At 49.3% G+C, this 105,790-nt stretch overlaps 2 protein-coding genes across 9 annotated transcripts; one reads left to right on the top strand and one right to left on the bottom strand.

The window, feature by feature from the left end:
- Positions 1 to 414: 414 nt before the first annotated feature.
- On the bottom strand, positions 415 to 8,867 carry SMIM19 (small integral membrane protein 19). Of its 3 annotated transcripts, none has more exons than XM_058669813.1 (4): positions 8,707 to 8,861; positions 4,101 to 4,237; positions 2,116 to 2,240; positions 415 to 626 (listed from the first exon to the last, which is right to left on the bottom strand). In XM_058669813.1, the coding sequence occupies exons 2-4, from the start codon at positions 4,232 to 4,234 to the stop codon at positions 553 to 555; spliced, it is 333 nt and encodes a 110-aa protein (XP_058525796.1). In that variant the 5' UTR covers positions 4,235 to 4,237; positions 8,707 to 8,861; the 3' UTR covers positions 415 to 552. The 3 variants fall into 3 exon arrangements, with proteins under 3 accessions (XP_058525796.1, XP_058525795.1, XP_058525794.1); XM_058669812.1 differs by lacking the exons at positions 415 to 626; positions 8,707 to 8,861 and adding exons at positions 919 to 1,433; positions 8,410 to 8,700; XM_058669811.1 differs by lacking the exon at positions 415 to 626 and adding an exon at positions 1,330 to 1,433 and having other exon boundaries at positions 8,707 to 8,867.
- Positions 8,743 to 103,391, top strand: SLC20A2 (solute carrier family 20 member 2). 6 transcript variants are annotated; one of them, XM_058669806.1, is made up of 13 exons: positions 8,762 to 8,882; positions 12,382 to 12,564; positions 13,604 to 14,067; positions 64,424 to 64,972; positions 68,695 to 68,835; positions 69,909 to 69,994; positions 73,127 to 73,223; positions 80,792 to 80,908; positions 86,319 to 86,525; positions 87,693 to 88,281; positions 92,162 to 92,347; positions 93,086 to 93,170; positions 101,916 to 103,391. In XM_058669806.1, the coding sequence occupies exons 4-13, from the start codon at positions 64,684 to 64,686 to the stop codon at positions 102,078 to 102,080; spliced, it is 1,962 nt and encodes a 653-aa protein (XP_058525789.1). In that variant the 5' UTR covers positions 8,762 to 8,882; positions 12,382 to 12,564; positions 13,604 to 14,067; positions 64,424 to 64,683; the 3' UTR covers positions 102,081 to 103,391. The 6 variants fall into 6 exon arrangements, with proteins under 6 accessions (XP_058525788.1, XP_058525790.1, XP_058525789.1 ...); XM_058669807.1 differs by lacking the exon at positions 12,382 to 12,564 and having other exon boundaries at positions 8,748 to 8,882; XM_058669805.1 differs by lacking the exons at positions 12,382 to 12,564; positions 13,604 to 14,067 and having other exon boundaries at positions 8,743 to 8,882.
- The last annotated feature ends 2,399 nt before the right edge of the window (positions 103,392 to 105,790 follow it).

The raw sequence follows: 105,790 nt of genomic DNA, 5'->3' as shown, positions 1-105,790 counted from the left end.
ACAACAAAAAAATCCAGTTACAGAGGCTTCCAAAATTAGCACAAGGGCATGCTTCAGGATGCAGGAAGACAGTGAGCCACATGGTTCTGAAGAGCATTCATGCAACTACAGTCATTCCCGGCAGCAATGAGGACACAAGTCAGCTTGCCTCCCAGACGAGGCTAAAAGGTAGTCACTCCAGTGGCTGGCCCTCCATTTTCTTAATCTTGTAAAAATACTCTGATCTAAATGGCACTAGTTCCAGGGTTCTTGTATCCAGTGATGCCTTCCTTCTGACGGATCGTGTCCTACGGAAATCCTGTGTGGAGTCACAGGCATCTTCCAGGCTGTGTGGCTCTGTGGGTTAACGGAGCTGGCTGGCTCTGAGATAGCTGCATTTGAGAAATGACTGGCAGGTGCTGAAACAGCAGCATATCACACACACATTCTCACACACACCATGTAAAATGACTTTATGCAGGCAGGCAGTTCTTCGTCATGATTTAGTCGGAAGCTGGGAGCTCACTACCACACGGCTTCCACAATCTTTCAGGTCACTTGTGTCCCAAGGCCTCATTCCAAGGAGAGCTGCACACTGTCAGCCGGGCCCTGCGGCTGCTGCTGCTGCTGGTACTCATACTTCCTTGCTAGCCCAAGCACAGCACCGACAAGGAAAAGGAGAAGAGATCATTACTGACGCCGCACAATTTCTGGCCAGGATAACTGCAGCACAGTCAGGCCACCGTTCTCAGGCCAGAAGCAGTTCAGAATGCAACAACTTATTTCTCTAGAGCAAAGTCATAGTACTTTTATGACACCTTGTTTCTCAACCCTGCTGATAGTCACTTGCATGTTTGTTGTCAGTAGCTGTCTATTAGCATTATTCAGAGCTGTAACATTCTGGGTCAACATCCATGAGGCTATTAAAGCGAATACTCCACTTTCCACCATAACAATGTTTTTGTCCACCCTAGCAGATTTACTGTTGAACATAAATGCCAACAATATAAACCAGTAGGAAAAACAAGTGTGGCATCCTGTCTTTTATTTGTACTTTTAAGAAATGTCTATTGATGCAAAGCCATCTTAACCTGAAACTGGAAGGAAAAAAAAGAAAATATTGCACGACTGAAGGTCCATGTGAATGGTATCCACTGCTTAGGTTTAAAACTTCAACTTCTTCTAAAATTTCACTCACCAAGAAAGGGATACTCATGGTTGATGCTGCTCAGGGTGGATCTAGGCTTCTGTAGCATTAACCTTGCAACTCTGGGACCCACAAAAGGAATTTAGTTTGGAATTCTCTCTCCAACCACCAGATTTTGCCAGGCAAGCTATGTCCCAAGATATGCACTAGGCTGGGATTCATGAAATGTGCAGATCTATCACACCTGCCCCTGAGAACAATGGCTTCAGAGACGCCCGTGTTCCAATGCTGTAGCCTGGGAACATACCTGGCAGGGCAAAGGGGCGCTGGAGATGTGATTAAGGTAAAGACTTTGAGCTGAGCAGATTACTCAGGATTACCTGACTCAGCCAAATCACACGGACCTGAAACTCAGACACACTAGCCACAATGGGTTCCCAGGGAGAGGGAGGGAGACAGAGCAGTACGGGGCTACCAGATCTGGAGACAGGGCATGTGCAGAGAAGAAATGGAACCTCTAGCCCTGTCAGCCTGCTGTGGGACACCGAAACTACACAGCTGTAGGGTGACACTTCTTATTCATAAATCTTACAAATGTTCAGAGAATTTTATACATTTTTACTTATTCATCTTCATTTTACTTGAAAGGCAGAGAGTGTGTGAGAGAGAATACAGATTATCCAACTACCGATTCACTCCCCAAACACCTGCAGCAGGAGGGGTTAGACCAGGCTGAAGACAGGAGCTGGGTCTCCCACGTGGGTGGCAGAGCCCGAGTACCCAAGCCCCCAAGCTCCCCGCCCCTCCCAGGAAGCACCTTGGCAGGAAGCCGAGTTGGAAGCACAGGAGTCAGGGTGGAGGACTCCTAAGCAGAGCCTTAACTGCTAACCAAAGGCCGGCCTTGTACTCCTTTTATTCAATGGAGTCCATTTTTAGAACATTTGTTGTAAATATGTTTGTGTATGTAGCTCAGCACGTCATATACTTACAAATGGAATACATCTCCAGTTGTTGTCTTAAACGAATTTTGCTGATTGTGTCATAGAAGTTGGGCTCTGACGAAGCTGCTTCTGTGGGAGGCACGCTAAATATCCTCATTATTCTTCTTTTATTCCTAAAACACAAAATCAGTATGTCAGACAGATCGGTGTGAAAGCCACAAAATGATCACTTTTATGACCTCAATCAGCAGCAGCTCCATTAAAGGGACTAACATGACAACCAGCCTGTTGGATTTTCTATTTCGTCTTTGTGAGACACTTCCTTGACTAGAATGAAGGGTACAGTGTCCTGGGATGCCACGTGGGACACTATCCAGAATGTCCAGGTGGGAGTCCTGGCTCTACTTCTAACTGAAGTTTCTTGCTAATGTGGCTGGGATGCAGCAGGCAATGGCTCAAACACATGAGTTCCTGCCACTCACATGGAAGACCTAGATTAAGCTCTGGGTAACTGGCTATGGCCTGGCCCAGCCCTGGTGTTGTGGTCCCCTGTGGTCTGTGTCTTTTCCTTTCTTTTAAAAAGTAAAAATGAGTGAAAAATTATGAGGCTATACACATACAGCCCCAGGGCTGTGGGAGAGAAAAGGTGACGGCTCCACTCATCCATGTAACACAATGAAGTGCTTCAATCACGACCTTTCCAAACCTTCTCCAAGCCAGACAGTGCAGCGGAGACACACACAAGCAAAGAAGTACCTCCTGCTGCTTTCCTCTCATGTCATCTAAAGAAAGATGAAGTACTGGGGTTGGGAGGACAAGCTGAATTTCAGTACACGCTGATTCCTGAAAATACTGAATATAAATCTACCTCAGCTCTAACAACAGCCTGGCCTTCCTGTGTACATCTATTGAGAATCAAGGCGGCATATGTCCAGTCTGGAGATGAGGCTGTGGGTTCTGACACTAGCACCCCACGCTGGAGCGCCTGCAGCGATCCACCCCCCAACTCCACTTCCGACTCCAACTTCCTGCAGGTGCAGACCACGTGAACCCTGGTGAGGGCTAGCAGGCCTGGGTTCCTGCTCCTCTTACGGCAACATCTGAGCTGTATTCCTGTTTTCCAGCTTTGGCCCTAGTCCCTTGCACACATCTGGGAAGGGAACTGTGGGATGGGACCTTTCTTTCTCTGTCTGCCTCTCAAAATAAACACTGCAAAGCACAGCGAGCATGCTTTTGCTTCAGAAAGGCAAGTGGGGAGGAGGCAGCAGCTGTTGTGAGTAGCAGACTGTTACCTGAAGATTGCTCAGTGCAGATGTGCCACATCTCCTCCCACCATCACCCTCCCCAAGTTCCCGAGGCCAAGGGCCAGAAAAAGCATCTCCCCCAGCCCCCAGCTACTGCCAGTCTGGAGCAGACACAGCCAAGCCCATTCACACTGCTCTTCTCTCTAACGCACACTCTCTATTTTTGTTTTTTTTTTTTTTTTTTTAAGTAGGCTTGGGGAAGAGTGCCAGGGAGTGTGGAAGAGAACAGTTACATGAATTAGGCTATGACATCTGGCAGTAAGGCAGGACACACTCATTGAGGATTTACGCCACCCGGCACACCTAGGACACAAAGGTGAAAGCCAAGGTCCTTGTTCTCAAGTGACCGAGGCTTCTGTGGGATGGACAGACATGCGATCAGACAAGGCTAGCACTGTTTAAAGAGCACTATGGCACTGTCACGTGCAAGAACAGGAAGCGCTCAGGCTAGGCAGAGATGTGCTGGGTACATTGCAGGGACATGGGCCAAAGAAACAAGCCAGGGCCAAATGACAAAACTGGGCTGTTCTTACCCCTTCCCACTGCGCCACCACAGCAGCCCAGGAATGGGGTTTTCAAAGTCCTGCCTTGGCCATCAGTGCCTGAAGGAGACGAGTGGAGATAGTACCTGCTTTTCAGGGCGGGAACGGCATTCTGACGGAGTCACTGCCCCCTGTGTCTGACACTCGGGATCATTCTGCCTGAGCTTGTGAGTGTGGGCGAGCCTACCTCTTGGCATACATGAAGAGCCCAAAGCTGACAAGGATCACTATCAAGTAGACATTGGTGGCTTCATTCCAGGCCTCGTGCACTGTGTAATCCATGGAGCTGTCATCCCCCATCACTCCGTAACTGGCAGCCATAGGCTGAGAGAGACAGAGAGAGAGGAAATCAGTGCTTGCTTTTCCCACGCGTGATGTGTGACCCTCTGGCTCTGGCTTCACACTGCCCTGGCAGCGCCGTCAGTGAGGGTTTTACCTAATCACCTGACACGGCCCACTGAGCCCAAACTTGTTTTCAGTGTGGCCCGTGGAGAGCAGGCAGACCAGTGTGTAACATATCCCCCTTTCTTCTGGACTTTGGAACAGCATAACCTCCAACAGGAGGGTAGGTGAAGACATAATGGCTCCCCCTAACTGGAACTGTCACTCAGATCAAAGCCACGCTGCCTCAGATGAGAACATCTGGCCTCGACACCAAGAGAACAAGGTGGCACTCAGGACCACAGAAAAGACCCCAGGGCGGTGTCCTTCCTACCCCAGGACCTCTCCATCAACTGTGGCGTGGCGCTTAGGCTGGAAGCAGGCAGAGGGGATAAAAAGTGACTTTTTGCTATTTACACAGCTGTGTCTTCTATTCAAGGAAATGCATTCTTGAGACATTCCCACGGACCCCTAAGAGTGGTAACATCAAGTATTATCCAACAGGGAATAAGAGTAAAATGGCTTTGACCTAGTCTGAGTACAAATGACACACTATGTGAGGAAGGGGAGAAGGTGAACAAATGCTAGTTGATTATGGCATCTCTAGGAATGAAACAGTCCATCATTTCTGGATACCAAGAAAGGGAGACTCTGGAATGGCTGAGTTGCCACCCTGCAAATCTCCAGGCCACTCACAGCAGGGAGACATTCCTCCACCCCAGCACCTTGAGGTGCAACCACGGGGAGCCTGCAGGCTTTGTTCTTGCAGATGGGACTCAGCGATCAGAACCAGCTTTCCACTTCCCTTCCTCTCCGGCTCTCCCTTCCAGGCATCTGAAATCGCATTTACTTGCAGTGAGCGTCATTGATGGCATTTCCCATAAACTTTGTGCAGGGAGAGAGCATTTTCTTTAGAATATTTATCTATATCTCATGAAAACAAAGACTGGTCTCCCGCAACTAGCAGGGGAACATTGACAGCACAACACACATTTTAAACAAGACGCTACATCTAAATACGTTAACATTAGGCCACACTCAATTCCTATCACAAAGGTTATTATTATTATTATTATTATTATTATTATTTAGCTTGCTTGAGAGCGGGAGGCACAGTTCAGTTTACCCCTTCAAACCCAACAGCAGCATTTGGATATTAAAGCATGACTTCACAGCACGTCATCAGCTTGCTTTCAACATAGCGACTTGGAAGAGCCCACATTCCACAGCCATCAGCCTGACTTACAGTAGGCTCAAATTTTGCTTGTGCCAAAGCGTACAGTGGCAACAGCCATATTTGGCTTCCGAAAACAAGCAAAAAAAAAGCTGTCTTGAAGCAGCTGGAACAGTACAACGTTGACAGCATTTAGGATGGGAAGTTACTTACACACCTGGAAGAAAATGGTGGACAAGACTGCAATGGCCGCAATGTATGCAACCAGTTCACCTGCTGTCTCCTATTTTCCAGCTGCCCAGTGGCACGAACAGGCTACGTTGTTGTTCACACACCGCTCTGGGAAGTGCTGGCGTCTTTAACACAAGCCTGACTTCCTCCTGTTGCTCCTTCATGATCTTTGGAAAAGGATTTCCAACTCCTGCTGACCCAGAATGGGCCTGGTCTACAGCGGCACTCATCTTCCACAGTTCCAGGGACATGCCGCTTGAGTTATTTTTAGCAGTGTTGTTGTGAAAGATTTGCACCAAGGACCTGTCCTGTCCTCTGCAGCGGCAGGGCTGTATGCCTACCAGGAACAAGGACAGGAGTCCCCTAGGGCCGCACTTTGGCCGCCCCTCCCTGCAGGACATGGGCCCAGCATGTGTGTACACACATACACACACACACCTGTAGCCACTGACCGACCCGCATACCACCGTAGTCCTCCTCTAGAGTTGACAGGAAAAAATGCCCAGGGCTGTGAGCACACCCACTCCTGGTAAGTTAATGTTTTAGCAAGATCGCCAATATAGCCAGTCACGCGCTCAGGCATGTCAGTCGGGGCTGTTTGGTGGAGAAAACTGACCTTTTCCCACTTTGACCCCACCCCTGTTTTTCCTGGAATTTCAGGCTTGGAGGTGCTGAGAGGCACTCAATTCAGTTCAAGCAAACTCTAGACAAGTTCACTACCAGGGCCTGGTTTAAGTTGAGACTCAAGGATTTGGGTCTTTCTGTGACTCTAGTCTCATTGTGGGTTATGAAAGCAGGCCATCGCTTGTCCTGGTGTTCTACAGAAAACCTTGTTTTCCTGCTAGAAATTCAGGTTGGGGTGACTCAGTTTGTTTATAATAGAGAACCGGATGGCTTCTTTTTTCCCTGCTCTGAGAATACGGTGCAAGCCTGGAGCCCACGGGGCAAGCACACCTGGACCAGCTAACCAGCACGGGGTAGGGGAAGGCTGCTCTAGCACGCAGGGGACCCACGGGTGTGGGTGTGGGTGTGGGTGGAGCTTGTATAACTTGGTCACAACCACTCCCAGAGTGTGCGGGTGGTCACACACACACACACACACACATCTGACGGCCACAGATAAAGGACACGCATACACCTGATGGCCACCTGATGGTCACATACAGGACACACACACCCCTGAAATCCACACATGACACACATTCACCTGACAGCCATACAGGACACACACACACACACCCGACGCCCACAGAAACACACAGGACACGAACACACCTGACTGCCACATACACAGGACACACATACACCTGACGCCCAACACAGGACACGCACACACCTGACTGCCACATACACAGGACACACATACACCTGATGGCCACCTGATGGCCACACACAGGACACACACACCTGACTGCCACACACAGGACACACACACCTGACTGCCACACACAGGCCACGTGTACACCTGACTGCACATACACAGAGGACACACGTACACCTGACTGCCACACAGATAAAGGACATGTGTACACCTGACAGTCACACAAACACAGAAGTCACGCGTACACCTGACTGCCACACACACACAGGACACACGTACACCTGACTGCCACACACACAGGACACGTGTACACCTGACAGTCACACAAACACAGAAGTCATGCGTACACCTGACTGCCACACACACAGAGGACACACATACACCTGACTGCCATACACACACAGAGGACACACGTACACCTGACTGCACACACAGAGGACACGCATACACCTGACTGCACAGAGGACACACGTACACCTGACTGCCACACACAGAGGACACACATACACCTGACTGCCACACACACAGGACACACATACACCTGACTGCCACACACACAGGACACACATACACCTGACTGCCACACATAGAGGACACACATACACCTGACTGCCACACACACAGGACACACATACACCTGACTGCCACACACACAGGACACACGTACACCTGACTGCCACACATAGAGGACACACGTACACCTGACTGCACATACAGAGGACACGCGTACACTTGACTGCCACACATAGAGGACACACATACACCTGACTGCCACACACACAGGACACATGTACACCTGACGACCACACACAGAGGACACACGTACACCTGACTGCCACACACACAGGACACATGTACACCTGACTGCCACACACTCAGGCCACGTGTACACCTGACGACCACACAGAGAGGACACACATACACCTGACTGCCACACACACACAGAGGACACGCATACACCTGACTGCCACACACACAGGACACCACAAACCAAGGACACACGTACATCTGACTGCCACACACACACAGAGGACACGCATACACCTGACACCCACACACACAGGACACAAATACACCTGACACCCACACACACACACCTGACACCCACACATACAGGACATGCGTACACCTGACGCCCAACACAGGACACACGTACACCTGATTGCACACCCACAGGACACACGTACACCTGACTGCCACACACACAGGCCACGTGTACTCCTGACTGCCACACACACACAGGACACGTGTACACCTGACTGCCACACACACACAGAGGACACGCGTACACCTGACTGCCATACACAGGACACGCATACACCTGATGGACACACAGACACACACCTGATGCCCACACGCAGAAGACACGCGTACACCTGACGGCCACACCTCAACTCTGGCCGCGGCCCCGACCAGGCCACGTCGCCAGCTCCTCCCGGGTAACACCGGGTGTCAGCCACAGGCCCTGCGTCCTCGCCGCTCGGCGCCTCAGCCCCCCCGACCCTGCGAGCGGGCGGGCGGCCAGGGCAGGTGAGCGCGGTTGGCGGCTTCCTGGCTCGGGGCGCTCCGGCCGGCCCCTCCCCGCCACCCCCGCGCGGTGCGGGCGGGCCGGGGCGGGGCGGAGGCGGGGCCGGGTGACGCCGGGCCTCCGGCACCGGGAGGCGCGGGGGGACCGGGGCCACTCACGCTGCTGGCTCCGGAGGCGGCACGCGGCCGGCGCGGCTCCGCTCGTGGGGAGGCTCTTTTCCCCGGAGTCGCGGCCCCGGGGCGCGCCCGGACCGGTTCACGGAACGGACCCGGACGACCTCTGCCTTCGTCATTTCCTGCCGGCCCGTGGGTTTCCGGATGAAACGAGGAGCCAGGTCTTTTTTTTTTTTTTCCCCTTCCTCTCCCCCTACCCCGCCTCCCACCCCGTGTCAGTTTTAAACGGGAGCGACGCCGCGACGGCCCCGGTGCCGCCCCCGGGCGCGTGAGTGAGGCCCGTTGCCCTCCCCTCCTCCGCGGCGCCGCCCCGCCCCGGCCTCGAACCCGGGACCCGCGGGCGCCCGGCGTGGGAGGAGGGGTCGCGTTTCCGTCCCAAGGGCGCGCGGGGGGCGGGGCGGGGCGGGGCAGCTCTGCACGCGGGGCCGAGGCGAGGGGATCGGTTGTGAGGCCACGGTTGCATCGTCAGGTTCAGTGACCTTGGGGTGTTTTTGTTTTTAAAGACTTTGGTGTAGCTTCTTAAAAAAAAAAAAGCACACCCCCCACGTGCCTTCCGGCCTCGGGGCCGTCGCGGTGTGGTCCCCGCCCCCGGGATGGGGAGATGTCCACCTCGCCAGGTCCCTGGCCACCTGCTGCAGACGGGGTCTCCATCGCAGGCGATGAGCCTCCCACACGGACTAACAGGAAGTTATTGCTTGGTGTGGAAGCGCACCTGTGCCTGGATTGAAGCCGCTGCTTGCTGCAGCCACGCGCCAGGCTTATTTAGGGCTCTGGCTCGTGCTAGGGTCCACCTGATCCCTAATGCCCGCGCCTCTTCCTGCTGTGGAGTTGGACTGTAGGACTGGAAGAAGGAACAGGTGATGACAGGCAGTGGGGAGTGCCAGGCCTGGACCCAGTGGTCTCAGTGGACCTGCAGCGATATCTTATACCGCTGCCCCCTACATCTCCTCCCGCCCCCCAGAAAAAGCACAGGTTGCTGAAAAAACAAACAGAAAAAAAAACAACAGGATCTGAATGAGGAGTAGCAGGACAAGTACCTGATTGCACTTTTGTGAAAGGAGGGCATTGGCGGCATAAAATGACTCAGAATCAGTGTGTGTTCAAGTTGAGAAGACCGGTGTTAAAAGGCCTGTTGAAGTCTGCATAATATCAACGTGCATATGAATGTTAATGGTACATTATCTCCATTGTAGGCAGTTGGGAAAGGTTTGTGTGCCAAGTTTTTTTTTTCTTGGCTTGTGGTTTAATATCTTCAGCAATTGTTCACTGGAAAGTCCAGTCATTTGAGCATTCAGGAATGAAGTTTTGATTGGATTCAATTATTTAGTTGTGGCTTCCTAAATCAATCGATGACTTAATTGGCCGTGTAGTTGTAATGGTGGTGTGTGTTACGGTCTTGTATTGAAAGGGTTGGGACGATGGGGCATGGCCTTGTGTCTTACGCTGATTAAAGCACGTTGGAACTGAAGCTGTCTGTTTGGTGGTCCATGGTTTGGGAAGAGAAAAGGACTAAGAATTCTCTGTCAATATTTGCACGAGTTCTTTGTTTGAGAGGTGGGCTCCTTGGGGAGGGAATGGTAGAGTTGTCATGTGAAAGGAGAAAAAATGCCCCCTTTTTAGTGCTTGGTTCATCCTGCCATTGGTGCCTGATTCTGTCATCGTGTGCACCTTGAGGCAGTTTTGGTGTTTGTGAGTGGTTGTAAGTAGAGGGAGGTGGGTTCTGGAGAGTAAAGCAGAGGGGTAGGCAGAACATGGGTGAGTAAGCCATATGTAGAATCTTGCAGGAGAACTACTCTAATGGTATTGAAGATCTCTTACACACTGTTTATATCAAGACATGTGGAGAACATCCCCTTCGTGTGCTTTATGGGCAATGAAACCAGTTTAGAATACCGTGTATTGCAGTCTGTGAACAATGATTGACTTTCTCATAGCAGCTATTTCTTTGTGTTTGGAGAACTGTGGAGCTGGAGTGACAGCCCTGACCCCTGCTGCTGCCCCTGTTGGTAGCACAGGAAGAGAAGCACCACCCCCACCAGACCTTGCTCTCTGGGGAGCCCCTGAAGCTGAGTGCAGACCCTTCTGCCTTACTGCTCTGTCCCCAGGGCCTAGCATGGAGATGTTTGTGGGACCCCCCCAGACTGGACTTGCATGCCCTCTTTGGGGTGCTGAAGACCCTGCCTCTGTGCAAGGCTGCTGCCACCCTGCCTGTTGCCAGTCTAGCCCACCAGGAACTCTTAGAATATAAACCATTTGTATCACCTTCTTGGGCATTTGTTTCCTTTTTTTAAATTGTAGTTTTTTTTAATTCCTTCCTAAAAAATGATTTATTTAGACAGCTTCCATTTGCTGATTCACCACCTCAGCGCCCAAGAGAGCTGGAGCTGGGGACTCATTCCAGGGCTCTGGCAGGGAAGTGGGCAGGAGCCCAGTCTCTGACATCATCTGCTGCTTGTTGGGGCGTACAGGAGCAGGAAGGGAGGCTCTGGCCCAGGCACTCCCACCGTGAGGCCCAACATCTGCCCCCTCTTGGGCACTTAACTGTTGATGGCTTCCAGCTCAGAGCTAGGGAGGACATGGTACTCTTTTTGAGACTGGCCTTGGTATTCCTTGTGCTAATACAGGCAAGCTACGTTTGTACCAATTAAGCAAACATCCGATACCACAGGGAGACATCAGAGCTGTTTAGAGTAGTAGGTAGTCCATAGGACAGACCTCTGGGGTCCATGTGAGACAGCGTGAGAATTTGAAGCTAAATAAAATAAGAACTACCAGCCATACAGTGCTGGTGCTGTGTCAGACATCACAGCAGGTGCCTTTATATGTTAACCTACTTGAATCTCAGAACGATCCTTTGAAGTAGGTAGAGCTATTCCCCTTTTTCAAGGGAAGTGGAGGCAGCAGAGATTCAGACTGTCCAAGGTCATGATGAAAGTAATGACAGGCAGTGAGGTCCCAGGGTCAGGAAGGTGTCTGTCGGGTTTGTTGCCTGCCCTTGGGAGACCTGAAAGTTGATCCTTCAGAAGATGCTCTCTTGAAAATTTGAAAGGCCTGGGAAAGCCCGCAGTGCCTCCACGCTGATAGAGGAGGTTGACGCTGACATGACTAGGAGGATTCTGACCATCGATGTGATTGAAGGCAAGAGGGCAGAAAGTGGATGCTCGTTGTTTGTAGTCGTGGAATTCCAGGACAATGGACGTTATGAACTTAGTGTCAGAAAATCTAATGACGTAAAATAATGCCGAGTGACACTCTCTAGCTGGCTGCTTGTTTTGTGAGTGCCTCCTCAACGTAAGCCCTAGAGGTCAAGCTGACATGCTGGGGGCTTCACCACAGGGGTCCTGGGGATCTCTAACAGGTGCTGGCCCTTTCTGGGGAATCTACCCGCTCATCCAGCTTGTTCCAAGCAATGGAGACTACTGCTGCAGGCAGGGATGCTCATCCAACCAAGCCGTGCTTTTTGATGGGAGAAAGGAAAACAAGCAAACAAACAAACAAAAACCCCAACCAGTAAAACTGTGTTGTTGATTTGATGACAAACTTTGAATACAAAGTCAGTTTGAAGCCATGCGGAATTAGATGAGGGTCTGCAACCAAAATCCATCAAGACGAAGCAGCGTGTTACTCTCTCAGAGCCCAAATGTGTGTCCCTTCTGTCAGGAGCAGACGTTAGTTTTTGGGGGCGTCGGGCACCCACAGTCACTGAGTCTGAATGCTGCGGCAGATAGGGGACTGTACACCTCGCCACTCAGCCGCCGTGTGGGCAGCAGAGGAGGAAGTGCCCTTGAAGCCAGCCGGGGCCGCAGAGCTGGTCGGCAGCCAGGGAGGACACGCGCTCTGCAGGTAGAGTATTCCGTGTTCCAGTTCTGCTCCCCTGGGAAGGGTGGGCTGCCTTTGGTTTGGGGTTGGCCACTTCATTTTAACAGCCTACATAGAGGCAAATATTGCCCTACAGTTTGTGATCTGCTTACATCTCTGGGAGCTAATGTGCAAAATTTGAGTCAAAATAATCTGTGTTGAAATGTTTATCCAGTTGACATGTTAGCCTTCACCTTCATATCAGACTCTTTCCCCATGAGGCAGTTTTCAGAGGGAAAGAAAATGATAAGCCAGTTGGTTGATGGGTGTCTGACCAGGCTTGGGGGACTTAGTGCCATCTTGGCCCCATTGGTTTATTATATGGTTGCGGAGCTGGCTCCCAACATGATGCAGTTCTTCAGCCAGGAGTGTGTCACAGAATGGCTCCACATTTTGTTTTTGTAGGGACTAACACATGTCTCTAGGCCAGAGCAGGACCTGGGCAGCTGTATTTTAAGCCATGTCCAGACAGCTGTGGTGCCACTTTGCCTTGTAAGAAAGCAGGACAGAACAAGCCGATGCCCAGAGCCAGTTCCGTGGCACCAAGCCTTTATTATCAGCAGATGAAACAGGTTTTCGGAATCCTGTGGCTTGGAGAGGTTTTCCAAGTTAGCAGCCCAGTGACTGATTGGACCACTGAGTTTCAGCCCCGTTGCCTCTTGCTACTTCCCCAGTAAGATGGGAGTACAGAGAGGTGGCATTTGCTGCACATGTGTCTTTTGTCCTGGCCTCGGTGAAGATTCAAGAGCCAAAACAAGGGGCTTTGGGCAGTCAGAGAAAATGCTTTCTGTGGATCTCAGAAAGTGTTGATTTGTTTGCAACAGTATTGATGTACCTTGTTGTGGGGCCTTTTGTAGTATTTTGGAAGGCGTCTGTTTAAAGCTGAAGTGACACATTTACAATTTTTCTTTGAATTAATTTTCAGTCTTTGCTAAAAAAATTCTGGGAGAATTTGTAGTGCATCATTTATATATCTTATTTTCTTTTTAATTTGGTTGACTTTTAATTTTTCATTTTCTTCAAGGCACCTCACCTTGGAGCAGCAGGACTGGCTTGCGTGTCATCATTGGTGACTGTCTCCGTCTACGCTCACGAAAGACCAGCAGCCCAGGCTTGCTCATTCAGGAAGTCTCCACCAGCCTGCAAGGGGCAGCCATTGCAGATGTCCACCGTGATGTGTCAGGGGCTGGGAGTGGACAGAGTAGCCAGATGACTCAGCAAGAAACCCCTGGAAGGTTGGCGAGCAGCAGAAAAAAGGCGCACTGCACGGAGCCACTTGGGGCCATCTGGGATTCTCCGGCAGTTGCAGATGGCTGTGAAAGTGCCCCTCAGGAGACAGGCACCCTTCTTGACATGCTCCTGGCGTTATCTCTGTGAACTCACCTGCGTGTGTGTGTGATGTCCTTTTCAGAGCAGCCCCACCTGGTCACCTGCTTCCGATCAGGTGTTATTCAGAGGCGGCCATGGGGCCCCACTCTCAGGCCTCTGGTGAGTTCCTGCTGCCTATTGATGAACCCACTGTGGCCATTCATGCCCACCAAGCACCACAGCTGTTCCCACCGCTCTAGGCTGCTCGCAGCCTCCACACCGCTACTCTTGAACGATGTTTTTGACACTGAAATCTGATTACCCTACTTTTTTTTTTTTTTAATTGAAAAATAAGAATGCTATCTTCATTAGCAGACCTCTGGTACAGTTGCTGTCCTGCCCTGGGCTGTTTTCCAGTACCAAGAATGAGATAATCACTGTTCTTCTTAGCATTGCCCCTCTGTGCTGCTTTGATGTCCTTGTGCAGCACTTGTGTTGTGTTGTGTTGTTGTTGCTCTCATTTTCAAGGTGGGATGAAGGGGCTCTCCCAGGTCTGTTGTCAGCTATGTGGAATATCTTGGCTAGTAGAAATTTCTAGAGACCCCGCAAAATCTTTCAACCTTTGTGTCATCTGTGCTGATGTCAATGTTGCCTTCCAACGCTTTTATGTTTGGGGAAGCAGAAAGAAGCAGGGTGTCCCAAAATGCTGGTCAGCACAAAACAGGGGAGGGTGCTTAGTAGATGAGGCAGTGTGCATGTGGATGGATTGGCAGCAACTTGTTGGTTAGCGTGAGGGGAGTGTGACATGGCTGCACCCATTTTCAGCCCTTCTTACTTATTCTAAGCCAGTTGACCACCTTCATAATTTTCTGTCCTGTAAACGGAGGCATTTCCTTTTAGCTAAGTTTTACTCAACAGTGAGAAACAGTAAGCAAATAAAGAGGCTTTTTTCCCATACGCCGTCTGGCTGTTTCCGTACATGCTTTCCCATCGAGCCTGTCTGCTTCATTTCCTCATCCCTCACCCTCTCCTCACTGCTCCTCTGACGACGGCTACCTGTGACCTGGTCCTGCTTATGCATTTTTTTCTTATCTGTCCAGAATTTCTTGTTTGATATCTTTGAACTTTGCCAACTCCCTGCTTTTTCTGTGATTCAGCCTCCCACTTCCCCCTTCTCTTCAGGATGTATTTATTTGACAAAGAGAAAGGGAAACTGCCCTTCTGTCCACAGGTTCACTTCAAATGGCTGCCACGGCCAAGCCTGGCCAGGGACCCAAGCCCTTGGGCCATCTGCCGTAGCCTTCCCAGGCACATTAGCAGGGAGCTAGATCAGAAGCGGGGCAGCCAGGAATGCATAGCCACAAGGTAGTGGCTTACCCAGATGTACTACAACACAACCCCCCAGTTCCGTTTTAAGGTCCTTCCTTTCTGTGTGTCGACCTGAGCATGCCTCTGACCTGTTGGTCTGTGTTGTTCTTGAACATCCATCCGCTCAGCGCCTGACCTCTCTGGCTCCTCCTGTCTGTGGTTGTGGACTCTGTGCTACCATCCTGGTCTCCTCTGACTTAGCTCTCTGTACCTTCATGCTGGTTACTTCCTGCACTTGAAGGCGTCGTGTGGTGGTCCTGGAGTTTGTGTTCTGGTCTCCTTGTCATTGACTGTTAGGTGGATTTGCCTGACTCTGCATTTCCTGGGTAGCCTGGATGAATCAGTTATTATTACCTTTTCTTGGAACATTAAACTTCTCATGTCTTCTGTTTCTAAGAATTATATGGTATTCTAGAAGACTCATATTACTTTAAAAAAGGCAAGCTAGTCCCGAAGAGCTGCGCTGTTCATTCCTCCCTGGTCTTGCAAGACTGAAGAACATCCAAAGCAATCTTGGTGAAAGTGGGGCAAGGGCAGCCAGAGAAGGTGGCACTGAGGACAGGTCCGGAAGCATCAGCTTGACTGTCTATCAGAGGCCTCCCTAGAATAGAGGGGAAGTCGTTCCGTGAAGTAGTTTCACATTGCATCATTTGCATTTTTACATTTAAGTTCAAGAGATCTTGAATGCTTGACAAAACAGACTTGATCTTGTAAATATTCATTTTTTTTTTTTTGAGAGACTTGATGTCTCCTTAAATATTAACCTGTGTCATTTTGTAATTACACTGTAACATTCTCAAAATTCTTGTGTGGGAAAGCACATCAGTTGTGGAGTCTTGCCCCTCTGGACTCTATAATTGTATTGTAATCAAAAGATGGTTTTTGGCAAGACTTTATCTTGTGCTGTTAATTTCTATTTTCCCTTATTTTCCCCCCTTTTTTCTTTTACTTGTGTGAGTGGGAGACTATCCTGTAATTTAGTTTATTGACGTTCCTAATGTCTGTGAGCTGCTGGAGGTGGATTCATGCGAGTGTAGTTCTGAAACTTGAAAGAGAAAAACCCCACACATCACATATTTTGTGGTGTTTGATCAGAATACAGGCCAGGATTGTGGTGCAACGAGTTAAGCCACTGCCTGCAATGCCAGCTTCCCACATGGGCACTGGTTTGGCTGCTCCACTTTTGCTGCCAGTTCCCCGATGGCTTGAGAAAAGCAGCAAAAGATGGCCTAAGTGCTTGGGCCCCTGCCCCAAGGGGCAGACTGCAAAGAAGCTCCTGGCTTTGGTTTGGCCTACCCCAGGCTCTTGTGTGGCCATTTGGGGAGTGAACCAGTGGATAGACTGTTCTGTCACTCCCTTTCTCTGTAACTCTTTCTTTCAAATAAATCAATCTTAAAAAAGAGAAATGAGAAAGCAAAGTCCTTGCAAGCCAGTCACACTTTTTAAAAAAGGTATCAAATAAGAATAGCCCTGCACGTATTCCTGCTGCTGAGCTTCCTTAGTTCCAACAGTGGCAGTTGGGCGTCTCGGAGCTGCAGAAGCTCTGGGCCAACAGTGTCCTGTGATGTCCACCTCTCATGGTGACAACCTCAGGGCCACGGTCAGGCTGCTTACGGGGATTTATATAGCTGTGCTTTCTAGGCCTGTGCTGTGAGATGGACAAGACACGGCCACTCTGGGAGCTTACAGCTGAGTGTTTAATAATACCCATAAAGTGGATGACTGTAGCACATTGAGACAAATAATAAACATATGTATATGTAGCAGCTATTACAGAAATAGATTAGTAGGGTCATAACTCTGAAAACATAACTTGACATAAACCTGTCTGTCCCGTATAACTTGTGTGCATTGAGCAAGTTACCTGAAGTAGTCAACCTCAGTTTTCCCATCTGTGCAATGTTGATGATATCTAGTAGTTTTGATATATCAGTAAGTGAGATAGTCCGTGAGATACCAGTGTGGTCTCTTACTCAGGCGTTGCTTAGCAAGCATCCAGTAGAAAACAACAACAAAAAAAAAGACAATGCCTTCTGGAGAGCTATACTCATTACAGAGATAATATGGCTGCTCAAAATTTTAATAATTCCCACACTAAATGAACTTTCACATGTGTTTGTTTTAAGATCTATTTATTTGGAAAAAAAAGAAAAAGAGAGGGAGTGATAAAACAGAGAAATGTTCCATCTGCTGGTTCATTCCCCAGATGGCTGCAGAGGCCAGAGCTGGACTTCATCCGGGTATCCCACAGGGGTGGCACACATCTGGGCACATGAGCCATCTTCTGCGTTCCCAGGCAGAGAGAGCAGCTGGCACACTAAACAGTGTCCTTATGGGATGCTGGTATCAAAGGCAGCAGCTAAATTTGTTACGCCACAAGCCAGTTCCACTTTTATAGTTTTTAAGAAAACCACCCATATTGTGCTGTAGTCAGAAGTTGATTTAGCTATCTTTTACCAGATGCCTTTCTCAGTGAGAATTATCTGTTCCCAGAAACGAGAACATTTTCAAAAAAAAATCTTAAAAGTTTGTAACAATTAAGCATATTTGACAAAAGTATACTGTTGAGTTCACATTCTATTCAGTAATAAGAATGTCATCTCTCCTGACTGCTGTTAGGAAAGCTAGAGTGTTTTTGGGAATATGTTATCTCCAAATCTTGTGTGGTTGTAATCCCAAACTGCATGACACATAGCAACCTGCAGCTGTTTCCTGTGTTGTATATCTGTATTTGAGATTTCAGCAAAGGTAGTTTTTCATTATTATTTTGAAAGATGTTGTGATGGACCTCCCTTAACAGAATCCATCTGAACAATCTGCATTTAAAAACAAAATCTGAGAGGCAAAGAAGTGGAGTGTCCATTTCTGATCGACGTCCTCAGATGCCTGCACAGCAGGGATGGACCGAGGCCAAAGCCAGGCCTGCTGGTTCCCTCAGCCATCTGCCACCTCTCAGAGTCTGCAGTAGCAGGAGCTGGGGTCAGCAGCTGTGGCCTGCCACCAAACCTGGGCATGCCAGTGTCGTCAGCTGGTCATGTCAACAGTGAGGCTCAGTGCCCACTGAATCTAATATGCCCTTTTGATGCAGAAATGGGCACAGGAATCCAGTATGATCTGGCTTATGTTTGATTAGCTTCCCCAGTTATATAGGTCTATGACCCTAGTCTGTGTGATAAATCAAATTGCATAAATTTTTCACTCAGGACAGATTCCTTCTCACTTGCTTTGTTTGCCTTTGTAAAAGTTCACTAATCCTGAGTGTTAGCACATTTGTCTTTTACATTGTGATTCTCTGTGTTGTATGAATTGTAATTGGGTAATTTTAAAATATCAGTCCAGTGAACATTTCGTTTTAATAGATCCAACCAACGTCACTTAACAGTACTGAAAAATAAAATTGAGTCTGTACTAAATATCCACAGACTGGTTTTTGTTGTCATCACCTCCTAAACAGTGCAGTACAGCCACCGTTTACATTGTGGTACGTGTTACAAGTAGCCTAGAGATGATTTAAAGTGGAAGGGTGTGTGTGTGTGTGTGTGTGTGTGTGTGTGTGTGTGTGTACGATATGCAAACCCTACACCATTTTACACTCGAGAACATTGATACCTTCAGGGTCCTAGAACCAATCCCCTGTGGTTGCTAAGGGGCAGTTCTGTTGAACCAGAGCTAGAAGCCCCAAGTTTGGCAGAGATCAGGATTATGTCTTGTCTAAAGCCTCTTTGAAAAAAAAAGTGTTGATTTTGTGTTTTGTATTGTTTCAGTCAAGAGGTTTGAATCAGTCAAGTATGTGTTTTAGGACTGGTGTAAATTTGTACCGAGATTCATGGTAGGGAAACTATTCCTGTGGAAAGGAAATATGGGGCACCCATCATTTGAGGCCGTAGTTTAGACTGGTCCTGGCTTGGAAAGTGGTTTGCATTGGTGTGGTCTGGGAGATGCTCAGGAGTCCCGAGGCCCATTCACGGTAGCCTATGGACCCGCCAGGGTGAGAGTCTGGGTAGCACAAGTCTTTTGGGGAAATTGTCCCCAAGTGTCACAGAATGAGCTGAGGGGACTGGTTTTGCATCTTTCATTGCTCCATTATGTTTCTTGAGAATCTAAGGTTTTTCTGATTTTTATTCCTGGGATTTTTGTTGGTATTGTTGATAATAACTGTAGTGGTTGTTGTAGAGTCCTTAGTAGGGCCAAATCTTGACAAATATTTAACTTATGTAATTTTCTTTCTTTTTTTTTTTAACAAAGTACAATTTTTTTTAAAAGACTACTTTGGTTTATCTATTTAAGAGAGAAATAGAGACAGAGATCCTCTACCTGCTGGTTCCTCACTCCAGTGGCTGCGATGGCCAGGGCTGAGCCATGTTGGAGTCAGAGGCCAACTGCTCCACGCACGTCTCCCACCATGAATGGCCGAGGGCCCGCGCATGTCATCCACTACCTTTTCAAAACATTAACAGGAAGCAAGCAGAGGAGTTGGGATACAAACTGGTAGTTGGGAATCCCAGTACCTATAAAACTGTGTCACATAGTGCAGTGTAATTAATTTTTAAAAATACAAACACAAAAAAACAAAAATAAAACAAAACCAAACACCCAAACTGGTAGTTGGATATAGGATGTTGGCGTTGCAAGTGATAGCCTAGCCTGCTTTGCCACAATGCTGGGCTCTCATTTTCTTTTCAATGCTGTAAAATGTACTTTTTGGAATTTGTAGTCACATGGAGTATGCAGTATGTTTTGACTGGTACATATAAGTAAATAAATAGATGTTAGGAGAGTTCTGCAGATTAGCCGGTTTGCAATATTACATTTGTAAGTGAAGTTGAGGGAAGTTAGGCAGCCGTCCAGGGTCGTGCCAGTTTAAGTTGTGACACTAGGCTTTTAATTCAAGTCTGATTCAGTCCCATACTTTCAACTACTTTTCAGCATTGCCTTTTTAAGTTTTCTCACTGAAAAAGTAAAATTCACCTGTTTCATAAATGCATGGTATTTTCAACAACAAAGCAGCATACAATGTGATGTATACCTGTTTATTCCCAAAAACCTTTGTACCTAGCTGTAGATCAGTTGAGGCTCAGCATTGGGAGTAACCGATGCTTAATGAAAGAATCTCACGACTCAGGAACGTATAGAGGAGAGAGTGGTAAAAATTAGAAGTAATTCTACAAACTGGAGCACAACATTTTGAAAACAGTTTTCCTGACTCTGATGTAGAAATACATTTACATGTGTTTTGAATGTTTTTAAATTGTTTTCACTTTATTTGAAAGGCAGAGAGAAGGAAAAATCTCATTTCCTGGTTTCTTCCCAAATATTATAAAAGCTGGGTCTGGGCCTAGCTGAAATCAGGAGCCCAAAACAGGCTGGGTCTCTCACATTTGCGGCAGAGACCTAAGTGCTTGAGCCATCTCATACTGCTTCCTAACGTGGACGTTAACAGGAAAGTGGAAATGCAGCTGGGACTCAAAGCCAAGCACTCCAATGAGTGCTGGTGTCCCAAACAGTGTTGTAACCATTGCACCACACAACCAGCCACATAATCATGCCATTTTAAAAAGCTGGTCTGTAACATAGATTGTGTATTGCTTCTTTCATTTATTCTGTTTTGGCCATCATTGCATTGTACCTTCATGAATTTTTTTTGCATCTAAAAAAATAAAATAAGCTTTTAGGTGAGTTTAGGATTTACAGAAAATTTGCAAAGATGGTACTGAGTTCCTGTGTATCTTGTATCCATTCCTGTATATCCTATATATCATTTTCCCATTGTAAACATTTTAATGCTAGTGACATCCATTTATGAAAAGTAACAAGCTGGTGTCAATGCATTGCCAAACCTGAACTTCTGGTTTCCTTAGTTTTTTTTTTTCCCAAAGATTTATTTTTATTGGAAAATCAAAATTACAGAGAGAGAAGGAGAGACACAGAGAAAGATCTTCCATCTGCTGGTTCACTCCCCAAGTGGCTGCAATGGCTGAAATGGCTGGAGCTGAGCTGATCCGAAGCCAGGAGCCAGGATTCCTCCAAGTCTACCATGTGGGTGCGGAGTCCCAAGGCTCTGGGCTGAACCCACTGCTTTCCCAAGCCACAGGCTGGAAGCTGGAAGGGAAGTGAGCAGGGATGGAATCCCAGACATGCAAGGCTATGACTTCAACCACTCGGCTACAATGCTTGGCCCCCGTTTTCCTTAGTTTAACTGCATGTCATTTTCTGTCCCAGAATCCCCACCAGGGCCCACTCTGCCCTGGCCTGTGTCCTCCAGCTCCTCTGGACTGTGGACGGTTTCTGATGCTTCTTTCTTTAGGACCTTACTGTTAGTGGTGGACCAGTTTAGATCTTTGAACTGAATATGCCTCATCTGACACTTTGCTGTGTGTCTCCTGTTTAGCCTGGGCTTCAGGGTTTGGGCAACACCCCATTTCTTCATGTTGTCTCTAAGGTGACTTGATGGTGACCTTGGTCCCCTGGCTGGGGTAGCATTTGTCAGGTGTCTCTGCTGTAGAGTTACCTTGTTCTTTCCTTTCCATGCTGTGCTCTGGTATGGTGGGGTGCTTAACAGTAACCTGCTCGAAGGCAGAGCATCTCGCTTGGTATTGGGAACTCTGCAAGGCGATTTGTCAGTCTTTCTCCCAGTGAATTATTTATCCCGTCACTTATGTTGGTGTACCCTAATGAATTGTTGCGTTTTGAGTCACAGTCTAGTACCATTTATGAATTTCTGCACGTTTACTACAGCATTGGCCCTTGGAGATTTCTCAGTTGCCTGCTCCTATTCCTGTTGTGTTATTTCTGCTTTTAAAGTTTTTTTTTTTTTTTTTTTTTTAATGGAAAGATTTACAGAGTAGGAGAGACACAGAAAGAAAGCTTTTCCATCCAGATGGCTACAACAGCCAGAGCTGGGCTGGTCTAAAGTCAGCAGCCAGGAGCATCTTTGGGTCTCCAATGTGGGTGCAGTGATACAAGAATTTGGGCCATCCTCTGTTGCCTTCCCAGGCCATAAGCAGGTATCTGGATCAGAAGTGGAGCAGCCAAAACATGAAGCGGTGTCCATATGGGATGCTCGTACTTGCAGATAGAGGATTAGCCTGTTGAGCCGCTGTGCTTTGCTGAAGCTAATGGCAGTTCTTGTAGACTCCTCCCGGGACAGAATGGCCTAGCTCAAGGCTTCCGTCAGAAATGCCTGTCAGAGGCATTTACATTCTCTGACCACAGTTCTTCAAAGGCAGGGAGCTTTGCAAAGATTGTATGACAGCTTGACAGCTTTCTACTAGTCATATTTATTTGCTTCCCTCCCCTTGCCCTTGCTGCCTGCTTAACTCTCTCTTTAAAGATTTATTTATTTTTATTGGAAAGTCAGATATGCATAGAGAAGGAGAGACAGAGAGGAAGATCTTCCATCCTTTGATTCACTCCGCAAGCAGACGCCATGGCCAGAGCTGAGCTTATCCAAAGCCAGGAGCCCACACGGGTGCAGGGTGCTAAGGCTTTGGGCTGTCCTCGACTGCTTTCCCAGGCCACAAGCAGGGAGCTGGATGGGAAGTGGGGTTGCCGGGATTAGAATCTGCGTCCATGTGGGATCCAGGCGCATGTAAAGCAAGAATTTTAGTCACTAGGCTACTGTGCCAAACCTGCCTGCTTAACTTTTTAAAAAATTTAATTTGGGGCCTGGCGCATTGGCCTAGCAGCTGAAGTCCTCGCCTTGATCATGCCTGGATTCCATATGGGTGCCGGTTCTAGTCTGTATGTCTGACTTTGCAATAAAAATAAAATAAATCTTAAAAGAATTTTAATTTGAAAGGCAAATTTACAAAGATCTGCTGGTTCACTCCTCAAAAGGCTACAAAAGCTCTTGCTGAGCTGATCGAAGTCAGGAACCAAGAGCTTTCCTCTGGGTCTCCCTTGTGGATGCTGGGGCCAAAGGACTTGGAACAACATCAGCTGCTGTCCCAGGCAATAAGCAAGGAACTGTTTGGGAAGCGGAGCAACCAGAACATGAACTAGTGCCCTGATGGGATCCTGGTGGAGCATTAGCCTACCACACTACTCCTCCACTACCAACCCCCACTTACCAGCTTAACTTTTTTTTTTTTTTAAGATTTATTTATATCAGAAAGCCAGATATACAGAGAGGAGGAGAGGCAGAGAGGAAGATCCTCCGTCCACTGATCCACTCCCCAAGTGTCTGCCACGGCTAGAGCTGAGCCAGTCTGAAGCCAAGAGCCTCTTCTGGGTCTCCCACGCGGGTACAGGGTCCCAAGGCGTTGGGGCATCCTTGACTACTTTCCCAGGGAGCTGGATGGGAAGCAGGGCTGCCGGGATTAGAACTGGCGCCCATATGGGATCCCGGGCATGCAAGGCGAGGACCTTAACCACTACACTATCATGCCAGGCCCTGGAATCGCTTTTTGACATACTGTTACAATCTGCAGTGTCCTGAACTGGGTTATAAAGAAGGCGAGGGAATCTTCTTTTGCATTTCCCAAGTGAGACTGAAACCAATATTAACTCACAATTTTATTTCAAATGCGTTGCAAATGAGTTCTTGCAAGCCATGGTTGTCCGGAGGCCCTGTGGGTGATTCCAGCAGTTTTAGACCCTCCTGGGCTGTGTCTCACAGCTTGTGCTGACTGGCCTGGGCCTTTCCCTGGCTCTCCACCCAGGGTGAAGTGCAGCCTTTGTGTCACTGCTGGATGTTGGTTGTGAACGTTATCTAACATGTGTCCACCAGCTGAAGAGAAATCAGTGTTGATTTTTATCTTGTTCCCAAGCAGAAGTTGAAAGATTAAATAAGCATGATGGTTTCAAGTACATCTCCAGCCAAGCATATTCAGTTATCTTAGCGTAATGCCAATGCAGGCTCCTTCAGAACGTCCTGGAAGAGGGCATATCATGAATAATCTATGTGTGGGCTTCAAAGTTGTTTGTACCAAGGTGGACTTTTCTCTCCCTTTGCTTACCTGCTTTTTGACACACCCTGGTGTTGTGGATTCGAGCTTCTTGGAGGATTACGTTTAGTGTGAGGTGCTGGGAGAGCAGACATGTTTGAGACGCAGCTCTGGAGTCTTTTCACCTGCTCTACCTCCTTTAAGACATGTTTAAAACCCCTCCTTGATACACTGCTTTTTCCTCAAAATTCATTTTGCTTTCAACTTGTCATTCCGTCTTGAGTTTTGACATCTTGGCCTACAACCCTGCTGGCGTGTTTATCTGTCTGGCCCACAGTTTCCTCATCTGAAAAGTGAGGATAGTCTTTGGCAATCACCTCCACGGACCGCAGAGTGTAACGAGCTGGTTTCAGTCCTGGGCCCACAGCAGATGCTACGTTCCCTGGCAGACATTGTTTTCTTTGTAATCATGTTTCTTCATGTGTTGACACCTTCAGGGAGATGAAGACCAGAGACCTCTGTATTTTAAAGAAGTGAATCCCTAAACAGCTTCCCCAGACTTTTTATTTTAAACCTTTTAAGATGGTTATAGATTGACAAGGAGTTGCACAAGTAGTACAGAGTCCCCACGTACCCACAGACATAGCTGTACAAGATCAAAGCCAGAAGGGTGAAAGCCCAGGGCCAGCGAGTGTGTTTGGATTTCAGGAGCTTTATGTGCGCTTGCTGGGGTAGGAGTGTGGACCGTTCTGTGCAGCGTGGTCAAGGATGTAGATTTGCGTGGCTAACCCAAAATAAAGAAGCAGAGCTGATCCCTCTCCTTCTCCATGTAGCCACCACCCCCAGCCTCTGCTGACCATTGGTATGGTCTCCCTCTTTGTAATGCTGTCAGTTCAGGAACATGATGCAGCTGGAGTCCCGCAGTGCATTGCCCTTTGTACCTGGCTCCTCCCTGGCAATCTGTTCCCGTGGTTAGGTGTGTCCACAGTTCATCCCTTCTCACTGCTGAGCAGTGTGCCTCGGTGTGGGAATCCCACAGTGCAACCATCTGTCCGTTGAAGGACATCTGGCTTGTCTCTATTTGGGGGCTTTTACAAATAAAATCACTCTAAGCATTTGTATTCAGGGGTGTGTGAAGACTGAAGTTTTCTGTTGAGAGTGTCATTCCAGATTTTTTAAAAATGAGCCATTGTGGGCCTCTTTGAGAACCGTGCTTGTAATACAGACAGTTAGCACTTGTACATAAAGAAAGGCAAGTATTTCTTACTGTCAACCACTATAAATAATAGACATTGTCCTGGATTTTATGTATCTTATGGTATGGTTTGGAGCATGAACCCAAAGTATAGAATCCTGGCTTTTTCATACTGTAACAACATGGGCTAAATAAATATTAACCATTTTGTTAATCCCTTTCCACATTTTGTTGATCTTTCTCTTCCAGGGTAAATTAGTCTTCTCAAGAAATGGTTTTCTTTTTAGCAAATTCTTTGGCACTGTGGTAGATGCTGAATTTGTAAAATATTACAAAGATTAGTAAAAAAAGGATGAACGAGTTGATTAAGTATGTTCAACGACATTTCCCTTAATAAGACGAGCAGGGCTGGCACTTCTGTTTTTCAACATAATGTTTGGGACCCAAGATGCTTTATAGAATCACTGTCTCCCAGTAATATACTGGGATACGTGTTAAATTCTTAGTGGGATGAGGTTATAGATCATGAGGGTTCTTAAAGAAGCATGCAGAGAAATGGGATTAGAAGATAAATTTTATGTGGTACAAGAAAAATTAGAGATCTTTCCGTGTTTTTTTCCTAACATGCATTCTCACAAACTTTTTGAAGGTCCCTCATGTTCTTTTGACATATGAAGGAATTCTGACCCTGATAGCCATAAAATTAAATAATTGTCTCTAAAGAAAACCATTTTTTAATGTGCAAGACAGAGTGGTATCTTCCATCCCTCCCCAGTGCACACCACAGACAGGGCTGGGCCAAGCCAAACCCAGGAATCCAGACTTCATGGGGGGAGGGTCTCCTGAGAGAAGGAGTGGGGCAGGGAGGAACCCCAGTACGCGGGTTTCTCATTGGTTGCTCCCCAGGATGCTTGTTAGCAGGAGGTTGGATTGGAAGCAAAGCTGAAGCTCAAACCCAGGGTGCGCCAGAAACCCACTCCAAATTCAAGTAGTTCTCAAAGCGAGTATCAAAAGTCAGCATCGGGACAATTGAGATTACAGACGGATAGGCACTGCTGCACCTGCTGGCCTTCCAAGAGCTGATAAGGGGGGGGAGGGGGAAGTATGGGGGGACTCCCAGAGCCTATGAAACTGTCACATAATGATAAATAATTAATAAAAAAATATATATATAATAATAAAAAAATACAAAAGCAAAAAAAAAAAGAGCTGATGAAGGGACCTGCTTTGTACAAAGTGGGAAGGCAAGAAACATAGTGGCTCTTAATGCTCCTCATTCAAGGAGCCAATTAGAATCTCTCAAGTGTGACACTTCATCGGTCTCATTTGAGAGAAGGAAGGAGCTGTTCACTGTCCACTGGTTCACTCCCCAAGTGCCTGCAACAGTGGAAGCTCGCCTTGCCAGAGACTTCAGTCCGGGTCTCCAGAGTGGGCTGCAGGAACCCAAGTACTTGAGCCATCTCTGCCACCGCCCTGCATCGACAGGGAGCAGGGGCGTCCTGCTTCCTGTTGGCCTTTGAAAAGATGCATGCCGGGTGATTGTACGGCTCAGCTAGCCAGGGCAGCACTGTGCTCACTCTGCCTGACCATGTTTGTGTGGTCTGCATGCCTTCCCATGGAGTCACCAGCTTGGGTCACACACGGCTTTTGTGTTTAGCTCTGGTGAGAGAAGCTTTCTCCAGAGGGTTTTGGGGTGTCATTCTTCTGAGTGACGGGCAGATTTAAACAGCAGACCCTGGGCTGCTGTTTGCAACAGCAGGATGCAAATGCCTCAATTGTGGAAAATTCCAAACTGTTCAACAGTCAAAAGGGAAATTCAGGTTCATCTGGAACAACCTACAGTTGGGAGACTGTTAGAAAGTGAAGTTTTTTTTTTTTTAGGATTTGTTTCTTTTTATTGGAAAGTCAGATCTGCAGAGAGAAGGAAATAGAGAAAGATCTTCCATCGCTGATTTAGATTTACTCCGCAGGTGGCCACAGTGGCCAGAGCTAAGCCGGTCAGAAGCCAGGAGCCACAAGCTGCTTTCAGGTCTCCCAAGTGGGTGTAGAGTCCCAAGGCCTTGGGCCATCCCAGACCACAAGCAGGGAGCTGGATGGGAAGTGGAACAGCCCACAAACAAGCTCCTGTCTGGGATCCTGGTGCATGCAAGTCAAGGACTTTAGCCACTAGGCTACTGCACTGGGCCCGGAAAATGAAGCTGTTAGAAAAACCTGCTTAGAATGTGGGTGTGAGAGATCTGAAGACTGATAGATCCTGTTATTAGATGTATTTTTTTTTTCATTTTGTAAAATATCAATATTTACTTGTAACAAGTGAAAGTATGCAGGTTGGAGTTAAAAAATAAGAATTAACTGCTCATACATGTTAACAGGCTGAAATCAGTGCTTTTCCATGCCTTTTAAAAAAAGATGTATTTTTATTAGAAACAAAGATTTACAGAGAGAGGAAGAGACAGAGAAAGATCTTCCATCTGCTGGTTCATTCCCCAAGTGGCTATAACAGCCAGAGTTGAGCTGGGCTAAAGCAAGGAGCCAGGAGCCTCCTCCTGGTCTCCCACATGGGTACTACTCGACTACTTTCCCGAACCATAGGCAGGGAGTTGGATGAGAAGTGGGTGCAGCCGGAATATCAACCGGCACCCATATGGGATCCTGGCGCATGCAAGGCGAGGACTTTAGCCACTAAGCTACTGCAGCGGTCCCATCATTCTTCTTTCTCTACTTATAAAAGCACAGGTGATGGGCCTGGCACAATAGCCTAGCAGCCGAAGTCCTAGCCTTGCATGTGCCGGGATCCCATATGGGTGCCTGTTGGTATCCCAGCTCCCCGCTTTCTATCCAGCTCCCTGCTTGTGGCCTGGGAAAGTAGTCAAGGACGGCCCAAGGTCTTGGGACCCTGCACCCGCGTGGGAGAGCCAGAAGAGGCTCCTGGCTCCTGGCTTCGGATCAGCGTAGCACCAGCTGTTGTGGCCACTTGGGGAGTGAATCATCGGATGGAAGATCTTCCTTTCTGTCTGTGCTCCTCTTTGTATATCTAACTTGCCAATGAAAATGAATAAATCTTGATAAAAAAAAAAAGCACAGGTGATGAAATTAGGATCATGAGTTTTAAATTTCTAAGTAGGTCATGTCTAGAAATGTTTCTGAGGTTTGCTTTTTCTTTTTGATACATCACAGCCATTTCTCCAGTTTAATAAAAATTTAGCTACTGCTTTGAAAATGTAATTTTAAAAACAAAGTCTGAATAGCTGTTATGAATAAATATGAGTTGGCCATTCAGCCATTTTTCTGTGAGTAAACGTTCAGGCTGCTGTCTTCTTTTTATGTAGATAGGGTTTTTTTTGCCATTATAAACTGTTGCGATGTGTTTTTTTGTTAAGTATAATGTTTCTTCTGTCTTATAATCCATGGGTTGATTTTGACCATATATTTTTAGTTTTTGGATATTTTCTGTCAGACTGCCCGCCGAGCTCCAGTTAATTGGCTCCTTCTGAGTATTGCAGTGGGCTCCAGGGGACTCTTGATGTCGGGATGCTTTCGGCGTCCATGACTGTGTCTCTGTGGCCGTGCAGTCTCTGGGGTGGGCCTCACAGAGACGTCGTGGCAGCATCTCACTGTCCTTGTAAAACCATGCGCAGAGGCACCACGTATGGCTGCCTGCATCAGAGTGTAGCACTGGACCTAGAGAACCCGTCAGACTGTTGGGTCTCTGTCAGTGGCCGTTTTCCACTCACAATGTCCTCTTTCTGCAGACTGGTTAAGTTCATGTAATGTCCACATGACAGTGAGAATAATCCCAAGAGATTGTACTGATGCTCTAAAATTAGCGAGGAGAAATACACTCAGGGTAAGCCTCCTGCAAGACTTAAGGAACACGTCTGCAATGCGCAAACAGGAAACATAGCTCCAAGTTTACTGGACCGCAGTCTTCCGTGAAGCGTCTCCGCTACGGAAGCTCAGAGCAGGAGCCTGGGCAGGTTGCCTATGCGCATGCGCACAGCGCGTGGCACGTTTTTCCCTGTCCTGTCAGCCCGGCTGGATGCGGCGCGTGGGAGCCACCGCCGCTGTTTAGGTGAAAACTTGGCGAAGGTGAGGCACGAGGCCAGGGATGGCTTCGGACACGGTGAGGACATATCTCTGGGGAACAGAAAGGAACCGGGATAGCAGTGCTTGGAGGAGGTGCGGGGACTCAGGAAGATGGAATGCAAGAGTTGCACGCCATGTTGGAAAAGGCGAAATGTTGAACTTGCCGCGGCCCAGGGTCTCCAGCCGTGGTCCACGGTGTCCAGTGGTGGCATGGGCTGGACTTCAAGGCCGTGGGTGACCGGGCTGGGGCTGCAGGCTGACGCATCCGCCTAGGGGGGAGGCTGGGACACAAGATTTGAGGAATTTTTTCCTCGGGAGTGTTATGTATCTTTCTCCCCAAACAGGAGACTATGATAGCACTCATCTCCTAAGTAGGAAGGAGTGCTTTTGGCTTCGGGAGCTACGTGATTATCAGTATGTGAATTTCAGAAGGACTCAGTCGAGATGGCGAGATGGCGGTAGATCAGGTTCTCATCTGAAACCCAGGGCATAAGTTACCTGGCTGTGTTGCCGAAAGTCGCCAGTCTAGATTTGCAAAATGCTGTGGCTTTAAGATTTGATTTTGATATGTCAGGGAGGAGAAAGATCAATCTTATCAAGCTACAAAAATGGGTAAAAAGTGTTCACGGTTTCCAGTCCTTACAGCTTCGGGCAGCTGGCCTGCTGTTTCCCATTGTTCTGGATTCTGGTTTGGATAAAGCACTGTGTGGAATCTGCATCATGATTATGACTCATGTTTGCATAGTGACTTGTGTGGAAGATCTGGTGGATATGAAGGTTGACAATGAGCTGTGTCTCTTATTATCCCTCAAATAATAGAAGCAATATAAAGATCTCTTAGATTATGGAAATGAGAAAATATTGTCTGAAATTTTTTATGTGAAACTTATAAAAACCCCTTGTCTCCCACTAATGCTATCAGAACAGGCTGGGGGCTGCTACCGCGAGGGCACCTTGGTTTCTGGTCCTTCATGAAGATGATGATGATGATTTTAATTTATATTTATTGAAAAGGCATATTTACAGAGAGGAGAGACAGAGAGAAAGATCTTCTATCCACTGGTTCACTTCCAAAATGGCCACAATGGCTGGAGCTGAGCCAACCCAAAGCCAGGGGCCAGGAGCTTCTTCCAGATCTCCCATGTGGGTACAGGATCCCAAGACTTTGGACCATCCTCCACTGCTTTCCCAGGTCAGAAGCAGAGCAGCTGGGACACGAACCAGCACTCATTCGGGATGCTGACACTACAGGTGGAGGATTAGCTTGCCACACCAATCTGCTGGCCCCAAAATAGGCTTTGTTTTTTTTAAAAAAACAAAACTGTAAGGAAATCTGGTGCTAATAAAAGTTTTTCCTTTTACCATGGTTTACATGAAAGGCTCTCAACTTAGGAAAATAAATATAATACTCTTTGGTAATTTAAGGAGAATTTATTTCTTATGTTTTTGAGAGGTAGAGAGACAGAGGCACACAAGCAGATGGACATGCGGAAAGGGTTCCTGTCCACTGATTGACCCCAGCACCAACTTGAGACCCAGGAACTCAGGCCTGCCAGGTGGGTGGCAGGAACCCGAGTGGTTGAGCTGACATTGCCACGTGCCAGGGTCTGCATCAACATGAAGCCCAAGGGACCAACCCCCTCCCACATGGAATGCAGGCATTTGAAGTGCTAGCCCAAACACCGGTCCCACATTTTTTGAAATACCTCCAGCCCTTCCAGGGAGAGCTGGCATGTGTCTTGTGACAGTACCCTCACTGCTGCCTCCCAAGGTGAAACCAGATGAAACCAGGTGGCTGGGAGGTTCTCACTGCCAAGGGCAGTTAGAACCGCATAGGAGCCTCTGGCCTGTTTTCAGTCATCAGTATAGAGCCACCAGTTGCCCAAAGAGAACACTTCTCGGGTTATCTGGTCGGGAACAGATCACATCCGCTTACAGAGAAACTTAAAAATCAGAAGATAAATCCTCAGCCCCAGTCCCAGGCTCTGTTGACGCCACGGGCTTGGGCACTGCCCCCTCCACCAGATCTTAGAGATGCTGAAGGTCTGATAGGGAGCAGCAGTAACCTGAGCATGTTTGAAATGACTTAATGTAAAGCAGGGCTTCTGGTTGTCTCCAAGAGCTCTGTCGCTGAGAGTCCCTGCACCTGCCTGATATCCAAATGCAAGAAGTACGGTGGCCCATGGTCTGTGGCAGCTACTCGAATCCCCACCTGCCGGGAGTCCAACCAGGAATCCTCCTCGTTGTCCCTTAGGAAACGTTGAAATCTCTGTGACATTCAAAAAAATCCATCTCAAATACTGTGTGCTTTGTGTATATTTCAAGATGTGTTTGCAACAGTTATAGGAAGTGGCTTCCCTTTTTTTCTACTTAAAATTTTATTCAATCCATAAAAAACATGCATATTTATGAAATGCTAAGTGATATTCTACATGTTTATATATTGTGTAATGTTCATTCAGTGAGGGCAAATATATCTCAGATTTCTATCTTTTCTTCATGGGGAAAGCAAGATCCTTTCAGGAAATCCACTCTTATCCTCATTTTACAGATGGGCAGCAAGAATCCAGTGAATCCCTGCCTACCATGTCAGAACTGGGATTTGTTTGACTCAGCCTGGCAGTGCAGCCCTACTAAAATGTTCTGGAGTGGGTGGTTGGCAAAGTAGGTAAGGCACTGCTTGGGATCCAAGGACCTGGATTTGAGTCTCGGCTCTGCTCCTGGCTTCAGCTTCCTGCTCACGTGTACCCTGGAGGCAGCAGATGGCTCAAGTCCTTGAACCTGGGAAGTCTGACATGAGCTCTAGGCTTCTGGCTTTGACCTGTCCCGAGCCCTAGCTGCTGTGGACATTAGGGGAGTGAATCAGCAGGTACATGATCTTTCTCCCTCTGTCTGTCTCTTCCTCTTGCTCGCTCTCTCCTTCTCTGCTGTTCACATGAAAGCAAAACATTCTGTAGCCATCTTTGAGGAGTTCTTGAATTTCAAATTTATAGGCCTCTGCAAAGTGAGACTGTCACACCATGTTCTGTCATGGACATCGTATAATCATACAAATCCTGGTAAAGTTTGCTTACCAAGGAAGAATTGCTACTTGCTCTTGAAACAGACTTGACTACATGTATGAAACCAGCGGTTTGCTGCTTGATTCTCATTAATTTGCCTAAAATTAGATGGAGCCTAAGGGGAAGTGGGCATTTATGATTAACACAACTCATTAATTTAGGCTCTTTCCAACATGGAATCGGCACGTTGCACTTGTGGTAACTGAAGTTTACCTGTGTCATATCTGTGTCTAAGTGGTTTTTAAACAAAGAAGTACTGTCAATAAAATTGCAGGAGAAAAACAACTTATTTTGACATAGCAGGATATTTTCAAGTACCCTAAGTAGAGGTATTTCTGATAACAGTACTTTGGACTGTCATTTAAAACCTGACAATTATTTCACTCAAAAATCGAAGTAGTAAAACTGCATTTACAAATATGTGGAGCTGCTGTCAGCCAAATTCGTCTGTGGAGTTCATTATGATTTTTTTATTTTGGATTAAATTGAATGTTTGACTTTTTCTCCCCCAAAATTTCAAAGTGCAGTACATTTCTGGTTTCTTGTTCCACACTAGCTGGAATAGTGATAAATCCTAGGTGTTCAGGTTGTACTGTGCATCTTCACCTGGGGATGAAGAGTCCTTGTCTCCTCTGAAGCTGTTAGCTACCCCGTGTTGGCCTCCCCGTTTCCAAGCAGAGGAGAGGGAGCCTGTGGGCTGCAGCTGGGACACCCCAGAACATGCCTTTCCCTCCTGCTCTGGGAGCGTGAGCCCCACGCAGGAGAGGGACAGGGGAACACATGCCATACTTCGTACTTTCTGCATACCGTTGCTGGTGACAAAGCCCTGCCCATATACAGACGATCATTCCTGGCTGTGTGTGTGTAAGCACAGGAGCCTGCTTAGTTAGCCAAATGTTCGATTGTAGCAAGTATTGTTTTACGTGCCTTACAAATATATACTCACATCGCTCTTTATACACAAGGCACATATAATTTTAGCCCATCTTAAAGATGCACAGGGACAGCAAGCTTTTGCCCGACTTCAGCAGTTACAGAGCAGTGAGCTGGGCCATGTGCCCAGGCATACACACCCTGGGACCTGATTACCTTTATTGGGAGAAGTGTAGTAACTTACCAAAAGCAGCTGCTGAATGATAGGGCTGCGCTCTCCGCAAGATGCCTTTCTCGATGGACTCCTTGGGGATCTTCTCCTTCTTCGATGTTCTTACTGGGAATAAATGTTTATCCTCTGCCTACTTAGCAGTCTCACAGCATAGGCCTCTTTGAAGTGATAGCATGACTTGCACCCTTTCCTGCCGTAGGCATCCCACTATCATGCAAATCTTGCAAAGCCCAGGAGTTTCGTAGTGGCTGACAGCCACTATTTGTTCAGCAGATGTTTGTTAATGGATGAATGTTAGGAATGTACAATGGTATGCCATTTCCCAATAGAGTTCTGATACACTTAAAACAACAACAAAACACCACAGCTTTTAAAAAATAGCATTTCTCCAGCAGCGGGGGGCAGGCCTTTGGAGGAGTTGGGGATGCCTGGACTCTGTCTCAGGTGCCTGGGTTTGAGAACCCACTTCTCTGCTGATGTGGGCCCTGCGAGGAGGAAGGTCTGGGTACTTGGAACCCTGACACCAGCATGGGAGACCTGGGTCATGCTTTGTTCTCTTGGCTTAAAAAGGAGGTGGGGGGGATTTATTTTATTTATTTGTAGTTAGGGAGAGAGAGGTTGTCCATCCTCTGCTTCTCTTCCCCAAATGGCTACAATGGCTGGGGGTGGGCCGAACCAAAGCCTGGAGATCCATCTGGGTTGTCCATGTGAATGCAGGAGCCAAGCACTTGGACTGATTCCCGCTGCTTTCCTAGGTACATTGGCAGGGAGCTGGATGGGAAATGAACTCAAAATGATACCCATAGAAGATGACTGTGATACAGGCTGCAGCTAAACCCATTACAGCACAAGCCCTCCACCCCATGGGCTCTTGGCTTTATTGTAGTCCAGGCCTGACTGGTGAAGGTGCTTGGGAAGTGAACTAGCAGGTGGAAGATCTTTGTTTCTGTCTCTCTTTTTCCACTGCTTCTGAAGTGATCAAAATAAATTCACACACACACCACTATTGGCAGTTGCACTGCCTTTACTTTCATAGTCCTGCTGTGAATTTTCACAAAAGTAAGCTGAAGAAGCTATTTATGAAAGCTTTATGAAGTGCTCTGACTGCTACATGGATCTTTTTGTCACTTTCAGACAGGAATGCCTAGACCTATGTTGTGGCTCAGTGGGTTCGGCCACAGCCTGCAGTGCCAAAATGCAGTGCAAATGCCAGTGACAGTCGCAGACACTGGCGCTCAAACAGCATGCCCAGCTCCAGTAGCAGCCCCTGCCACTGTGGCTGGGTTGGGGGCAGGGCCAGCAGGTGGAAGATTTCTATCCCTTTAACTCTGTCTTTCAAATAATGGATCTACCCTTGTTTACATAAGTCAAAGAAAAACCTTTTTTAAAAAATGGAAAGGAAGGAATTTGCTGCAGGAAACAGACCATGCTTTCTTGGAGTCGTATAATGCTGTGGGTGAAAACCACACTGGGTTTGAGTCTGCAGGACCCACCCAGGTTGGAGAGCTGCGACAGGATACAGGAGTAGTATCTTTGTTGACTTTCTAGCAGCTTAAACACCCGCCCCCATGGAGCATGCAGAGGTTCGGGTTACACAGGCCTGGGTGACCCAGGCAGCAGCTTGGCTGGGTCGCAGGTATAGGGCAGCCCCCTTTGTTCCAGCTGGCAGCTTTATCCCCAGGGGGCCAGCCAGGGCTGCTTCCTGTGGGCGTTGCAGGGTTCCAGGGAACTGGATAAGGTGGAAGAGAAGGTTGCGCGGTACACCAGGGTGCATGTGCTGTGCCTGGCTGGACTCTCCTCCGTAGACCCCAACATCAAGGCAGAGTTGGCCAGCATCCTGGCAGTGGTGCACAGAGTTTCTAGAGACTAGTAGCTCCTCTCAGCCTCCTGGAGCCCTGAAATCAGGGCACCCCTTAATCCTAGCTGCAGCTCATCTATACAGGGGTGAGCCACAGTGGTGGCACCCCTAGGCTCCACCCCTGCCCACCGCACACTGGAGGGTGCGGGGAAGCATGCAACCCCCAGGCAGCCATGGGACTCGGTAGCCTGAGGCCTTGCTTGCTGGACTAGGTTTTGAACCCAGGCCTTTCTGACTCCGCAGTTGCCATCCAAAGAGGAATTTCTTCTCTGATGGGTGGGTGTGTTTCCTCAACATTGATTTTTCCGTTGAAAGTTTTGGGTGCTTTTGTGTTGTCTTCTGAAAAACTGGGACCCATGATGAAACCTGTTATCCTTCCCCGCATCTTTACCCTATAACCTTCAATAGTTGGACCAAGTGAGCAGGTATAATTATATGATAATTAATAACCCAGAATGAGGACCTGGGTTGTGGTGTCGTAGATTAAACCCCGACCTGGGATACCCACATGAGCTCTGGTTTGTGCTCCAGCTGGTCCATTTCTGACCCAGCTTCCTGTTGATGTGCCTAGACAGCACTGGGGCCTCTGTCTGCACAGAGGAGACCTGGGTGGAGTTCCAGCTCCCTGGCCCTGCCTGGCCATTTTGGCAGTGAACGAACAGAAGGAAGGTCTCTCTCTGTCTCCTGTGTCTCTCTTTGCCTCTTCCCCTCTCTCTGTCACTCTGCCTTTCAAATCATGACATTTTTTTTTAATAGCCCAAGGCTCAGTGCAGAAGCCTAGTGGCTGAAGTGCTGGCCTGGTGTGTGCCAGGATTCCATATGGGTGCCTGGCTGCTCCATTCCTCTCCAGCTCCCTGCTTGGGCCTGGGAAAGCCGTTGAGGACTGCCCAAAGCCTTGGGATCCTGCACCCACATGGGGGACCTGGAAGAAACTCCTGGATCCTGACTTTGGGTCAGCTCAGCTCCAGCCATTGCAGCCGCTTGGGGAGTGAACCAGCAGATGGAAGATCTTCCTCTTTGTCTCTCCTCCTCTCTGTATATCTGACTTGCCAATAAAAATAAATCAATCTTTAAAAAAAGAATAGCTCAGAATGGAAAATATACCACTGTTTCCGATTGTAATTTTTAGACATTTTGAAAGGTCTGATCACTCTGTAATTTTAAAAAAGCAAACCATTTATTTACTTACTGGAAAGGCAGAACGAGAGAGAGAGAGAGAGAGAGAGAGAGAGAGATACAGAGGGGAAGAGAAATCTGTCTGCTGGTTCACTCCCCAGCCACGCCTGGGCCCAGCTGAAGCCAGGGAGCCAGGAACTCCATCCAGGTCTCCCACACGGGTGCAGGGCTCCAAGGACTTGGGGTGTCCTCCACTGCTGTCCCAGGTACATCATCAGGGACCTGGACCAGGACAGGACGCCAAGACCACAGGTGGCAGCTTTATTGGCTATAATACAACGCTGGCCCCAATCAATGATTCTTTTAATAAATTGTTAAGATTATTTTAATGAAATTCAGAATCCTGACTTATTCCAGAAAATCTGTGAAGGCGCTTGAGAAGTCTAAGAGCAATGGAATGAAAGAAAGCTGGTGTGTGGTACTGCAGGTAAGGCTGCCGTTGCCATACCAACCCACCATTCAAATCCTGATGCTCTACTTCCAGTCCAGCTCCCTGGTACTGCACTGGGAAGGAGTGGAACATAGCCCAAATGTTTGGGTGTTGGAACCCATGTGGGAGACCTGAGTGGAGTTCCGCACCCCTGCCTTAGCCCTGGCTGAGTCAACCAGTGGAAAGAATCCTTCTCACTGCTTCTGTCTCTCCCTTTCTGTGTAACTCTGCCTTCCAAATAAACAAGTCATTTGAAAAAATGGCATTAAAAGGTGAGTGCACATTGGTGCAAAAGACTTTTGTCATCCATGCATGTGTGGGATCTTAAGCAAGTTCGTGGAAATGGCATGTTTTGAATTAAAAAAAAAGAAACTGTAGATTAAAACAAGCCTTTCTGTACCAAAACACAGTTGTTTTATAATCCCATTTCCACAGGGGTTGTTTTGTCTTGTTTTGTTTAAAGCAACTACATGCATTGAATGAATGATCCAGTGAAGGGACTGTGCCAGGGCCATTTTCCTTGTGCACCTGCCCTGAACGCCCCCCTGTTTTCCGGTGTTGCTCCTGGGAAAATCAGCCCTTACCCAAGCCTTTCCCGGCTCAGCCCCCAGATGTTGGAGAGCCTCAGGAATATCAGGATTTCAGGCTTCTGTTCTCCAGTACAGGACAAGGCTTAATAGCACAGCCTAGAGGTTTTGCTTCTCTTTGCTGCTGTGCTATCCAATTTAAAGCAAGGCAGTGCGTTCTGTTTCCCTGTGGCCTCTTGTCTACTCTCCACCTACTCATTTCCTACAGCAGTTCATTCTGCATCACATGCTTTGCCACAGAGAATGCTTTTTTCCCATTGGGGAATACACAGGGGCTCTTCAAAAAATTTCTGGAAATGGAGTTAAAAATTTGAGTTTCTCTTTGCACAGGAGTTTTTTGAAATCCACACATAAGATATATGTGGGAAGGATGTATGATGGAACATTTATGCATGGATTGCAACTTTGTTTTGCACCATGGTAAGCTTATCTTTCGAACCCCCTATACACAAACCCTTTGAAGTATCCTGGTATTCAGAGTATCATCAGACTCAAGACCCTGGAGATAACCACAGGATGCCACTGCCTGCTTTTCTCCCTGACCCATTACTGCAGATCCCTGGGAGCCAGTAGGGAGACTTGACCTTCCTTTCCAAGGACACACAGTGATTGCTCTCCTGTTGTATGAACACTTAGAGCAGAAATTTCATTCAAGCAGCTTTTACTAACAGACACAGAGAGAAGGGAAGGAAGCCATACAGTGAGACACTCTTTTCCCTGGAATTTTTTTTTTTAAGATTTATTTATTTTTTTATTGGGAAAGTCAGCTATACAGAAGAAGGAGAGACAGAGAGGAAGATCTTCCGTCCAATGATTCACTCCCCAAGTGACTACAATGGCCAGTGCTGCACCCATCTGAAGCCAGGAGCCAGGAACTTCCTCCTGGTCTCCCACGCGGGTGGAGGGTCCCAAGGCTTTGGGCCGTCCTCGACTGCTTTCCCAGGCCACAAGCAGGGAGCTGGATGGGAAGTGGGGACGCCAAGATTAGAACCGGTGCCCACATGGGATCCAGGCGCATTCAAGGCAAGGACTTTAGCCTCTAGGCCACCATGCCAGGCCCTCTCTGGAATGTTTTAATGCTTGCTTGTTGGAGCAGGTGTGGCTGCTGTTCAGCACAGAAGCAGCATCATGTGGTACTCTGTGCTTGACAGATGAGCTGGAAAATGGCTCACAACCCCCGCCTTTAGGGTCATGAATGTAGAACCTTCCTCAGTCAGCTCTCCTTCCCTGGTGCTAATTCCCATGCATAAATGAACTCATCATATTTACTTTTTCTTACTTTCTGGGTTAGGCCAGGAATAACACAGTGGCTTTTCACAGGTGTGACATAACTGGATAAGAATAATTGCATCAAAAATAGCCTCACAGTGTCCTCCTTGGGCCTAGAGAATTCCAGAGTAGGGTTGCCGGGGATTGTTGAAAATAACACTGTTCGTCAGACATGAGCCATCTCACATTAGTGCTAACTCATCCTTTCGGCACGGGATGGGGCATGCCCACTTCCAGTGCTCTGGGTCAGGGAAGAGAAAACCTGCATGAGCACCAGCCACCATCTCCTGCTGGCCGCAGAGCCTAAGGCTGAGCGATGGGGGTGGACCCTCGGGCCCGCAGCCAGCAGCTGGGGGAAGCACAGTCATTCCCAGCTCACAACAGTGAAAATCAACCTGTTAGTGCTGCTTGGGGCCTGCATGCCCTCACTGGGCAGTTGTGCTTCACTGTGTTTCAGGATGCCTGCCTGCAAGGAAGGGTTAAGGAGTATTTTTCTTTTTAAAAGGATTTATCTACTTCATTGAATGGCAGAGAGAGAGAGAGAGAGAGAGAGAGAGAGAGAGAGAGGGGTGGGATTTTTTTGTCCTCTGGTGCATTCCCCAAATGCAAGGTCAATCCAAAACCAGGCGCCAGGAACTCCACCCAGTTCTCTCACAAGGTTAGCCAGGTTTCTTGGGCCATCTTCTACTGCCTCCTGGTGCGGCAGCAGGAAGCTGGAGCAGAAGCATTGAACAGTGAATGCTCCAAGACTGTGCGCAGAAATGGAATGTGGGTGTCCCAGCTGGCAGCTTAACAAAGCCCTCCGAGGGAATGGTTTTGTTTGTTTAATTAAGCCCCTGGAATTTAAATTGCCTTGGATTTGAGAATTAAGTAGAATAAATTTCCTGGGAATCTCAACTAACATTGACATTGTTGAATTAGAAAGGCAGACATCACTGAAAGTATCCAGTAGTATTGCAAAATAATTCACGTGGAAGCTGTGTTACCGAGGGGTCAGCAGGGGCAGGGTGTTGATGTAAGTCATTGAGCTCTCATGTGTCTATTACAGACAGGCCCCAGGGCTGGGGTGTTGATGACCTCTCCCTGGGGTACCTGGAGATCTGGATAAGTGTCTTGATGGTATTCCTAGAGCATCCTGTAAGAGCAGATGTGTCATCAGAACTGAGTTTGTTCAAAGCAAACAGGTCTGTGCCCTGGAGAGCAGGTGCCATACACTTCTGTGCCATCACTGCCGGCCATGCTCCCAGAGCAGCTGTCCTGTTCTGAGCATCTCTGAACGCTCAGCTGGCTTCTCTGCATGTTCTCCCAAGCCCCGGCCTGCCTTGGCCGTGGCCCATCCCCTGTGGAGGACTGTGTCCACGGATCCAGTCAGCCAAGCAGCCCAGCGCACCTCCACATGCGTTTTGCAAATACGTGAGGTGTTTGTCCTCAGTGGTGATTCATGAGTGAACATATGTGCTCACAGCAATGCCAGAAAGACAGGAAGGAAGCACACAAAATCGCTCATTACAGAGAAAGACAAAGCTCTTCCTTAAGTACACTGTAAGTATTCAGTAAGTGTACTGATATCCGATGCCTTTTTAATTTCACCTAGGACAGCTGACAGCTGCAGTGGACAGGACAGCCTTTTGCTGTGCTTCCCCCTGGTGAAACACAGGCAGCACCGCCACCTTGTTGCCAAAGCTTTATCCTATTGGAATGAGCTTAGAAATCAAGTGAATGCCTGTTGTGGGGGAGAAAAAGAGCTTTCTCCTTCTCTTTCAGTACTTGCAACGACAACTTAAAAGAAGTTGGTGTTATTGGACTGACTTCAGTAATGAGCGTAACCGCGATGCTCTCTGTGTTGTCCACCAGGGCACGCCCCTGGGCCAGCTCTCCCATTAAGAGGGCACCGATGTTGTCCCGAGCGCATAAATCCCAGCATGCATGATGCGAATCAGCGTGTTCCTGCCTGCTGCTCGGCCGCAGTTAATTTTAGCCGGGGTTTGTTCTATGAGTTGTAAAACTGTTTACCCACGGAGAAGTCAGTAGGCTGAACTGTAAGTCCTCAGCCCACTGTGGTAGGAGATCTATTTTAGACCTCAGATGGTGTTTGCGATCGGCAGAGCTGTGGTCCGAGAGAAGAATTGCAGTTCAGATTCCCTTTGAGGCTACTCGTAAGTACTGGGGAATTCTGAGGACCCCTCTTTGTTCTGTGTTCTGTAAATCTTCCCCATGTCGCTGTCATAGTTGTTTTTTCACATCTCTTGGGAAAACTTGGAGACTTTGGGGTTGGCACTTCAGAGAAATCTAGGAATGTTAGCAAAAGCTTTCTCTGTAACCACATACTCCTGCGAGAAACCTGTGTGAGTTCTCCCAGGGTAAAGTGCCTGATTCTTGTTTTTGTTTGTGAAAGCAATCGGAAGGTTATTACTTGTTTCACCTGTTGAGATTCCGGTAAATGCAGAAATGTTACACTGTGTCTTTGAACTTGCTTTTCTGTGGTGTCCTAGCCTGGCAAGGGGATGTGTTAAAAGCCAGTTCTGCTGGGATCGTTGCACTACAAGTTCATGCTGCAGAAATTAACTCAAGTGGCTCATGTAATTCTCTTATTTTTATTTCTTGGAGGACAAATTTGTGTTTAACAATAGACCCAATAGACTCCTGGAGAGAAGTGCTTTAAAAAAAAATTACTGTTTTAGACAGGAGTGTTACAGATTTAAAGCATCTTGTGAAAAATTGAACTATCACAGTTAACTACTCTCTGTTAAGACTCTCTAACTACCTTTCTTCACCTGCCATGTTGTTTATTACCCACTTCAGTTTGCACAGTAGAGTATTAAAGACTTCAGTAGCAAATATTTTCAGTCCGACCTGCATGTTAGAAGTGTGTCTTAAATCACAGTAGATTGACTTGCTGCCAGACACCTTTGCTGGGAACACGGGACCAGGCAGGGAGTCCTCTAGCACTGAGATGTGGGAGGTGCGGGCCCTGGGAACACAGAATCCAACGAGATGGGGTGGTGGCATCCGTGGCTGTGAGTCCGTTTTCCTATTCCGAACAGCTTTATTTAAAGACTTCTTTGTTGTTCCATAGCGTCGGATTTTAACTGCACATGACATAAGAAAGCAACAATGGAAGGAAATGTTTTAGTGGTGCGCTTAGTAGGAAAAGAATGTAAGAAAGGAAAAATAGGAGTGAGTTCTTAGGCTATTTTTAGAAAGAAACTTTTCTTAGAACTTTTTTTTTTCTTTTTATTGAGCAGAAATTTGCAGCCCAGCTCAGTAGAGATCCCAGCAGAAGGGTCTCCGAGGGCATCTTGGGCTGTAAAGGGCTTGCTGTGGCACAGCGTGCTTCATGGCACATTCTTTTCCCAAGGAAGCTGACAGTTCTGGGTCTTCCAATTGTGAACTCGGTGGAATGTGTCTTTAGCAGATCGCAGTTTATTAGTTTCCCAGCTAATACTCATTCCTGTCCCCATTTTTTAGTCTTGTAAATAAGAAAAAATGGATTAAAATTGACCCCTGCCCCCCCTTTTATTATTTATTTAAACAGAGCTGTCTCTATAGGTTTTGTTCCTGGTAGGAAGCATGTGCTTTGGGATGACTTGTTAAAATGCTCACAAACATGTCCAGAGTATTGGTGTTACTGATTTATGTGCTGTGAGAGAGTGATCCAGGAGGGTGAGAGAAGGGAGCCCTAACCACGTGGGCCCGTGTCGGGATCCCGTGCATGCCAGCGTGTGTGCCCGTCGCCGCTATGTCCTCTCCACGGCTGCATAGCCTCTACTGACTGGCCATGACCTTGATTGTGACAAGTGGCAATGCTTGCATCCCCAGCAGTCAGGGCGGCGGGGAGAGCGGAGGGGGACCAGGTGCAGACAGACACGTGCAGCTTTTGGGGCCTGCGAAAGGAGTCCAACAGGCCGTGGTTTCAGCCAGGCACGGGGCACCTGCACCTGCACAGCAACCGTTACCTCTAATCCTGGCAGAGAGATGCCCACTGGCTGCTGCCCTTGTGCTGGGTCACCATCTCGTAAGACAAAAGCCCAGAGGCTGTGACAGAGTGGCCACTGATCACCTACGTTTATTTCACTCTGCTGTCTTCCCTGAGATTCTGAATGATTTGCTCAGAGAAGCCAAGAAATCTTTTCTAGGGTTTTCCAATGCCCACATGAAATATGCTTTTTCTCCCCGCTACCATCCCTCCCCTAGTTTATCTAACAGAGGGGAGACAGGCAGACAGCTCCCATCTGCTTCTTTGCTCATCAATGTCTAAGACTGGAGTCAGGAGCCAGGAGCTAGAACCAGGTATCAACAGTCACTGACCCCAGGTACCCGAGCATTTTCACTGGCCCACAGGAGCCTGGGCTGTTATAGTTTTAACCTGAAAGGCAGACACACACACACACACGCACACACACACACACACACACACACATTTCACATCCACCAGTTTACTCCCCCAAATACCTGCTGGAACTGGACCAGGCCAAAGCCAGGAAGCTGGAATGGATTCACCTCTCTAGTGTGAGTGGCAGAAGCCACAAGCACTTGGGCCATCACTGCACCGCCAGAGTGTGCACTAGTCGGAAGATGAGGTGGAGGATGCAGTCCAGACTCAAAGCCAGGCACTCTGATATGGGATGTGGGGGTCCCAACAGGAGCCCTGCACCAAACACCTGCCCCTCTCCCCCGTGTGTCTCTCTGTTTCCTCCCCACCTCCCCCAACTACTCACACTGGTTTTTCAGTAAGAACATTGCATGACTCAAGGGGAACTCAGTGATATGACAGGTTGCCTTTACAGTTTGGAGCTGCATGCTCCCTGAGCTCATTCCTATGATGTTCTCTTTGAAAAAGGAAGTTGCTCGTTAACAGTACTGAATTTCAGCTGCTCTGCAAGGCCAGGCATAGCACGCTTCATCAGCTGTGCCTATCTGGTGTGCAGTATATGGGATCTGTCTCTGCAGCAATGCCGATCTCTCCAGGCAGTGCTGGGACTGCTGCGATTGTTGAACATGTATTCATCACCCCCAGGGCACACACACAATACACAAAGAGAGCATAGTTCCTACTCTCCGAGAACTCACGTGCTCACATTAGGCAGTGCACAGCAACTGGGCACCAGCGTTGGATAAACAAAGCAGCAGGAGATAGAGGATGAAGGAGAGGAGGAAAAACAGGATAGAGCGGGGTAGGCCCATGGGGTCTTGGACCAGAAAGGATCAAGACAGGCTGCTGAGCCCTGGGGAACTGCTTCCCTTCCCTTCTGGCAGCTGGGGAGGTGTGGGAAGAGGGACCCCTAATTCTCCTCCCATCACCAGTTGTGTAGGTCAGAAGTCTCCCTCGTTGCACCTGTAGTGTCTTGTGGCAGTGGGGAGCTTAATACAAAGCCCCAGGCATGGGAAGAGCCTCTCTCAGCGAGATGACACTGCCCTCCTACACCAACATGCGGCTGAGCATGTTAGTGATCCCTGCCCTGGTGCCAGGCACTGAGTCAGCAGCTGAGTCAAGTGCTGCAGCTTCCAGAAGAAAGGCATCATAAGCATTACGGCCGCTCATAAAGGAGCCAGCATCGCAGAACAGGACTCGGGGAGGGGCTAGCATTCATTAGAGATGAATAAATACGAGTGCGTTCTATCAATCTGTGGCTCCTTTTCTCTGTAGTCAGCCCCAGCCAGTCTCTGACTAAGGCCTAGGTCAAGTTCATGGCTCCACAGCTAAAAGAAACTTGGAGAAGCCTCAACAAAGAACCTCAAAAAAAAAAAAATGATTAAAGGGTGGGAAAATGATACCCCTAATAAGAGGTTAGGGAACCTATTTAGCTTGGAGGGAAAATAATGATGGGGGTGGGGGTAGGACTCCAACTGTCATTCAACTGTGTGCTTCCGTTGAGAACACAAGGAGGACTGGATTGGCTTCCTGGTTCTCACTGTGTGCCTGGACCCGACTTTAGTCCTCCTAGCCAGCCCCTCACAGCCTGGCCCTGTCAGGGACCCAGAGGCTGGTGTGGGAGGGCCTCCAGACTAGAGTTTCTGGGGCACATTGCAACCTAAGAACACAGGACGAGTGAGATGCAGAGAAGTTGCTGTGTAATGGGCCTTTGGATGCTGGAAGAGGGAGACTCCTCTGCAAAATCATCCAGAAGTGGGACTGTGGTTTATTGCATTGTACAGTCAGGAGACAAGCAAGCTCCCAGAGCCCCTCCTGGCCTCGTAGTGCTCGGGCTTCCCTTCCTCACTCGGAAGATTAACAATTAAGGCTTTGCACTCCTGTTCCTGAACTGGGAAACAAACCGGATTCAGAGAGAGCAGGGGGTTAGTAGTTGGGGTGCCGCGCCTTGCTCCCCAGGGACTCACCTCTTGCATCTGTGCAGACTGGGTGTGCTGCCTTCCCGAGGCCATTTCAGTAGCACTCAAGCAGAACATCTCTGTATCCTGCCCCTCTTCCCGCCTCGGGCTAACGTCCACCCCCAGAGTGCCGTGGGAGTTAGGAGGATCTCACCGGGATGCAGGCACGCAGGCACAGCGTGGTGCCTCTGTAGCTTGCTGGGGCTCCACTGGGGGCGGAGGACAGAGACCTCACTTATCCTGACATTGTCACTGGGCAGATAGCCCAGTGGCTTGTAGGGGAAGCCCTAAGGACAAAGCAGTGTTTTCATTATTGAGCTGGAGTGCCCAGGGCGGGCAGTACCCTGTGAGACCCCTGGAGGGAGCAGGGTGGGCTGCTATTGCTCTTCCCAGTCAAGAGACTCTCCGCTCTCCTATCCTCACCCCCGCTTTTCACACATAATACAAATGCATCTGAATTTAATTCTGTCTTCCTTAATGCTCTTGCTTGATAGAATTGCTTGGGGTTCAGTGTGTTCACTTGTCATACTCTACATCGCATCTGGTACGATAAAAAGCTGTTTGTGACCCCAAGGACGAGCCAGCGCTCTTAGCACAGGTTTTGTCAGAGCTGTTCCAGAAGCATCACACCAGGAACCAGCTGCCGCGCCTGCCAAGGCAGGGCGACCCCTGACGTTGGCCACACACCCTGAGATTATGGACAGGGATCGTTGGCGTGGAAAGCTGTCAGTAAGAACTTGTTTGCAGGACAGGAAAAGTGCCTTGAAGTGAGAAGCGCCCAAGTGCAGGCAGTTTGGCTCAGCTGGTTTGCCTTGCGGCACGCATTCGTGTCATCATGCGGATGACACAGGTCCAGGACGCACAGGCGGCGAGCTGCACGCATGGTTCTTTCCCACAGCACTGTCGTTTGCAAAGCATGTGCAACTTCATGGTTGCATGCTGATAAGATAAATAATGTCGCAGCAATCCACGGGGCGCGGAGAGCCGAGTTTTAGCCTCCTCTCCCCCCACACACTTAACAAAGTCTTAAATATAATAGCTCCCTTAAAATGCTCATGAACTTCATAAGAAAACTTCTGAAAAGTTCATGCAGAGTGTGTATTATGAGGAAAGCTGAAAAATTTTTGCATCAAAATAAACGTGTCTTATCATTCCATCTTTCTGTGAAGCTTTTTTTGTGTGAAGCTGTTTTGGAAGCTTCCTCGTATATCCAGTAGGAGAAGTTCCAACTCTCTGGGCTATTTGGGTCTTAATGCTAGCAGCCAAAAGGCCATTTTTGTTTCCGTGCAGAGAAATTACTAAATAATCATTCTTTCAATATTTCTGCCTTGGAAAAATAATGCTTTTAAAATCAGTCTATTCAAAACAACTCACGTATGTAGCAATAAAAATAAAAGGGTTAAATGGCTTACGAATAGACTCTGTTTTGTTGTGGTTGTTTAGTCACAAAAATTAAATTTGAAGACAGAGGCAGGAAAAAGCCCTTTAACTGACAATGCAAGAGTTACTGACAGTAATTCAATAAAATATCTCCAGAAAAAGCCTCGTAAGGTACTGATTAAATGATTGATGGTGTTGCCATATAATGCAACATGATGCCACCATTTAAAATGATGATGACATGGGGCAGGCATTTGGCACACAGTGGCTGAGATGCCACTTGGCACACCTGCATCCTGTATCAGAGTCCCTGGGTTCTGTCTCGGTTCTTCTTCCTGTCCAGCTTGCCCATGAAGTACATCTCAGGAGGTAGCGGATGATGACTGGAGCACTTCAGTCCCTACCTGCCATCCGCAGGGGAGGCCTGAGCTGTGCTCCTGGTCCGTGCCACCCGCAGGGGAGGCCTGAGCTGTGCTCCTGGTCCGTGCCACCCGCAGGGGAGGCCTGAGCTGTGCTCCTGGTCCGTGCCACCCGCAGGGGAGGCCTGAGCTGTGCTCCTGGTCCGTGCCACCCGCAGGGGAGGCCTGAGCTGTGCTCCTGGTCTGTGCCACCCGCAGGGCAGGCCTGAGCTGTGCTCCTGGCTTTGACCTGGCCATGCCCCCACTGTTACAGGCATCTGGGGAGTAAGCCAACAGATGGGAGATCTCTTTCTAGTAAAATAGAATCATTTTTAAATGATGCATTTTTGTAGTGATAGGGCAGCAGTGTTTTTCCTTTATTATTTTTCACTTTTCTGCAGTTTTGTGTGAATATATGTTATTTTTGTAATGGAAAAATATGACTGTTAGAAAAAATATGTATTTATGTTTGAAGTTATGTTTGAATTAGAGAGGAGTGAGGAGAAAAAGAAGATCTTCCATTGCTGTTTCACTACCCAAATGGCCTTAATAGCTGGGGCTGGTCTGGGACAAAGCTGGGACACTGGAATTCCATCCGGGTCTCCTATAAGGACTGCAGGAGCTCAAGTCTTTGGGCCATCTTTTGTTGCTCTCAAGCACATTAGGAAGAAGCTGGATTGGAAGTAGAACAGCCGGGACACAAACCAGTGCTCATCTGGGATGTAGCAGTTCACTCCACCAGCCACGGTGCTGGTCCCAAATAGGATTTATTTTTAAGGCAGCTACTTGGGATCTTGGCTGTTGGAAAGTGACCCACAAAAATTGATGTGTGGACAAATGGGGCGAATTAGAGGAGTTCAGCAGGAACCTACTCTTGCTACTGCTCTGCATCTATTATTAGCATTAGTATTTTCCATAATACATTTTTTGTAGGTATAAGGGTTCTCCCTCTTTCCCTCCCCTTTCTCCCTATTTTTCCAATTCTTCCATTTTCCCTCGTATTACTACAGTCATATACTCCTTTAGTAAGAGTTAAAGGTTTAACATACTGCTATTTAAGTGCATCATGGCATTGTAGGAATAGACAAAGGTAGAAAATCTAGTTCATATTGTCAAGATATATTCAGCTGTTTCCCTGGGAGCTCTCCTTTTATTCAGGAGTAGAGATGCCCACTGCAATGTATCTTAAAAAAACTTTTTTTTAAATTGAAAAGTAGATGTACAAAGAAAAGGAGAAATAGAGAGAAAAATCTTCCATCTGCTGGTTCTCTCCCCAGGTGGCTGCAAAGTCTGGAGCTGAGCCAGTCTGAAGCCAGGAGCCAGGAGCTTCTTCCAGGTCTCCCATGGGGGTGCAGGATCTCATGGGCCATCCTCGACTGCTTTCCCAGCTACAAGCAGGGACCTGGAAGGGTTGTTGGGATATGAACCAACGCCCATATGGGATCTTGGTGGATACAAGGCAAGGATTCAGCCACTAGGCTACCACACTGGGCCCTGCATTGTATCTTCACTTCCCAATATGCTGGTCTTCATTATACAGTTCCTCCAGGAGAATATATGTATATACATGTTAACCTGTATATCTGTTTGTTTTGCATTTTGCATTAAGGCCAGCTTGTATCAGAGAGAACATAAGGTATCTGTTCTTTAGGGACTGGCTTATTTTACTGAGCGTGGTAGTCTTCAGTTGGGACCACTTTGGCTTTGGATCCTAAGGAATTCTGGCCTGACCTGATTGACCAGGATCTCAGGTGCACTCTTACTCAGCGGCAAAAGGTCCAGCCTATTAAAAAAAAGTGTATTTATGTATTTGAAGGAATTACAGAGTGAGGGGAAGAAACAGAGAAGATCCTACATCTTCCCTTTCACATCCCCAAAATACTGGCAACGGCCAGGACTGCGCTGATCCGAAGCCAAGGCCCATGGGCCAGGAGCCAGGAGCCAGGAGCCTCTTTTAGGTCTCTCACAAGGTGTAGGGCCCCAAGGCTTTGGGCCATCTTCTGTTGCTTTCCCAGGCCACAAGCAGAGAGCTGGATGGGAAGTGGAACAGCTAAGACTTGAACCAGTGCCCATATGGGACAGAGACACTGTAGGTGATGGCTTTATTCACTATGTCACCGCACCAGCCCTCAGTGAAAATAATACTTTTGCTGTTAGAATCATCCATTTAAACTGGGTTAGGGAGCACAACACAATTTAAACTCTTTTAAGTTCAAAGTAGTGAGTGGGTGGGACCCTGTGTGGTAGAGTGACAGTGACAAAATAAGGGAAGAAGGAATCACCCAGGTGGTTCCGCCGGAGTGTTTGTCTTTGTAGCATCAGGGTACACCTCCCTGGTATTGCCAACAGTGATGGCACTTTAAGAGCTCTGGCTCCCTCTGCCAGATACTGCCAGCATGTCCTCCTGGCCTTCATCAGAGGTTATTTTGGGTAACTTTCAGTGCTGGTGGCAGGTAATTGAATAAAATCCTGAGCAAAAACAGTAGGACACCCCACTGTCCCCACTCGGCTCCCAGCTTGCTTTGTGTGAAAGCATGTGGGAATAGCACTATGACTAGAAATGTAGGGTCTGTCTCTCTAAAACTCATTCCTAGGCACGGAGCTCTGAGTGAAGTGGGATTGGTCACCGGGTTTCATTTGAGGCACCAGAAGAATATTCTTACCACGTGCTGCCATGTCCTTGCTTCTGCTTAGGAGTCCCTCTCCTCCTGGATGTTTTCCCTGAAGCCCCTGGGGCTCAGAAAGCTGGCTTCTAGAGCGTCAGAGCGTCCTTCCTGCCTCTCGGTGGACTCTTCCCGCCCTCGCTTCCATGTTTGTCTTCCGCCTCTGCGGTGGAAGTCATCATCTGATTCCTCTCTGTGCCATTGTCCCCTCCCAGTAGTGCAGGATGAGCTGGGCATGGAGCCTTTAACTCAGATAGTCAGACCAGCCATGGATGGAGTTCCATCCTGGTGAGGATTGTGGCAAGGCCCTTGCCACTGTGTCAGCCAGGCAAGCAAGGCCCAAGCCATGCCCAGCCCCCAGACTCTGCCCCATGCTGCTCAAGCACACGCAGGTAAAGTGCCTTATCAAGATGGAGTAAATAAATAGACAGTTAAAACTTAGCCCATAAAACTCTCCGCACTTTGAATGGCTCGAAGAAACATTTATTTTTCAAAGAAGTCTAGAACACATGAGAAAATATTTCCTGAGACTGAGTTAGACAAGGCAGAAAGAAACTAATGCGGTGCCCTGCAAGAGAAAGTGGGTGGCCTTTGTGGAAGGGAGAGGAGAATGGATCTCAGTTTAGAAATTTGGCCTGAGTTCCTTGTTCCTGTTTGTTCACTCATTCATTTGCAAAAGCAGGAGAGGACAGAGTTGTCGCTGGGAATTACAAGTGAGCCCATCTGTGACAGAGGTTTCAGGAACGGTGGTGGCTGTAGATTTGAATGGGAGTTAAAGTGGCAGCAGGAGCAGGAATGGAGAGTTTCTGGAATGTTCTGTCGCTTCTGCCTCCACCCATCATGCAGCGTGCCATATCCCTAGGGACTTAGACAGGAGCGCGTGTGGTCCAGGCACCTCTTTCTGTCAAGCCCGATTCTCACCACCTCTCCTCCTGTTTGATTCTTCTCTGATCTTTAAATCAAAAATGTCTTCAGGCTCTGCGAGACTTGTCAGTAATAATTAAATAAATCCAGAATCCGTGCCTGAAGAAAACCAAGTCGGAAGCCCATTCCGGAAGAAACTGCTCTGTACCAGTTGTAAAAGCTTAATAACATCACACTAGAAAGTATTGGAATAGTGCATTTCTTTTTAAAAAGTTTACATTTTACAGCATTCGGAGAAGCAGCCATCTTCACTGGGCAGTATTAAGAGCCCAATTTTACCTGGGGTCTTCCTGTGAGATAGTGAGCTTGCAAGAACTCAAGTTAGTGAGGTTGGACTCAGCTCGGTTAGACAATGTCTACACAATAAAATCACCTTACTCTGGGAATTTTTATAATACACAGCACACACACACACACACACACGCGCGTGCGCGAGTCCTACGAGCGGTGCCACACACGGACCACAGAACCATTCCAGCTGCCTGAGCACGCCTGTGGGCCGCCCCTGTGTCTGAGAAAATCCCTCTCCCAAACTCCCTAAGCTGTGGAGGGCACGGGCTGGCCGAGGGCTCAGCGCAAGCCCTGACCTTTAAGTGGCTCGTGCTGTCCCCCGGCTGACCCCTTCCAAGCCAGATTGAGGTGGAAAAACATGAGGAAAATCTGAGCAGAGAGATCAGCAGCTGCACACTGTAGGGGAAATGGAGTTCACTGGATCGGTTCAGCTAAACACACAAACCCCTGTGGAGCGTGTGTGTGTGTGTGTGTGTGTGTGTGTGTGTGTGTGTGTAGGGATCCAAAACCAGAGCTGCCACGCTGTCTTTTCCAAAAGGTCCAGTTTTCAGAAAATTGTGAGACATGTAGGGAAACTGGCTGTTCTGGCACACACGGCGTGGAGAAACAGGTGACAGAGACCACTTCAGAAGACACCCACGTATTGTAGCAGACATTATAAATATTATAGCAGCCAACTTTCAACAGAATGTTTTTAAAGAGCTAAAAGTTATAGAAGAAGGGAAAATGGAGATGTGTCGCTCAAAGCACAGTGAAAGTAAAATTCCTGGTCTGCATCACAATGAAAACTAACACGAGAAAATATTTACAAGTCATGTTCATGTATCTGATACTGGGTTAGTATCTAACCTATGTAACAAGCGAATAAGCCCCAGCAACAACAAGCAGTAGCTTGGTTTTTAAATGGACAGAGTACTTGAACAGGTATTTCTCTGAAGAGGATACTGAGCTGGTCAGCAAGTCTGTGGCAAGATATTGGTGTCACCGATCAGAAATACAAACCAAGGCAGGCATGTGGTGCAGTGGTTAAGACCTCACTGGGGACACCCACATCCTAGTTCAGTAAACCTGCTGAGTATCCTGGCCTCTGCAGTTCTGTTTCCTGTTCTCACACACCATGGGAGGCTGCAGGTGATGGTGCAAATAATGGGGTCCCTATATCCCAGATCGAATTCCAGATGCTCCTGGCATTTGGTGTGGCCTAGCCCTGCTAGGAGTAAACCAGCAGATGGAAGATCTGCCTCTCTGCCTTTCTAATAAAGGGAAAATAAATATCTTTTTTTTAAAAAAAGTATAGGAAGGGAGATGTGTATGAAGAAATGAAAATGAAAGCCACAGTGAGATATCACTCACACTGTTGGGATGGCTCCTATTAAAGAGAAGGTCAAGGGAAATAGCAAGTGTTGGAAAGGACATGGAGAAATGGAAATTCTATCTGTCATTGGTGGCAGTGTTGAATGATTAGGCTGCTGTGGGAAGCAGCAGGGCAGCTTCTCAAAAGCTTAGAATACTTTCTGTGCTAGCAATTCCTCCCATGGGGATAGAGCCAAAATCTTGGTCCCAAAGGGGTGTATGCATAACTATTGTAAGAGCAGGATTACTCATTATAGCCAGACGGTGGGAGCTACCCAGGTGTCTCATCAATGGGCGAACAAAATACAGCTTACATACAATGGAAAAGTACTAAGCCTGACAAAGGAAGGACCTTTGATGTGTGCTGTGACATGGAGGACCACTGATGTGACGTAAGCTAGCCGCGGAAGGACACATTCTGCAGCTTTCCATTCAGGGGAGTTCCTCAGGGCATCAGAGTTGTACAGATAGGTGCATGGAGGTTGGCAGGAGCTGGGGTAGAGAGGCAGTGAGCAGCTAGGTTCAGAGTTTTACTTGGAGAAATGGGAAGGTTCTTGAGATGCGTGGTGGTGACGGTGGCAAATAAACTTAGTACCACTGAACTGCACCGTTACCAGTGGCTAACAAAATACATTTTGTGTTCTCTGAATCTTGCTATAATTCAGAACATCTAGTTAAAACAGGAGATTCTGGAGTTTAAAAGCACAGTAGCCAAAATGAAAAACTCACTCAAAAGACTGAACAGTAAATTTGAGTGGCAAGAAGAGAGAAAGAGGCAGAAGAAAAGTTAAGTATTATTAGTAGTTCTAAATATTGAAAGAATGTTCTAATTTACCAATCTACACTTCCAAGAAGCTGAACAAACTCCAGTTGGGCTGTCCACGCAGATTTATTTTAGTCAAAACTTGAAGGTGGAGAAAACCTTGAAGACAGCAGAGGGGCGACTGCCAAGTGCTGTGAAAGTCCGCTGAGATTATCAACGAAATGCTCAGCCAAAATGGCAGGACAGCGAAAGCAGGTGCTTCCAGAGGGGAGCTAAAGCAAGAGCATTCCCAAGAGAAGCCTCCATTGCCAATAGACCCCCTCACAAGACAGAGTTCTTGCCGCTGGAAAGACACCGGGCAGTGCTTCATGCACGCACACATACACTAGTGATGTGCCGGAGTCCGGAGTTGTGACTTGCATTAGTGTTTCACACACGTCATAGTGATTTACACACTAGATAGTGATTTATATGCACCAGTGATTTAAACGCATGATAATGATTTACACACACACTAAATAGGACTTATACTAGTGGTTTATACACTAGTGATTTATACACACTAGGCAGTAACTTACGCATGTGAAAGTAATTGAGGAGGCAGTAATAAAATGGCAGTGTCATTGCATGTTTCTCTCTGCTTGCTGAGCTGACATAGGGTTCCACGGCAGCAGCCTGGCTGTTGGTGTTTCCTTCCCAGGATCCTCCCTGGCTCTGTGTTGTATAAAGAAGGAAACTGAAGCCGCAGCTAGTCACCTGCTCAGTAGAGAGTGCTCGATCCTGTTTTAAGTACCAAGTGCCAGGGGGACCTGTCTGAGTGAAGGGAGGGCTCTCACAAGATCTTACCAAGTGTCTCAGAGCTTTTGTATTAACCAAGGGCTTGTTGCCGTGGTACAGTGTCTTAATTTAGCCAGCAGTTCCCAGTGTCATGAACTTCCAGCAGCAGGTCCTGTCCCCAAGGAGCCTGTCCTGATGATCTGTGCCAGAGCAAGCTGGGTCCTGCCATAGTCTGGCATCTGCCCAAGCAGGTTGCACCCTGCAGAGAGGCTCTGGTAGGGGAAGGAGTTCTGTGTCAGCCATCTCTTTGGGAGCCACTGAGGGCCTGCTGAACCTCCGCCTAATCTGCCACGTCAGTGAATCTTGGGGGACGCTGTGGTCTGGTTTTGCCTGTCTGCCCTGCTAATCTAGCAGACCACTGATGGGACTCAGCACCCCAGACACCAGATTTCTGCATCCGAGGAAGAGGCCACATCAGCCTGTGGTCATTTATCTGTCTCCTGCCTGGAAGCTGTTGCCTGACAGTGTCTGGAGAGAAGAGCAGGTGAAGTATGGAGTTAGGTGGCCCAGAGGCTAGGGTGCCAGCACCCCACACTGAAACATTTGGGTTCAATCCCTGACCCCTGTCTCTAACTTCTTGCCAACACAGACCCCAGAAGGTAGCAGGGACAGCTCAGGTAACTGGGCTCCTACCACCTGGACTGAGTTCTCAGCTCCTGACTTTGGCCCTGTCCCAGCCACTGAAAGCCCTGGGAGACATCTCTCCCTGTCTCTCTCACTGCCTCTTAAATAAACAGGTGGTTTTTTTTTTTTTTTTCCTAAAAAAATCTCTGGAATGACTACAAGAAATATGGAGTTGTAAATTGAGCAGGGAAAGTAGTTAAGATTCTAATGCTGGCATATCAACTGCTCTATTTATATTAATACTGCACTAACAGAATGAATATACGATAATAGGAAGGGTCAGTTTTAGAAGTACCTCGTTAATGGAGTCTCCAGCATAATCAGAATAAAAATAGCAGATAAATATGTAAGAACCAAGATATCTGTTTACATCCACAGTTCCATTTTAAACTGTGGCGGAAACTATTTCCCTAATATAACCCCTGGAACTGAGCCAAGCCGTGCCACGCTTGAGGGCATAGAATTGGAACGAGTTGATCCTAGGCTGACAGAAGTTTCCCAAGTGATCTGCTCACAAAAATTCATCTGTGTTTGGTGTGACCAGGGAACAAACACTGGGACCCTCTGTGGGGGAATCCATGGGTAGTGCATACAGAAAGGCAGGCAAGGGGGTACAGTAACGTTCCAAAGCCTTCGCTGCCTTCTCAGAATGAAAGTGTGGCTGTTCTAGTCCAAGTCACTCTAGAGGCACTGCTAGCAAGGTGGGGATCAGCTGAAAAAAATCCCTGTCACAGGGACGCTCCACGTCCAGTCCGGGCGCATACTGGTGGGCAGTAGCCCATTCAGTTAATGATGGCCTTTTCCTGTTTTTTTTTTTTTAATTGGTTGTTTGTTGTTGTTTGCTTGTTTGTTTTTGTTTTAACATGAGTCTATGTATTTGAAAGGCAGGTAGAGAGGCAGAAATCTCCCATCCACTGGTTCACTCCCCAGATAGTCCCAATGGCCAGGGATGGACCCGGCTGAAGGCAGGAGCCAAGAGCTGGGTCTCCCACACAGGTGCAGGGATCCGAGGGTCTGGGCAATCCTCCACTGCTTTCTCAGGCGGATCAGCAGGGAGCTGGATGGGAAATGGATTGGGGAGAGGGGGAGTACTCAGATTGGTTCTCTGATGGGATGCTGATCTGATGGGATGCTGATCTGCCACCTACAGTGCCACACCTGACTTTAAATTCTGTCTTCCCATCAAAATGCAGCTGGTCCTGTGACATGAAAGTTTTGTTCATTGTGTTACATCTTCAAATTAGGTAAGAATAGTTGGTGTACATCATAGCTGTTTCTTGGCCTCATTTTCATTTATTCATTTCTTTGATTTGGAAAGCCAAAAAGATAAAGATGTGCCTTCTGGTGGTTCCCTCTCCGGATGCCCACAACACCCAGGGCTGGGCCATGTGAAGTCAGGAGCCTGGGGCTCCATCTGGTCTCCCACGTGGGTGGCAAGGACCTCACCTCAGCACTGGAACCATCACCTGTGTCATCTAGGGTGGAGCAGGCACTCCAATCTTCGCTCCTTCTCTCCATGGCACCCTTAACTCTTTGGCCTTGACCTCTTTTTTTTTTTTTTTTTTTTTTTTGCTGCTTGTTTCTTTAATCCTTTAAAAATGTGTTTAGTCAGTAGGTTTTACATAACTTGCCTGCTTACAGCAAAAGGCTGTGAGGAAAACCTCACACAAGTTGTCTTGAGCTGGAAAGAAATGTAAATGGTTGGGATGGGCAGCATACAGGCAGGACAGTGAGAGCAGCAGGAGGGAAGCCCGGAGAGGCCACAGGCCCGGGCTGGGAGGACCAAGCCTCAAGTGCCAGAGTGGAAACGTGAGATGGAGGCGAGGACCAAAAGTTAACCAGCGATACTGCTGACTGCATCTGCCCCGGGAAAGGGTCAGAAGTTTCCAGCCCTCTCCCCGTGGGACCGTTGTGTGGCTGACAGCTCTAGGTGGCGAGCTGCCACTGCCTGAGCCCACAGTCTCTGCTTGATGCAGCAGGCATTGCTGGGTGTTGGCTGACCTTGAATGTCCCTCAGGGACACAAGCGCTATGGCCTTCTCAGCAGCCGGTTGTCCTTATCAGCCTGTCCTCCCGCCCAGTCGCCTCTCCCTACTCACTGCCTTGCTCAAGTCAGGGTCACAGGAATGGGAGCTGGGAAGGCCCAACGGAGAGTGCAGCTGGGCGCCTGCTCCCCACGTGCGAATTGACCATAGCCAGAGAAGAGCCTTAGCGACTTATTACCCAAGCGTTCTGTCAGTCACGCCTGTAACCCACCGACCAAGCCAGTCCCTTCCAACTCCAACATTGTGCCTACGTCTCCAGAGCTATGAACCCCATACAGGAAAAACAGAAGAATTAGAGGTTGCTTCTTGTAAGCATGTACCTCCGGTGCTGTTTCAGAGGCCTGCAAAGTACTTGGCACTGTCAGGACATCGTGAGGATGATGGTGGTGGTGGTGGTGGTGGAGGTGGTGGTAAAGGTGGTGGTGGTGAGTTCAGTCCCAGTAGACAGATCTCTGGAAAAGTGGAGAGAGGAATCTCAGGAGAGGAGGCGCTGAGGAAGGGGCCGTCGAGTCCCGCCCACCGGGCAGACTGGGTGGCTGGAGGGCCACGCTGAGGCCTTCCCCCTGAGCACAGAGTACCAGCACATCTGTGAGCCAGCAGCAGCATTGGCGACATCTGGGCTGTGGATGGGAAACCGAGTAAACTCTGCCTGCCCACGTGCTGCTGGGAGGCCCACTGTTTGATCACATCATGTCACTGCATCCTGGGCTCATGAGAAGCTCACAGCTCGTGTCCTGCTTAGTGACTACTTAGCATGTCAACCTTAGGGGAAGGAGGGAGATCTTTCATCCACTGATTCACACCCCAAAAGGCCACAATGGCCAGACTGGGCCAGGCCAAAGCTGAGAGGCAGCAACTCCATCCGGGTCTCTCCCATCAGTGGCAGGGGCATCGCCTGCTGCCTTCCAGGCACATTAACAGGGGACGGGATCAGAAGCAGAGCAGCTGGGACTCAAACTCATACTCCCCTGTGGGATGCCAGCATCGTGAGCAGTGGCTTCGTGCTCTGGGCCGCAGTTCGAGTCCTCTGGTCATTTCTCAGCCTTTCTCTTGTCTGGAGACATTGAGACAGTTTTTCCTCTGTCTTGATTGTAACAAGGGGCACCACAGTACACGTCCCTAGGCGTCAGTGTCTACCCACACCTAAATGCCGTTCCTGTTTCCACAAACCTTTGAGGTATGTGTCGTGAGGAACATCCCCAGGTCCCTCACGGGCTGCTGGGATGGCTGTCTTGCAACCAGCCTAGCACATGCACCTGCTGAGAACAAGTACTGACTCTGGGGAACTGTGTATACCCCCGTCAGCTACCCGGCCATAAGTAAGAAACTAGATAGGAAGTGGAATAGCCAAGACACGAGCTGGCATCCATGTAGGATGTTGGCACTACAGGCAGAGTCTTAGCATGCTATACCGTAGCACTGGCCCCCACGTTGCCACTCTTGAAACAGCTGTCAGGCAGCTGTCCTGGGCCCTTGCTGGACTTCCCAGTTTTGCTTCAGTGTCTTATGTTACGTCCTAGTAGACTTGGTGGCAGGGTGGGGGTGTCTGGGTATATGGGGAAGTGGGGTGTGCTTGCCATAAAGGGACAGGAAAATGTCATCAGTTGTGTCCATGCGGTTTTCCTTTCTGATCAGTTTTGTTGAGGGTCACCAGCAGTGTTCTGAGTGTGGGCACACATGTCCAGACCTGGCTGTGTAGCACATACCACCAGACTGCTTCCCAAGAGGCTTGGACGCTGTTAGGGTTTTTTTTTTGTTTTTTTGTTTTTTTGTTTTTTTTTTTTAGCATTCATGAGTGTTTCACTGTCTTTTTGAAAGATTTATTTTATTATTTATTTAAAAGGTGGGGTTACAGAAAGAGGTCTTCCATCTGCTGGTTCATTCCCCAGGTGGCTACAATGGCCAGGACTGGGCCAGGCCAAAGCCAGGAGCCAGGAGGTACATCTGGGTCTTCAGTAGGGGTGCAGGGGTCAAAGCACTTGGGCCATCTTCTGCTGATTTCCCTGATGCATTAGCAGGGAACTAGACTGCAAGTGGAGCAGCTGGGACTCCAACTGGTGCCCAAATGGGGTGCTAACATTGTCACAGGTGGCGACTTAACCCAGTACACCACAACACCAGCCCCAGTGTTGCCTTTCCTCGACCTCCTCATCTCCCTCCACATAAAGTTCCCACCCCTGGCAGAGTGTGTCACCATTGATGCCAATGCAAGGCTGGTATCTGCCTGGCAGGGAGGTGGTGGCAGGGCAAGGCATACCCCGGTGGCTCCTGGGATGGGGGGAGCTGGGAAGGGAGAGAGAAGCAGCATGCTGTAAAGCTTTGAAACTTCAGGTAGCTGTGAGCACATGACAGGATGGTTAAGGCCTGCCCCCGGCTTACAGAGCCCACAGATGAGCTGTGGTCCTTCACTGTAATTCCTTTCAGTGTGCGCATCACCACTTTCCGCATCTACAGCTGCTGTGTAACAGGGCTTACCCAATGTCGTCACCAGTGAGTAACAGAAATGGGTTGGGGCTCAAGTTCCCCGACTGTTACAGCCCCAGGACTTGATCTGCCCATCCTTACCCTGAGTGGGTTCCTGGTCCCCAGGGTTCCAAACCTGCATCCTGTGGTTCTGAGGACACACACTAGAGGAGCTGTGAGGAACAATGAGGCTGTTGCTAGCCTGCTGCACACTGGGCACGCCCCTCACAGCTGTTCAGAAGCTCCTAGAATACAGGAGGGCAGCATCCGCAGACGGTAGGGTATCTGTCCTATGAGACCCAACCACAGGGCAAGAGTTAGGAAGCTTGTTCTGAGCCTCCCATATGTCCTTACACAATGACACTGGTCTGTTCCAGAAAAGCCCTTACAGGGAGTGGTCAGCTGGGAATTCCTAGCAGCCCTGAAGTCGGGAACACTTCTGTGTGCTGCTCCGGAGACCCTGCTGTCTCCAGGGTACGTGGTTCTCACGCACACAGTGTCATGTCTAGAATGCCCACAGGTGGATTTTGAGTACACGTTTACCTGTATGCTTTCTTACTCTCCTTGCATTTCCAACTTTACTCTGAAATCTTTGGTGTGATGTAAGGATCTAACTTCTCTCTTCTTTCCAGGGTGTCAGCTCTTGCCTCACTCCACTTCTGTATCCAGCGAGTCAGTGTTTCCCCCACTTTGACATCCAACTTTAAAACTTTGCCACCTGGCCAACTTAGACCTCAGCCACTCTGGATTTGGGCTCTCCGGATCCTTGGCAGGTCTGGCCTTTGTGTGGGTCCCCCAGCCTGCCACTGGCTCCATTGTATGTAGGGGATCTTGTAGTCATGTAAGAACTTGGTCAGATTTTGTTATGACCTCTAAAACTTGATGGCAAGGGGAGGCAAGCAGAGTATTCATGCTTGCAGCAAAATAATGGGCCTCGGTGACCCAGGACATAGTAACCATTCCGATCTTCTGTTGGGCTGCGGCAGACTGGTCAGGCTGTGACCACAGGAGAGAAACCCACAACACAACTGTGCAGGTAACTGACCAAGTTTACCTGCATAGGGAGCTCCTGCCAACAGCAACACAGGGTAATTCATCCCCAACCCCACCCCCACCCGCTGCGGCTCTGGGCTGCCCCAGCCTCCCCTGCAGGCCTGTGCACCTACACTCTGCCCCCAGGTGCAGTGTGTCCAAGGGAGCTGTGCTCAAACCCCATCCTGGCACCAGAAAGCAGAACTAAAGAGAGAGAAGCGCAGCCTAGCTCTGTCAGTCAGCAGCTCTCTATCATCTCTCAACCCTACCCACAAGCCATCGCCACTTTCCGTTGAGTTTCACCACTGAAAGGCCTCTGCCATTATTTTCTCTCCCTTTACCTGCCCTCTCCACCCGTACGCCCATCCCGTTGCCTGGCCCGCGGCTCCCAGGCGCTCCTGCTGGTCTGCCCCACGCAGGGCCTCCTGTTGATCTCTGTGCTTTTGTTCTTGTCTTCCATCCAGTCTCTTCCCCATGCTGTGGCCCGAGTGATCTCCCCAAAATACCAAGTCTGGCAGTCACCGCCATGGCATAACAGCTTAAGCCTCTGCCTTTAATGCCAGCATCCCAAATGGGTGACGATTTGAGACCCAGCTGCTCCACTTCCTCTCCAGGCTCCCAGTAAAGCAGCAGAGGATAAACCAAGTGCTTGGAGCCCTGCATCCACATGGGAGACACAGAAAAAGCTTCAGGTTCCTGGCTTTGAACTGGCTCAGCCTGGGCTCTTGCAACCGTTTCGGGAGTGAACCAGTAGATGGAAGATCACTTTTGCTCTCTGTCTCTCCTCCTTTATCTGTTACTCTGCCTTTCTTTTTTTTTTTTTAAAGATTTATTTATTTTTATTACAAAATCAGATATACAGAGAGCAGAGACAGAGAGGAAGATCTTCCGTCCTATGTTTCACTCCCCAAGAGAGCGCAATGGCTGGTGCTGCGCTGATCCGAAGCTGGGAACCTGGAACCTCTTCCGGGTCTCCCATGCAGGTGCAGGGTCCCAAAGCCTTGGGTTGTCCTCGACTGCTTTCCCAGGCCACAAGCAGGGAGCTGGATGGGAAGTGGAGCTGCCAGGATTAGAACCGGCGCCCATATGTGATCCCGGGGCATTCAAGGTGAGGACTTTAGCTGCTAGGCCACGCCGCCGGGCCCTACTCTGCCTTTCAAATAAAGAATGTATCTTCCTTTAGGAAAGGAAGGAAGGAAGGAAGGAAGGCAGGCAGGAAAGCCGTGTCTGATCTAGGCTCATCAGTAGCACCCCAGGGTTTGAATATTGGCACAATGTCCCTCATGGCTCCACCCTTCCCCCTTGCGCTGAGGAGCACTGGGAAGCAGTGCCTCAGCCAACCCCAGAGTGAATTCTCCTGCCCATCCCCGGGCTCAGGTCTGCTCCTTCAGCTGCCTGCTGGGACAGGTCATACCTGATCCCTGCTGCCATGGTGCCGTGTCTCACCACAGCCCACGGGCACACGTCTGTAGACCTTAATGCCTGCCCTAGGCTCTGAGATCCACATATGGTAGGGTCACACCCTTTGATCTCCCCTGAGGATGGACACAGAGGAGGCTGTCGGAAAACGGCAGCCTCAGATCCATCAGATGACCTGCAAAAAGCTGTCAATGAGAAGGCACGGTACAGCAGACAGTTGTGGACTGCTCGCCTGGGGCTCTGGCACATGGGCTGCATGGGTGCTGTGGAGGGCCCTTTTCCAGCAGCCTGGTTTGCTACCCCCCACTGCCCCCCCCATCTTGGCTCCCTCTTCCCTGCAGGACTGTTGGTTTTGTTTCCTGGGGCTCAGTAGCCTGGCTCACTAGTGTCACCCAAGGAAAGTTGAGTGTGTGTGTGCGCGCGCGTGCACAGCACACTGGGCTACCCTGGGCTCACAGGCAGGTTAATGATACCCTTTCACAAGGCAGTAGAGGGTCTTTTGTGGTTAGGGGCTCTGTGTTCCTGTCTCCTAGTTGGTTTGGAGCTGTAACAAGGTGCATATCAGGGTGGGAGGGCTTTGGCTACACGAGTCTAGTCCTCTGTCTGCCCTGGCTCAGATGTAGCCATGCACATTTTGTGTCAGTGCATATACAGGTGGTGGTATGTGTTGATTTGTTTTTTTTTAAAGATTTATTTATTTTTTTATTACAAAGTCAGATATACAGAGAGGAGGAGAGACAGAGAGGAAGATCCTCTGTCTGATGATTCACTCCCCGGCCAGTGCTGTGCCGATCTGAAGCCGGGAACCAGGAACCTCTTCCGGGTTTTTGGCCGTCCTCAACTGCTTCCCAAGGCCACAAGCAGGGAGCTGGATGGGAAGTGGAGCTGTCGGGACCAGAACCGGCGCCCACATGGAATCCCGGGGCACGTTCAAGGCGAGGACTTTAGTTGCTAGGCCACGCCGCCAGGCCCGGTACGTGTTGATTTGTTTGTTGTATATTATTTTTACTTGAAAAACATGTAATCATGCTATCAGAGGATGCTTCAACAAGTTTATGGAGAAATAGAATTAAAGTTAGGCACTGGTATTGAGTGCAGCACATTAAGTCACTGCCTATAATGCCAGCATATCATATCAGGTGCTGGTTCAAGTCCCTGCTGCTCCGCTTCCAATCCAGCTCCCTGCTGATGTGCCTGGGAAAGTACCATACGATGGCCCCAGATACTTGGGCTCCTGTTACCCAGGTAGGAGACCCAGATGAAGCTCCAGGCTCCTGGCTTTGGCCTGGCCCAGCCCTGGCTATTGAGACCACTTGGGACAGTGAACCAGCAAATGAAGGATTCCCTCTTACCTTTTCTCCATTTCTCTCTTTTACTCCATGTTTTGAATTAATGAATGAATCGAATCTTTTTTTTAAAAAATACTTGAAATCTGTAAATGGGGTTTTTTTTCATAATATACATTTTACACTAACTTTTTTAGGGCAAGGCTCCTCCTTGCATGGATTTCAGAAACTTTTGTACCAAAAGACACTTTGACTTCCAGCTGCCATGGACTTGTGGAAGCACCCTCCCGCAGTCTGGAAAGAAAACAGAGTGCCGTCTACAGCACACCAATTCCCATTCTGCTGCTCTTATAATTTCAGCACGTTATAACTTGATCTTTGTCCATGCCTGTCTCACACCTCCATAATCACAACATACATGCGCTTTAGTGTCCTGCATCCCCGACCCCACCCCAAATAATGTTGCTGCTAACAGGGTGAGTCTGCTGTGTTCAGGTCAACCCTAGAGCACTTATGAGGAAACCCACGGGGCTCTCGAGTGTCCTGTGTGTATTCCTGACGCCATGCCAGGAATAGGTGCTGCAGCTGAGAGAGCACTGGTGGCAACTGTGGCATTCCCTCCCCATTGCAGCATGAGGGATGGGAGAGATCTGTGCAGTCACTAAGCAGTGTGCCTCCTTGGTTCACTCAGCAGGCGAGCAAGGGTTCCCACATGCCAGGCACTGCTGTGGGCACCGTGGATACAGCACTGGCAGAAGTCCCTGTGTTCCAGCCCAAGAGGGATGAATGAGTACATGCAGGAGTGAGTCTGGTTGAGTCCGGTGACGGGCAAGGGGAGGGGAAGCTGGCTTGGGCAGTGACATGTGAGCAGAGCCCTACATGGAGTGAGGCGTGAGCCATGCAGCTGTCAGGGACAGTTTTATCCTGGCACAAGGAACCCCAGGGCCCGGAAGCCCCAAGGCTTATGCAGAGGCACCCCTGCCATGGACAGGGGCTGAGGGCTGAGGTCAGGTGAGAGGGCCAGAGAGGAGGAGGAGGACATGGAGCCTCCTCCCCCAATCCCCACCCCCTGCCGCTCAGCTGTTCTGGAGCAAATTAGGCAGCAGACAGCAACACCACGGTCTGCTCCATCCCCTCCCTCATCTTGCCTTGAGGCCTTGGCACTCCCACCTTTGCTGCCCTCTGTGAGTGACAGAGAAGTTTCCCAGAGCCTGGGACCGTCCCCCTCCTTACCCCCATGTGGGATATGCTCTCAGCCTGCAGGATCGGCAGCTGGACAGAAAGTGGGCACCCTGAACCTCTCTCTCCCCCTGGACTCCCTTGAGGCAATTGCTCCTCTCTGAGAAACAATACGTTTAAAAAAAAATTAACCTAGCTTGACTTACTATCAGTGGATAAGTGTTGTATTAACCTAGTTAGGCTGGTTGTGGGTCTCCAGTTAAAACTGCTTCAACCTCTAACAAACAATGCAGAAACCAGATCTTTGGGGCCGGGGAGCTGTGTGGTGGTACTGGTGTGGTGGGCGGCAGGAGGTTGGAGGGAGGTGAGTAACCTAATTATAATCTCCCTTGAATCGCTTTGGGATGAGATGTGTCACATGCCGAAATCAGATCCCATCAGCAGGCTTAAAAAACGTTCACTTCTGAAAGAACAAAGTGTTACAGGTTGCTTGGGGTCATTGATGGCTTTTGTTTTCTCTCTGTTGCAGAAGGAGACATCACAGCTTTCTCGGATCGTGAGGAAAAATATGGAATGCGTTCTCCCGCTGACTGAACCCAGCCAAATGAACTGTACTGACAGTGGCTCGAAAGCCAGCAGTTAGCAGTTTGTTCAGGCCCTGCTGCCGTCCAGCACTTTCCTGAGCACGCTCAGTGTTTACGAGAACTTTCGGCCTTAGGGAGCTCCTGACCTCACACGTTGTTTATTTAAAACACTTGCTGCCACAGCCACAGTGCCCCACCTGTCAAGATGGCTGCAGAGGAGTACCTGTGGATGGTCATTTTGGGCTTCATCATAGCCTTCATCTTGGCCTTCTCTGTCGGCGCCAACGACGTCGCCAACTCATTTGGCACGGCCGTGGGGTCTGGCGTGGTGACCTTGAGACAGGCCTGCATCTTGGCTTCAATATTTGAAACCACCGGCTCCGTGCTGCTGGGGGCCAAGGTAGGAGAGACCATCCGCAAAGGTATCATTGATGTGAACCTGTACAACGACACGGTGGAGACGCTGATGGCAGGCGAGGTCAGCGCCATGGTCGGTGAGTAGCCAGCCGCCTTCCTTCCTGTGGGAGGTGGGGCCACCACCTGTTCCTCCCTCCTCCTCACCCGTGTGCTTTTCCTTTCACTTCCATGATAAGCCCAATGTTTCAAACTTGCTGCCCTATGTGTTTGCATGCCGAACTTCCATTTGATTTTTTTAAAAGATTAATTTATTTTTATTGGACAGTCAGATTTATAAGTGAAAGAGAGACAAAGATCTTGAGTTTGCTGGTTCACTCCCCAAGTGGCCACAGCAGCTAGAGCTGAGCTGTTCTGAAGCCAGGAGCTTCCTCCGGGTCTCCCATGCGGGTTCAGGGTCCCAAGGCTTTGGGCCATCCAGCTCAACTGCTTTCCCAGGCCACAGGCAGGGAGCGGGATGGGAAGCGGGGCTGCCGGGATAAAAGTCGGTGCCCATATGGGATTCCAGTGCATGCAAGGCGAGGTCTTTAGCCACTAGGCCCCAGCACCAGGCCTTCCATTTGATTTTTTAAAGTGCTTTAATATCAGACATTTTTGTTTTCTCTAAATTTTTTTTCACAGGTTTGCTTATTAAGACAGATTTTGGCTAAGTGAACCCTTTCCATAAAGTACCCCAAAAAAGATGTTTGTTGTAGATTACTCCTTACTGCTTTGGAATCCTTGGAAAGTTACTGAAGAAATAACATGTCCAGGGGAATACGTGCTAAAGATTGACACATGCATTGCCCTGAAGGTTGTTTTGTATGCTATTTTTTCTCTGAAATAGGATGCAATGGTTTGAAAGCTTGAGGTCAGAAAACAACATTTATTAATGGAGTTTGTGCTGTCAGTTTGAGTTGTACAGCAGTTCCTGAAAGAGCCTTAATCCAGTGCTAGTTTTAACAACCCCTGGTCTTCTGCATTATTTGTAAGCCTTTGTTGGTTTTTGGTTTTGATTTTTTCTTTAATCATCATCTGGGAGCTGCATCACTGTCAGCCCTGTACTGTCATAAGATGCCCGTGACAAGGGTCACGGCTGTGTGCCGCCCGTTCCTGTCCCTTAACACCACCCAGGCCTTAGGCACAGAGGAAGTGGGGATCACATGCCAGATTTGGTTGCTGGCCCCTGATGCTCTGTGGCTGAGGTGGGAATCAGGGCAGCGCCCCAAGGACCTGCAAGCTGCTGCCCACACGGCAGGCTGGCTACAGCTCTGGGAGCCCTATTCACAGGGCGCTGTGAGGATGGCAGGTTCAAAGGCTTTTACTCAATCCCAATAGCTTTTGTTGCTGTTGGATGTTCACTGAACTGTACTTACTATCCATTCCTCAGCATGGTTGGGTATAACTGAAACCACCCTGGGGAAAGTTCACCAACACTGAAAGTTCACCAACACATGACAGCTCCAACTTGACCTCAAAGGCAGTGTCCTGGTCAAAGTGTGTGGAAAGTATGGGGGCAAAATAAGGACAAGACAGAAGTTCTCCCTGCCATGGAGTCAAGAGGAGCGATTGGCCAGAGAGCCCAGCCAACTGAATGCCCGTAAGGCAGCGTACCACATTACCGTGGAGGGACCTTCGGTTGGCTGCCCGCCCAGCTTCCCACTTTCCTAGCCCACATGCCCTGGCTCTCCACCAAAAGACTGAAGGACACTCAATGCCAGCCGGAGTTGGGGTTTACCAAAGCAATTTGGGGTTTTGCTTGAATAACATGGTGTCATTTGCTTTGGTTTCTTTTTGAATTTTCAGTGTGTGGTCAGCTGATTGGGCTGTTGAGAGCTACCAAGTCGTGCAGTTGGTCCCTCGTGAAGGGGCATTGTGCTGACGGAAGGTGGTGGTGTCCTAGTGTTCAACGCACCCACCAGCAGGGTCTGTCCGCACATGCCTGCGTTCTCCCGGTTGTCCTCTCAGAATTCCTCCTCCACCGTTTTCCCCTTTCTCTTTCCCTGCCTATTTATCCTGTCCTGTGATCTTTTCCGTTAGAAGCTCCAGCCCCAGGCCCAAGACTTGTGTCCCAACACTTGTGTCATACTGCAGTGGGTTGGCAGCCGGGGTGGGGCACCACAGCTGCCACCTGGCCTGCCACAGCAGCTTTTCTGGCCTGAAGTCGGCTGCTTCTCCGTCCCACCCTCTGTCCCTCTCCTCTGTGGGGTGCTGTGAGCTTCCTTCCCCCACTGTCCTGCTTTTTGTCCAGGCACAGTCAGGAACGCCGGGGGTTAAGGAGACGCTCACCCAGGCCTCCCCACACCTCCATCTGCCCTCACCAGTTCTGCTCCAGGATGCGTCCTGTTGGGTCAGTTAGGGAGAATGTGGCAGCTCTGGAGAAGGAGACTGCTGGTATTAAGTCAGGCGAGTTTATCCCGCTGCATCTCATCGTTAGACTAGTCTAATGCTTGTAAGAACATAAATCAGAAAGTGGCTGTTCAGGCCACGGGCTCCACAACATTCCTCAAGCTCCAGCTCTATTTTTAAAACAGCAGGTCCCCACCGAGGGAGTTGGGGTGGTGGAGCAACAGAGGCTCCGAGGAGGATGCCTCGGTGCTGCCACAGAATTCATCCCGGCTGGCTGCCCGGGCCTGGCCCCTGTGCTCCCGCTGCAGGCTCTGTGGCTAGAGCCCAGTCCCAGCCAGCCTCAACTCAGAGGTCGGCATGCTCTGCCCTGCTCGGAGCAGCTGTCCCTGCTGTTTCACACACTGGGGCCCCTAGCGCCACCTCCAAGCTTCTGTAACTCAGAATCCCTCTGAAGGAAAGTGCCGAGGCCTGCTGCAGCTCGCCTCTGCTGCCAAGCAGCCAGACCTGCTGTCCCCCTGCCATTCCAATGAGCCTTTCTGTGCTCGGTCCTCTGGGGAGCCCTCCCCACTGCCTGCCGCTCTCCCCTTGCTTGTGACAGTCTCCTACCAGGTGGCCCGTGCTGCAAGGAACCTGAAGCCCTCACTACAGGCACACGCAGTGGAACTGAGAGCATAGGACGCCAGGTCAGAGCCCAGGCCACCTCCCAGCAAGCAAGACTCAGCGACAGAGTAGAACCTTCTAGAAAAAGAGGCTGGTGTTGTGGGCAGGGTCTGAAGGTACAGGTGCAGTGAGGGTGGTTAACACTGTCATTTCTCAGATGAGAAGCAGTGTGGTCCTGTATCCTCTTACAGAGACTAGAGTGTCCCCCCTCCTCACTGGGAGACTTCAAGGAGTAACCATTTCTCTTATCTGGTTTTGGTCAAACCTCACCACAGAACAAGTCCTCCCCCATAGTGTGACTGGGTTGTTCAGTGACTGGCCTCAAAAACCTTTTGCCGCCCCTTCTATCTCTTCCCAAGACTACACTGAGTAATAATTTTTTTTTAATTTTTAAAAAAGTGATTGATTTGAAAGGTAGCATTTCCAAAGTACCATAATGGGTGGAGCTGGTTCAGACCAAAGCCAAGAGCCTGGGGGTCCAGCAGAGTCTCCCACATGGGTGGCAAGGGTCCAGGCACTTGGGCCATCATCTGTGGCTTTCCCAGGTGCATTAGCAGGGAGCTGGATTGGAATCAGAGCAGCCAGGACTCAAACCAGCACTCACATGGGACACCAGGATCACAGGCAGTAGTTTAACTTGTGATTAGACGCTAATTGAGTAATTTTTTTTTTTGTTTGGTCCAGACCCTAATACTCAGAGAAGTCAATTTGTGGGAAATGCTGGGGTGAAGAGTAGCCACCTGAGTCCCTTTCCCCATGGCGGTGTGGGTCCATGGACCCCAACTGTGACTTGCCCTCCACTCTCCGTCCACAGGTTCAGCAGTGTGGCAGCTCATCGCGTCTTTCCTGAGATTGCCCATCTCGGGCACACACTGCATTGTGGGCGCCACCATAGGCTTCTCCCTGGTCGCCATTGGCACCAAAGGCGTGCAGTGGATGGAGCTCGTCAAAATCGGTAATTGCCATTTTCTTTCTCCATGTAAGAAGCGAAAAGTTTGCATTGCCTAGAGTAAGTTTTATTAGAAGTAACTTTTTCTTATGGGTAATTCTTTTGTCCTCCTTTCAAATGTTGAGCATTAGAAGAGCTGCTGTGAGAAAGGGGTGTTTGCCCCTGGAAGTTCTGTGGGTGTGTAACTCCTCCTTTGAACTCTGGGAATCTGAATGCCTATTTTCCTGGGGCAGGAGAGCAGGGTGTTTGCCTGAACCCAGTCTGTGAGTCCCAGGAAGGTCTCCAAGCTGGGGAGAGGAGAGAGGAGTCTTTCAGGGAGCCAGCCCAGTGTCCCATGCCCAGGTGCCCCCTGTGGTTTGTGCCCACTGTGCCCAGGCCAAGAAGATAGCTCATCTCCCTACTCTGCCTTCAACATTTTTAGTCCCTCACTGCCAACCCACCCACCATGAACTACACCCTTGAGCCGCCCATCTCCATCCTGGGGGTGACTCCTGGGGCAGACTCTAGGAGGCCTTCAGGGGCTCTGGGTCAGGCTGCATCCCCTACCTGCAGGGAGGCACCCAGAATTCCCAGGCCCCCCAGGAGAGTGGCTCCACCCCTCTGGGCTCCAGCTGCACTCAGAGTCATCTGGGAATGCAGTTAAGAACCGCCAGCATTCTGCCTCCTTCCAAACTCTGTAACAAACCCAGAGGTTCCCAGTATCCTCTTCCCACCCCGCTCCCCTGCCCAGAGTAAGGAAGCACGGGGCTGGAGGCTCAGAGAGAGTCAGTGCCTGGCCCTGGAAGAGCCTTGAAAGGGGCCTGTTGAGACCAGTGCTGATAGGAGAACAGGCCCCAGGGTGCTGAGGCAATCGGGGAGCATGGAGGGCTGGCTGCACATGCTTGGCTGTGGTGCCGTGCCCGTATGTTCACGCAGCTGCCCCCGTGTAACAGATGCTGGCCCTGCCCCAGGAATCAAGGCACATCACTGTAGGGACATTTATCAGTGTGTGTAATGGATGCTAGTAATCATCGTAGTGCTTAAATCTGATCTTAACTGCATATGGATGTTGACATTCATTTTTTTTTTCAATTATTCAGTTGCTTCTTGGTTTATATCTCCACTCTTGTCTGGTTTCATGTCTGGCCTGCTGTTTGTACTCATCAGAATGTTTATCCTAAAAAAGGTAAGTTGAGGCTGTTTTTTTGTTTTGTTTTGTTTTTAATCATTAAACTTCAGAACACATGCAGGACCTGCTCGGTAGAAATTAAGGGGGCGAGGGTTGGAGGAATCACTGTATTTATCTGCTGTAAGACAGCAGCACTGGGGAGTGAGTGAGCAGCCACGGTCAAGGTTGCTCACCACAGACCACTCAGAAACCAGCCTTGTGAATTGTGTTGCTTGGTGCCTCAATTTATTTTCATTTCAATTTTTTAAAGATTTATTTATTTATTTATTTATTTGAAGGTAAGCATACTGAGAGAGGGAGAGACAGAACGCTTCCATCTGCTGGTAGCTGCTACATCCAAGGCAGAGTATGGAAGAAGCTGGGAGCCAGGAAGCCCTTCCCATCTCCTACATGGATGGCAGAGTTGGTGGCATGATTTAGTTCATGGAGCGGCATTCTCTGGAATGCTGCAGACTTCCAAAAGGGAAGACCAAAATCTCCTGAGAGGTTAAACAAAATAGAGGGAGGGAGTATGAAGACTTTGGGGCTGACAATGGAGAAACGGTGGGAGAGCATCCTTTATGATTCCCTGTTGTTTTTTAAAGCAGAAGGCAAGACTGAAACCCAAATTTGAGGAAAGCATAAGAAAGAAATACACTGTTGAGTACAGTGGGGGTTGCCCATGGAGGGACTGTCATGTGACTGCAGGGAGAAGGATGCATACCATTTACTGAGATGTTCCAAGAGGGGGACCACGTGCACGTGACTCATCACAGCACACTGTTGGAATCGGTCTACCGTGTTATTGCTCCTGTTAGTCTCGTACCACTCCTAAGTTATAAATTAAACTCCACCACTGGTTTGCATAGAGTAACGTATACAAGGGCACTTGGAAATGTTTGTGGAAAGTAGAGTCAAAAAGTAAGTCGGCCTCATGCAAAATCATTTTTAAATCCACACGTAGCTGTTTCATAATAATAATGTGTCTCCCATGAACTTGTTGAAGACCCAAAAAACAGGGACTTCAGAATGTTCCACACCAAGATTAACTGGCCTTTCGGTTCAGTTTTCCATGCACATTTGGAGTATCCTGATGCTCCACGAGATGGGGACCTTTGGTCCCGGCCTGGCACTCACCCATCCAGCACATCTGGGCATGCCCACCTTCCTCTCCATCCTGCTTGAGGTTAAAAGCTCTCAACCTCACAGCCCTGCCAGGACGAACATGCCCTGTTGCTTCTCACAACGCCCCTCCTGGGCACCAGCCACGCTAATATTTGTTTACGTCTTGGACTGTGCCACCCTGCCTTGCCTTGCCAGCATTTTCATTTCCTCCATGTGGAATCCACCCTTGATGACACACTCTGGCTCGGCCTTCCTGGGTCACTGCCTGGGACACCTCAGCTCCCCTGCCCCTCCTCGGGTCCATATCCTGGTTCTCGGCACCCTGCATGGATCTCATTTCTTGCCTCTTGATCGCTTGGATAGCCCAGTGTCTCACTCTGTAATAATACTTAGCGCTGAGGAAGACATCCATTAACTATGAAGGAGGGCGGGGTGCCTGACTTGGGAGGCAGAGGGTAGGAGAGAGCAAAAGGACAAAGCAGGCAAGTCTTAGTGAGACAGTTGTCATTAAAACATGCCAACTCAGGATTGTGCACCTGTTCATATCCCTGGCTCTGAGTCTGTCATTAGCAACTTTCGTCCCCTCAAGGAAGCCCTGCTTGGGAATCCGTGTCTTCTGTTTCATCTAGGCTCATCCCACATGATGTGTCACAGGTTAGGTTAGAATATTGGCTGTGTCCCTCCCAATTTCCACCCTGCTCCTTCTCCTGTGCCTAAGCCACCCTTGTCCTGCTTCCCACCTGGCTGCCTGTGGCTGGCATGCATGCAGAGAGGTCACTTCCACCTTCGCCATTTCATGACCAGTGCTGGCAGCTTCTAGACACACTCAGGAATGCATTCTCCCTGGGCTGTGCCATCTCCATTCATGTTTGCATTTGACATGATCAATGAGGTCATCTCCACCGCTCACCCACAATTCTGTGGCCTGCACCGATTTTCAGACATAGCTCTCCCCGTGGCGTGGCAGGCAGCTTGCTCATGGGAATGTGCAAAGGATGGCTGTCCTGGATGTAAAATCTGGAGTTATTTCAGCACCATCTACATGACAGCACCATGCTCAAGAGTTTGTAGCCTGTGTTTTGGCTTCACAATTCTGTGCTGAAAATTGTTAACATTTCTGGTTGTTTCTCAGACACGATCTTTGGCCCAGCACGTGTGTAGCCTTACCCTCCCTCCTTGGGGAGTGCTATAGTGGAGGTGTGAACTTGTAGATAAACATCGGACTGGCCAAAGAGCCCGCAACTCTCAGACACCCTCCTCGTCAAAGCCACAATGCTACAAAGATTTTGAAAGTCGTAGCATTTGGGGAAGTAGTTGCTTTATATATTTCAATATAGCTGAAATATCTACTGTAGTAGAGTGGTGTAGAGAATACTCACAGTTTTATTCTCAGCATTTTTATTTATTTGAAAATCAAAATTAGAGGGGAGTGGGGAAAGACAGAGGGAGATCTTCCATCTCAGTTCACTCCACAGATGGCCTCAACAGCTAAGACTTGCCCATACTAAAGCCAGGAGTCAAGAGCTGCTTCCTGGTCTTCCATGTGAGTGGCAGAGGCCCAAGCACCTGTGCCATTTTCTGCTGCATTCTCAGACACACCAGCAGGGAGCTGGATCAGAAGTGGAGCACCCAGGTCTTGATCCAGTGCCCACAGGGATGCTGGTGCTGCAGGTGGTGGTTCTATGTGCTATGCCACAGTACTGGCCCCGCCACATATCTATTCAATGTAGACTTTCCGGGGCTAAGCTGAACTTGGCTGGATCATGAGCTCTAGGTCCTGAAGCTGTGGGTCACTAGAGCAGATCTAATTGGACAGTTCTTTTCTGTTGTCACTCTGACATCAGCTCCTCCGTGCTTAGCCCTATCCTGCAGTCTGCTGGCCTCAGCCCTGCACCTGGAGATGGCCTTTGTGCAGGGGTGGGGGTCGCAGAGCTGTTGGGTTGCCCTGGGGTGGAAGAAGCCCCTTGTCACCGCATCCTATGCTGCTTGTGTACTGAGCTCCTGCTTTGTCTCCTTGGCCCTTAGGAGGACCCTGTTCCCAATGGCCTGCGGGCACTGCCGGTCTTCTATGCGGCAACCATAGCCATAAACGTGTTCTCCATCATGTACACGGGAGCTCCAGGTAAGCCTTCCTTGGGAGCTGAACTCTGCCAGGCAAGGCACCTCGTGTGTCAGTTTGTTTGGTGCTGACATCATCGGCATTTCTCGTGGTAGTCGGGGAGTAGCCAAGAGTAGCTAAATGCATCTGCTTGCATTAAATAACCAACAGATACGGAGGTGCACAGGCAGCAGAATCTCAGGTTGCAATAAAGTGGTTATATCCTTGTTCTGCCGTCTTGCCAGCTGTGTTGCTTTAGAAGCTTACACAGCCTCCCAGAGTCTCCAAACGTGATCTGATTACATGTGGGGGCGAGCTGTGGCTGGGCTGCAGGAGGGGTGTGTGCTGCAGGACCGGGGCACCACAGCAGCAACCCGTGGGTGAGAGAGGCGTTGGGGCTCCCTGCAAGTCGACATGGCTATTACGTGGTGGCCTTCCATCATGGCTAGAAGCGAGGGGATCTTTTCCCAGTAACTTCTGGCCATTCTGGTCATTTTTGCTTTTTTTTTTTCCTCCACAATGTTCCACAGTTGCTTTGGTGGAAAGGAGATATCTTGTCTTATATCTTGATAGGGAAAAATTGCATTCTCTTTTTTTGGGAGAGAGGACATATTTATTTATTTGAAAGAGTTACAGAAAGAGAAATCTTCCATCTTTTGATTGACGCTCCAGTATCCCCAACACCCTGGCTGGTGTAGGCAAGTCAGGAGCCTGGAACTCGTCATGGTCTTCCACATGGGTGCGGGGACCCCAGTCCTTGTGCCGCTTTCCCACTTCCTTTCTAGGTGTGTTCACAGGGAACTGGATCGGAAACAGCCATGGGGACTGGAACCAGTACTCCCCTGTGGGCTGCCAATATTGGCTCGGCACCACCTTGCCAGCCCTTGCAGCACTACTGTTTCCTTGCCATGCAATGTGGGACACAGGCCACTCTCTCTGGAGTAGTTGTGTCCCCACCTGGGAGGGATCCGCCACAGCTGGTGACGGTCCACACTAAACGACCATCTGAATTGTTCTTCTGTTCATTTGCATCCTTAATGGCCACACGGATAGGAAAATCTCCCTCCCACCGATCAAAAAATTATTTCTGCTAAATGGCACATATAGTAAAGTTGAAAGGGACCGCTTTTCCATGATGAGGGTGAGATGGGGAGGGATCGTTGTTCATTTCTCAATCGGGGTTTCCTGAGTATCTAAGTATACCCTGTGTCCCGGCCGTAAATGGTGTGTCCTGATGATCCTGAGCCTCACCGAGCCTTGGCCTTGGCATCCACAACCTCCTAAATATTAACCCAACAGACTCTGAATGCTTGCTATGGGCCTCTAGACCTCCTTGGGCAGGGGCTGTAAATGCTGGAGAGGGGGTGGGTCCTGGCCTCCCACACCCCCAGCCTGTGTCCCTCTGGCTTCTGCAACTTGGAGTTGTGCTGCGTGCTTGCTCAGTGCCTTACACCAGTAAGCAGGCTAGGCACAGGGCAGGGCCTGGGGCCTGTCTGTGACCATGTCACATGCCAAGTCATATCCCTCATTCCCATCAATTCTCGAAGCCCAAGTTGGCCAAGCCCAGAGCAGAGAGATCCTGAGGAGCAGAGCTGCTCAGGGAGGCGCTGGCCAAGCCTGAGCTGTAGAGTCTGGGGATGCTTGCTGCTACACCACTGAGTTCTAGAAGCACTTGGTGCCTGTGAGCAGGCTTTCTGGACGTTTCTGCCATGTGTTTTTGCCTACTATTTGTTCTTCCTGCTTCTGAGTTTTTCATCCAGATGTCATAAGAAGACGTCTGCATGTGAGGTTGTCTATACTTGGCTTGTATTTTCCATCTTTTCCTTGTCTCTTCCCTGTCTCTTTGCAAGCAGTTGTTACCACACATTTGCTATGAGGATCCTCCTACTAGGAGAGGAAGTAGCCCTAGGGAAATGAAGTTACATGAGGAGAAGATGCAAAGGGTCCTACAAGCGCTTCCCAGTCTGAGATGAGCTGAGCTCCCCATGGATTCATTCCATATGAATGCCCGTTCCAGTCCTTGCTATTCCACTTCTTTTTGTTTGTTTTAAAGATTTATTTATTTATTTATTTTTAGTTACAAAGTCAGATATACAGAGAAGAGGAGAGACAGAGAGAAATATCTTCCATCCAATGATTCATTCCCCAAGTAACCACAATGGCCAGTACTACGCCAATCCGAAGCAGGAGCCAGGAACTTCCTCCTGGTCTCCCATACAGGTGCAGGGTCCCAAGGCTTTAGGCCATTCTCAGCTGCTTTCCCAGGCCACAAGCAGGGAGCTGGATGGGAAGTGGAGCTGCCCATTTGGGGAGTGAACAAGTACAGGAAAGATTTCTCTCTCTCTCTCTGTCTCCTTCTCCTTCTTCCCACTCTATAATTCTGCCTTTCAGATAAATGTGGGGTTTTTTTTTTTTTGACAATTCAATACAAAGGTCTTCACAAAGTTAATGGAAAATGCTTATTTTGAAAGCACTGTATAAATTTAAAAACAATTTTTGCAGGCTGACACCATGGTTTAGTAGGCTAAGACTCAGCCTGTAGAACCAATACCCTTTATGGGCACCGGTTAAAGTCCTGGCTGCTCCACTTTTAATCCATCTCCCTGCTAATATGCCTAAGAAAGAAGTGGGGCATAGCTCAAGTCCTCTGACTCCGCACCCACATGGAAGTAACTCCTGATTCCTCACCACAGATTGGCTTGCTGTGGCAGTTGTGGCCATTTGGGCAGTTAACCAGTAGATGTAAGATATCTTTGCCTGTAATTCTGCCTTTCTAATAAAAATTAAGGAAATAAAATCTTTTTTCTTTAAGATTTCTTTCTTTCTTAGAAAGACAGATTTATAGAGAGAAGGAAACAGAGAGAAAGATCTTACGTCCGCTGGTTCACTCCCCAAGTGGCTGGCACAAACCAGAACTTATCCAGTCCGAAGCCACAAGCCAGAAGTTTCTTCTGGGTCTCCCACATTGGGGCAGGGTCCCAAGGCTGTGGACCAGCCTTACTGCTTTCCCAGGCCACAAGCAGGGAGCTGGAAGGAGCAGCTGGGACACAAACTGATGCCCATAGGGAATCCCAGCATGTGCAAGGTGAGGATTTAGTCACTGACCCATTATCCCAGGCCCAGAAAATTTTAAAATCTTAAAGATTTAAAAAAAAACTGTTTTGCACAATTAGATTTTAATCTTGTTTTTTGGAATTTATTCATTCATTTATTTATTTAAAAGGCACAGAGACTAATATATAGTGAGAGAGTTCCCAGTTACTGATTTGGTCCTCCAGAAACCGCTAAGGCTAAGGCTACCAGCTGAGAATTCAATCTAAATCTCCCATATCATGGGCAGGAACCTGACTCCATGAGGCATCACCTGCTGTTTCCAGGCTGTGCGCTAGCAGGAAACTGGGATCATAAGTGGAGCCGGGACTACTGCTCCAAACACCTGCCCAGTAATCTCAGTTTCCCACAAGCCTCCTGTTTGGGAAACTGCCTCCACGAACATGTTAGGAGGAAGAAGGTGGGCTTGGATTAGAAGATTGTGAAGGTGGTCACTCACACAGGAGCCCCTGTCCTGGAGTGGGCATGCCAACCACACCTCCCCTGCATCATGAAGGATGGATTCCCATCATGGGTCACTCACTCCCATGTGCTCAGGGAGCATCATCCCTCAGTGCATGGAGGAAGCACCTTCTCCCAATCTGTCAGCATCATCAGCCTCACTCGGTTGGACTTGAGGTTTCCACAAATCCCAGTCAGCCTACACATTTGTGTGTGGCAGATATTTTGCTCAGAGTTTCCTGACAGGGGAGCAGGGAGCTCCCCTAGAACAAAAGTGAGGCAGAGGTGGTCGTGAGCCTGAAGGGCCCCTGTCTCGCCCTCCAGTGAGGGGCAGGAGGCTGGTTCCCGGGGGCTGTTGTGTGGGTATCCGGGAGTGAGGCTGCATCTCTACAGGTGCACCTGTGCCCTCGCGGCCCACCTGGGTGGCTCAGAGCTTGCTTACAGGGGCATCTGCACCTGCCCCTCAGCCCAGCTCACTCCTTCCAGCAGAGCCCTGCTTCCCTGTCTATGTCCCCTCCTCCTCCAGGCATCCTTCTTCCAGGTCATAAGGACCTCGTGGTGAAAGAAGACAGTGAAATTCTCTGGCAGAAGTGAGTGACAGCATTGCTCTTACCCCGTGTCAGCTGTCAGAGCTTTTGACAAACAGCGTTCCTAGGCATGGAATGAAATGGAGGGTGCTGGCTGTTGAGTTACGGCGTTGTATTCTGATTTCCTCTGTTCTTCCACGATGAACAGCTGTGGACGTATTTCCATCCCCGGCTTAGTTTGATCTGTTTTATTCTTCAGTAAACATGACTGACTATAAATTAGGCATTCTTGTACTTCAAAGACAGAGCTCACACTTCACAAATTGCCTGTGCATTTTTGTCCCTAAAAACATCACTCACACAAGAACCAAAACTAGCTTGGGCTTTTTGTTGAACGCTTGGACAGTGAGCACTTAGGCAGCCCCGCATGCCCCTTTAACCAGTCAGAGGAATGTGAGCAGAGGAAGCTTCTGGAAATCACATCCAGCCCTGGCCATCATGAACATTTTTGGGGAGTAGCCCAGTGGATGGAAGATCTCCCGGTGTCTCTGTCAAATAAATAGGTAAATCTCTAAAAGAAGATTCTCTGGCCCACCCTTTGTACTCACAGAAACATGCATAGAGCTCATAGAGCCTGGGTCTGGCCTCCCCGGGGCCTGTACTGGAGGGGATCGCTGTGGCCGCTGCCTCCTCCCCATGACTGGCCTGTTTTCACAGAGCTGGGGAGCCTTCTGTCCATGAAGCTTGGTTTTCTGTATGTGGTACAGGCCTGGGGAACCTTGTCTACTGTTTGGATACTTACAGTGCCATTCATGGACCATACACAGTGATCAGCATGCCATGTTAGATTGGGTGCCAAGAGCCGGCTCTTTGGTCATCTTGGCAGAGCTGGGCCAAATAATTTCAGTGACCCTGTGCAGCCCTCAGGTCAGCCATTCTGCACCCCTTCGTCAGTGCTTTGTGGAACTGCAGAGGTGAATAGCTGAGCTGTCCACCGGCACACCCTCTGCTGTTCGTGTTCTTCTGGGGCTCTTTCCCTAAGGCATTGAGGTACTACCTCACTCTTCTAGGAGGGGCCCAGCTCCCCACTCCCCCACAGCAACTTCTCCAGCTTTCCTGGGCTTCTTTCTCTTCATGCCACCCTGCCATCTACCCACCCTTAGGGCCATGCTTGTCCCTGGTTTCCTCCCCATGCCTTCCGGAGGTGCCCAGAGGATGCGAAGGGCAGGTGACAGTGTGTCTGACTCTAAGCCAGGGATCAAAGGTCCTGACACCATCAAACTCCCCTGGGAAGGAGAGTGGGGGAAGATGGGTGTGGCAGTGGTTGGGAGGGGGAAGTAGGAGGTGGTTGCTCCCTCGCCTTGGATCCTCTTGTCTTTAAAAACCCACACAACCCAAGTCTCTTGCCTTGCCCCAGTGATTGGGACTTGCCTGTCTGATCAGAAGCCCCGGGAGGAGCCATGCACAGCTTCAATACCAACCAGACTGCAAAGGGAACAGGGTAGACCCCAGCCAGACCTTGACTATGACTGGTCCACTGAGTTGGTGAGAAGCAGCTTGGGGGCAGTCCTTTGGCACCTGTGGGCAAACACAGTATGTCGCCAGGGCCAGCGGCCACAGCCCAGGTAAAGGCTGAGTGGTTTCCCCTGCTGAACTCGGGCTTTCCAGTGTGGCCGGGAGAGTTGGTAAAACAGCCTGGGGCCTTGGCAGGCAGGAAGGCTGACCGTCCTGGGATCTGTGTTCAACCTGCATTCCCATTTTACTATGTTAGCTGCTAGTTATATAACCTTTTCTCATTGTGAGAATGTTCCATAGCCCCTTAACTGAGCCACCAGGACCAGATTAGGATGGATACAGCAGTTAACCATGTACCAAGGCCTGTATCATAAAACACTCAGGAAAAAAGCAAACTTTTTTTAAAGAGTTCATATCATGAAAATTAAAGAGAAATTCTTTTTTTTTTTTTTTTTTTTGAAGATTTATTCATTTTATTACAGCCAGATATACACAGAGGAGGAGAGACAGAGAGGAAGATCTTCCATCCGATGATTCACTCCCCAAGTGAGCCGCAACGGGCCGGTGCGCGCCGATCCGAAGCCGGGAACCAGGAACCTCTTCCGGGTCTCCCACGCGGGTGCAGGGTCCCAATGCATTGGGCCGTCCTCTCCTGCTTTCCCAGGCCACAAGCAGGGAGCTGGATGGGAAGTGGAGCTGCCAGGATTAGAACCGGCGCCCATATGGGATCCCGGGGCTTTCAAGGCGAGGACTTTAGCCGCTAGGCCACGCCGCCGGGCCCCTAAAGAGAAATTCTTGACAGTGACCCAAAGTGGTATTCCTGTTGCATTTCCTGAAAGTTGCTAATGAAAGTATGTATCAATAAGTAACAGAAATCTTGCTTGTTTTCCATCACTCCGAAGAAATGACCATCATGTCTTTCTAGGACTTTTTCTGTGTGCACACATGGAAAGGGGATGGTTTTGTTTTTTTAAACATAAATGCTCCCATCCCACAATGCTGTGGCTCAGTGAGTTAAGTTGTTACTTGTAACATTGGCATCCTGTATGGGTGCCAGTGGGAGTCCGGGTTGTACCTGGGAAAGCAACAGAAGACAGCCCAGGTGCTTTGGCTTCTGCGCCCATGTGTAAGACCTAGATGGAGTTCCAGGCTCCTGACTTCAGCCTGGCCCAGTCCTAGCTACTGTAGCCATTTGGGGAGTGAACCAGCAGATGAAAGGCCTCTCTGTTTCTCTCTCTCTGAAACTTTGCCTTTTAATTCAATAAGTGTTTGTTTACTTGTGTGTTTTTTTTAATTTTAAAAAAAGAAAAGTGAATGGCTGCTGCACAGGTAGGCGCTGCTCCCCTTGTTCCCTGCTAATCATGGGCCTCTACCTCACTGGGCACACCGACCCTGCCATTTGTGGGCCTCTGCCTTATAGGGCATGCCAACCCTGCCAAGCATGGGCCTCTGCCTTGCTAGGCACACCAACTCTGATGATCATGGCCCTCTAACTCATGGGACACATAGATCCTACCAAATGTGGGCCTCTGCCTTATAGGGCATGCGGACCCTGCCAATCATGGACCTCTGTCTCACTGGGCATGCCAACCCTGACAATTGTGGGCCTCTGTCTTATAGGGTATGCTGACCCTGCCAACCCTGCTGACCCTGCCAACCCTGCTGATCGTGGGCCTCTGCTTTGCTGGGCTTTCTCACCCAGCTTGCCCATGTCTGGGGAACATGCTAGAGGGTCAACATGCTTTCACAAACCATTCACTCTTAAGATGGTGGTCAGTAAGATGTGTGACTATGCTCAGGGCACATAGGTGCCTAGATAAGACATAATCAGTGCCCTGTCCATCATGTTCCACCCTAGTATACCTTCAGCAGTCTGCTTGCTGACCAGAGCTGAAGGAGAGTTTCACAAGGTGCAGAGCATACGGAAGACAGTTGCACTGAGGGAGGTGCAGCCTGGGAACGTCCTGTAACCACACTGTGTCACCTCTCTGTCCCCAGTGCTCGGCCTGCTCCTGCCCCTGTGGGCCATCGTGCTTATTTCAACTGGTGTTGCGCTGCTCTTTGCCGTCTTTGTGTGGCTCTTTGTGTGTCCGTGGATGCGGAGAAAAATTGCAGGTAAGGGCCGTGTTTTGCTTCCGATTCCAGTCCCAGACCCAGAGGGTGTGTGACTGTCTTCTGCCGTGAGCCAATAGCACATGCTGGGTACGTGCCAGGACCTGGCAGAGCTGACTGCTCTCCAGCTGGTGGGGGAGTTGTCCACCCAAGAGAGCAGTGAGGACCTCATGCTGGTGGCATACCTGAAGGTTGGCCACACAGTGGAGTCCTCCCAGCCTCATGACAACTAGGGGTCCTCAAGGACATGCATGTTGTTACTAGAGTGAGTTGTCTCATCCCACCTGGAAGAATGACTCCGGGTCAAGACTCCAGGTAAAGAGACTGGACAACATTCAGACCTTCGTAGTGAGACACAAAACAGTACAGTTGCTTTGGAATTCCCATATGCCAGTTTCTTAAAAAGTTAACCATCCACGAGCCATGGCTGGGCTGAAACATCCAACAACAAGAACCAGAATGGGGTGAAAGCCAGCCAGGAAAAGCCACTGTTCCTGCTAGGACAGGAGGTGAACTGAGTAGGGTTGGCTCAAGGACCCCTTGGCATGCGCAAAATCTGGCATTGGGAGGGGTTCTGATGGAGGAGCCTGGGCAACTCCTTTGGCAGGACACAGTCCCTGCAGGTAAGCGCAAGAAGCATGATAGGAAACAGTCCAGAATAGGCCATGGAAAGTTTCCCACTGGCACACATTCAGCATGGGTCAGGAGCAGACCAGGCTGAATCAGTTCACGTCATCCACTGGCAAATCCGATCACCAGAACAGAGTGTGGGATGAGCCGGGTTTGGTCGCGACAAAACAAGTACACATTATGGAATGCCAGGGCATGGTGCCTGTACTGGATATGAATGCAGCACCCAACCAGCACACGTGAGATCCAGGAAGGGAGGGAGGGGCAGAACTGGCGGGGGGATTAAGGGGCTGGTCCCCTCGCCGGACAGCTATTCCCACTGGAGAGCGTGGGCTGGGATAGAGACAGACCAGACTAAGCAAGGCTACAACACCTGTGTGCTGCATGTGGACTAGATCAGGGAAAAGCCAGGCTGGGCTGATTATTCCTGCGGGTGCAAGCATAAATTAGAGTGGGTGAGGGATGTTTGGGCATAGCCTCAGCATCAGCTGGCACTGGGGACTAATTTTGTCAAGTCAAATCACAGAACCACATAAAGAGTGCATAAACCGGGACAGAGAGACCTGGGAGGGAAAAAGTGGGTTCCCCCTTCTTGGGTCACTATTCCCGTGGGAGGGCATGAAAACTAGGACGGGGGCTGGGATGGCTAGATAGAGAGGCACTCAACAACACCCGTGAGGGCTGGATGGTTGGGTTGGTTAGATAGAACTAAGCTTTAATACCCATTGACAAGTACAAGAGCTAAATGGGATGGGGGACAGACTGGTCTTCTGCTACACATACTGGCAAACCAGGGTAGGGGGCAGGCCTGGTGGGGGTTATTGTGGGTCGCCCCGACTAGGCTGCAGCTCCCACTGGTTGATGTAAGGGCCGAACCAGACTGGACTGCAACACCCATTGGTTCCAGTGCAACTCGGGACCGAAAACAGAACCAACCCAGCAATTGAAACCACCAGCTGATCGGGGTGATGGACTGTGCCGGGCCCTGTGCTTGCTAGAACATACAAAAAACTAGTCTGGGAATACCTCAAAGTTTCTTTGGAGATCTCCCCAGTCGAACTGCTGGACTGCAGCGAAATATGGGGCAAACGGAGACTTCATGATGGACCATATCAATCAGTGGACGACCTCATCGAGCGAAACTGGCAGCGATTCATAACTGGAGAACTATTGAGGCCACTCGAGCAAATATCTCAGAGCATGCCCCACATCCGGGACTTGGGGTGGGCGGGAAACCGGGTGGGGCTTCTCCCTCAATATCCCCCTTTACCTCAGATACATGATGGAAACAATATGGACATAATAGTCTTACCCACTTCCCTATCCCCCTGAACCTTTTTTTTTCTTTAACTGTAATTAACTATGTAAAGATTGTCAACAACAATACAATAAAATAGATAAAAAAAAAAAGTTAACCATCCACTTCACCAGATGGATGGTAACTTTGCACCTAGGGATTAATCAGGAGGAGTGAAAACAGACACTCACCAAAAAAGCCTTGTGTACAAATATTTCAGTTATGTCCAACCCTAAACCAGAAACCACCGAAGGTGCCCGGGCGGCCAATTTGTGTTTGGTGCATACATGTAGAGAAGGTGGCTTGGAGCAGTGCCAGGAGAACCCACAACCCAAGGAACTGCCTGGGTATTGCGTTGAGCAGAGAATGCATGGACCAGATGATTCCCTGTCCCATGAAAAGATTCCGTGGGATCTTCCAGAAAGTCAGAACACAGCACTTAACTCATAGAGGCAGAAGACCCTGGCTGCTTGGGCCAAGTGGGGATCCAGGGGGATGCTACCCAGCGGCATCAGGGGATTTTTCAGGAGCAGTGGGTGTGCTCTGTCTTCACTGGGGTCTTGGTCATTGCGGTTCAGTGCCCGCCGGTCATACCCTGTGTATATGCATAACATGCATGGGTTTCATGGCTTATAAGTCACACCTACGGAAGAATGTGTTCTAGAAGGTCAGCCAGAGGTACCTCCTTGCACCAGCACAGAGCTGGTATTTTCTATGAACTTTTTGAGAAGCCCTTACTCCAGCAGGACTAGCATGGAGGGAACACTTTTGAAAAGGAATGGAGCCGGAGGATTTGCACCACCAGGCCCACAGACCTGCAGGGCTAAGTGATGGCAAGCATGTCTGTACACTGATCCATGAACAGAACACAGTGCCCCAACAGCCCCACGCCTGTGGCAAGGGACAGTTCAACAAAGAAAGGAGTCTTCAACAAATGATGGTAGATCACTTGGACATTCACACACCCCCCAAAAAAGAGCCTTAACCTAAATCTTCAAGCTTCTTAGAAAAAAAAATGCACCACAGATTTAAATGCAAAGTAAAAATATCAAGAAATAAAAACATGAGGCTCTCAAGAAAGGAGAAAACTTCTGGGAAAAACTCAGTGACCTTGGGTTAAGGAGGGATTTTTGTTGTTGTTAGATCTCACATCAGACCCACAACATGTAAAAAAAAAAAAAGAATAAATTGTGCTTGATCAAAATTAGAAACCATTGCTCCATTGAGAAACACAGTTAAGACTTGGAAAAGACAAACCACAGACGGGAAGAAAATAATTGTGAATCCCACAGCTGACAAAGGACTTGCATTCAGAAGATCTAAAGAAGTTCCAGAAAACAAACAGTCCTGTTCTAAAGTAAGTAGAATAGCCCAACAGAAATGTCACCAAAAAAGACCTGAGGAAGGCAGGTAAGCCAACAAAAAGGTGCTCAAGCATGAGGAAAACGTGAACTAAACTCACAGTGAGCCATCACGGCGCCCCTCAGTGCTGGCGCAGGATGGCAGGTGAGCTCAGGCACACAAGACGTCTCCCAGCGCCTTGCACTTGGATTCATCTCCACGCCACTCTGCAGATTTCCTGATTTCCGCTTGCAAGTATCCACCTTCATCAGTAGTCGTTACAAATTGGAAACAACAACCCAGGTCATGTACAAATCAACCAAACCAGACAAGGAGAAGGAGTGAGCTGTGGACCTCCACCATGGGCACGCACCTCAGGGACACTGTACTGATCAGAAAGGCAGCCCGCCTCTGGAATGGCATGGTGTACCATTTCAGTCATGTGACCTTCGGAAGCAGTTCCATGAGGGGACAGGGCTGGAGCTGGGTTGTCCTGGTCACAGCTGTGGTGGCGGTGGGTGACTCAAGTCTCAGGTCATGCACAGTGTCGGCCTGCTACCTGTTTAAGTTTACAAATGAGTAATTTCAGAAACCCCATTAACACGACTCCAGGGAAGCCACACTGCTGGTGGTTTATGGGCTGGCTGGCTGCTTCCTGTCTGTGCTGCAAATAAACATGGCCTTGCGTTTGCACGGCAAGTGCTGGCCCAGGTGGGAGGAAGCATGTGCTCCATGCTTGGATCTATAAACCCTTTTCCTAATTGCCAAGACCTAAATGTCCCATATAAAGGAACTTCAAAAGGTTGGTGGAAAATGGAACTGAAAGATGTTTAGGTGCAAGACAACTTTGAAATCCGTGCTTTTTTTTTTTTCCTTCACAACACAGTTTTCCTTCAGGTCTCTGAAGATCCTTCAGAGAATTTAAAATCCTTGCTTTCCAGCTCTAGGCTGTACTGTCACAGCAGGAAGTTGACATTGTGCCCAGTTCTGGCTTCCCAGGAGCTTTCTCTTGTCAACCCTGTACATTTCCATATTTTGATGTATCCTGTTCTTTTCCTGTGGCTAGTGCTGATGGAGGTAGCAAGGCCAAACCACCAGCATTTGAGTCTTAATTTGCTAAATTTACTCATTAACAAAAGGAGGAATGATACTAATAATACCTGTTTTGGCTTAAGTGTTCATTTTTGTGACAGGTTTTTTTTTTTTTTTTTTTTTTTTTTTGTTGTTTTACCACCGTAGTTCCTAAGCAACTTGAGGTCAGAGGTCTTCATGCGGCTATTTTGCGTGGCCTTGCGTGTTTCAGTCCTGTAATGGGAGGCACAGACACTTGCTCAGGCTAATTTTCAAGCAGCAAGATAATGAAATGAGCAGCACCCACGTACCCAATCTGATGAAAAGAGGGTGTGATTGAGCTTTATAACTGTTTCTGAAACAAATCCCTTATGTCTTTTTCAAGAAAACAGTTTTTTTTCAAGTTCAGATCTCCCTGTACCTTTTACTTGTTTTTGAAACTTTGGTCTCCTGAAGAAATCTGAGGCCAACAGTTCTAGACCAGAAGAAAACCAAATACACCGTAACAATACCTCTGAAGATACACCGGGCAAACCCTGGCAGGATACTGAGGTTAGTTAAGAAAATAGAAGGCCAGCCCAGGAGGCCAGAGCAATGCAGACCACTGGCCCAGACCGGGCCTGGGGGTCAGACTCAACCCTCCCTTTGCTTGTCTTTGGCTGTGGCCTTCAACCCCTGTCTCTTCCTCAGTCTGAATTTTCTGGATGGCTTTCTAGAACACTGTTGAATTCTCTGTCTTGTCTCTTGCTATATAACTTGTTGTGTGTTTCTTTCCTGAGTAAGTCCTGTAGAATAAATGTATGAGAGGGCTTAGAAAGGAAAGTTTAAAAGCAAAATTTATCTCTGGTACCAAAAAAAAAAAAAAAAGGAAATCCAGGCATGCAAATTGGTCTTTGAAATGTTCATGGAAAAATGTGTGTTAGGAAAACACCCACGCTTGGACTTCAGAATCCTTTTTGTGCCCAAATCCAGCTAATCCCATTTTCCATGAGGCTTTTGAAGCATCCTGTGCGCGTGCACTGGAAGCAAGAATCCTCTCCTCAGATCCTGTTATGACTGTACTTTCTCTCTCAGGCAAGTTACAAAAAGAAGGTGCTATGTCGCCAACGTCTGAGGAAAGCCTGGGGAAAGTTCAGGAGGCCGAGTCCCCCGTGTTCAAGGAGCTCCCCGGCACCAGGGCCGGCGACGACAGTACTGTCCCTCTGACCGGGCCAGCTGGGGAGCCTGCAGCCACCACCTCTGAGGGCCCTCCGGCCACAAACCACCCACGGGCTCCCTACGGTAAGATGCACAGGACACGAAAAACCCACTTGGAACACCCACAAGGGGAACACAGTTTTAGATTTTGAGAAAAAAAAAACAGAGTGTGGCAAGGACTCCAGGGATGACTCCCGGGCAGGCAGCGAGCTCACCTGTCTGTGACTGTCGGGGCTGCCCAGCCTGCCATGCGGCTCACTCGGAACACCTGTGCAACTGCCCCGCTGCAGAAGGAGGAGGCTGTCCTGCCATGAAGGAGGCTGTCCTGCCATGCACTCCCAGAGCCCTTGGGAACCCCCAAAACATCCAAGGGTGGCCTTGAGTCAGTGGCCAGTGGGGGTAACCTGTGTGAGCACCTTCTGGGTTCTGCGAGGTAGCCCCTGGGACTGACTGGGACAAGTCCAAGAAGGCGGTGTGTGCCTGCTGATTGGATGGCTACTGCCAGTGCTGGTCACCACTGACATTTCAAGCAACACCTGCAATATCCACCTTTACGTGAATTGAGCTTTGTCTCAGACATAAAGATTTGCTACAATCTTTCTAGAATGGTCTCCTCTGAGGACCATCTCTATCAAAATGTATTGAACGGGGGACAGGGCTGAGGCAGTTTCTAGAAGACTTAAATCACATCACTTCCAACTGTCCTAGCACAACTTTTACCTGCTTGTTGTATGTTTCTAAGGTGTTTTATTTCCCCCCAATTTTAAAGCTATTGTATGTCCTTTTTGGTGAATTTAGAAAATGAAGCCTATAGAAAAAAAAATCATCCCATAATTGCATCTTCCAGAAAGATGGCTTGAGGGCAGTAGGGAAGTTTTCTTTCCAGATGTAGTTTCTGCCCACAGACTGAAAGAGCAGCCATTTGGCCTGCAGGCCAAGGCACCCGCAACCCACAGCCCACATCACAGTGCCTGGGGCCAGCTCCCTGCCCCACTCTCCATTCCAGCTTTCTGCTGACAAGCACCCTGGGAGGCAGTGGTAATAGCTCCAGGGGTTGGGCCCTGGCCTCTCTGGGGAAACTTGGATGGAGCTCCTGGCTCCTGGCTTCTGCCGAGCCAGGCTCAGCCACTGCATGTATCTGGGAAGGAAAGTTCATGGAAACTGTCTCTCTGTCTCTACCTCTCAAATAAGTAAAAAGTAATTAAAGGGTATAAAATAAACCTTATTTAAAAAAAAAAAACTCTCCTTCAGGAAGGGCACTTTCCATGACTCATGGCACTGCCAAATCGCCCGTGTCAAATGGCACATTCGGCTTCGATGGCCCTGCTCGGAGCGATGGCCATGTGTACCACACCGTGCACAAGGACTCGGGGCTCTACAAAGACTTACTGCACAAGATCCACATTGACAGGGGTCCAGAGGAGAAGCCCGCCCCAGAGAACACCTACCGGCTGCTGCGCCGCAACAACAGCTACACCTGCTACACGGCCGCCATCTGCGGGCTGCCCGTGCATACCACCTTCAAGGCAGCCGACGCAGCCGCACCCGAAGACAGCGAGAAGCTGGTGGGTGACACTGTGGCTTACTCCAAGAAACGGCTGCGCTACGACAGCTACTCGAGCTACTGCAATGCGGTGGCCGAAGCCGAAATTGAGGCTGAAGAGGGCGGTGTGGAAATGAAGCTGGCGTCGGAGCTCACGGAGCCTGACCAGCCGCGAGAGGACCCTGCTGAGGAAGAAAAGGAGGAGAAGGACACGGCCGAGGTCCACCTGCTCTTCCACTTCCTGCAGGTCCTCACCGCCTGCTTTGGCTCCTTCGCCCATGGTGGCAACGATGTGAGGTAAGTCGGCTCACGTGTAGAGCATGTGTGGCTGAGTGCCCCAGTGCCACCAAGACCTGGCACAGGAGCATGTGCTGCCTGCTGGGCAATCGTGGTCCTCAGAAGATGAGCAGGTGCCACGCTCATGCCCAGGATGGGGCATGAAGAGGCTGGAAGGTCAGAAGTTACAGAGCTGGAACCGGAGGGCCTGGCAGTCCTGGGAAGGGGAGCAGGACGAGCTCCAGGGCAGGAGGTAGTGTGGGTGCAGGGAAACTAAGGGACAGGATAGCTAAGTTCTCCCTACTGCATTGGGGAGGGGGTGTGGTGAGGGGGCAGAAAGGCCCAGGGGCTAAACCAGGGAGGGGCATGGTGGGAGTGCAGGGAAGGCCCAGGTGTTGCACTGAGGAGGGGACATGGTGGGAGTGCTGGGAGGCCTGAATGCTGAACCAGGGGGAGGGTAGTGCAGCCCAAAGGGTTGTGTTCTGAAGACAGGACCGATGGACTTCCCCGACAGACTGGATATGGAGGCAGGAGGCGGAGAGGATGTCAGCCAAGTCCCACTGTTCCTTAGGAGGAGCAGCTGGGAACTGGTCAGATTTGGGGCAAGAAAGAAGCCGGGAGGTGGGTGTGTGCAGCCGGCATGGGTGAGAAGGGAGCAGGCAGGCTGGACACAGACTGGTCTCCTCGGGGAGGTACCTGTCAGGCTGCACCCCAGGGACAAAGCCGCGTTATTGGCCCATTCTCCAGTGCACCTCCATGCACCCCAAGGAGGGCTGCGTACCATCTGTGGTCTCTGCAGGTGCAGGTTCCTGCTGCCTGGGGTAGCTGTGCAGCAGGCATTCTTCTGCCTGCCCTGTCAGAGGGAGGTGGGACAAGGGAGACTCATTTCTGCCCTCACCTATGCCTGGCCCCAAGAGAGGCAGAACTGCCTCCCAGAGCCCAGCAGCCTTTGCCTTGGCTATGTGGTCCTGGAAAAGTCCGTTGCTTTCCCCAGTCTCAGTGCTGATCTGTAAAACAGCGGGGTAGGCTGGTAACATCTTCATGATTCCCATGAGGGCTCTTGGACTTCCCTGTGGAGCGTGCTGGGGACTGCTTCTCAGCTCATTAGTGTCCACACATTTTCCAGGATTGCTCTCAGGCTCTCCAACACACAGGTGTGTCTGCTGTGGCCTTGGTAACTGGCCAGGTAGGTGACCGTGGGCTTCCACAGTCTGCCCATGTGCACATGCACTTCTGTCCTCAGTGAGACAGAAGTCTTACCAGCAGACAGCCACGTGTCTTTAGTTCTGTTCAGTGCCTTGTGGGATTTGCCAGGGTGTACTTTTTATGACTGATTTATTTAGAGTTTGAGGAGGGGGGAGATGCACATACCATCTATTGGTTCACTCCCCAAATGCCTACATCAGAGCTAAAGCCAGGTCTTCCCCATGGGCACGGAGCTCATCTGCTGCTTGCCCAGGGGCATTAACAGGGAGCCAGATCAGAATTGGAGCAGCTGGGACTCAAACAAGTTTTTCAAATAGGATGCCAGCATAGCAGGCAGTGTGCATACATACTGCATACATCACATACATCACAGTAAACTCCTGTTTGCCGGTCACTCTTCAGACACACACATAGCCCCGTCTGAGGCCGGTGGCAGCCAGGACCTGGAAACGCAGTCCAGGCCTCTGAATGTGGGCATCACCCCCTTCCTGCCTGGGTGCACATCAACAGGAAGCTGCAGGCAGGTGGTGGAGCCAGGCAGTATACAGAAGTGAGACCCAGGCTCTCCTGGCTGATGCAGGCGTCCCAGCTGGTATCTCAAATGCTAGCCTGGGTGCAAACCAGCAGGAAGCTGGAAACACGTGTGGAGCCAGGACGGAGACCTAGGCTCTCCCGGATAGATGCAGGCATCCCGTCTGGTACCTCAACAGCTGCACCAAAGCTCCATCCCTGTCGTCAATAAAAGCAAGGTTCTAGAACTAAAAGCATGCACTGACACTGTGAGTAGGGGCTTTGGAACACTCAGCAGGGAGCATGGCATTTGCACTAGCCCACTTTATCATATGCAGAGGCGCCCTGTGAAGTAGGCAAGTGGTGCCCTTCAGGGGTGGCACCTGAGGCTGAGGAACAGGGGGCTGTGGGCCCAGGATCACACTGCGTGACAGGTCAGGGGTGGCACCTGAGGCTGAGGAACAGGGGGCTGTTGGCCCAGGATCACACTGCGTGACAGGTCAGGGGTGGCACCTGAGGCTGAGGAACAGGGGGCTGTGGGCCCAGGATCATGCTGCGTGACAGTTCAGGGGTGGCACCTGAGGCTGAGGAACAGGGGGCTGTGGGCCCGGGATCATGCTGCGTGACAGGTCAGGGGTGGCACCTGAGGCTGAGGAATGGGACGGTGCAGGCCCGGGATCTCGCTGCATGGCAGGAGCAGACTTGGAAGGCAGTTCCCCGGCTATCAGCCTCTGCATGGCCGACCTGGGAGGAAGCAATTAAAGCTGGAAATGCCATCACCAGTGCTCAACATGGGCATCCAAGGGCCTGCGCAGAGGCATGTCCAGGACAAGACATGTGAGCATTTGAGAGGGCCCAGCTCTAGCCCATTCCTGCTCAGCTAGCGACATGACCTTGACCCCAGTTTCCTGGGCAGTGAAGCAGTGGCAGTGCCTAGTGTGCAGGGTGGCTGTGAGAAGCAGTAACTAACAGTCATCGTCTGTGATCCCATAGTAAGATTAGTAGCTGATACTAGTAACAGCATATGGTAGCAGTACAAAATAAAAATAAGGGCCCTGTGTGGTAGCCTAGTGGCTAAAGTCCTGGCCTTGCACTCACCAGGATCCTGTATGGGCACCTGTTTGTGTCCCAGTGGCCCTGCTGCTCATCCAGCTCCCTGCTTGTGATCTGAGGAGGCAGTATAGAGGACAGCTCAAAGCCTTGGGCCCCTGCACCCACATGGGAGACCCAGAGGAGGCTCCTGGCTTCAGATCATCTCAGCCCCGGCCATTGTGGCCGCTTGGGGAGTCAATCAGCAGACAGAAGATCTTCCTCTATGTCTCTCCTCCTCTCTGGATATCTGACTTTCCAATAAAAATAAATAAATCTTTTTTTTTTTAATAAAAAAATGTGGGGGCGGGGAGAATTTACTTATCTTGTTCACTTGTAATTTTTTCTTTGAAAAAAAAAAGTATTTCAAAAATACTTTGAAAGCAGTGTAATGAATCACACACTGATCAGGATGGTTACTATACAGAAAAAGCAGGCAATAATAAGTGTCGGCAAAGCTATGGGGAAATCAGAACCTTATCTTCTGTGGTAGAATGTAAAATTGCGTTACCGCTGTGGAGATTCCTCAAACATTTGAAACCAGAACCACTATATGATCTCTCAGTCCTGCTCCAGGTAGTCCCTCTGTGTCCACAGCAGCATGCCAAGAACCAAGTGTCTGTCAGCAGACAGTGCTGTGTAGACATCAGTAGCGTATGGCATAGACACACGGGATGGGTCGGGGGATTCCTGTGTCTCCATGCAGCCCCAGTGGCCTTGGTTACATGGTACTCAGTGGAGTAAGTCAGTCACAAGAAGACATGTTGGCCATGGTTCCCCTTCTCTACCTATGTAAAACCGCCACGGCCACAGAGCCCAGAAGGGCCTGAGGAGCTGTTAGTGGACAGATGAGGGTTTCAGATATGCAAGACAAGATCTGTCTCTGGGGTGTAGGTGCTTGAAAGTAGTTAAGATGGTGAGCTGTGTACTGCCCTTAATAGCATAGTCAGAAGTACTCAGTCATTTCTGTAGCCGCTGAATTATGTCTGAACTGCCAACTCCATAGGTGGGCTGGCCTCAGCCTGAGAATCCACTGTGGATTGTGCACTGTGTGTTTCCCTGGGGAGGTTAATGGGCTCTGTTTTGTTTTTTGCAGCAATGCCATTGGGCCCCTGGTGGCTTTGTGGCTGATCTACGAAAAGAACGGAGTGATGCAAGAGGCTGCCACTCCCGTCTGGCTGCTGTTTTACGGGGGCATCGGCATTTGTACAGGCCTCTGGGTCTGGGGCAGAAGAGTCATCCAGACCATGGGGAAGGACCTCACACCCATCACGCCTTCCAGGTGAGCTTGGGTTGACCAGGTCACAACTGCAAGGGGACCCTGCCTCACCCGGGGATGGCCCACCACCCTTCTGCAGCTGGGCCTTGGGGAGCATGCACCTGCTGCCTTGAGGGTATCTGGAGGTCACTTTGTATCATGTGGCCCTGAGAACCTCTTCAGAAAGTTCTTGGAAAATCCTGTGTGGGTTTTACAAACATCTCTGAGACCCAAATTAGCTTAATTTTCATTTCCATTGTTCAGGAACTTCCAGCAGTACCCACCTATGGGATGGGGGGTGGTTAGATATCAAACTTGCGGGAGAACTTTTAGAACATAGCTAAAATGTGCAGATCTGAGGGACTCTTCTCCTCTCCTTTAAAAGCAACAGCCAGGAAGCCTCCTTTTATCCTTGTCGTTATAATTTTTCACACCCCCTCCACCCGTTGGACTTCATTGTAATGAAAGATTGTTTTTAGGAGGCCAACTTGGAGAGAAATGAGTGATCCAGCTGGGGGTGGTGGGTGGGAATTCACTGATTTGTAGTAAGTCCACAGTTTCCAGGACCGGGAAGGGCTGATGGCCGTCTTCCTGCACAGCGGGCATAGCTGACCCACTTCCTGCCGTGGGTACTGTCAGGGCCTTCATCTGCCCCGGTGGTCAACAATGCGGGGTATGCTGCGGGTGGCTCAGTGGGGTGGGGGCCAGCGCCAGGAGACAAGGGCCTATGATGTGTCTTTTCTGCTCTCCCCCACCCCACAGTGGCTTCACCATTGAGCTGGCCTCAGCCTTCACCGTGGTCATCGCCTCCAACATTGGACTTCCTGTCAGCACCACACACTGCAAGGTAGGCACTGCCAACAGTGAATCCCACGCTGGCTGGTGGTGCTTCGACTGCGGGCATCCATGTACCACAGGGAGCATCTCCACAGCCCTACCCAGGTCCTCGGGGGCAACATGGGGAACATGGGCTCCGGCTTACCTTCAGCACCCCCCAGTAGGCACCCTTGTGGCTTGATACACGGAGGCAATCTCCCATGCACATGTGCTTTTCCAAACCACAACATCCAGTCTTCCACCTTTCCCCCCGACCCCACCATGCAGGCCCTGGACACATGCCCACCTGGACATATACCCAGGTGCCAACCAGACCAGGGCCCCTGAGAGAGGCAGGCCCCACAAGTTCAGGGAGGCATCCCATAGATCGGCACAGCATCCCGAGATGTGGTCCGTGGGGCCCCTAGTACCAAAATACCAACCTCTGCATGGCCAAAGCCACTGCCAGTTTGTTCCTGCAGTCCATCATGTGTGTCACTCAAAGTGTCCCCCTACACCCCAATGCTGTGTGAGACAGCACAGCCATTGCCACTGACACGGGCTTCTAGATTTCACCTGGCATGTTTACAACAATGACCCTGAAACACATGCTGCACATGTGACAGTCAGGTTAGGATGTGGAACCTGTAGCATGTTGAAGACGAAGCTGGGACTCTGACCCGAGGAATGGCCTTGTTGGAAAGAACTGTTTTAATTTTCATTTTTTAGCTACAATAGACATGAAAAACTCCTGCTTTCCCTGGCTTACCGAGGAGGAAGCCGAGGCTTCCAGAGATGGCCACACAGGTAGGGGTGACGAAGCCAGGGACCAGAACCTTTCCTCAGCTGCACACATGGCACACACTGCACAGCCACTGAGCCACAGGCATGCCTACATGCCCTGGGGATGCACCCTGCTCGGCTCTTCCCAGGTTGGGCAGGCATTCCAACTGGGGCCAGGTGACCTGCCCGAGTAGGCACGGTGAGGCGAGGCCACCCAGCCCAGTAGGAGGGGCAGTATGTCCATTCTGCTTAGTTAGGGTTGACCTATTTCCCGATTGTGACTTGTAAGTGTCACATCAGCTGTCTGTGTTGAGCTCAGCAGGGGTGAGTGGTGCCCCTGGGTGGTCAGCAAACTGAATAGCAGTTGTGCCTATGACACCCTGAACATGCTGGTGTCACTAGGAATGCCGAATGACACTAAACTTCTACAGTACCACATTTAGAATTAGACAAAACACGTAAAATGCATTAAAAATAAACCCCAGACTCCTACATTTAATCTTGAAATGTCACCTCCCCAGTTTTTTTCCTAAACTTTATTTTTTGCTTGAAAGGCAGAGTTACAGAGAGACAGAGGGAAAGACAGAGAGAACTCTTCCATCTGCTAGTTTACTCACAAAAGTACCACAATGACCAGAGCCAGGCAAGTCTGAAGCCTGAAGCCAGGAGCTTCTCCAAGGTCTCCTATGTAGGTACAAGGGTCCAAGGCCTTGGTCTCCCACTCTGATGCTTTCTGAGGCCATTATCAAGAAGCTGCATCAGAAGTAGAGCAGGTGAAACTAAAATCGGAACCCATATGGGCTGCCAGTGCCATAGGCAGAGGATTAGCTTATTATGCCACTGCACTAGCCCCTTCTCCCCAGTATTTCTGTTCCTGTTATAATAATGTGATGTGGCTGCAGGATTTGTGTCCAGGTTGTACATGGCTTTATATATCCTTATTGTCCTACTGTGGCAAGCAGATCCGACAGCAAACTCGTTAGCACATCATGTGGGACTCCAGTAGAATGCCATCGGTAATGGAAGAACAGAGTGCAACCCAGATTGCGGCCCGTTTGTCCAGTGGCATTGTCCATGGACCTCTGGACAAAGTCCAGGGTGTCACTGTGAGGAGGGAGGACTGAGGGCAGAGCCCTGGCTCCCTAGAGCTTGGAGGAGGATAGCAGAACAAACGACACCCATCAAAGTCCCAACCCTAGAGGTGCTACCATCACCTGCCACACTCTCATCCAGCCTTCGTTTCCCACAGGCCAGGTGTGGGGTGCATTGAGAGGTACGGGGCCTGTGGGAGCAAACCCGACTCAGGAACAGCTGAATGGAGAATTCAGAAAAGAACATTTTTTAAATGGTATTATTACATTCGGTTCTAGAAGGCGTATTGAAGGCAATGTGCTTTGATTATGAAGTGTGCTTCATCCAAGTATGTAAATTTTATGCCTCTCCATAGTTTGAACTTTGCTCCATATCATAGGGCTCAGTTACCAGATGTGTTCCTGGAATTGATGCTGCTGAGGTCAGAAACCTTAATCAAAGAAACAGAACCTTGAAAATTCAAGTTTGCTCAGCTGTATTTGACAGCAGTTTGTGAGTTTGCCTTTCCTGCTATTACCTTTCACCTAATGTACAACACACAGCATCCACTACCCCATAGAGAGGTCTGTTGCTGAGCCTTGTGGGTAATGTTCCCAGAGACATGTAGTTCCCTGTGGGGTGGACAGCCCACAATGTTCACTGCCCGTGAGGACATGGACTCCGCTAGCTCTGAGTCTGGAACAACAACATACAGGGAGCACTGCTGGATTTTAAATCTTGTGTTGTAGTTTCTTACCGAAGTCCTAATTCTTACCTTCTCATTCCCTTCTCAATAATAAAACCCAAAGAAATTGTTCTGTTAGTTTCCAACGGTGAGCCTGCAACCTGGCACAGCATTATTAAGAGGGAAGTTAGAACACAACAGAGCATGCCCTTTTTGTTTGTTTTTAATTTTGCTCAAAAGGCAGGAAGGGAGACAAAGACAGAAACAAACAGATCCTCCATCCACCCACAGGCTCACTCACCGGGTCTTCCTCTCAGCCAGTGCTGGGCCATGCTAACAGTGGAAACAACCCACCTCTCCCGTGTGGAGGCCAGAGATCCAGCCATCACCAGCCACCTCCCACTGCGCACATCAGCATTAAGCTGGAGTTAGGAACAGAGCAGCACTCAGGCCACACCTGTGATGCCAGACACAGGGGACCCAGTGTCTTAGACGCCATTCCAGATGCCCACCCCATTGCCAATGGAAGTGAAAACATAGTCCTTGGTGTCAAATAACATATAACCCACAAAAGCAAAGCTGTTGGAGCTCAGAAATTGTTAAAGTTAAGCCTATGACAAGTGAAACAGAGGCATGGTAAGGAATATAAGGAATTGGAACAATATATTTAGGGTAGAATAATTAATAAGTGTATATCAAATGTTCATCCTCCTGATCGTACTCGTCCTTGTATCATTTATAAAAAGGTAGTCATCAGTATAAAAACTAATAATTAGTAAATAGAGGTAAAAATCTCTGTAATCAGAAGTTTGTGTCTGCCTTCATCTCTATTCACAATGAAATTAAGCTAGAAATTGGTTTATTAAAATAGGAATGTATTTCCCTTGCGCATTACTAATACTTGTGCAAGTAACAGTTGAAGCAAGGTGCTTAAATGATAATGATGGTTTTCTTGTAAAATAATAGGCACAGGCCCTGGCAGGCAAATATCCTCTGGAATGAAAATTCCCATCTTTAAGTAGTTTCATTGATCAGCAGGAAAATGACAAATCGGGATGAAAAAAAGAAAAAAAATTCCAGAGCAATAAAAATTCTGAGGAAATTTTAAAAGAATATCAAAAACACAATAGAGATGGATGTTTGGCACAGTAGTAAAGACCCCCACTTGGAACACCCATGGCAGAGTGCCTGGGTTTGAGTCCCAACGCCACTTCCAATTCTAGCTTCCTGTTAAGGCAACCCCTGGGAGGACACAGTGATGCTGACTGAGGCAGTTCGTGCCTGCCACCCACAAGGCAGGTCAGAATCGAGCTCCTGGCTCCTGGCTTCAGCGTGGGTTGAGGAGTGAGCCAGCAAGTGATGGAAGATCTCTTTCTCTTTCTCTCTCACAATAATTTTTTTTAAAAGAACACGGTAAAGGCGAAGAAGGCTAGCGGAGAGTGGTTGCTCAAAAAATAATGTCAAATCAACCTGGCACAGTAGCCTAACAGCTAGGGTCCTCACCTTGCATGTGCTGGGATCCCATATGGGCGCTGGTTCTAATCCCGGTGGCCACGCTTCCCATCCAGCTCCCTACTTGTGGCCTGGGAAAGCAGTGAAAGACGGCCCAAAGCCTTGGGACCTGCACCTGTGAGGGAGACCTGGAAGAGGCCCCAGGCTTCAGATTGGCACAGCTCTGGCCATTGTGGCCACCTGGGGAGTCAATCAGCAGACGGAAGATCTTCCTCTCTGTTTCTCCTTCTCTCTGTATTTCTGACTTAACAATTTTTAAAACATGAGTAAATAAAATAATGTCAAATCATCAAGAAAAATGTGAGAAGTCAATGAGAAGACATTATAGTAACAGATACAGAATTGTTTTTTTAGAGGAAAACACAGAGCTAAGAATTTGAAAACCTCTGAGAAGTGAAGTAGGAAGTGTTTTCTACAAAAATGAAATACACACAGCACAGAAATGTTGACATACAAAGGAGGAATGCAAGTGGGCAGATCAGCCATCCTCACCCAGAAAAGGGAAAGGACAGTAGTGGACTGCCAGCTCTCCTGTTCCAGGAAGAGTATGGCTCTTTTCCATTGGAAAGCTAATTCTCACAGTACACAAACTTTCCCACAATGAAGAAGGGGGGAAAAAAAAGATCAAAATTAGGAACTCTCCAACAACTCTTTCTATAAAGTATATATATATACTAGTACAATAGTACATGACACTGACAATATTATACAAGAAATTTCAGCAGGACCAAGTTGATCTTTTTGAAAAAAAAAAAATTAATTGATTTTGAAAGAGTTTCAGAGAGGGACAGAGAGAGATCTTCCATCTGTTGGCTCACTCCCCAGGTGGCTGCCACAACCAGGACTGAAGCCAGGAGCCGGGAGCTTCATCTGGGTCACCCTCCTAGATGGTGGCTTGGGTACTCACTCAGGACATAATCTGCTGCTTGCCCAGGCCATTAGCAGGAAGCCAGATTTAAAATGGAGTAATTAGCACTCAGACTGATGCCCCTAAGGGACACTAGCATCACAGGCAATGGCTTTTCCCATTCACACTACAACATGGGCCCGCTAGCTGGTCATCAACAACCTTCTGGGAGACTGTGGACTGGCACGTGGTCCTACACCGCTACACCATCACCTCCACGGGGCCTGGCCCTGCGGCCACTCCATATGCTGAACAAGCCCAATTAGAGAGTCTGGAGTCTTCAGTGTAATGTGCCTTCGTAACCCCTTACAAACAAAACCAGGTCATCTATTGAGATAGATGCTGAGAAGACAGCTTGTGATATTCGATGTTTCTAGTCCAACATCTAGTATGGAAATCTAGAACTCGGGGGTAGCAGTCCATTAGAAACCAATGGAGAGGAAAATTGACATAATTGCAGCCAAAATAAAAGGTATTTCTTGGTCAGACATGTGAGTGATGTGCATGGGAAAGCCACAGAACTGGGACACGCCAGCCTGTGGTGGGAGGGGAAGTCAGGTTTCGTAGAGATTTCATTGTCCACAGCACAGCAAGTGTTGGAACTTTACAAAGTGAGACTAAAGCAATTTCAGTGGGATAAACCCTTGAGAATATAAAATGGTCTCCAGAACACAGTGATGTGAGCCCATCTTACCTGATAACACAGGACCTTGTCAAGAAGCAAGAGGGGCTGGTTATGGCTTAGCCCTGTGGGCGCCCATGCATAACGCATCCAGCCACCAGAGAAGAGGGCCCAAGTGCTTGAGTCCCTACCACTCCCGGGAGAGACCTGGATGGAGCTGCTAGCTCCCGACTTCAGGCTGGCCCATCCCTGGCCACCAGCGCATTGGGAGAGTGAACCAGCAGATGGGAATCTTCTCTCATCCTTAGCCTTTCAAATAAAACCTTAAAGCTGCTGCTTCTTCTTCTTCTTTTAAGTAAGAGAACAGCTTCCACTGTGGTCACGGTGAAGTTGACAGACTGGATGGCTGCATGCAGTGAAAGCTGTCTGAGAGACTGTTTGCAGGTTGCATAAAGACCCCACTGTGCGCTGGGACAGGCTTTCCTTCCAGCAGAAGCCTGGTGCTCAGTAGGAGGGGCTGCTCGTCAGTTACCTCACTGAAGGCTGGGTCAGGGAGGAGAGAGGGAAAATAGAGAGATCTTCCATTCGCTGGTTTGCTCCCCAAGTGGCCACAATGGCCAGGGCTAGGCTAGGCCAAAGCCAACAGCTTCCTCTGAGTCTGCCAGATGGGTGCCGGGGCCCGCTTGGGCCATCCTCCACTGCTTTCCCAGGCCATTAGCTGGGATCAGAAGTGGGTGCTGGGACACAAACCAGCCACCCATATTGATGCCAGTGCTGTAAGGCTGAGGATTAGCCTGTTGGTTTACTATGCCAACCCTTTTTATTTTAAAAACTTATTTTTATTATGAAGTCAGATATACAGAGAGGAGAAGAAACAGAAATATCTTCCATCTGCTGATTCACTCCCCAAGTGGCCACAACGGATGAAGTTGTGCTAATCCAAGCCAGGAGTCTAGAGCCTCTTCCGGGTCTCCCGCATGGGTGAAGGGTCCCAGGGCTTTGAGCCGTCCTCAACTGCTTTTCCAGGCCGCAGTCAGGAAGCTGGATGGGAAGTGGGGCCACCAGGATTAGAACCAGCGACCATATGGAATCCTGGCATGTTTAAGGCGAGGACTTTAGCTGCTAGGCTACAGTGCCGGGCCCTATACCAACCCTTTTATTTATTTGAAAGGCAAAGCAAGAGAGAGGAGAGAGAGATTCCACCCACTGATTTATTCCCTAATAGCCTGCAACAGCCAAGGCTGGCCACGCAAAAGACAGGAGCCAGGAACTCCATCCAGGGCTCTTACATTGTTAGCTGGGAACCCAAGTACTTGAGCCATCACCTGCCAGGTGCATTAGCAGGGAGGTAGATTGGAAATCCAGATAGGACTCCATCACCGGTCTTCTCATTGGAGTGCAGGTGTCCCAAGTGGTATCTCAACCCACTGCATCGTACCACCAGGCCCAAGAGAGGTAAGTCAGTGGATGGATGGATAGATAGATAGATAAATAGATAGATAGATAGATAGATTTTATTTATTTGAGAGTCAGAGAGCAAGCAAGCTTCCACATGCTGGCTCATCCCCCAAAACGTCCACACATGTCCCAGGCTGGGGAGCCCAGTCTGGGAGCTGGGAACTTAGTCCAGAAATCCCACATGTGTGTCAGGAAGCCAGTCACTTACACCACCGCCAGTACCTCCCACAGTCTACATCAGCAGGTAGCTGGAGGCAGAAGCCAGGCACTGAGGCAGGAAGTGCACCTCCCAACCCGGGCCAGGTAACTGCCAGGCTTATAAACACCTGCCACTCAAGATGTGTTACATGCTCTTCTTTAACTAATAACCTGCTTCAGGGAATGTAATTTTTAAAATGAATAAATACGGATATATTCATCATGAAGCTATTTATAAGACAGGTAAATTGGAAGCCAGCTGAAGTGTCAGGTGTGTTCAAGTGCATCCACCTCAAGGGTCTGTCCTGCCACATGACAGTCAGAGAGGCTGCAGTCTAAGATAGATCCTTCTAACAAAATGAAATTACAGTGTACTCCGTAACATATTAGTAAAGCTGTGCTCACCAAAAAAATACTAGAAATATATTAGTGCATTAGTGGGTTCCCCGCTATTCCACAAACTTGCCATGATACTATTACATTCTTGTTAAGCTTTAAAACAAGAAGTGTTTAAAGGAAAGTGGACAGGGCCAACACTCTGGGGTAGCAGGTAAAATCACCACCTGCAATGCTGGCATCCCCATATAGGCACTGGCTCAAGTCCCAGCTTCCCCACTTCCAGTCAGCTCCATGCTAATGAGCGTGAGAAAGCAATAGAAGATGGCCCCAGTGCTTGGGTCCATGCCACCTACATGGGAGACCCAGAGGATGCTCCTGGCTTCTCCCACACGGGAGACCCAGAGGATGCTCATGGCTCCTGCTTTGAACTGACCCAGCGCTGGCTTCTGACCATGTGGAGATTGAACCAGCGAGTGAAAGATCTCTCTCTCCTCTGCTTCTCCATCTCTGTAAGTATGCCTTTTAAATAAACAAAATTTTTAATTATATTTATATTTAGCAGTTCAAATAAACAGATTTTTTTTTAGAAAATAAAGGAAAGTGGACATAGATCAACTTGAACTTGAGGAGCAATAGAGACAGGGCACGCTGAATGAACATCTCCAGACTCCCTTTCACATGAGCCCATGGAGCCCCTGGGACCCAGGCTCTCCCCAGGCCTGAGAAAAGCTGCGGCGGGAGAAGGGGGTGGAGGGGAAGGGAAGGGCTTGTGTTCTATTTGCAATTTACATTTTTTCCAGGCATTCTTAGTTAACACTTTTTCTTGTTTTTTCCTGTTTAAAATTTCAATGAACTCTACATGAGCTACAAGTGTTTAGACAAATACCACGTCCACATTGGATTTCTAAGGATCTCAACCAAGGGGGTCTGTCACAGAATGAAGTGCCACTGCAGTACTTCCAACAAGGCCATCGGGGGTTTGTGTCCACAGAGAGGACAGAACGCAGTTAGCTGGGCTCATGTTCACTCACACCGGGCAGAGCACAGGGAGAGACACACAGAACCACATACCTAAGAGAATGATCCTAAGGGGCAAATGGTCCCACAAGAGTTCATCCCATCGTTGGCACTGGTCATGCCCTTGGCACGTGACCTCTGAATATGTGGGTCTCCCTTTTCACGTGACAAATCTCTGCTGCAGGTGGGCTCAGTGGTGGCCGTGGGCTGGATCCGCTCCCGGAAGGCCGTGGACTGGCGCCTCTTCAGGAACATCTTCGTGGCCTGGTTTGTGACGGTGCCCGTGGCCGGGTTATTCAGTGCTGCTATCATGGCTATTCTCCTGTATGGGGTCCTGCCTTACGTGTGAGCAGTCTCCTTGCAGGTGGCCAACGGCTGCCAGGCCGGGGCGGTATGGGCGTGCGTGTGGGAGTTGTGTGGCCCCAGAGCACCTGCACATGCGCGCGCGCACACACACACACACACACACACATGCACACACACAGGCTATCTCCCCACCAGCTCTATCCACACCCTTCTCAGAGGGCTGTGACCACACTACCCCACCCGGCTGCAGCTACATCTTCCAGCGCTAACTTAACTACTGTGTACATAACCATATGTATTAGAGCGGTTTCATGGTGATGGGACATGGTGCGGTTACTTCTCTATCAGCTGCACACATTGTACGCTAGGTTAGGTAAGCGTTACTACAGATGTCCTCAACGTGGGAGGGGAGATCGCGTCCAGCAGATCTTGTACATAATGATTGCAGTGGCCGATTGTGACGCGTTTTCCCAGGGGGAGTATAGATTGGAAAGCAGCCTCTTCTGCTGTCCCTCCCCCAGTCCCGCCCTGGTGTAATCCCTGCAGCCACCTCTGGACAGTGTGCCCAGCTTGGCGTGCTGTTGGGTGACCCCTGGTGTAGGAGTGCTTTCACAGAAGACATTGTTCTGACAATATGTACTGGTCATTGTATGATACATCGCAGTTGCTTCTGTAAATACTGAAAACTGTACTTCCCGCCCTCTTTTTTAATGGTGTGCTTCCCTTCCACTTTTCTGATAAGAGAATTTTGGAAAGTACCAAAGAAGCAGGGGTGGGGGGATAGATTGCCAATATTCTATTTTTTTCATACTGATGGTGTCTCCCCTTGTTATTAACCACACTGTGAGCCTGGGCTGCAGGTACACCAGCTGGATTCCCACCTGCCCAGGGCAGTGCATGGCAGGGGCACCAGCCGCCCCACACCAGCAGCGCCCCCACCCCGCCCTGCCCCCTCTGTCACCACAAATCCCTGCCGTGGCCTTCAGTGTCATCAGCATAAAGTGTGCAGGCGTGCCAAGTCCAGTGCAGGTTCCCATCCCTCCTCCCGGCTCCAGTGTTAATGGCGAGCGAGGCTTCAGGGCAGGGAAGAGGGAACATTCGAGAATGCACTGGATCTGGGATGGGGCCAAGGCCTCAACTGAGCTGAGCAGCCTGCCACTCTGCTGTAGCCCCATTGGAATCTTTTTGTTTTTTCTTTTTCTAATAGCGGGAGGAAGTATGACTAATGTTAGAGCCTGAAACTATGGAAATGCTGCTAAAATTTTTATATTGACATTTTCTCGGTACTTCATTGTGATTTTTTTCATTAATCAATCATATTAAATTTATAATAAAAAATTGCCCCTCAAAAGTCTGTCTCTGAAGTCATGTGTGTGTGTGGTGGGGGGAAGGGTCTGCCTTCAACATTCACATCATGTTCTTTCCAAGTTTCCACAGAAAAAGCTATATTGTGTGGTCACTTGCACATTTCCTAGCTCCTTCCATTGACACTCCCCTGCTGCCACTATTGTTATTACTGTTCCTGTGTGCATGTGTGTGTATGTAAATGCAGGCGAGCCACAAGGGCCCAGAGCTGAGGGCAGCTGGACCATCCCAAATCCCTCTGTCAGAGCTTTCTGCAGGCCTTTCACTCCCCTTTTGACAAAGGCTAGCAAATCAGATTCACGCTCCTCGTAAGTTTGTTAAATGATAATAAAATAGCAGCACAGAATGAACAAACATAGCCGCACTGTCAGTTGGCACCCAGGTCTAGGAGGGGTGGTCCAGCCCTGGGCAGGCAAGAGGGAAGAGCCCCAGGAAGTGAGTTGGGGGTCAAACATTCTGCTGACCACATGGCACCAGGTCCAACCCTGATTGACAGAAGCCTTGTCTACTCTGGCCCCTGCCAGGAAAGCAAGATGTCCCAGCCACTGACAGCAGGTTGGCCTGTGCAAGCACAAGGAGGGGCCGTAGCCGAGAGCCAGGGATCTCTGGTTACAGGCTTTATGGTCACAGACCCACCCCGACTCAGCGCTGGTACACCCAGGACTTTACTCAATTATAAAGCCAGGCCAAACACCACTCACCTGCGGGAGAACAAATCTACCTGCTCCCCTGGCAAGTGCCCAGAGTACAGCATCCTATTAGTGCTGGCCTCCTGGGGCACAGGCATGCATGGTGAGCATCTCCTAGGAGGGTGGGGCAATTGGGACAAGTGAGGAGAACTTTCAAAGGAAGCCCAGGACCAGGGCCAGACAGGAAACATAACGAGTAATTAAATAGGACATGCAAAATCTGACTCTGCAGCCAAAGGGGTTGTGACTAGCATAGCTTGGAGGTTAAACCAAACCCAGAATTTCCAAACTGCAAGTCAGGACACGGGGGAGCAAGGTCAACCAGTTCCAGGACAGCTTTGAGAGGTAGCGGCAAGAGCAGCCCCCAGTGGCGTCAGGCTTAAGTGCAACTGTCTTCAGAGCCTTGAACAGGCAGCAGGGAAGCCACCTCACAGGATGCTTGGTGGCCGGCGAATGGGAGCCACAGGAAGTGCTCTGTAATGCTCTGATGGTCACAGGGCTTGAAGGGACGCCCCCAATACATATGGAGAAATCCTGGGCTGGGTGTACCTTGCCTAGCAGCTGGTCGGTTATTCAGCAAGCTCCCACATGTGCCCATCAAGGGCCACTGGAGGGAGGAGAGGCCTTAAGGAGTGTCCAGAAGCAGCAGGGACCCAGGTGACACTGTCGTCCTCCAGAAGGATTGTCCAGAGAAGATAAGATTTTGGCCAATGTTGAAGGCACGGGGTTATGAGAGAACGGTGGGTTCCAGAAGCCTGGAGAGGATGCCAGGCGACACATGGGCTAAGCAAAAGTTTGCAGAGGAGGAAGCTGTTGGGGTGAGGAGGGAGACTGATCTCAGAGCACAAGAGCCACCCGTCCTCCGGCCCCCACGTCCAGTGGGGCCAGCATGGCTCAGGACCCTTAGCCAGCCTGTGGGCAGTCAAGATGTTGATTTGTGGCCCCTAGACATGGACTGCCTGTCTGATGACAGCCAGCCTAACATCTGACTGAAGGAGAATCGTGCTACTGTCAGTCCGATCTTCTAGAGGGATGGAGAAGTTAGAAAACAGGGCCCAGTGTGGCCCTGTAGATGGATGTTGCGTAAGGCTGCGGGACAACTTGTTCCTGGAGCGGAAGCAAGGAGTGGCGCTGCTCAGGGCCCGAGGCATCCCAAAGCCTTGGAAAGCTGCACCCATGTGGGAGACCTGGAAGAAGCTCCTGGCTTCAAATTGGCTCACCTCTGGCCATTGCAGCCATTTGGGGGGAGGCGGTGAAGCAGCGATGGAAGATCTTTCTCTGTGTACCTAACTCTCCCTTTCAAATAAAAATAAATCAATCTTTTTAAAAAATTTACTTTCTGGACTGGCACAATAGCTTGGCAGATGCCTACAGCACCAATATACCATGTGGATACCAGTTCAAGTCCCAGATACTCCACCTTGCCATCTAGCTTCCTGCTTATGGCCTGGGAAAGCAGTGGTGGATGGTCCAATTCCTTGGGTCCCTGTGTACACACGGGAGACCCGGAAAAAGTTCCAAGCTCCTGGCTTCAAATCAGCCCAAGCTGTTCATACTGGTAAACCAGGATGGGGGCGGGCCTGGTGGGGGTTATTGTGGGTTGCTCCAACTAGGCTGCAGCTCCCACTGGTTTATGTAAGGGCCGAGTGTGTGCTGGGCAGAGTAGGGCTGGATGGCAATATCCATTGGTTCCAGTGGA

The sequence above is a fragment of the Ochotona princeps genome, chromosome 11, assembly GCF_030435755.1.
Source record: "Ochotona princeps isolate mOchPri1 chromosome 11, mOchPri1.hap1, whole genome shotgun sequence".
In the NCBI taxonomy this organism is placed as follows: Eukaryota; Metazoa; Chordata; class Mammalia; order Lagomorpha; family Ochotonidae; genus Ochotona; species Ochotona princeps.
This window is presented reverse-complemented; position numbering and strand designations above follow the sequence as displayed.

What these genes read in the sequence shown, in the direction of transcription:
- SMIM19 (XM_058669811.1), bottom strand. Translation starts at nt 4,234, where the DNA reads ATGGCTGCCAGTTACGGAGTGATGGGGGATGACAGCTCCATGGATTAC. An exon ending in CTCTTCATGTATGCCAAGAG is followed by an intron (nt 2,241 to 4,100) that starts GTAGGCTCGCCC and finishes TTTGTGTTTTAG; the next exon opens with GAATAAAAGAAGAATAATGA. An exon ending in ACTGGAGATGTATTCCATTT is followed by an intron (nt 1,434 to 2,115) that starts GTAAGTATATGA and finishes TTGCCCTGCCAG; the next exon opens with GTATGTTCCCAGGCTACAGC.
- SLC20A2 (XM_058669805.1), top strand. Translation starts at nt 64,684, where the DNA reads ATGGCTGCAGAGGAGTACCTGTGGATGGTCATTTTGGGCTTCATCATA. An exon ending in GATGGAGCTCGTCAAAATCG is followed by an intron (nt 68,836 to 69,908) that starts GTAATTGCCATT and finishes TCAATTATTCAG; the next exon opens with TTGCTTCTTGGTTTATATCT. An exon ending in CCACCCACGGGCTCCCTACG is followed by an intron (nt 86,526 to 87,692) that starts GTAAGATGCACA and finishes ACTCTCCTTCAG; the next exon opens with GAAGGGCACTTTCCATGACT.